This window comes from Parasteatoda tepidariorum, chromosome 11 (genome assembly GCF_982258835.1).
Source record: "Parasteatoda tepidariorum strain Cologne lab strain chromosome 11, Ptep-v5.0, whole genome shotgun sequence".
Taxonomy (NCBI): Eukaryota; Metazoa; Arthropoda; class Arachnida; order Araneae; family Theridiidae; genus Parasteatoda; species Parasteatoda tepidariorum.
In genome coordinates, this window is record NC_141765.1 from 91,404,482 (window position 1) to 91,548,660 (window position 144,179).

The 144,179-nt window shown below is 30.5% G+C and overlaps 4 protein-coding genes across 4 annotated transcripts; 1 reads left to right on the forward strand and 3 right to left on the reverse strand.

Annotated features, from left to right (window-relative positions):
* Nucleotides 1-314: 314 nt before the first annotated feature.
* Nucleotides 315-120,960, forward strand: LOC122268424 (disco-interacting protein 2 homolog C-like). Its single transcript, XM_087154802.1, has 19 exons — nucleotides 315-3,869; nucleotides 11,480-11,570; nucleotides 23,081-23,808; nucleotides 39,143-39,186; nucleotides 52,960-53,011; nucleotides 76,490-76,590; nucleotides 80,244-80,372; nucleotides 86,092-86,145; nucleotides 90,653-90,751; nucleotides 91,723-91,846; nucleotides 93,298-93,459; nucleotides 93,582-93,712; nucleotides 95,457-95,548; nucleotides 95,636-95,714; nucleotides 97,758-97,854; nucleotides 100,814-100,869; nucleotides 112,486-112,627; nucleotides 113,898-113,957; nucleotides 120,641-120,960. The coding sequence occupies exons 11-14, from the start codon at nucleotides 93,403-93,405 to the stop codon at nucleotides 95,710-95,712; spliced, it is 357 nt and encodes a 118-aa protein (XP_087010928.1). The 5' UTR covers nucleotides 315-3,869; nucleotides 11,480-11,570; nucleotides 23,081-23,808; nucleotides 39,143-39,186; nucleotides 52,960-53,011; nucleotides 76,490-76,590; nucleotides 80,244-80,372; nucleotides 86,092-86,145; nucleotides 90,653-90,751; nucleotides 91,723-91,846; nucleotides 93,298-93,402; the 3' UTR covers nucleotides 95,713-95,714; nucleotides 97,758-97,854; nucleotides 100,814-100,869; nucleotides 112,486-112,627; nucleotides 113,898-113,957; nucleotides 120,641-120,960.
* On the reverse strand, nucleotides 41,598-44,070 carry LOC147801885 (uncharacterized). Its single transcript, XM_087154528.1, has 3 exons — nucleotides 43,861-44,070; nucleotides 42,900-43,803; nucleotides 41,598-42,367 (listed from the first exon to the last, which is right to left on the reverse strand). The coding sequence occupies exons 1-3, from the start codon at nucleotides 44,068-44,070 to the stop codon at nucleotides 41,598-41,600; spliced, it is 1,884 nt and encodes a 627-aa protein (XP_087010654.1).
* LOC147801886 (uncharacterized) lies at nucleotides 60,245-63,048 on the reverse strand. Its single transcript, XM_087154529.1, has 3 exons — nucleotides 62,937-63,048; nucleotides 61,681-62,808; nucleotides 60,245-60,579 (listed from the first exon to the last, which is right to left on the reverse strand). Exons 1-3 carry the CDS (start codon nucleotides 63,046-63,048, stop codon nucleotides 60,245-60,247), a joined length of 1,575 nt encoding a protein of 524 aa, XP_087010655.1.
* Nucleotides 63,067-66,135, reverse strand: LOC147801887 (uncharacterized). The gene is made up of 3 exons (XM_087154530.1): nucleotides 65,860-66,135; nucleotides 64,431-65,043; nucleotides 63,067-64,328 (listed from the first exon to the last, which is right to left on the reverse strand). The coding sequence occupies exons 1-3, from the start codon at nucleotides 66,133-66,135 to the stop codon at nucleotides 63,067-63,069; spliced, it is 2,151 nt and encodes a 716-aa protein (XP_087010656.1).
* Nucleotides 120,961-144,179: the final 23,219 nt, after the last annotated feature.

Here is a 144,179-nt window from a genome sequence, read left to right on the forward strand (position 1 = left end):
CTTTCGATCGTTTCGTTTTACTATTGTTTCATCATAAAGCGTTTTCCGCTTCTTCCACATTATTCTAATTTTTTTTCAGGTTTTAATCAGGTTTTCGAGTTATTTAGTATTTTTTCTCTTAGTTTTTCTTTCCTATTTGTGTTCCAAACTTTCTCTTTCAATGCCTGTGTTCCAATTTTTTTCATCCAGTGTTTATATTTTTAAATTTGTCATTCTGTGTTTGTGTTCCAAATTTTTTCATCCTGTGTAAGTGTTAAAATTTTTTTTACCCTGTGTTAGTGTAGCTTTTTCATCCAGTGTTTGTTTTCGAAATTTTTTTTGTCCAGAGTTTGTGTTCCAAATTTTTAAATTAGTGTTTGTGGTCCAAATTATTTTCTTCCGTGTTTGTGGTCCAAATTTTTGTCTTCAGTGTTTGTGGTCCAAATTTTTGTCTTCAGTGTTTGTGGTCCAAACTTTTGTCTTCAGTGTTTGTGGTCCAAATTTTTGTCTTCAGTGTTTGTGGTCCAAATTTTTTCTTCCAGTGTTTGTGGTCCAAATTTTTTCTTCCAGTGTTTGTGGCTCAAATTTTTTCATCCAGTGTTTGTGGTCCAAGTTTTTTTTTCTGCTTTTAATGCTTTGTTCAATTTTTATGTTCAATGTGTGTTCAAACTTTTTCAGTGTTTTTGTAACAATTTTTTTCCCTTTGTGTTTTTCCAATTTTTTTTTACCAAATGTCTGTGTTAGTTTTTTCACCCCTTGCTTGCATTCCGATTTTTTTCACCCAGTGTTTCTGTTCCATATTTTTTCGTTCAGTGTTTGTTTTGCAATTAGTTTCTTTCAATATGTCTTTAAGTGTGTTTTGCATTTTTTCAATGTTTTCTGCAGCTTTTTCCAATTGGTTTTTCGAATTCGAACCTTTTGATCCAGTTCATTCAATCAAATTCCCCCTTTGTTTCGTCGCTTTGTTTTTTGAACGACTCCCTCTTTATGCATTTGTTACGTGTTCAGTTTTTCTCAATATTTTCAATTTTTTGCATCAAATTTTTTTCATTTTTCTTATTTAAGCTTTTGATCTTTCTAGTTTTTCATTTTTTTTTTAAATATTTTCTACCATTTACCGTTTATAATTGTTTTTCTGGTTTATTCATTTGCCTTTTCATAATAAAGATTGAATTTTTTTTATTTCTAAGATATAAGATTTTTATTTCCTGGGTAAGTTCTTTTTTTTCTACTTTCCGTCTGTGTTCTGTTTTTATTTTCAGTATATGTTACAAATTTTATTTTCCAACTTGTGTTTTTAATTTCTTTTTCGAAGTGCATTTCAATTTTTTTCTTACAATGTGTGTTTCATTTTTTTTCTTTCGATTAATGTTTCAATTTTTTTGATTTCAATGTTTGGTCCCTTTTTTATTTTCCATGCCATGGTTCAACTTTTCTCACTCAGTATTTGTGAAACAACTTCTTTATTTATCCAGTGTCAACTTTTCATCTAGTTCTCAACTTTTTCATCTAGAGTTTGTGTTCAAAATATTTTGATCCTGTGCTTGCGCTCCAAATTTTTCCATCCAGTTTTTGTGATCCAAATCTTCCAGAATTTGTGTTCCAAATTTTCCATACAATATCTCTGATCCAATTTTTTTTTACTTCCAGTGTTTGAGTTTTAAATGTTTCGATTTCTTTTTATCCAGTGTGGGGCTCCAATTAGTTGCTTCGAATTAATTAGTTCCAATTAGTTGTGTATGCATGTGTTTTTCCAAAGTGTGTGCCATATGTGTGTTTTGAATTTTTTTAATATTTTCCGATTGCTAAAATTTTTTTTCAAATGCATTCGATCCAATTTGCAATTTGTTTTATCGCCTTGTTTAAGCAGTTCTTTATGTACGGTTTTTACGTATTCCTTTTTTCCATATTTTAAATTTTTTGTATTTAATTTTTTCATTTTCTTCAATTTTGTTTTCGAATTGCCCAATTGTTTTTTTTAAATTTTTTCTAGGATTCCCTGTTTTTTAATTATTTTTCCTGTGTTATTCATTGAGTTCCAGCTTTTCATTCGATTTTTTTTAATATAGATTCTGTTATTTTTTTCAATATATCTGTTTGCATTCCTAGTTTGTGTTCTGATTTATTTCCGGTGTGTGTTCAAAATTTTATTTTCCAATATTTTTTTAAAACTTTTAATTTCTAATTTAGAATTGTAAGTTGCAATTTTATTTTCTTTCAATGTGTATTTCATTTTATTTTTCTTTCAATGTGTGTTTAAATTTTTTCTGCTTTCAATGTTTGGTTTAATTTTTAATTTCCAATTCATGTTTCAAACTTTTTACAATATTTTACGTAACATTTTTTTTTTCAATCCTGTGGTTGTGTTCCAAATTTTTTCACCTCTTGTATTCGTTTCAATTTTTTTCACCCAGTGTTTGAGTTTCAAACTTTTTATCCAGTGTTTGTGCTTGAAATATTTTCATCCAGTGTATGTTATCCAAATTTTTTCGTCCATTCGTGCTACTACTTTTTCTTCCCCTGTTTGTATTCCAATTGTTCCAATTTGTTTCTTCCAATGTGTGTGTGTGCTTTATTTTTTTCAGTGTGTGCTTAAAGTTTGTTTTGCATTTTTTTAAACTTTTTTCTGTAGCTTTTTCAGTGTGTTTTTCGATGGGTAATACTTTCATTGAAACAAAACTGCTTGAACTCACCGATGTTTTATCGCCATATTTGATTTTTCGTAGCTTCCATCTCTGTTTATATACGTGAATCACTTTGCTTTCGGTGTTCCATATTTTCCGCTTTTCAGTTTTTTTTTTAAGAAATTTATTTTAAAAATTTGTATTTAATTGTTTTCATGTTTCATATTTTCCTTTTTTGATTAGTCTAGTTTTCTTTTTTACTGGTTATTAATTTACTATTTACTATTACTTATTCAATTCCAATATGTATTCTCTTTTCATTTCAGATGAAAGTTTTTATTTTTTCAATGTGTATTTGATTTTTGCCCATGTTTTTTATTGTTTTTTTTCAATGTTTTTCTTCCTTCTAAGTTTTTTTAGCTTCTTGAATGAGTGTTTTGTTTTTCCAAATGGTGTATCACATTTTTTCCAATGTTTCTTAGATTTTTTCCATTGTGTACTCTAGTTGATTTTGATTGGTAAAATATTTGTGTGTGTGCATCTGATCAAATTCATATGTTTTTATAGACCCAACAACGTGTTTCGCATTACCCGTCCTTGCTTACGTGTGATTTTAAATTTTCACAGGTTTAACTTTTTTTTAAATCATTTTTTCAACCGTTTTATTTTTTTGTACATAATTTCTCGTTAATTCTTCCTCTTTTTCTGTTTTATTCCAATTTTTTATAGTTTCAAATTCTTTTTAGTTTTTTTTTTATGTTTGCAGATTTTTATATGTATTTAAATTTTTTATTTTCTCCCCAAAATTTTTATTTCTAATGTATCTGATAGATTTTTCTAGAATTTTTCTTTTAAAGTTCTGCTTTTTTCAGGTTCTTATCCGATGTAAAATAGTTTTTCACCCCATGTATGTTATAGTTTTTTTTCTCCACTCTGTGTAACTTAAGTGATTATTTTCAGTCGTTATTCTTGTACTGTGTTTCAATTGCTTTTAATGTCGTTAACGTTTACTTTTTCCAATTTTAATTTTTCTATGTTTTTTTTGGAACTTTAAATTGTTTGTTATTAATCCTGTCTCTAGTTTATACTAAGCTTTGTAGGACTAATTTCTGCTCAATAAACCGACAAATCGAGAACAACCTGACGAAGTGAGATGTTTGATGTTTGGAATCTGCCGGACTGAGATGAATCCATTTTCTTTTAAATTGCCTGCTATGAAATGATGAAGCTAAAAAAGATGATTTTTTGATAATTGAATCTTCAGCTGTAAGTACAGTTTAATTTTTAATCTATTATGTCAACGATTTCAAATCTTGCTTTTAATTTTAAATATGATCACAAATTTCACGCTACAGTTTTTTTTATGCAATTATATAGATTTTAAAGTTAAAATTTAATCCAAAAAAAAATGAATTATATATTTTGCAGTGCGAAAAAAAAAAGAAACTAGTCACCCCTAATGATCTAATCTTTACGTTCTGAGACTCAATCTTAATACGTACCATTAGGGAAACCATTGGGAAAACGTGGGGCAAATTAATTAGCGTAGACGATATTTTAAGTTACGAAATTAGACACAAAAACGTACGGTCTTTCTCGACGGATTCTGGCACCCAAGATATAGGAGGAAGGCGCAATCTGTGAAATTTGGTCCCCATACTTTGGTCAGGAAAACAGTTCAAAGTTTTGACCCCTTCATGCTAGTTTTGCTTTTTGCGTATTTCAACATATCGCCAGATTTTTTTAAAGTGAAATGAAACATTTTTGCCTGCAATTATAAATTTCGTTTATCCAAAGATAATTCTATGCAAAAATATTATTATTTGTTATTTTTTATTGTTTTATTTAAAAATAGTCTAAAATTTTTGAACTGTAGGATATACAATTTCGTATTTTAAAAAAAAATAATTTTACATTGCAAAATACAAAATTTGTGCGAAATTGGTCAAAAAGTTCCTGAGAAATCTTATTTAAAAAAAGTCGTACCGTAAACCGGGCGAGTCTACCCATTTTAGTTTTATTTAAATTTCACTATTTTAAATTGCAAATAAAAAATTTTTTACCGACGGAGGACTTAGTTCAGACTTTAAGGAAGATGGCGCTGTAGTAGTTTGATTCGTGTTTATTTATTTGGTGTCTTTTTAACCGACCTGTTCAAACGTCTATTGAGAGATTTGTATTGAAAATCTGCAAACTTTTAGTTGGTGCTCCGTAAGTATATTATTATTATTACTATTTTCACTTTGGTTAAGTGATAAGCTTATCTAAGACTAAGATTACATTACTTTTATTTGAAAAAAAACAAAAAGAATGTAATTTTGCTGTTGTAAACAAAAAGCCAGAATTCGCGGGGCGAGTCGACCCATTCGTATTTAGTTTTAATAAAGCATAATAATATAATTTAGAACTTTGTTTATATTAAAATTAAGTAATTTTAAATGAATTTGAGCATATTATTTTAATTCTGCATTGATGAATTTATCATTAATAAGAAAATTTATAGGTTAAATATAAATGTAAATATAAAATATGTTTATTTTACCTATTTTTTCAATTTTTATATTACAAAATTAACTTTTTTTATTTAATGCAAGTTAAATAAATTATTATTTATAAAATATTATTACCTCCCAAAAGAATGGGAAAAGGATTTTTCATGATTCCCAATGTTTGAATTTCGATTTTGTTAATAATCTTTAATTATTATTATTTATTAATTATTTAATTGTAAATTTATATTAATTTTAATTTATTTTTATCAACAATAATCAGAAAAAAATGTTATTTCATAATGTTAATGATTATAAAAACAAAACTGTGATCAAAATGTGATAATCGATCAAATACTCAATTTGTGTTATTTTATGAATAAAAAAATGGAATATATAATAAAGTTATGAATTTTACTTCATTAATATCCTATATAGTAACTAAAATAACAATTTAATAGTAAAATTTGATTATTTACAATTTTAACATTCATTTTAGTAGAATGGGTAGACTCGCCCCATACGAGAGATTTGTCAGCAGTTCTATAAAAATATACAGTAACAGCGTAACTGTTAATATTTGCTAAAATCGATTTCACAGCTTTAAAGAGGGATAAATAGCGATTCCGAAACACCTATTAAAAGCTTTTTTTCTTTAATATATACAAAAGTTTGACCACTTGAAAGTTGACAAACTGAAAAATTGGGTAGACTCGCCCCGGTTTACGGTATATAAAAATTCGATTTCTCAGGTACTATTCGACCGATTTTACTGTACTTTTGTATCGAATCACTGTAATTTGATTCGCTAATTTGATTTCGTAAATTGAAATCACTGCAATTTTGTAATTGACCGATTTCACTGTAACATGGAAAATTTGCCATGTAAAATCACATTACATGGTGTGAAAAATTGTATGCCTTATAATTCAAAATTCTTTCAACTAGGATAATAAAAAATAATAAATGTTTAATAAAAGTTAATTTTTTGCATGAAACTATCTTTATGTAACCGAATTTTATAATTTTGTGAAAAATTTTCTCATTTCGCTTAAAAAGTTCCCGAAATATGGGGAAATATGCTAAAATTAATATTTAGGAGTCCAAACTTCGGATTGCTGTCCTGATCAAACTATGAGGACCCTATTTCCCAGATTGCGACTACCCCCTGCTTCTTGAGTGTCATAAATCTAAATCCGTATTTTATTAAAAAGTTCGACTTTCATTGAAAAAAATTGTAAAATTAGCATTAAGAGGCTCATACCATCAACCGCTTTTCTGACCAAGCAATTGCGGCCATAATGCGGTTACTGTTTTTATTTTGAGGGTGAGGAATTTAAATCCGAAAAAAGGTATGATTATTAAGAGAAAGTACATTTTTGTTTCCGATTTCGAAGCTTAAAATATCGTCAGCATTAGTTAGCATATTTGATATCACTCCATCGAATTATTAAGATAATCCTAGAATGTGAAGATCCGATTCGTTGTTCGGGTGGATAGTTTATTTTTTGCCCTCTATACATACACTATTTTATGCAACTTTCTTAATAAAAAAATAAGCACTTTTATTATAGTTTCTTCAAAATTTTGAGGTCCCCTTATAGGGAGATTTCGCACTTTTAAGTTAGCTTTCGTTCGCTCCTGTAAATAAAATTGAAGCAACTGCGCATGCTCGTATTTATTTTATATGATACCTATCTTTAAGTTGGCAAGATTTAAGTTTTGTTGGCTTGACAAAGCTGCAAGCACGCTGTTTATAGCTGTTAAATGTTATCTGTTTAAGCCTGCCTTCGAACTGAAAGCGTGAACCTAGAATGCGTATGTTAAGAAATACATTGATGAAATTTAGAAATGAATCCTGTATCCTCGCAACCATTGGTTCATTCAATGAAAATATAATTTTATTGGTTTTTGTTTATGGCAAAAAATTATGGTTGTCTAATTTCATTAAGGCCACAAGAAACTAGGTATATTTTCGCTATTTCAAAATTATATTTATCTTAACTATGTAATTTGGTTTAAATAAGTTCAATAAGCAATAGAATTTTTATAATATTTTTTAAATATTAGTAATAAGCGTCATTATTCATCGCTGAATTCATCAAAATCTATAATCTACCAAATTTTTTTACTCAAAGATCGGACGTTTTACGTTGAGCAAAGCATCTTGAGTCGTATGCTGCAGCTTTCAAGAAATAGTCTATAGTTTGTCTAAAGTAAGAACTCCCCTAGCCATTCGTCTGGACTTGTGGCGGTGACTATGGTAACGAGGCATAACTATGTCAAGTAGGTGTGTGAGGTCATTGCTTAGGACAAGTTATGGCTCAAATCGGCGAGAGAAAGTGAATCTTTTTTTTTCTCGGTCTAATGTGTTATCTCTAAAGGGAAGAGAAGCTATCCTCCCTGAAATGAGCTATTCTTGTTTCCATTAGCAGCAGACAGCCTCATACATTACAGCGGGGGGAGTTCTTACCTTAGACAAACTATACATCCATTGTAAATATTTGTTTTGAATTTGTGGTCAAAGTTAAAATGATATTCCTCTACGTTAGTGTTTTTAACTAATGGATTTTTCCCTTACGTAAGTTTGATATTTTTCACGAGCGCATTTCAACAGAATTGACGCATGCGCACTGGAAAAGTGCAAAGCACAGAAGAGAGCGTTACATTCAAAACACGCGTTAGCTGAATTGTGACCTACAAAAATAGGCGAAATGTAGGAAATCTTTAGCTCACGTGACAAAAATTTCTGTCTAAAACAAGCTTTAAACGATTTTTGAGCTAGAAGGAATGAAGCTTAAATTCAACTTCCCTATAATTTTCCCCTTCGAAATAAAATTTTCTGCTGTAGCTCTTAACTGATAGAATCCGAAAGTATCAAGTACAGGGCTGCGTGCCGGTGTTATTATTTAACCTACTCATGTTAGGACAACAAAAATTTTCTTAAGATATGGTTCGAAAAAAAAACTAAAAAAACGCATTTTTTACCACACAACCACGTGTTTTAATTTTCTTCCAAACATTAACTGTTTGTAGGGAATCGTTAGCCACTCAAAATTTCTTACCTCACACGCCAAAAAAGTTACGGCCTAATTATCCTGTATCCAACTTCTGATAAATTAATTTTGATAAGAATTTTGATTTTAATAAGTATTTGAAATTATTCTACGATACGTTAGCTCATCGTTGAAAATCGTGATCCAGATAAACTTTTTTTCCCTGTCAACTTTTAGAAAAAAATATACATTTAAACTATTTAGCGCATAAAATATCAAGTTTTACCAAATTTTTAGTCTAAAAAACAAGAGAACATGTTACACATATCGACAACTGGAAATTTTATTAAAAAGGAAATTCCATACAAACCTATGCGTAAGCTTGCCTTTACATGCCTATATTGTTGTTGTTAATTTATTGTTGTTGTTAATTTATTGTTGTTAATTTACGTCGCCCTAGAGCCGCACAATGGGCTATTGGCGACGGTCTGGGAAATATCCCGGAGGATGATCCGAAGACATGCCATCACAATTTTGATCCTCTGCAGAGGGGATGGCACCCCCGCTTCGGTAGCTCGACGACCTGCACGCGAAGTCGAGCACTTTACGGTAGCACAGTTTAACGAGGACCAATACCGCACACCCTCGGTCCCTACGCAGACTGATCCAAGTGGTCACCCACCCTCAGACTGATCGCAGCCAGTGATGCTTGACTTCGGTGATCTGCTGGGAACCCATGCCTATATTGAATAAGAAATCGCTAGAGAAAGAAGAACCATTAAGCAATACTTATGTTTGATTATTTTTACTTCATTCAATTCCTACTAATAGTTCACATTCTCCCTATATATTGTTCAAATTTTCAATCGTTAATGAAATACTTTTTACTAGGAGGCTCCGCCCCCTGCTCGCTAACGCTCACCAACCCCCGAGAATTGCTACGCAATCCTATGTGGTTCACGCCGTGAACCATGGCTCGCTGCGCTCGCTCGCCAATGAACACAATGTTCTAGCACAAAGACATAATATATTATCATCAAAAACATAGTATTTTATCACCAAAGACATAGTATTGTACTTATGTAGAAGATTTCTACCAATGTCCTTATTTGCTTTTAAAAAAGTATATTAGCTATTTAGATTGTACATGGTGAAAAAATCAAAACATTAGCTAAATAAGAAACATATTAGCAAAATAAATTATCAAATATTGCTTCACTAATATTCTGCATTTTAAAGCGTGAAAATTCAATGCATAAATAAACGCGAAATATAAAAAAAATTCAATGCATTCAATACAAACACTTAAACGTTTTTTAGACGTTTAGGTAGCTCCCAGTAGAAAAATATCAATTCAACAGCGGTCTTTTAAAGCATTCTCACTTCAATTAATTAATTAATTCCTAATTGAGTTTAAATTAAATATTGTCATGTTTTTAGTGCATGAATCTGAATTGAACAACCTGATAATGCTCACTCTGGTTATTGTTATCTGGTTGCTCACTACGTGCTCTTGCGTGCCGAATCCAATCAATTAAAAATGAAAACTGTTGCCAGCGCGAGAAAAGAAATATCATCGGTTTTATTGATACATACGTACGTATTAGCGTTTTATATAATATAGATTCATCCACTTAAGTTCAAATACATTTTCTTTAAACTTGTAGTGGGTTAGAGTTTTTTCAAATATTAATTCATTCATTAAATAATCGAAATGGAATTTTCTGATGGATTAAGCATTAGTTATTGTTTTAAAGTTTGCTATAAGCAATTCAGTTTATTCACATATTTTAAAAATAACATCAGGGATAATTTCTAATTTATAGCTCTATTTGAACAGTTTATTGCGCACATTTAAATATTTAATTTATTTATATTCACTGTGTCAGATAAATTCAATAAAGAACATTACGTGGTCCTCGTCACCAAATTTATACTTTTATAGTTATCTGATACCAAGCGCTTTTTTTTCTCCAATTCCTACTATTAGTTGGGGAGAGTGGGGTCAATTGCAACATTTTTTACTTAACTATTTTTAACTAACAAAAAATCCAATATATTATTAGTATTAATTGACAGACGAGTAAAGTAGACTATCCTCTACTAGAAAAAAAAATACCCTATTTTAAATGTTATTATATTAGTTATTAACAATTATTCACAGTCGTGCACTTGTTACAATTGTCCCCACTTGCGGGGTCAATTGTAACAGTTCATAAATTCAACTGAAGCCTAGTTAATTATGCATATTATCATAGTTGTGATGTATTTTTTTATTGATCAAAATGGTAGTGATATTTCAGGAGTAAAAATAATAATGAGCAGAGACCAGAAGGGTTAAACTTTTAACTTTAAGGGGTTAAAAATTTTAACTTATGCTGTGAAAGGTGACAAATAAAATAATGCACATGCAACATAATATGAATGATATAGGAAACAATTGGTGGTTCTTAAAGAGTTAAGTAATGGTTTGTATAATCATATGATTATTTATTTTCAGCTGTTACAATCGTCCCTTTACTTATTGTTACAATCGTCCCCAAGACGCCATTTCAGCTTCATTTGTTAAAAACATTGCTAGTTAATTAACAAAACTAATTCTGTTTTATTGAAATGTTAATTAAGGTGTCCACTTACATATTTGGTTAATAATTTTTATTTGTTTAAGCAAAATTACTTTGTTACAATATAATAATCTAATACCAAAAAAAGTACTTACGTAGCTTGAAAATATCTTTTGTGATGTAACTCTTTCAAAAGTACATAAAAATGGTTGCCAGCAGGGATGTACATGTAGATTTATTAAATACACCTTGTGCGCCACCTAGGTACTAAATCTAGGACCCGACACTCGAAATTTTAGCTCTGTTACAATCGTACCCTGTTACAATTGACCCCACTCTCCCTATATATATATTTATATATCTTGTTCAAATTTCCAATCACTAGTAAAATACTTTTTAATCATCCATTCAAGTTCAAAGACATTTTTTGTAGTGGATGACACTTGATGTTAATTCAGTTTTTTCAAATATTAATTAATTAAATGTAATTAATAAATTTTAGTTTTATATGGGAGAAAAAAACTCTAATTATTTAATAAAAAAGTAACTAAAATAAAATTTATCTTTGTTGTATTGCACGATTAAACTTTTTTACATTACTTGTTTTTATGGGTCAGATCGTATTTTAAAAATCTTTGAAGTCTAATTAAAACATAATTAAAATCTTTAGTCATTTCTTTTACGTTACTCACTTTTTTGTCTGTTCCGATGATGTTCAGCACCATGCACACATCTATTTTGTAGAGAAAAAATTTTGTGAGTTGTGATAGTTTTGTGATTTAAAATGCTTATTAAAACATTGCTTATGCTTATTTTTTTCTTTGCAGTGTATGCAGGACAAGATGTGGCTTTCATTTGCAAGATAGGGCAGAGTTATGACGTTAATTAAGCAGCATAATGTGTTGCAACATGGTTCTGGTAAGAATTTTATTTTCTCGTTCTATAAATTAAGATTTCCACGCGTTATGACCCCAAAACAAAATATTTCAACTTTTACTTTTACCTTTTAGTATTTATTGTAATTGCAAAAGAGGTATTTTTTATGCAAGCTGTCAACATTTCTTCTAAAACATTTTCTTCTCGAAACTGCCAATTTCAACAGACAAACATTTTGCCTTTAACTTCTACTCCAATAAACTTAAATTTTAATAAACATAATCTTTTTTTTTATTTTTCATTAACTTAAAGAGAAATTAGCAGATATTAAAAAAAATACTGAGAAAACCGCGTTGATTTTATGACGCTTCTCGAGTGATTTAATAATAAATATTTGCTAAAAATATTCGAATCAATATTTCGAATACACCTCTCATTAAATTCATGAAAAGTGTCTACTGATTGCTAGGAAACATAACAATTTTCATAACAAACATAAACATTTTCTTGATAATTTATAAAATACGTTTTAATTTACAGCAAATGTTGTAAGAAATTGTTAGCCCCCAAGAAATTTTCATTTACCCTACTGCTAAAAAAATTTTCAAAACAAAATTTAGCTGATTTCTGGACAAATAACTGAAAATTTGAATTTAATATCTTTATGTTATCATTATTTAGAAAATCAGTACTTCAATAAATACTTTCGTTAATCTCACCACAAAAATAATGATAATAATACAATGCATATTATAAGTTATATTAATATACAAGTTTTAGAGCTTTCTTGACAAAAGTAACCACAATATGAGCCATCAAATATAAGTCCTTTATGGGACAAAATAATCCTTATAAACTATTTGTTTTACATTTGTCAAAAGAAAATGTTTCGGATTGATAAACTTTAAGTTTAATTTGACCTAGAAACAAGTTCATTTTTATCCCACTTAAGCTTTTCGTTTAACCGAGCCGTCAAAAAAATATTGCTCAGACAAGTTAATACGAATCTTTGTCTTGCAAACCGGAAGTTTGAAATTTTCTTATAAACAAGTTTTAGCATAATTCTGTTTTTTTAAAAAAAAAAAAAAAAAAAAAAAAAAAAAAAAAAAAAAAAACATCTGTTTGAACTTTACCTCCAAACGCAAGCATATTGTAGGGAATTATTAGTACATTCTAATGCAAATTAAAAAGATTGTTGAAGAGTATGGCATGGCAAAAACAAGCTATAAATAATTTTTGTTCTTGCAACCTTAAATTCGAATTTTGCCTTTAAACATTAGCCCTTTGTAGTAAGCAGCCAGAATCTTTCCTTAAATCAAAATGTTCGTTCTTATGCATTCGTTAGGATCACTTGATCAAGTGTGGTTGTTACTATGAATGACTGAAATTGGTTGTTGTTGACTTCCAACGGTGAATGTTGACATTCACAATGTCCAAAATGTATACTAGGTCTAGTTAAGTGCCAATGCTCGGTATGCATTTAACCGGTACTCCTAATACTGATGTTTCTCTCAATCTAACCTCAGCATATATTAAAACATCGAATAAATATAATAATATCAATGAATAAATTAATATCAAATCAGATATAACAAATATTTCGGACATTCACCAAAGCGACTATGTGATTGTTGACATTTACCGGTAAAATAGAAATTCTATTGATTTAAGTCATGCACGGTAACATAGCTAAGACGAAAATTGGTTTTGCTTATTTTATGATTTACAAAACATGCCTTTAAAAAATGGTCAAAATGTCAAAAATTTTCAAAACAAAATTTAGCTGATTTCTGGACAAATAACTGAAAATTTGAATTTAATATCTTTATGTTATCATTATTTAGAAAATCAGTACTTCAATAAATACTTTCGTTAATCTCACCACAAAAATAATGATAATAATACAATGCATATTATAAGTTATATTAATATACAAGTTTTAGAGCTTTCTTGACAAAAGTAACCACAATATGAGCCATCAAATATAAGTCCTTTATGGGACAAAATAATCCTTATAAACTATTTGTTTTACATTTGTCAAAAGAAAATGTTTCGGATTGATAAACTTTAAGTTTAATTTGACCTAGAAACAAGTTCATTTTTATCCCACTTAAGCTTTTCGTTTAACCGAGCCGTCAAAAAAATATTGCTCAGACAAGTTAATACGAATCTTTGTCTTGCAAACCGGAAGTTTGAAATTTTCTTATAAACAAGTTTTAGCATAATTCTGTTTTTTTAAAAAAAAAAAAAAAAAAAAAAAAAAAAAAAAAAAAAAAAAAAAAACATCTGTTTGAACTTTACCTCCAAACGCAAGCATATTGTAGGGAATTATTAGTACATTCTAATGCAAATTAAAAAGATTGTTGAAGAGTATGGCATGGCAAAAACAAGCTATAAATAATTTTTGTTCTTGCAACCTTAAATTCGAATTTTGCCTTTAAACATTAGCCCTTTGTAGTAAGCAGCCAGAATCTTTCCTTAAATCAAAATGTTCGTTCTTATGCATTCGTTAGGATCACTTGATCAAGTGTGGTTGTTACTATGAATGACTGAAATTGGTTGTTGTTGACTTCCAACGGTGAATGTTGACATTCACAATGTCCAAAATGTATACTAGGTCTAGTTAAGTGCCAATGCTCGGTATGCATTTAACCGGTACTCCTAATACTGATGTTTCTCTCAATCTAACCTCAGCATATATTAAAACATCGAATAAATATAATAATATCAATGAATAAATTAATATCAAATCAGATATAACAAATATTTCGGACATTCACCAAAGCGACTATGTGATTGTTGACATTTACCGGTAAAATAGAAATTCTATTGATTTAAGTCATGCACGGTAACATAGCTAAGACGAAAATTGGTTTTGCTTATTTTATGATTTACAAAACATGCCTTTAAAAAATGGTCAAAATGTCAAAAATTTTCAAAACAAAATTTAGCTGATTTCTGGACAAATAACTGAAAATTTGAATTTAATATCTTTATGTTATCATTATTTAGAAAATCAGTACTTCAATAAATACTTTCGTTAATCTCACCACAAAAATAATGATAATAATACAATGCATATTATAAGTTATATTAATATACAAGTTTTAGAGCTTTCTTGACAAAAGTAACCACAATATGAGCCATCAAATATAAGTCCTTTATGGGACAAAATAATCCTTATAAACTATTTGTTTTACATTTGTCAAAAGAAAATGTTTCGGATTGATAAACTTTAAGTTTAATTTGACCTAGAAACAAGTTCATTTTTATCCCACTTAAGCTTTTCGTTTAACCGAGCCGTCAAAAAAATATTGCTCAGACAAGTTAATACGAATCTTTGTCTTGCAAACCGGAAGTTTGAAATTTTCTTATAAACAAGTTTTAGCATAATTCTGTTTTTTAAAAAAAAAAAAAAAAAAAAAAAAAAAAAAAAAAAAAAAAAACATCTGTTTGAACTTTACCTCCAAACGCAAGCATATTGTAGGGAATTATTAGTACATTCTAATGCAAATTAAAAAGATTGTTGAAGAGTATGGCATGGCAAAAACAAGCTATAAATAATTTTTGTTCTTGCAACCTTAAATTCGAATTTTGCCTTTAAACATTAGCCCTTTGTAGTAAGCAGCCAGAATCTTTCCTTAAATCAAAATGTTCGTTCTTATGCATTCGTTAGGATCACTTGATCAAGTGTGGTTGTTACTATGAATGACTGAAATTGGTTGTTGTTGACTTCCAACGGTGAATGTTGACATTCACAATGTCCAAAATGTATACTAGGTCTAGTTAAGTGCCAATGCTCGGTATGCATTTAACCGGTACTCCTAATACTGATGTTTCTCTCAATCTAACCTCAGCATATATTAAAACATCGAATAAATATAATAATATCAATGAATAAATTAATATCAAATCAGATATAACAAATATTTCGGACATTCACCAAAGCGACTATGTGATTGTTGACATTTACCGGTAAAATAGAAATTCTATTGATTTAAGTCATGCACGGTAACATAGCTAAGACGAAAATTGGTTTTGCTTATTTTATGATTTACAAAACATGCCTTTAAAAAATGGTCAAAAACAAGTTTTAATTATTCTTTGACTTAAAAACCACAATATTGAATGTGACCACAAAATGTTACTTTCTTGCGGAAAGAAATTTTGATACTCCAGGCAACCCACCAAAAGAAGTATGTAACGACAGCTAATATTTGATAAAGAAATAAAATTTGAACGAACGTTATCGTACTCGAAACGTTAACATACTATAAGAAGTAACCTACCCTAATTTCTCGTCAACGAAAAAGAAAATTGTGGCTAACGCAGTTTTTTATTGACCTGGGAACCACAAGTTTTGATTTTTTTCCCAAGCTTCAGATATTTGTAAAAAATAGTTACAGTTCAAAAATAACAATTTTAAAAACTAAAACCAAAAACTAAACATTTGAATTCTGCCTCCAAACGTCCATTATAGATAGTTATTGTGATAGACACCCTACCGAAAAAAGTGTGGACCAAACTAACTTTTGCCTATTTTTTAATAAATCTAATCAATTTTTTAATCGGAATTTCGAATTTTACAATGAAATCTATATTTATAAAAGAAATGTTAGGCCCTAGTGTTTTCTGTAGCACTAGTGTTTTCTGTAGCACTTTTAATAAAGATTTTTCTGCAATAATTTAATATTTTAATTTAGTGAGATTCTTGCGCTTTCTGCTTGCTGCACAAAGATTTTATGTTAGGTTCCAATTTGGTTCCTTCAGTCTCAATTCTCCCAGTTGTATTACATCCAGACGATTTCTTTTTTTACCAGTAAATCATTTACAGCACAAAATCCACATTCAGCTAAATATGAAGATGGAAACTGTAACAATAGTTTTCTTGTACATTTGGTTGAATTTGGTTATATGATTTCTGTTTACTCACAAAGCCATGCCATCACTCCTTTTATATTAAATAAAGTTTTAACTGACTCATCATTTTGCATTTCTGCGAGTTCTTCTCAGAGCCTAACAAAGGCATGTGCATACTGGGCAGTTGCCCAGGGCCCCACATAAGAGGGAGCCCCAAATCGAATAGAAAGTTTATTTTAGGTTTCCTTCTTTAATGAACTTTTTTTAAACAAAATAACAGCACAGTGTAAATCCGTCAGTTTTATGTTAGCTTCTTCATTAATCTATCGTATGGTCACAAAAAATCTATTTTTCGTAAATCCATGGCTTTCTAGTGTGGATTTTGGGTAAATTTCGCAATTACGGTGGACAAATTTGGCCAATCAAAAGACTGTATTTTTACCTATCGCAAAATGGGATATGTTTACCAAAATACAGGATTCTGATTGGCTTAATTGAGCCATCGTAATTGCAAAAATTTTGTACAATTTCGCCCTAATGTCAGCAAAGATATGAATTTTTTGCAGCTAGATGACAAAGTTAACAATTAGAAAACTGCATTCGGCATGATGAACATAGAATTGTCAGAAAATCAATGAAATGGACAGAGCGATATTTCGTCTGGGGGGGGGGACTTAATAGCTTTTTTAAAATTTTAATTTTCTTGCTATATATCTGTATAATGAGGTGAAAATTTCAATACCTCCATATAGTTCGGTTCTTCACTACTGAAGGATGAAGCAGATGGGGGCCCCAAAGAAGTTTTTGCCCCTGCCCCAATTAGGCTAAGTCGGGTCCAGGTTCTTCTTGATACTGCATATTTGATATATCAGACAAATCCACTAACATTGACTGCATCATCCGCGTTGGAAAATCAATTTGTTTTAAATCAGAAAATCTTTCTTGTAAATCAGCCGATAGAATTTTCAGATTATCGACAATAACAAGTAAAGCGTTATCATTTACTTCACATTTTTGGAGAAATGAAACTGTTTAAAGTTTTTGTTGTTAATATATTTCTGGCACAACTCAATAAGGGTAATGAAACCAAATATCTTCACTTTTGCATCAACAAGAGCTTTATTTGTTCCTTAAATTTGCTTATTTAATATATTTAGTTTTTCAAATATATCGGCTAAATAACTTACAAATGCTTCACAATCGACTGTTAACAGATATTTCATTTCAAGTCACATAATATTTATTTGCGCAATTATTTAAAAATTTCCTTTTTTCTTTCAATTTTGGCACTGAAATCTAGCATTGCATTTAAATGGCCCGGAGCAAAAGGGTTAAACTTGTGTTGAGTTCATTTTCGAATTGCCCCCCTTAACAATCAAATTGCCCCCTAGTGGGGCGTGAGCCCCACGTTGGGAAACACTGCTTTAGATGGTTTTGATTTAATAATTTTAATTTAATTGTTTTTAAACATCCTTCAAAACAAATACAATTACATTTGCGGTATGGGTGTGGCACAGGTGACTGATCTGAGTTTTGAGTTTAATACAGATTAGTTTTATCTCACCACCCAGTCAACCTTACGTCCACAGAAAGTCGCACAAACCCGAGAGAAATACACAGTAAAAAAATGGAAGCAATTTAATGTTCCATATCGAGAGCTGTACTATTTGATCCATGGACAGGAGGTTGAGGACCAAAATCGAGCTTAAATTTGGAAGCAAAATTCAACTTTTTAATTATTTTTTTTTTGTCAAAAACTAACTAAAATTTGCCTCAGCTATACTTTTTTCGTGATTTAGCAAACTAAACTTTTTTCTAGCATAAAGTATTGCTACTATGGGCGAATGTTTGAATGCGAAATTAAAATTATTTGTTTTCAAGTTCAAAAGTCAGTTTAAGATTGTTTTTTCAAAATACCTTTTTATAGGTGGGATAGGAAGCAAAACATTTTGGTGGGAAAATATAGGCTAATTATCTAATGCAAGGGACTTATTTTTGAACGCAAAACTTAATTTCTGGGAATCCAGGTCAGAAATAAGCTGTACTTGTTTTTGCCAGAAAACTGTTTAGCGTTTAGAAGTGGGGAAATTTTTTAATGGGTCAACAAATGGGTAAAAAAATACTCGCCACAAACAGTACTCAGAAGTATTCTGAATGACGCACTAGACAACACTGAATAATATTAATAAATGAAAAGAAATTAACTTTTATTATACAATTTTTCTTCGTGATTCCTGTTTATGAATGCGTATTACTTACCCAGGGTGCGTAACGATTTTATAAGTCCTTACAGGTGCTTATTTTTGATTTAGGTCTTTTAAAAGCCCTTAAAAGTGCTAATTTTATTCGGTGTTTGTAAAAAGTGCTTAATTTTCTATCTGTTTAAAAGAGATTTTTTCTTTTCCGAGTCGTTTGTGGCTGTGGTGATAGGTTCGCCGCTCATCGTAAAATCAAGTTTATTTCATATTGTTATCTGTTTGTCTTTAATCAATTGTGTTTTTACTTATTTTTGAAGTGAACTGAAATAAGAGTTCTGACGTCATATTCTTAGAATTGTATAAATACCAGCACGCACATGACAGCCTGTCAGTATTTCTCTCATCACCTGCTGTGATGATGCTTCTTGTAAATCAAACCAACTTGTATATAAATTTAAATATGTTTAATAAAATATTAGTATCTCGAAGGAGCTATCTTCGCTTACTTCATGGCTCTAAATTACAAAAAATGCATGATTTTCGCAATTTTCTCCGCAATATTTATCAGAAACTAGTTATTTTATCACGATTATGTAAAGTTTTAGAAAATATTTTTAAATTTTATTGAATTTATGTTCATAGATTAAGAAATTTAAGCGATAGAAAAAATATATAATTTTTATTACTGCTCGGATCCTAATTATGATTTTTTTCCCCGAAAGTGATTAAAAATATTATTTGAGTGATAAGAAAGTAATTAAAAGGTGCCTATTTTTTGTTGAAAAATCTGGCTATGCACCCTGTTACCTATTGCTATAACGTGGTGATAATAGTTAAAAACTCACTTCATTCATCGCTGATTGGTGAATATTTCAAAATTTTTTATACGCTTTAAACCTTAGCTTCACGAACAACACGTCCACACACACAAGAAATGATGAAAACTAAAACGAAGAGTCATCAGTAATGAAGTTGTCAGGTTCGTCAACAACCGACAACGTCATCAAAAGTTAACTCCAGATAGAATCGAGTTAACACCCAACCAAAGAATTAAAAATTTAAGCAAGATGAAAAAAAAAGGCGAATTAAGAAAATATCATTTAAAATAATAATAATTCAAAATGGAAAAGCGCTAAAAGAAGCTAAAACCAAATTTGTCTTAATTCAACAATTTAGAAAGTTAGAAACAAATCTTTTCTAAAGATATGTATGTTGCAAAAAATTTTTCTAAAGATATGTATGTTGCAAAAACAGCACTTCATCGGGTGGTACACTGCCTGCTAACAAACTGGAGTCTTCTGCAGTCAGTAGTTAAACCTAAAACTGACTCAGCATCGAGGTACCATAATGGATAAACTAAGTAAGAAAAAAGCAATCAAAAATTGAAATGAAAAGGCACGGAAAATTTAATGATTTTGTTATTATATTTTTTAAATTTTCAAAGTGTTTGATATAACAAAACAATTGATCAGGTATAGCTTAGTAATCACAGTAGACCCTTGATTAAGTCTATCTGCAGGTCCCCCTGTTAACCCACGTGACGGATCATGTGATATAAAAAAATCCGTCATCTTACTATTCATATAAATAAAAATTAAGCGTAAAAAGAAAAGACTCATTAATGCATATTAAAATATAAAGAAATATAGAAAACTAACCATTACGGGAACAGCACCGAAATCCCCATTAAAATATCAATTAAATCCAGATAATGAATTAATTTATATATTAATTTCTAAACGAATTTGCGCAATTGCAGCTAATCCAAATATATATAATTAGAATGTCTAATTAGTTTTAGTTCATAAAACAGTTAGCTCCCAACATTACAATCTTAGGAAACTTTCTTTTTCCTCCCGAAACGATAAATGATAAAAAACACAATTGTTTCATTATCAGCATTTATTTAAAATAAATGAAACAGTCTTAAGCTCCGTAATTTATTAATTTATATAGATATTTATGATCAGAACTGTAACCTCTTAGTATTAAATTCAGAAAATAAATGTTTAAATTATTTTCATAAGATCAGTTAACAGAATCTCAACTTTTCATTTTAATCAATTTATCTCTAATTTTGTCGAACGTATTAACCCATTCCTTCCCCAGCGTCTTCTTAAAAGCCCGTATAAACCCATTCCTTTCCCAGTGTCTTCTTAAAAGGCTGTAAAAAAGTGAAAATTGTTTCATTATTCGGATTTATTTTGCACAAAGTAGTTCTACCAACGGCAATATATTACATGAGGGCCGGGATAGCCTGGTTGGAAAGGAATTGAGCCAATGTTTAAGAGGTCGTAGATTCGATTTCCGCCTGCTGATGACTTCCCATGTAGTAAATGGTGACTGATGCATCTGTAGATTCACAATATCCTTAATGTTCCCATAACAAATCAAACCTCTGGGGGTTACTGATCCAAGAGTTTCCTTGTCTTCTGGATTGGTTCAAAATTATAAGGGTTCGGAATTCAACATTAGTAGTCGTAGACCCGAAAATTGGGTCGGCTGTTCAACAACGGTTATCAAATATATTAACATGGTGCGTAGCGTTTTTAAAAAGTGCTTAAATGTGCTTTTTTTTACTGTAGTATTTTAAAATCCTTTATAGCTGCCTTTTTTATAGGGTGTTTTTAAAAAGTTCTTAATTTTCCCTTTTCGAAAATGCGATTTTTTCTTCTTTACCATGTCGATTTTCGCAACTTATGTAAAAGCATGTTTTTCAAATTCATTCAACCACAATCCATCTCGGCGTACTGTCTGTCCGTTGCGTATGAAAGCGGCAATCATTTTGCATGTTAGATGGTTAATTATGTAGGTTACCAAAAATTATAATGGTTCATGATGGACTTATTGATGGTTACCGTCAAGATTATGTGGGTGCATCAATGAAACGCCATCAAAAATTTTGACTTTTGTATTCTCCGATTAACAAACTGACCCCAAAAGTTGCTTATTTAAATTAAAGGATAAATTATTTATTTCATGCCTATTATAGAAGACCGAGAATTTTACAGTTCTTGGAAGAAATTCTAGAATATTAAAATAAAAAAATTAATAGAATACTAGTTTTAAACTGTTATTCTTTTTAGAGTTCTTACCGTGATTAGTTTATAGTAGCGGTTTGCGCGAAGGGTCCCTTGCACAGTAGATTGACCAATGAAAGGCAGATTGACCTTTGCCCAAGTATTTAGACAGGCATGCTGACATTAATCGTAGTAATTGTTATATAAAATTAATGCCAACAGCACTGAATTATTTTTAACAAATATCTTAGAATTATGTTTGCTCAAAATTAAATACTTTTAACTACTAGAATTCATTTAAAATTAAAGAATTAAAAACTAATTTTAAAAAATATTCCTTTATTAAAATAAAGTACAGATCAATCGAAATAACTAAAACCCATAGGATGTTTTACATTGCTTCACATAATAAAACTTTTCCATATAAATTTTAACAATGAAAATCTCTACTCTTTATAAAATTAAACTTAAAATGAATATGTTAGTAAGCAAAAGTAAATGCATGGTCTTCAATTTACTTGGGATAGTTTTTAGGGTTTAAAATTATTAATTTTGGAACCAAATCATTGTCGTGCAAAATAAGTCTCAACATTTAGTGAAAAATATACTTCAATTTTAAGATATTTTTATTAAGTAAATTATAAGAAGTTTTACATAGCTTAAATATTTTTAAAGAAATTTCTAAGCTACAACAAAAATGAAACGGAATCTATTTTTGTGAGTTGTAATAGTATTATGTTAAAATTTTAGGATTTTTGACACCACGTGGTCTCTTAAAATGAAAGGGTGATTTCCCCTACTCAAAAACCTTCTTTTACTTGAGTGAAACTTTTTTAACTCAACTTGAGTGAAATACACTTTTATTTGAGCGATATTCTTGCTTTGCGTTTTCTCACACTTGAATGCTTTCTTTTAATTACTTTTCACCCAGTTATTTAAGCATAAGCTAATGGTGTGAAAGAAAAAAATTTTTTTACAAGAAATAATTCTTACATTTTGTTTATATCACTGTGATTATTTGGGTAAAAGAAATGACTGAGATTTGTATTCAAAATTTAATTATCACAAAATCGTCGTGCTCCTCAATAAAAATTAGGGAGAATCTTCTGAAGTAAATCAGTAAAATGCTTCATTAAAGGGAATAAAGGAAATCATTGTAATTGGTCTAGGGAAATTTAGCTTTCTCACAAGTTAGCAAAGGGAAAAATGTCAAGGTTAATTAATGCATACTTGAACTAAAAATAGATTAAAAGACAGCATGTGAATTTTAAAGTCTGAGAAAGAGAGTTTTGTTTTCAATAGAAAAATAAGAAAGAGATTTACAGAAAAGGAAAACAAAAAAAGATTGGTTGAGGCTTTTTATGTTAAATATATACAGTAAATATCGTTGTTCTTTGTATTTAATAACTATTTTATTTAACTAGTTTTTGCAACGACTTTATTTTTCTTATAAAGCATTTTTTTTCGATTTTAGATATGATAGCCTAAGTGACAGACTTGCGCCACCTTTTAGATTATTCTAGACTTTCTTCTAAGCTTGTTTTAACGCCATAGGAAGCTGGCAGCTCTCCACTATCTCGATCAATAGCTCCAGAAAGGTCTACAGACACGAAAAGCGTGCATTTAAGAGGCCTAGTTTCGATATACCTTTCTCCAACTTATACCAACAAAAACGATGTTAAAGTTGATGCAAATCCTACCGAATGATGATGGGGAAATTCGTTTGTCGGTAGCTGAAATATCCATTATGAGAAAGATTCTAACGACCCATCTGTTAGTTTCATCTCAAGAAGTTAAAGTTTTGCGAAAGATCGTAATCAATGTTTGCGTAATCACCGCATGGTGTCTAAAAGTTGTCAAATGAAGCTGTTTTCCACCATTTACTCACCTGATGTGTTTTGCAAAAATGATTATAACTGAACTCACAATAATGCTGCTGAAGCCGGAACAATGGAGGCCAGAAAATGTCAAGCAGTTGTATGTCATGTGTCACACCTACGAAGGCAAATATTCAGAATTGTCCAATATCTGTGGTTCCATATCAATCGATCAGGCTATCATATTTTGCCGGAAAAGAAGACCTGCAGCTTGGTTGGGAGCCAACTGACTGCTGATAGACATTCCGCTGGTGATTTATCCGGAGAATTAGAGCTCAATCTATGACTGGATGACCTGACTCGCTTCAGAGATGGAAAAGAAAAGGTACATGACCTTTCTTTTTATCATTATTTCATTACTTATTTTTTCTCCTATTTGCTGGTAAAACAGTGAAATAACTTTTATTTAAATCTAAAAAAACACACTTGATAACCTTTTTAATAGCTAAATTAGTTCTAATTTTGAATAATTATTCTTTTTACATAATTGTGTAAAATAATTTAAAAAATAGAATGATCCTCTCAATATTGAATATATTTAAAATTGTGCATAAATTGTTTTTATGGTGGCCAATGTAACCAAGGAAAGAATTCCTTGTCAGAAACTAGTTATTTTATCATGATCATGCAACTTTCAAAATTTTTTTGCATTTTGTTAACATAAATATAAAAAACTTTCAACAATATGAAAGAAAAAAAATTGTTAGTGCACCTATCCTAATAATTATGATATTTTTAAAGGGCTTAAAAATATTTTTTGAGTGCTTTAAAAGTGCTTATTTTTTGTTGAAAAATTTGGTTTCGCACCCTGTATTAATAATGTAAATATTTATGTTTGGCTTTGTAATCATGAAAGTTGTAACATTTATTTTAACGTTAAAGTGAAGGGTGCAAATAAACTTACTATAACGTTTTTAAATTCTGTAGTTTTCTCGAGTTGATTTAACGTGCAGAATGCTGAAAATGAGGAACACAGTGTTCCAAAAGGTCGGTCAAAAATGAGTGTAGTAATTTGTTAATCAAAGTACGTGGAAGTGTTTCTAAATTTGTAACTACCTAAATTTACATAAATTTCTTGGCGTACTTATCAGATTTCTTTTTATATGTAAAGACTTCCTAAACTATTGTGGTGATCTAGAACATCTGATGATAAATTTCAAAAAGCAAGAAACATCTTTTATATTAAGTATTTTGCTACGACTGAACAATTTGGATAGCTTTTGGAAACTTTCGCAACAGCCAATTAATCTCTCAAAAACAGATAAAATTAAAAACATTTAGGCTTGCCTGGTTTGTATACAGCTTCAAAATTACATGAATTAAAAGATGGTAATTGCGATTTAAGAAGTAAAAATATTAAATTTAGAAGTAGAGACAATTTTATTTATTAGAATCTCTTCGTTTGAGAGCCTGCCCAACATAGACCCTTAACATCTTTCGCGTTTACGAACGCTTTATTTTTTTAGTGTGTTTTTCCGTATGTCAGCTAAACACTTTTAAGACTTAAGAAATAAGCCCAATGCTTTCAAAGACCAACCTGCTTTTAAAATAATCCATTTAATATATTTTACGAGCTTGAATAAGAGGCTTGGAAAGACGTTGAATTGATATCCGTTTAATTTTTTGCATTTTAAAAGTCTTCATTCAGCTGCAAATAAAAATTTTGAAAATTTCACTTCCACGTTAGTGGAAGCACCACAGTATGAAAAGAATTATGATTTCTAGCTCATAATATGGAATTGATATTAAGAATGTATTTCATGTTGCATTTCTGAAAGGCTAAGGTGATAAAAATAGGATAGACTTAAATATTATCTTGTATTTTAACGATTTTTTTTACATTGAACGAAGTGAGTAATATTATCGAAGTTATTTATGTTTTATGTATAAAAGTACAGTTTTTTATTTATACAGTAGAGAACCGATTATCCGGAACGATCGGGACAATCGCTATTCCGGATAACTGATTTTTCCGGTTTTCTGAATCCCTACAAAAAGCCGTTTTTTTTATTGTTAAACCCAACTAAAAAAAATAAAAATTTGGAAATAATCTTAAAAATAAGAAAAAACGATGAAGTAATACACTAATGAATATTTCCAAAATGATGGTAAGGTAAGCATCTTAAAAAAAAAAAAAAGAAAAATCGTAAAATCTTATGAGGAAAAAAAAATTTTTTTTTAAAAATGGCGAGAAAATTTATCGAATCTCGTTTCGGTTTTTTGGTTTTCCGGTTTTCTGATTTCCGGATAACGGGTTCTGTACTGTACCTATTTACGTATCTAACATAGCTAATTAGTCAAATAAGATATCGTTGCCTATGCATATCACTACGCTAACTCGAATAAGAATGAAACCAAGCTAATTGATTTAATAGTTTAAAAGTTCGAAAATTCATTAAGGTTTTATTTGTAGAAAGTACAATTTTTCTACATTGACTTACACCGCTTTATGCAACGAACACTGCTATCCAGACAATTGAGGTATTACTTCAAATTTAATTCTTTACTCTTAATCCAGCAAAATAGTCCTTTGATTTAATTTTCTAAAAAAAATGAGGGTTTAATGCGTGAAATATAAAATTTTTGAGTAACGTTTTACTCATGAAATATTTATAGTATTAAAACTATTAGATCCATCAAATAATTCTAATTTTGTTTTTTAATTTGCCTAAAAAATACATATATAATTCTGGACTTGACTATGCAAAAATGACTCAAATTTTCATTGTTACATAATTGTAATAAAATTCATTTACATTGCATTAACTTTATTATCAAGAATATCATATTTACAAAAGACCAATTTTTAAAAGAGAAATATTCTTTTAAACAAAAGAGGATTGGTTTTCATGAATTCAATGTCATACTTACAACTTATTATTGTAAAATTTAAGACTTTAATTATTGGTATAAGATGATTTAATAAAAAATTACGGGATATATTTTAGGACAAATTTATTGTAGCATATACTATATAAATTCAAATTTATTAAGGCGACTGCCCACGTTCGGTGAACTTTTTTTAAAAAAAATAAATTTTTCAAAAATTTTATGCTTAGTTATATAAAAGGGGATTAAAAATGACACAAATAAGAAAAATTATAACAATATATTTTGTAGTTTGTAAAATTTTGTTGAAATTAGGTAAAAAATTAGTGAATTTTAAGAGTTACGCTGGACACCCTCAACTAAGTTGTGTGTAATAAAATACAATTTCCTTTGAAGTATATATTATTTTAACCCTTTCCTGTGTTCTGAACTAAAAGTTAATCGAAATTTTAAAAATTTGGTGAAAAATGCCCAATTACGTAGAAAAACAGCAAAATAACGATATATTTTTTTGGATTTACATAGCTATAAAATACTTAAATATTGAAATAGAATTTCAGTTCTAGTTCAGAACACAGATAATATTATTTATAACAGTGTTACAAAATTACATCATAAAAGTCCTAATAGTTTTTGAGAAATAAGGTCCAGCGTGAATCGAAAAACAGAAAAATTCAGTTTTCCAGAAAACACATTTTAAGATTTATTTGTACAGTAAAAGTAAATTACATTTAATATACAAACATTAAACTATCTAAAAAGATATACCAAGCCTTCATATACTCTACACTTGTTTAAATTGGACTTTTCACTGAATATTCTTTTTTTCCTGATCCTTTTTTTAATAAGTTGAAAATCTCCGTACAAATGCTCGATTTACTATTAGTAAACATTTGTTTATTTTTTGTCATCTTAGATTTAATTACTTTAGAAATACAGGTGATAATAACACTATATAGCTTGAGTTAGATATAAAAAACAATAAAAGTGGAATTTCATTTCAATACATAATTAAATATTTTAAAAATTTAAGTATGAAATTAGTGCATTATATGTTTGTGTAATACACCATTAGACAAAATTATAACCAATAAAACATATTTCTTCTATACTACAAACTAATATTACTCTATTTTGTGCTTTGAACTAAAAGTATAAAATTTATATAAAAAATTTTAAAATATATGCAATATTATGCTTAAAAACACAATATTTAAAATAACATTTTACGAAGATTTTTGAAAAAAGAAAGAAAAAATTTTTGAAGAAAACTAAAAATAACTAAAAAAATATCAAATTATATCGAAAAAATTTCAAAATATAACTAGACAAACAAAATAAACTAACAAAATATAATCAATCAGAAAACAAAATATGTAAACATCATAGCAGTTGCCATTCAAATCATATTTCTTTAAGAAAAATCACTAATAAATAATTGCCAGATGCATTTCAATACATTTATAATTATTATTAATATTATTTTATGGCTTTTTACTGAAAGGAAAGCAAAAAATCAACGCAAAACAGCTTTGTTTGCATTAAATTCTGTCACTTTTTATTCACTTCCGGATTTTCAGAATATGACTTCCGGTTTTTAAATCTGCTATAACTTTACAAATAATTATCAGAAAATTAAAAGTAAAACATTTTTGGAATCTTGAAAGTTCATACTTTTTAAAAATGTATTAAACAGAAAATCGATTTTTTGGACGAAATCACTCATTTCAAGGTAGGCAGTCGCCTTAGAAAAAAATATGTTGTATTAAGAGAAAATTTTTTTATGTACCCTATTATTTTTCTTATAGGCTTTAAGCGTATTTAACATTTTAAATAACACAGGAATCAGTGTAAAAATAAAACATTTACTATCAAGTGTATTTATTTTCAATTTTGAATTATTGTTTTTTAATTTCAATCATAAAAACAATATTACATCTCTCTCCTTTTACGCCAGACAAACCTTACAGGGTTCCTCAAAATACCTGAAATAAAATAATTTACTATCGTGATAAAATTTTACCAACACATTATTAGAATAAGGGAGATTAAATAGCACTAATTTGAAATCAGTTAAGCCTTCCGGTATCCATCAGAAACTTATGTTAAGTTTGATCGATATTTTGATTATAGTTCTAAGATTATTCTATACACTAATGAAAGATGGGAGGTATAATTGGTTTTATAGTTTTTATGATAGGACAGAAATTTATTTTATTTTAAAAAATAAATGTTATTTATAAATGAAGACTATTGAAAATGAAACTATATTGAAAAATTAGTAATTTTAACTTACATACTTACTTATATTGTAGAAAAGAAAAGGATCAATAGATAAATGTTAAGTATAAATAAAAATTAAAGTATCATTGGCTAACTTTGAATAATAATGAACAAAATATTATGCAAATCATCATACTCAAATTAAAAGAGGAGATGAATGTAGAAATAGATAAGGGTATTGAGAATTTGTATTTTTAATAATTACTGAAAAATGGGGTAATTTTGTGAGAGATAAGGTAAATATTTGGCCACACATGTTTTCTGAGTTTTCTAACTTGTTTTAAAATAAGCTTTTCTAAAATTAAAGTAATTCGTAGAAAAAATAAAATAATTATTTCACAAATTGAAAAAAATTAAGCTTTTTCAAATAATCAAACACATGCTTTTACATTCAACAGATATAAAAATTAAAAATAAATTTTAAAATAAAGAAATACAATCTTTATTATATTTTATAAGTTATAATAATGAAGCAAAATTTTGTATTTATAAAACATTTTTCGTTCTATTGAAATTGAAACTTGAATATTGAAAAATTAGTAAGGTAAACTTATATACTTGCTACCATTGTAGAAAAGTAAAGTATCTATAGATAAATGTATGTTAACTTTTAACAATATTAAACAAAATATTATGATAATCAAAATACACCAAAATAGAGAGGGGATGAATGTAGAAACAGATAAGAAAATAAAAAGGAAAGGGATTGTGGAATATAGAGCAGTTTGAAAAGTTAAATTTTTTATTTTAAAAATTATTGTTATATAATATATTTCTACCTTTTTTAAATATTTTTTCAATAATTACCGTAAAATAGGGTAACTTTGTGGGGGACAAGGTAAATGTTTACTAAACATGTTTTCTGACTTGCTTTCTACTTCTAACTTAATTTTCTAACTTGCTTTTAAAAGAGCAATAGAAAAAGTAAGTAATTCTTAGGGAAAAATAAAATTAATACACAAATTAAATAAAAAATTTCAAACAATAGAACACATGTTTCTTTAATCAACAGAAATAAAGATTAAAATTTAATATTAAGAAATGCAATCTCTTATGCTTTATATGTTAAAATAATAATGCAACAAAGTTTGGCGAGTTGCTTGGCGAATATTTTAATGTGAAATGCCAGAAAAATTCATCTATATTAATTTAGGAATTACTTCTATCAAAAGTAATGAAAATTTTGATTGGAACAAATTATAATAATAAGTTTTAATATTATTAGTTTAAAGCGAATAAATAATTGTTACTTGATATTAATAAAACAAATTTGAATAATGTTTTTTTCTTATTATTCAAAGTTAACTATTGATACTTTACTTTTTATTTATACTTTACATTTATCTATTAATACTTTACTTTTCCACAATGGCAGTTAGTACGTTAGTTTACCTTACTAATTTTTAAATATACTTTCATTTTCAATAGTCTTCATTTACAAATACCATTTATTTTTTAAAAGAAATTTCAGTCCAGACATAAAAACTCCAAAACCAAATATACCTCCCTTCGTTCAAATCAAAATATCTATCTAAATAAATATCTATAATCAAAATATCTATCAAACTTAAAAAAAGTTTTTAACGGATACCTGAAGGCTTAACTGATTTCAAATTAATGGTATTTATAATCTCCCTCATTCTAATAATATGTGGGTAAAATTTTATCATGTAGTAATTTCTTTCTTTTATTTCAGATATTTTGTGGAACCATATAAGGTTCGTCTAGTGTAGAAGGAAAGAGGTGTGATATTGTTTTTATGATTGAAATTGAAAAAAAATATGAAAAATGCAAATAAAGTTCTAAGTATTGATATTTAATGCTTCATTTTTTAAATTGATTCTTGTATTATTTAAAATGCAAAACACGTTTAAAGAGCCTATAACAAAAATAACAAGTTACATAAAAAGTGTGCTATTAATTATTTTTTTTCTAGTTACTAATAAATTTAAATTTATTTAGTGTGTAAATTAACGTACAACAATTTGTCCCAAAATAAATCGTTTACATTTTAATTAAATTATCTTCTATAAATAATTAATATTTTAAATTTTGCGGTAATAAATTGTAAGCATGATATTGAAAATCCTCTTGTATTTTTAAAAAAACAATTTTAAAAAAATTGGTATTTCATGAAAGTGATATTCATGATAATATTTGCAGTTAATGACAATACAACTCTGAGACATTATTGTATAGACAAGTCAGACATTATTTATTATATATATTTTTAGGGTAAATTTAAGAAAAAATTAGAATTGATTTGATAGATCTAATGGTTCTGATGTTATAAACATTTTATGACTAAAAGGTGAGTCACAAATTGCGTATTTCATACAGTAAATCCTCATTTCTTCTAAACAATTATTTCAAAGGACTATTTTATTGGATTAAGCCTAAAAATTAAATTGGAAGAAAAGCCTCACTTGTCTAGATAACAATGTCAGTTGCATAAAGTGGTACAAGTCAAAGTACAAAAATTGTTCTTTCTACCCAGGAAACTTTTATACATTTTTGAATTGCTAAAGTATTAAATCAGACAGCTAGGTTTTATTCGATTTAACGTATGCGAGTATACGATACCTCACTTGTCTAGCTAGCAATAATAGATACGTAAATATGGATAAATAAACTTCACTTTTATACATAAAACATAAATAACTTCTATAATATTAATCACTCGATTCAAGGTAAAAAAAATACTAGATAGTATTTAATTCTATCCTCCTTTTACCCCCTTATCCCTTTAGAGATGCAACATGGAATTTATTTACATCTTAATGTCATTTTCATTTAATGAGCAAGAAATCATAATCCCTTTTTTACTATGCTGCTCCACTAACAGGGGTCTGTTTAGAAGAAATTTGGGTCCGTTAACGGACCCTTCACAAAATATCTTTTCATAAAAACGGACCCTTCACAAAATATTTTAACTTAAAAACGGACCCTTCACAAAATATTTTAACTTAAAAACGGACCCTTCACAAAGCGATTTTTCTTTTAATTGGACCCTTCACAAATTTGTTTATCTTCATTATTATTTTGTTAATCGAATAAACCCTTTCCAGGGCAGAAAACAAGAAAGATGGATGTAAACGAATCAAGTTTTGCCTTCCATTATTCGTCCGTAATTAATATTCTGCGTTCAGCAGTATAGGCTAAATACCAAATATTTGTATGTTGCATCTCTAATTTAGGAGCAGCTATTGTTTATTTTTTAAAATTTAATTTTTTTAATTATAATTTTACAGTGTTGAGCATAATCTTGTATGCCTTTACAATTTAAAAACTCCTTGAAAAAGTTTTTCTTTTGCAATAACGGACCCTATTTGCACAAATTCATAAAAACGGACCCTGGTTGAAAGAATGTGAGTAATTTTTTCACAATTTCACGAAAAACGAACCTTTCACAAAATGTCTGGACAGACCCCTGACTAATATGGGAGTGAAGTGTTCAGAATATTTATTTGTAACTGAATAAAAACTTTTAAAATGCACAAATTCAAACGAATATCAATCCATATTCTACAGCGTCTGTGATTTCATTTTCCTCCTTTAAAAAAAATTGAAAAAGAATAAGATAATAGGATCACATGAAAAAAGTAAAATGTTATTTAAAAGTTAAGATAAACAAAAAATGGCAACCCTTTACCAAAAACGTTTTGGCAATTCAGCAACCTTATCGACAACTCTGCGAAATTGCCTTTAGAGTTGAGGTTCCGCTTATGGTTACTCTTATTTTCCCCTTGTATGATTTCCGCTTAAGACACATTTAATTTATAATTATTTTGATAAAATAATATCCTTGTAAATACTACTTCAACTTTTTTTTTAACGAACTCAAAGTGATAAAAAAATCTCTCTTATTCTATCAGAAAATTATTCCTAATAATTAGTAAGAAACTCCTATTCCCTAGAATAAAACATATAGTTCTAATTAAATCGAAATTATGTCACTGCCTTTCTTTCTTTCTTTTTAAAAAAGCTAAATTTTATGCTTACTGAAGAAAACATCCTCTTAGTATAAGTACAATATTAATAGTATTTATTCATATATAAAGGTATATACCGTATAATAAAGGTATATTTACCAGATGATAAAGGTATGTACTTTTTTGTTTTACTATATACAAAGGTATATATACCGTCTCCTCGGCGAGAAACATGAAAGGTTTTACCTTCATTTTGACAAAGCAAACGAGACTCATATTTATTTATTTATAAATTTTTTCCAGCTTAGCGATAAAACATGAAGGGAAAAATAAAAATATGAAATAAAATTATTATTTAATTATAAATAAAAGCTTTGAAAACACACTCTTTTTCAAGCTCTTAAAATATATCAAATGGATTATTTCGAAAACAGGTTGGTCTTTAAAAGCATTCAGTTTATTTCTTAAATATTAAAAGTGCTTAACTGAGTTAAGAAAAGGCACACTAAAAAAAAAATTAAGCGTTCGTAAACGCGAAAAGGCTCTATGTTGGGCAGGCTCTCAAACGAAGAGATTCTAATAAATAACATTGTCACAACTTCTAAATTTATTATTTTTACTTCTGAAATCACAATTGCAATTTTTTTTTGTGCAATATAAAAGCTGTATAAAAACTAAGCATGGCTGAATGTTTTCCTTCAAACTTTACCCCATTTTCCTTTTAACTTTGCCTTTCCTTTTTTAAGTTTGCCCACAAAAAGAAACTAACGTAGGAAAAATACCGAATTTAAAGAAGTGGTAGTAAATTTATTTGTATCGTTCACATTAACGTTAAAACAAATGTTACAACTTTCATGATTAGAAAAATAAATTGGAATAATGAAATTTTTTCACTTTTTTACCGTCTTTTAAGAAGACGCTAGGCTAGGAATGAGTTAATACGTTTGACAAGATTAAAGATAAATGAATTAAAATAAAAAGTTAAGATTCTTTTAGCTGATCTTATGAAAATAACAAACTTTTATTTTCAGAATGTAATGCTACAGTTCTAATCATAAATACCTATATTCATTAATACATTACGGTGCGTAAGACTGCTTCATTTATTTTATATAAATACTGATAATGAAGCAATTATGTTTTTATCATTTATCTTTTTGGGAGGAAAAAGAAAGTTTCCGAAGATTGCAATGCTGAGAGCTAACTGTTTTATGAACTAAAACTAATTAAACATTCTAATTTGACATATCTGGACTAGCTGCCCCCTTCCTCCGTGGACCGTAGTAAAATTATCAAACGTTGACAGGACCGTGGTGATAAAAAGGTTGAGGAACACTGCTATATACTAGTGGATCAGTATTGAATAAATGTAGTGGTAGCAACGCTACATTACTCCCCCTCCAGAAGTTTATTTGGGATAGAATTCTATGAATAGATATCTGTGTAAGATTTATTGCTGTTTTTGCGAGAGGCCGGGAGTGCTGTATTAAGATCACCAGATTTTGAGCTGTGATTTAAAGAGCTGTGTTAAGATCACGGTTGTGTGCGTAATCACTCATCTGTTGCTATTAGCAGTGTTTACAGCTCCCCGTTGAGTGTAATCGACACCGAGCAGCAAAAGCGCGAGAAGGATAATGTTGCAATCACAAATAGAAAGTCAACTGTTCACTATGTTCCATCCATCAAACTAGACATGTTCAAATTGTGTGTTTCAGTTAGAGGTAGACGTGTTGTTCTAAGTGGGCGTGTTCAAATCAAAGTGAATGCGACTATCAAGATAGGCGTGTTCAGTTCATGTCCGAAGGCGTCTAATGCGAGGAGTATATTAACGGAAGTTTCAGTGTTACCTATCAAAACGAATAGATCAAGATAGAATCGAGTTAACATGTTTTGTATACTTGAGAATAGGAATTGAAAAATTGTTGTGGCAGTTAGTCTACAAAGTTTTTTAACGTTATTATTTGTATACGAAAAATTATTGGTACAATTTTTAAAAAAAATTTGTGTTGGAAAAAAAGCTTCTATGAAACGCATTTTTTTTTCGATGATTGTAAATGATTTAAATACTTAACTATATTTTAATTATCAGAGTTCAACTAAATTCAGTAACTAGAAGAAAAAAAAATTTCCTCATAAACTTCTTATTAAAAATTTTTTTTACTCATTAAAAATGGAAGATTTTTAGAGCAAAATATATTTCAAATTTTACAATTCCGAGTTAGCTTTATATGAGGATATAGGAAGCCTATGCTTGCGCACAAAAGCTTTTCATTACCCAACCCGCTAAAAAGTTTTTTTTTCTTTTTTTGAAAATAGAAAACATGCTATTTTTTTTTTTTTTTTTAAGCGACAACAGCTCTTTGCTAGGTAAACTAATTTGTTTACTTTTATTTTATAGCCGGTGTTGAACAGCCGACCCAATTTTTTGGGCTATCCATTACCACTACCAATGTTCAACTCCTTAGCCTTGTAATTTTGAACCCAATCCAGAAGACAAGAGAACTCCTGGGTCAAATATTGGGAGAAATTTTGCCTTCGTGGAGGGCTTTTAAATGGAACTAACCCGCATTTGTGTTACATAAAGAGGAAAACCACCACGGTTAGCCTGATGGCTAGGGGTACAAGAGGATTTTTCCTCCTAGTTTAAGCTCTCTATTGAAAATGGGTAATCCTCTAAAAGTTTCCGTTAGCCCATGATCCGAAACAAGATTCGTCTTAAAAAAATTAGGGCTTAGTTGTGCTACCGGAAAACTAAATCTTACCTCCTAGTGTTAGTTCACTACGAGAAAATATTAGCTTACTCCAGAGGTCGCCAAAGTGATCTATATAGACCCCCAGGGGTCTATGTAACAAAAGCGGGGATCGATCTAAGCCAGGGGGTCGTTGAGGAGTCGAAGAAAAAACAGTTCATAATATGTGAATCACACATACCTAATTGAGTATGTAAAATTTGTGAATATTTTATAATTGACTTAATATCAGTTTCTTTATAGACCATAAATTAATAAACGTATATTTATTCGGGTGAAACAAGTATTTACGTACCAGTGGCACGAACTCTGCGCTTCTGGTTTATAAGTCAATGTGCGCTTGTCCAAATGTCACGTGTGACGAGCATTGACGTTACAAACGCAAATATCATACGCAGTTTCTGTTATCTTTGCAAACTGTGTTGAATATTTGCAGTGTCATTATTAAAACTCTTATATATATATATACAGGTCATCTTCAAAAATTGAGTGACGATTTTAAACTGCGCTTTGTTGATTTGGAAAACATTGACATCCATGACTGGATTATTGTGCCATTTTCTGATCAAATTGAAAACGTGGATATCCACCTGCAAGATGAGCTTGCTGGATTATTATCGTATCTTAAAGCAAATACGCTTTTTAAAAATTTAATAATAAGCAAGCTTTGGACAAATATAAATATAATGCAAAAATATGTAAAATTTAACGACATAGCTCAAGCCACCATTTCCAAATTCCTATATGGTTGAATCCGGTTTCAGTCACGTAAATTTAATCTTAACTAAGTACGGAAATAAATTAAATGTGAAGTTTTGAGGGAATTTAAGATGAAAATTGACCAATTTTGAACCCAATATAGCGAACCTTGTAAAAAAGCACCAGGCACACCCATCTCATTGATTAAGAAGCAATAAATCTGTAGTTACTTTACCTATTTTTTCATAAAACTATTGTTACACAACATACTATTACTTTAATAGCTGTTTATAATCATAAAATAAATGTACAAACACAGTATCTAATAGAGTTTTATTGTCATTAACTGAAAATTAATTTTATGGGGGTCGATGGAGATTTCGAAAAATTATATAGGGGTCGATGATCGAAAAAGTTTGGTGACCCATGGCGTACTCTAACCAAACGAAACTTTTCAGCCAAAAAGATTACCCAAGTCAAAATTTTTGATGGTTTTCCCTTGATGGACCAACATAATCATGATGGTAACCATCAATAATTCCATCATCAATAACCATCCTATAACCATCAATAATTCCATTCTATTTTTTGTTGGTAACCAACATAAGTAAAAATCACCCCAATGTAGAAATTCTAATCGATTTATGATGGTCCAACGTAAGAATAGCAACTTGTTTTGATGGTTTGTTCATCATAGTTTCTATCATAGTTCCTAAGAAATCAAATGTTGGAACGATCATGAACAGCCATCATCCTAATGTAGGAATTCGGACTGATTTATTCGGGCCAGCAAGAAAAAACAAACAAATTGTTTTGATGGTATATTCCTGAAAACAGCAAGAATTCCCTTTAAATCATAATTGAAATGTATAGTTAGAACCATCATGAACCATCACGGATTATCATGGATGGCTGGTCCACGAGAATCATACTTCTCTTGACCATCATACCATCACAGTATTAAAGTACTCACCATAGTATTTAAGTTAACCATCATAGTATTAAAGTAGAACTTTCCATCATGGAATGATGGAAGTTTGTTGGCATATTAAAAACCATGGTGACCATCAAATGATGTTGGATCATCATGAATCGCACTGAAGCCAATATAAATCATCAAGATGTTGTGATGGGACCATCAAGAAGTTTGACTTGGGTATGGCCAAAAAAACTTATGGCTAAATTTAGAAAAAAAACGACAGTTTACGTTTTGCATCAATTTTTAAAACTGTTGTAGGGAAGTGGTGTTAATCCACACTCCTGTATATAAACATGTGTTAGTTATCATAGATCAGAAAACTAGAAAATTTAATTTTCCTTCAAATCTTTCGCTCAAATTAAAAAAACAAGATATGTTTATTGACTAAAATATCACAATTTAAGAATTTAACTTAAAAATATTAGTTCAAAGAAAGTTTTCTTCAGCCTATTAGCAAATTTATATTCTGAATCAAAATTTGGCTAATTTTGATTTAGGAACAACAAATTGAACTTCGTCTTCGAACTTTGCCCCAATGAAGGAAATTGTTAGCTTCTTCCACATAACGGAAATTCTTGTAGTCTCCTTATCCACCAAAATAAAGTATGGAAAAAACGAAATTAGCAAATATCTAACCAAAAAAACTTTTAAGTTTAAATTTCGCCTTTAAATTAGAGTGCATCATTGAATTAATTATCTTAATAAATTGGGGGGGGGACCTATTAGGCCTATAATTACTTTCCCTCGTAGGGTACACTAGTGTCTGGTAATATAGTACGTGATCCAATTTGAATATTATGGGCCAATATTAAGGTGACATATAGGGCCTTGTTGTTATACAGAAAGTTGTGTCAAAGGCAAATTATGGCTAATTGGTAAAAGTTAGTAACCCGAAAAGTTGATTTTTCTTACGAACCTGAGCCCAGTGAAGAAACTGTTAACCAACCCACAAAAATCGATAATTGCTGAAATCAAGTTAGCTAATTTTTGATCAAAAAATTCAAGTTTTGCTTACAAAGCTTGGCGAAACGAATAACTAGATTAAATTCAAGTACCAAAAGTTTTTGTTAACTCAGTCTTAAGCAGTTAGAGCTAAAAAATATTTGACTAGAATAAAAATAAATCTTATAATTTTTATAATTATATTTTTATTTAGTTATATTTCTATTATGTGTTATAATTTTTCACTCAAAATTCAATACTATTGTATAAAATGGTTTGGCCATCTAAAGTATTTGTTAATCAACTCTCGGTTACCTTAAGGCTGTGGTAATAAACCATTGATATCAAATCTCAATGATAATAAATGTTTCATTCATAGAGTTAAGGTTATGAGGATATAACAGGTTAAATTCTTTTCAAACCATTTATTCAAAATATTTGTATAACATAAACAAACGAATAAGCATTATTATCAAACTTAAACATTATGCTGTCGTTATGCGACCAAGCTAACTAGTAAAGAGTATAGTTTTTCTATGCAAAGAACTCCCCTAGCCATTCGTCTGAAGAGATGCACTTCGAGGTGCACTATTTCTTGTTTCCATTGTAGCAGACGGCCGTAGGCTTCGTGGCGAGGGGAGTTCTTTTTATAGTCAAACTATAAGTGCCAGTTCTTCACCTGACGAAGGATGTTTATCACAGGGTTGCCTTTTCCTCAAAACCTTTACTCGAGCCGTGATGGCTCTGGGGATAGAGCGTTCGCCTTCCAATGAGGTGAACCGGGGTTCGAAACGGCGATGACTGATAGATACGAATTCCGCATCCGGCTTGCACCGACCACAGTGCTGACGTGTCCTCAGGGGTAGATGGATCATGGGCTAGAGTCCCCTTGCAGTCATGCTAACCGTGGGAGGTTCTCGTGATCATCCTCTCCATGTAACACAAATGCGGGTTAGTTCTATTAAATAGTCCTCCACGAAGGCAAATTTCTCCCAATATTTGATCCAGGAGTTCCCTTGCCTTCTGGATTGGGTTCAGTGAAAATTACAGGTTAAAACTAGTGAGAGTGGCGATCACTACAAATGAATGAGTTAATAAATTAAGAAACATAATATTTTTTTGTTTAAGATCTTAAAAGCAGATAAAAATGCAACTTTTCAATTATAAATGCATTTTTTTATTGTACAGTTCAGACTGCTTTTTTGAGGTATTGTTGTTCTACTATAGCACCTATTTTTGTTATAGGAAAGAGTTAATCCAGCTGTATAACGCAGTGCAACAAAATATAGGTAAGAATATAATTCTCATTTTTTATTTATTTTGACACCTTTACTTGTTTTGACCAAAAATTTAAATTTTTCAATAACAGGCATTGAAAAACTTGGTCTCAATTTGAATGATTCGAGGGGGTAACTTCAAACATACTAATTAATTTGTTCAAACGATATTTTAAGTTACGAGATCAGACACAAAAACGCACTTTCTTTGAACAAACATATCGTCTGATTTGAATAGGAGGTAGCCGCAATCTGAGAAAGAAGGTCCTAGGGCTGAAGAGTGGTCCTGATTTTGTACCCCTCGATGTTAATTTTATTTTTTGCACATTTTATCATAACTTGAGAACGTTTTAAGCGAATTGAAAGATTTTTCAAGCAATTTTAAACTTCGTTTTTCAAGAAATAATTTCTACCGAAGTAAAACCTTTAGTAAATATTTGATATATATTTTTATTTTATTCAGTGATAGTAAAAAAAAATCAATTCTAAGGTACGCAATTTGAGCAACATTTCAACGAATGCAACTTGAAATGGAGAAGTATAAATTCTGAGCTAAATCGACTGAATAGTTCCTGAGAAATCAATTTTTAAATATAAGACTTTTTCGAACAATGCGACTTTTTCAAAATTCAATCGCTCAGGAACTATTCGACCGATTTTCTTTTTCACCATTCGAAATTGAATTATTTAAAATGATATAAAAAATGTATGTACCTTACTATTCGAAATTTTTTCATCATATCTATACTTTTCATAATTTAAAGTACTCATTGCAGTGTGAAAAATAATTTGCTGTTTCTTTAGCGATAAAAATATTTAATTTGTGTCCATTTTGGGAGTAAAAATACTGCTGAGAAACTGGTGAAAATTACTTGGTTAAAACTGGTGAAAAAGACTGGGGAACATTGCTGTTTAAAATGGGTGAGAGTATCGAGCACAGCACACTCCCCCCCACATGTTTCACTTGCTATACTTTTTTTGGAAAACGCACAGTTCTTCCAAATATTTTTTTGGCTTCCTAATTTACATGAGTACACCGTATTTCACACTATACAGTCTTAGATATTCCAGAAGGTTGTAGGAATTCACATTCAAGGAAGGCAGGTTTCACTCATCTATAGTTCTTTCCCCAGGAGTTGGCACTTCACTCCCCTTCATCACGTGGTATCCGACATAACTATTTCTCTATTTTTGGGAGAAGGGTGTGAACAATTCTCAACAAGGTTGCTATTTGGCGATCGTATGACTAAAATATTTATTTCGCAATCGTTAGGTGCATTTTTTTAACATTTAATATTTCATAAATTTTGATTTTGAGTGAATAGTTTGTCCATTTTGAGACAAATGTATTTAATTAGAGTAAGGAAAGGTATAATAGCAGATGATAAAGCGAAGTAAGTGACTGAAAAAGAATACGATGTTTGCGCATTAAGGGTTGTTTCAATATCAAGCGCGGAGATGTTTCTCCTCTTACTTCCCGCTCTGAAATCAACTCCGAGGAGATGGAGTCAAGTGTCAACTACTGGTGAAAGAAGTAGAGATTGTTGACCTCTAATAATCAACATCAAAAATTTTATCAGCTCGCTGAAGCACTAAAAAAGGTCCATCTAAAGGAGCCTGCAAAGGTTCATTCCTGATGAAGACGTGACTTTTAAGGCTGGACGCGCTCACTTTTTAAAATGGCAGGAAGCTGAAGAAGTTCTGATGGTAGAGAAATGTTTTTGTAAATAATAGACAAGTTGGATTTGGGGCGAGTTCATTGGAGTAGAATCGAAAAATTCAACTGGGATGCAAAGTGTTGTTCTGCAGACGAGCTCTGCAGATGGTGACTGTAGATCTTCCATATATACAGCTTAAGAGGATAGCCGGTAAGAAGGCTGACCAATTGTCTTGTTGCATAACTATAACTACGTTTATTAAGCATCAATTCACTGTAAGACATGTTAACTCGATTCAGTCTTGAGGTACTTTTGAGAGATGAAGGTTGATGTTAGGTCGTCGATAGCTTGGACTGTATGAAGGGGTTATAAGTAATTCTAGGTGACTGGTTACAAACAAAACAATTTTATTTCAGAGATGTGGCGATGGTTCATCGCTGCAGTTACATGCATCTACTACTACAATTTTCTCCCTGGCACATACGCCCTCTGGCGTCACTTAACATCCCCCCCCCCCGATTGAAATTCAATTACACAATTTCAATAAACAATATAACTAACAAATAGAATACATGGAACATATGAATACTATTAGAATCATAAAAAATAATGAACTACTAAATTTTGCTATGATTACATACAATTTGAGAACAAATACAGTAGGATAACATGGGCTGATTAATATACATATAATTATAAACAAAATTAATTCACTCAAATAGTTTCTTCTTAAAAACATATGCATAAGAAAAACAACTTTTTTTTTCATTCAAGAGGTAATATACAAATGTCTCTGGCATTTCTCTTGAAAATTTTACCATTAGGCATACGCACATTTACAATTCTTATTTTTCCATCCCTACTTTGAAATATTTCCACTATTCTTCCAACTGACCACTGTGTGGCAGGAAGTTGCTCATTTTTCATTAAAACAAGAGTACCCTGTTTTACATCGTCCTTACTAAATTTCCATTTGGTTCGACCCTGCAAATTGCTTAAGTAATCTTTCTTCCACAATTGCCAAATTTGTTGACTAAATTTAGTTACTCTTTGCCATTTGGACAAATGAGTTTCCTTGATATCATTAAGTAGAGGTTCTTGAAGGCCATTTATTGGTCTCCCAATTATGAAGTGACCTGGACTTAATGTTCGAAAATCATCAAAGTTTGCTGACAATGGAATGAGGGGCCGGGAGTTCAATACTTCTATTTCAGCTAGAATAGTTACAAATTCTTCAAGTGTCAATTTTTGGCTACCTATTATTCGTTTGAAATGAAATTTAAAAGCCTTCACCCCGGCTTCCCAAAGGCCCCCAAAATTAGGTGATTTTGGGGGTATAAATTCCCATACAATATTCTCGTTTGAGAGAAAGTTAGACAAGTTTTCATTGCGGGAAGTGACAAGTTTCAAAAGTTTTTTAATCTCAACATTTGCTCCAACAAATGTCTTTCCATTGTCAGACATGATTTTAGAACATTTGCCTCGTCTACCAAAGAAACGTTTCAAACAAGCTATAAATCCTTGAGTGGTTAAGTCTGAAACAAAATCAAGATGTATAGCCTTTGTGCATAAGCAAATAAAAACAGCTACGTAAATCTTAATTAACACTCCTTTACGCTGATTTTTAAATTTTACTAGAAAGGGGCCACAAAAGTCAACCCCTGTCACATTAAAGACAAAATTAGGAGTGACACGTTCCCTTGGTAGATCGGCCATTATTTGTTGAACATTTACAGGCTTATTTTTAAAGCAAATCACACAAGAATGTATAATTTTACGACAATTATTTCTGCCGTTAAGCGGCCAGAATTTCTGTCACACTTGAAACAAGAGTGCGTGCGCACCTAAATGAAAATACTTCAAATGATAATGATTCAAAATTACATCAGTTAATTTATGCTTGCTAGGCAGTACAATGGGAAATTTACTATTCGATAAATCAGAGTTTCTAAGTCTGCCACCAACACGAATTAGAGAATTTTCATCCAAGAATACATTTAAACAAGATAACTTACTCCGAAACTGGTTCACCTTGTTTGAGCCTTTTAAATTCCTCTTGGAACTTACCTGACTGCAATGAAAGCAGAAGCCAATTTTCTGCATGTTTGTTCTCTTCAATGGTTAAGAACCCCTTATTTCTAGATATTGGATTACGACAATTATGAATAAATCTAAAAATAAAGGATAAAATTCGAATTAGTTTAACAAAACTGTTAGAAAGGTTAAGAATTTGTTCAAGGAAGGATCTATCATTGGTGGTAATTAAAGAAACAGATTGAATGTCTTTAGGATCAGGAACAGAGCACTTTTTCAGTTCTTCACAAGGTAGGTCAGTTTCTGGAATGTTCAGAGTCTCATCACACTTAGGAATTACTAATTCCTTTAAGAAGTCTGGTCCGGTCCACCAGGTGACATTTTCGATGAGAGATTTGCAACTAATGCCTCTAGTTACTAAATCTGCTGGATTTTCGCATCCAGCAAAATGATTCCAAGATTCTCGATCAGTGAGAGATTGAATTTCTTTAACTCTGTTTGCTACAAAGGGTTTCCACTTATATATGGAACCTTTTATCCAATACAATGTAATCTGAGAGTCTGTCCAATAATAAATAGAAGATATTCCTTTCCGATCTAACACCTTCTTTACTTCACGTGCAAGTCGTGAAGCAAGCAATGCGGCTATCAATTCTAACCTAGGAAGAGAAATCCTCTTAAGGGGTGCAACGCGGCTCTTGGAAGCCACTAAGTTTACAGTTACTTGATTTGCTGTTTTAATTCTTAAGGATATGACAGCACCGTAAGCCTTTGGACTAGCGTCTGCAAATGCATGCAATTCTAACACAAAGTCTGAGTGATCAGAAATTTGAAATACATTTCTGGGTATTTGTAAGTTAGCCAATTCAGGAATTTCGATACTCCACTGCTTCCAAGTTTCTTGAATATCTGAAGGAAGCTCGTCGTCCCATGAGATCTTACGCAACCATTATTCTTGGAGAAGAATCTTTAATCTGATGGTGTAAGGTGTTACTAGTCCTACGGGATCGAATATTCTACCTGCTGCTTGCAACACAAATCGTTTTGTATTTTTTTCCAAGTCAAGAAATTCCAGTAGTCCCTTAACTTCCATAGTTAAAATGTCCAGTTTTGTGTCCCAAGACATCCCAAGAACTTTGTGCAACTCGTTTGGGCTTTCTGATGAGGATGAAGGAAGAGTACTGAATCCTTGTTCCTCCCACATTTGTTTTAGTGACTCGTCGTTTGAGACCCATTTACGAAGGTGCATCCTTCATGATAATGTCTGCTTTCCTAGAAATTTTGAAGGCTTCATACAAGTTATCTGCACCAGCTATAACGTCATCGACGTAAAAGCAAGTATCAAGAATATTTGAAGTTTTTGGATATATTTTCTTGAACTTATCATTATGGTGCTTGATAGTCGCTGAGAGCAAAAAAGGGCTTGCGTTGACTCCAAATGGAAGCCTGTTGAATCTGAATACTTGCAATTGAGTATGTTCAGACTTAGTGGGATCGTCTAGAGTGAAAAGAAACCTTAATGCGTCCTTATCATCTTCGTTCAATGCTATTTGCAAAAAAGCACGTTCAATGTCCGCTAAAATAGCAAATTTATTCATTCGGAAAAAGGTTAAAAGATGAAATACATTCGGATTAAGGTTCGTTCCCATCCAAAGACAATCATTAAGTGAAAGTTCACCAACATCACAAGAACTAGCATCAAAAACAATGCGACACTTGGTGTAAACACTGTCCTTCCGAAAAACTGGGGTAAATAAAACACAGGTTTATCAACTGTATCTGAAGCGGATGGAACCTTCTCAATAATTCCCTTTTCTAAGTAATCTTGCAATATTTCACTATATTGAATATACAATTTTTCATTTGAAGTCATACGATTTAAAAGACCTTTAAATCGCTTAGTTGCGACAGTAAGATTATCGTTCAATTCCCTCCAATCTCTTTTCCAAGGAAGAGTGATTTCATATCTTTTATTTTTATAACTAATTGTTTCATTAAATTTGGATAGTGCTTCATCCCCCTCTAAGCATCTGGGTTCATCCCTTATTCCTAGAGACTCAAGGTCCCAAATTTTTTGCAAATCAGTTAAAGTGTGATCTTGTGATAATAAGTGACATTTGTATTCCTTACAATTATCTTTAGTGCCCAATCTTCCCGTTACAATCCAGCCGAGTACAGAGTTCTGTAAAATGACTGAACTATTTTCCAGTTTTATTTGCTCGGTTCGTAACAGTTCGTAAAAAATATCTCCGCCAAGCAAGATTTGAGCACGTTGAGGCTTAAAAAAGTTAGGATTTGCATAAGTCAAATTTTGAGGAAAATTAATTTTAGAAACATCAAGCGGTTTAGCAGGGGTTAATTCTTTAATTTTAGGCACTATCAGCATTTTTATCTCCTTCTTATAGTCTCTATTTTTATTAGAAGAGCAGAGATCGATTTATTTACATTCAAAGTTGCACCATTAATTCCAGTTATTAATGAGTTTAATGTATTCTCCTTTAAACACAATAATTTAACTGCATCAGCAGTAATAGCGCTTATTTCAGAACCGCTATCGAGAATACATAAAAAGGGATAAAAACATTCATTTATTCCTCGCACATAAATTAAAGCAGTTGAAAGCAAAACATTTGAGTAAGTATCATAGACATTACAACTGCTTGGCGGCGCCTTCTGCCAGCTGTGAGAAAGGGCGAAGGAGGAAGTGACAGTTTTCGTTTCCTCTCCACTCATATTACTCATCTCAATATTTGCTTGATTTGAAATAATCTCAGTCAAATTAGAGCAATTGGATTCTAATACAGTCAAACCCCGCTATAGTGAACCTTCAAGGGACCGAAATTTTGGTTCACTATAACCGGGAGTTCACTATATCCGTTACGCAGGCAATTTAACGAATGGTTTCCAAGCTCCTCCCTTTTATTACACATTATTCAAATAAATGACTGAAAAATATTATGTAGTAACAAAAAATGTGTTATTTTTCATTACTCTTCGTCATGCGTACAAAAGAAAAATTTTAATCTTTAGCTGATGAGCAATCCTCAACATCAGATATGGAAACACTTCCCGACTCTCAGATAATTTTTCCCGAATTTCTGTTATTCCGCTTTTTAAACCTGTCTAACCTGCCATTCGAGCTCATAAAAGTAGTCTCATAAAATCGCTTAGCAAATTCATCAACATTTGTCCAGATACAGGAAGATTGCGCCTTTTTCGATTGGTGAACCTTCAATAATGCTTCTTCAACATCCTTGTGATCTGCTTTTCACAACTTTTTTCTGCCATCTAAATTTTCTTCGTGAGCAGAAATTATTAATTGCCTATTTTTCCATATGTTACAAACTGCAGATTTGGATAGTTTCCTGCAAATATCAGCTTGATTGCATCCATTTTCAATTTTTCTGATTATGCCCATTTTATCATCAATGGAGAACGTTTTACGCTTACTGCTCGCCATAGTTAAATTTTAAACACTTGTTTGCAGGATTTTTTTTAACTGAACTGAGAGCAAAAAGGAGTTGAAATGAGGTCCTTATCGACACATATTAGTGTCCAATAATGAATAATTACTCATTCCCTCTGACAGAAAATGCATATTTATCTCACTGACACCTTACAGGTGCATCATCTGCCTGGGTTGGAAATATCTGCTTGGTTTGTTTAGGTATGAGAAAGTGAGATAAAAGAAGCAAACAAGAAGAAATGCTTATCGCTACATTCCCCTCTACGGATGGTTTTGAAAATCGGTATATGTATTTATTTTGAAGTAGAATTTTCAAAATTATTACAAAAATTTTTTTTAAAAAATCAGTCGAAGACAGAAAAAAGTACATTATATCCAACTTCTTCACTTTTTTGGTTCGCTATATCCACAAAAAATAACATTATCCGTGTATGGCAAGGCACAGGACCGAACATTTCGTTCACTATACCCGGGAGTTCACTATAAACCGTGTTCACTATAGCGGGGTTTGACTGTATTTGATTATTTTTGTTTTCAACTTCGGGTTTTAAGAAATTAGCACCATGAAGTGTCGAATGATGATTTCTAGAGCAATGTTTACATTTAAACTCTAATTTTTTACATTGAGATAACATGAGTTTTCCCAAACAATTAAAACACAGATGCTCTTGAGCAGATAAGTCAATGAATTTTTTACATTTATATATTAAATGGTTTTGATGACACATAGAGCAAGAGAAATGTTTATCATTTTGCAAAACGAATATTTTATGTTTGGGGGTTACTTCTTGTTTCGGTTTTGAAACGGAAATACTTTTTTGAACATTTTCAAGAGCTTGAATACGTTTTAACACAAATTCAGTAAAAAATTCTCAGGTGGATAATTCGTTACAATTTAAAGACATTTCGAAAGCCTTTCTTGATTCATTGTCAAGGCGTTGCAAAACAATGTTCACTATTAGTGTCTCAGGGGCCGTTCAAAAAGTACGTACATCCCGAAGGGGGGGGGATTTGCTATTATGTACGGTTTTGTACGATGGGGAGGAGGGGAGGTATTATACAAAGTACGTACTTTATAAACATACACCAAATTTAAATTTGACTTTATCCTACACACTCCTTAAGTAAATATTTAATTTTATTTAAAACATAATTATTTTAATTTTTATGAAAAAGGGGGGTAGACTAATAAAATGTACGTACTCTAAGAGGGGGGGAGTAAGACCTTATGTACGGTAATGTACGAGGGGGAGGGGTTTGAAATTTCTCCATTTTTGTTTACGTACTTTTTGAACGGCCCCTCAGATAATTTATTTTGTTCTAATCCAAGTTGCTTTAATGCTCTTAATTGATTAAGTAAATTATCAATTAAGTTTCTTAAATCCTTACAAGATTCAAATTTAATTTTACTTAAATTTAATAACTCAGTTATATGACTGTTTACTATCAGTCGTTTGTTTTCATATCGATTTTTTAATGCGTTAAACAAGGAAGAATAAGAGTCATCTACATTCTGTAATTGTTTTGCAGTACCAGTTAATGATGATTGTAAATAATACAGTTTTTGAGAGTCACTTAATTGATTGTTTTCATCAATTAAGGTACTAAACTGAGCTTTGAAGGTAAGCCAGTCAGTGTATTTACCCGAAAATTGGGGTAAAGTAATTTGAGGTAGTTTAATGTTTGTATTAGTATTCGGTTCATTCAAAACAGATATTGAACTCAAATTTGAAGTTTGTGGAATAATTAAGTCTAAGAAGCTTACCTCAATTGCTTCTACGTTGTCCTCCATTTCCGTTAGGGAAATTTCAAAGTCTGCTAAATCTGTATCGGATAAGATACTGTAGCAATCGTTTCGAAGATCATCGAACTTCGTTTTTAGACCTCTCAATGAATTGAGTTTGATCTCAAGGGATTTTTGATTTGGGATTTCATCGGTAAGCACTTTCGAAAGCCTAGTTATTTGACCTTTGATGCTTGCTCGCTTCCTTGTTAGAACGACGCTAGACTCGAGCGACGTAGTAGCTTTTGTAGCAGTCGCCATGTTGATAGATTAAATTAATTCACGATTAATTCTGCTAGATTAGCACTCCGGCTGTTACGACCAAACTGTAAGGTCGTCGATAGCTTGGACTGTATGAAGGGGTTATAAGTAATTCTAGGCGACTGGTTACAAACAAAACAATTTTATTTCAGAGATGTGGCGATGGTTCATCGCTGAAGTTACATGCATCTACTACTACAATTTTCTCCCTGGCACATACGCCCTCTGGCGTCACTTAACAGTTGACATTGTCGATTTCTACTTTCCCTACATTTGTGACCTGCGGACGTGCTATGAAGAAGCTTGCTTTCATGTATGGTACACATTAAAAGTTGACTTTCTATATGTTACTGAGTCATCGTCCTCCTCACGCTGTTGCTTCTCCGTTTCATTTATGCGCAACGTGATGCTGCACACACTAGACTGTTAATAGCAGCACAGGAGAGACCACATACACTACTATGAACTTAAAACAACTCTCACCACAAATGCTCAAAATCCGGTAAACTTAACACAGCATTTCCGGTCTTTGGCAAATAAGGCAACTAGTAGTATCCATTCATCGAATTCTATCCCTGATAAAATTTTGGTGGTGGAGTAGGATGGCACTACGATTGTTATACATCAATTGAAGTGCAACAGGAACATATACATCAGTGCAGCTTTCAAGGATCGGTGCCATCGTTCTATCATTCCATTACTTTGAGGATGGTAAGGTGAGGATCAAACTCTTTTGATGCCCATGAGATGTGCTAGAGTTTTGAAGGATCTACTCTCGAACTGACGACCCTAGTCGGTCGTTATCACTGAAGGTGATCTTAAACGGGCAGTCCCGCAGAGGACTGATCGTAAAGACATGGTTCCCAGTAGAACACAGAAGTCAAGCATCACTGTCTGTGGTCAGAAAGCGGGTGGGTGATTACTTTGATCAGCATGCGTAGGGACTGAGGGTGCACGGTATCGGTCTCGTTATGTTTATAGGCATGTTTATAGGAACTATTTTTGATAACTCATATGCTGTTATATAATAAGAACCATTTGGGTATCCTATATCTGTTGTAAACTGAGGTAAAAAATCTAATTGAAATGAAAATTTATCTAACTTTTGCTTGAATGCATGGGTGAGTGGTTTGTGATCTGTGAACAAAACATAATTTCGAGAATTTTTTTATTATAACTCCCTACAGTTGAAGGGATTCGTTTTCGGTTTAAAATAAAGATTTTCCTGTTGCGAAATCCGAGGAAACCACGAGCAATTCTAAATTTGCATCGAGGTAAGGATGCGTAAGCAGCGTAGCGTTTGCTGAAAGGATTTTGCAATTTTGAAATTCGCTCATGGACTGTTCTGACCAGTTAATCATATGATTATCATTGCGCTCTTTGAGCTTTTCAAAAAATCGCTTAAATGAGTTTAGTTATAAGCTGCACGAGGTAGAAAACGAAAAAAAAGAGAAGAAATCTTCCCCATTCTTTTTGACTGCGGGTAACTTAAAATCGTGTCTACTTTATCAGGTAATGGTTTCTTGCCCTCCTTAGTTATTAAGTATCCAAAAATTGACATTTCTGTCACACCAAACAGACATTTTGATACCCTTACCGTTAAACCATATTCGGTTAATTTTTGAAATATGGCTCGAACATGAAATTCGTGCTGTAAAGGTGTGTAGCGTTTTTAAAAAGTGCTTAAAGGTGCTTATTTTCGATTTTCGTTTATGAAAAGCTCTTAAAGGTGCTTTTTTCATTGGGTGTTTTTAGAAAGTGCTTAATTTTTCCTTTTCGAATATGAGATTTTTTTTCTTAACCATGTAAATTTTCGCCACGTATTATACAAAACCGTATTTTTCACTTTGTTCTATTCAACATTTTAACAATTCATTCAACCACAAGCTATATCGGCTTACCGTCAGTCGTTATTATTGTTCATTTACGTCGCACTAGAGCTGCTCAATGAGCTATTGGCAACGATCTGTGGAAGGATCCCTGAGGATGATCCGAAGATAGGCCATCGCAATTTTGATCCTCTGCAGAGGGGATGGTTCCTCTGCTTTGGTAGCCCGGTGGCATGTAAACTCTCTTTACACACATAGTATCCCCAAGAGATTTTGAGCTCGCTGATTGGCTTTCTCGGCAACGCCATCTGTGACGTATGACTATTTCATTCTGCCATGATTGTTATTTTCAGCATAGAGTGATTTCTATACTCCAGCTTTTGTGTACAAACTTCAAATGTCAGTTTTTTCAACAGAGGAACTGACTTCTTCATTGAAAAATGAAGTAAAAAATAGTTCCTCAAATACCATTACCCTTAGAAGTAATGTTCTAAATTTAGACGATTGCAATAGGTGGGTAAGGGCATTTGGGGAACTTACCAATACGATACGAAATGGAATTCTCGAACATCCAAACCTCATGGAAAAAGGTTTGTTTGTAGATAAATAACTAGTTTAGTTATTTTTAAAAAAGCTAATATCCTTCTTAAGCTAATATCCTTCTAATCTATTGAATAACATTGAAATCGAATTTAATTGCCTTGCTTAATTCTTATACTCACTATAAAATGAGAATTGAATAGTTTTCACTTGATATTTATTTAATTAAATTAATGTTCATCAAATTAAATTAATATTTTATTTATTTTTTGTGGATTACTAAAATTATAAAAATTTTTAATTTAAGATTTTTTAGTGGCGCCATCTATTATTATAAATTAAAACTAAGAGATGTGCATTATGCCTACTTATTCATAACTTGATTTTAATGTTTTTTTTTTGTTGTTGAATGTTTTATAATACCGAAAAACTATTAATTGGCATCTAAGAAATCAAGCAGTTGTCTTTTAAGATGCCTTTTTTTATTATTTTTTGATTGCATAATTCCCATCAAAATAAAAGTCAATGATTATGAATTGTCCATTAAATTAATACCATAAGTAATTAGAGAATAAATTTACAATATATCTCTCTTTTAATTCTAGTACATTTCCATTGGATTGCAAATATTTTTTTATTTTTTAATTGCAGGAAATTATTTGTTTGTCACCACAGTGCGTTTATGAAAGTGCCACAGCAGAAATGTAAAAGAAGTTTTTCAAAAACTTTTTTGCTGAATTATAATTAAATTTTTTAAACATTTTAGAATATTTTCCTATAAGATATGATAAAATCTTTTTTAAGTAATCAAACATAATTTTAAAAGTTTTTATATACATTTTAAAATCTCATATAATAAATTCAAACTTAACTGAGTGGTTCTGCAATAATACTTAATAAATTTAAGTAAGAGTTTTTAATTTCTAAGTGCATAAGGATATTCACAATGCTATTCAATTTGAATATTAATCAATTATTATATATATATTACATAAAAGCTAGTTAATAAAACTATAATTTGTGATAATTATTATTATTATAATTATACTAGTATTATTATAAATTTTTATTATACTAATTTGATGTTTTACCAAAACTTGATTGTTTACCTTGCATTTAACTAAAATTCATAACATTAATGTTAAAAAATATTAGCATAAAATTTAAAGCAAATTAGATTTAAATAAATGTGTTATTATTAAAGTACAATTAATAACGCTGTTTAATTTTTTGAACAAAACTTTAACATTTGTCATAAAATTAGTATGAGAAATATACTGGAACTGATTTATGATTGATTTACATTTTGGGAACAAACTACGGAGAAATGTTATTGAGGAGGAGCTACAAAAAGACTTAACAGAAGGCAATGCCGAGAAAGCCAATCAGCGGTCTCAAAATCTCTTGGGGATACTATGTGTGTAAAGAGAGTTTACATGCGGCCGGCATAGCCTGGTCGGTAGGGCACAGGGCCCATGTCCCGAGAGTTCGTGGGTTCGAACCCCGCCGGCCAAAGTCTCCCCGTGTAGTAAAGTGACTGATGCACGTTAAATCTGTCGAGTCGCAAAAGTTCTCCATCTTCCCATAACAAATCAATACATACCTCTGTGGGTACTGGATTGGAGATCGATCATTCTCTGATTCAGGTCAAACGATCTGTGGATGAATGAATTGATGTATGAATGGGTTCACCCTATAAACGGGTGCGACGTATGGTGTGGCAGAAGTCGAATTCTTAGCCATAGATGGTGCCACTGAAAAACAAGAAACGCACACTCTGCCTTAAATTTTCTCGGTTTCACCAAGCAGGCTTGCCCGTGTGGAAAGTGGCATTAGAAACAACAACAACAACGATGAAGTTGGTATAATAAAAAAAAGCGGTTACTTAAATGCGATATTTTGAGTATGAAAAACCTAAGGAAAAAAACTGTCAATAAAAAGGTTATAAAAGTGAAAGAAAAACTATATGGTTTTTCGTTTAAATTGTCACGCATTGACCTCGTAAAGCGGTAAATTAAATTTAGAGTATGTGTATTGTAATATCTTAATCAAAATATCGGAATTTGAAAGACACATAAGTTACGTCTGGATATGGAACCAAATTTTTCCCAACCCCAGAGGGAGTAGTAAAATATCCTTCATTTTTGATTGCAATATTTACACAGCTGTCTTTTTTTAGCTATGGTTTTACTAAAGCAACTATTTTTCTTATAGGAAAGAGCTATGGTGTTAAATGATCTGCATAATGTAGTACATTAAAATACAGGTAAGATTATAATTCTTATATCTTATCAATTTGGAAATCTTCGCTAGTTTTGTCCAAAAATTTTAATTTTTTAATGCCTGTTATTCCCTGTCTCATTCTCTGGATTTTCTTTTTCAAAACTGCAGCACAAATTGAAACTACAGCTGCTATGAATTTTGCTTGACAGTGCATAAAGAAAAATAATAAATTTACCACCATAAGTAATTTTCGATCTAATGATTGGATCTTACGTTCTTTGTCTCAAGTTGAATGATTCGAGGAGGTTATGTACAACATGCTAATTAATTGTACGAACGATACTTTAAGTTACGAAATCAAGACACAAAAAAGTACTTTCTTTGAATAAACGTATTGTTTTCTCGACGAATTCGAATAGGGGGTAGCCGCAATCTGACAAATAAGGTTCGAGTAATTTGTACTCAAGAGTGGTCCAGAATTTGCACCCCTTTAAGTTAATTTTACTTTTTACGTATTTCATCATATCTTGAATTTTTTAAGCGAATTAAAAGATTTTTCACATAAAGCTTCACACGAGCTCCGTTTATCCAGAAAGAATTTCAAGCAAAATAAAACCTTTAGTAAATACTTTTTATCTTTTATTTTTTTGTTTAATAAGGGTAAAAAAATGAATTCTAAGGTAAACAATTTTTGCATAATTTTAAATGTTGCTAATACTTTAAATGGTCAAATACAGCATTTGAGCGATGTTGACCGAATAGCTCCTGAGAAATAAATTTTTAAATATAAGACTTTTTCAAACAATATGACTTACGTATTTTTAAAAATACCACTTTTTCAAAATTCAATTTCTTGGGAACTATTCTTCCGATTTCACTAAATTTTGTATAAAACTGCATTATTAAAATTTAAAACTGCATTATTTAAAATGATGCAAAAAATGTATACTTTGCAATTAAAAATTTCTTCGGTCATTTTTAAATAAAATAATAAATAAAAAAATTAAGCATTTTTGCATTGAATTATCTATGAATAAACAAATTTTATAATTTTGTACGGAATCTTTTTAATTTTCGTTCAAAGCTCTTGAGATATAGCGAAATGCGCAAAGAGGTAAAATTAATATTAAGAACGAGCAACCTGCATACATAGGGTAATCGAGTAATGTTGATTATTTTGACAAGTCTATAACTTAAAACTTTCAAAAATCAACTGAGCATGTTCAAAATTAAATTGAATTTATTAAAATCATAACTCAAATTTAGCTTTAAATCGAAAATAGCTTCACGTGACTCAAAATCAGGCGGGATTATGACGTCAGAATCCATTTCCTTGGCAAACGGGTTATGCCAAACCAAAACTTATCTTACAGTAAAGTAATGTTGCTTACAAGGCTGTTTTATTCTATTCTTATTTTTGAAAAAACTGATTTACATTTTTTAAATGTAATGCAAACTGAGAAGGATATTTGGTTTGAGAATTGATATTTTTTCATTCAAAAATTACAATTTTGTCACGTTATTTTGCATTATAAGTAAACTGTTTATACATAGAAAATATCTATATATACATAAGTTTTTCCACATAAAGGTTTGATTCCAAATAGGAAATGGAAATAATTAAGATTTAGAATTTTAAGTATTGTCAGGATAGCCTGCTTGTTAGGTTGTTGAGCCCAATTCCAAGTGATCGAGAGTTCGATCACCGCTGGCCGAAGACTCCGTGTAGTAAATGGTGACTGGTGCACGTTAAATATGTCTGGTCACAAAGTCTTCTATGTTCACGAAACAAATCATATTTCTGGGGTACTGAATTGGAGATTGATCGTTCTCGGGTTCAGGTGAAAATTACGATCCGTGGATGAATAAATGGATATGTGAATGGGTTCGCCCTGTAAATGGACTGTGACGTATGCGTGACTGAATAAGCATTTTTGGCCATAGATGGCTCCACTGAAGCACAAGAAACGCCTCCTACCTAAAATTCGCTTAGTTTCACCAAGCAGGTGGCATTAGAAACAACAACAGAATTTTAAGCAAATTAAAAAATTAATAAAGCAAACATAAATAAAGGCTTTTTTTTTAAACCTTTCTCCCTGAAAAACTGCAAAAAATAAGTACTTATTCATTTATAATAACTTTCCTTAAGTATAATATTGAATTAATTCAGGATAATAAACTGAACACGAAAGTTGTATTTTTAAATTTTATGCTATTATTAGCTGAAATATGTAAGCAAAATGCATTTTGAAAAATAAAAGTCATAAAAAATTTTTTAAAAATAAATATAAAATCACAATAGCATTTTTTTGTAAGTGTTTATATCATAGGTAGTTTAAAGAATTTGAAATGTGACGTAAAAAAAGTACTACTATATCTCGAAGAATTAAAGCGGATTGTGATTTTTAAATTTTCCTTTGTCAAAATTTGAACATTGTTAAAATTGCAAATTTTGTTGTGAAATTTGCTGGTTTATTGACAAGAAATACATTATTGAAATTTTTTTTCAAAATTTCAAAAATGAAGGAAACAAATTTGAAACATGATTTTTGAAATATTTTTTCCGGTTGAATTGTTTTTAATGCTTACATGATTGTTGCTAATATTGTTCGAACAGAATTTAAACCATACGTTTATTTTAAATCAATTCAAATAACTTAAAATGAAATTATGACTGAAGAATTGACATTTGATGGAAAATACTTCATTTACCAATCAATTTACGAAATGCAGCGTAAAATTGACTATTAGTACATTACACTCACTTCAAACATATTTCACTAACTTCGTTTAATACCGAAATAACTTAAATGAAGTAAAGGCATAAAAACAAATTATTTAATGGGTCATTCTCACTGAAAAGGTATAAATAGACTAAAAGATTTTCTTAAATTAAGGTAATTAAAAAAGTGATAAAAATTACATAAATGCCTTTATTTATTTTTGTTATATGTCCTTATAATAATGGTCAAGTTTTCTATTTTATTTTTTACAAGATTTAAAATATTTTAATTTCTGCCTTGTCCACGGAGGAGATGTAATAGTCAACGGAGGAGACATTTTATGTTATAAAATATAAAATGTCAATAAAGACTAATTCATTAATTATTGGATACAACTGATATGAGTTTAACATTAATAAGTAAATAATAAAATATTTCATTATTAGAGATAGAGCTACTTCCGATTAATCATGCTGCTATGAAAGGGAACATCCATTTTTAACCTCGGTGTACAATTTTTTAAGTAACTCTTACTGAGTATTAATAAATTAAATGTTAAGACTATTGAAATAAAAATTCAGACTCCACATGAAAGTTGAGTGTTGAGGGTACTCTTTTATGAACATTTTATTCAAGTTAAACATACTGTCATCCAAATAACGTTTTTGTTTTTTCTCTTTTCTTCTTGTTATTGTTTCTTTTTTTCCTGGTCGCAAACGGCTTGCTCTATCAATTTCTAAAAATTTAAGTACATTTAATCACGATTTTTCTGCTAAACCTTTTTCTGAAACCGATTTTAAAGTTTCTTGCTTTTTTTTTTTTTTTTCTTTTTTGTTTACTTTCTTCAAGCAATATAGGGTTTTCTTTTAATTTCCGTCTAGCTTGTCTCATACTAAGTTTTTTTTCTGTTCCCTTCTCTTTTGCATTTGAACATTTGATTGCTTTCTTTTTTTACATTTTGATTTTGCCATTTTTTTCCTAAAATTTGAAGAGAAAAAATTTTTTAAACATCACAGAAATTATTTAGAAAAATTTCCAATATTTACTTCTCCGATAAGAAAAAGTTAAACTTAATTGATTTTCTTTAAAAATACAAACAAATTAACACATTTGTTCCATTTTAAAAATATCAATTAAAAGAAAATAATTTTTTAATTATTAAAATTGTATTATGATTATCTAACACATTGTCTCTTCCATTTACTGTGTCTTCGCCTCCGTGGACTTGTTATGTCCACGGGGGAGACAAAAACTAGTTCTTGAATTTTACTGATTTTTGATTTTAAAGTTACAAAAATGCCGCAGTTCTTTTTATTAAATATACTATTTTTGCAATCTGAAATTCATCTATCAAAAATAAAATAATTTTCTCTTACCTTCTTTATGATGTCCACGGAGTATACGGACTTTGAGAACTTTGCCCAAACCCCAGTTGAACACACAATCCAAAACTGACACCAAAGAGAACAAAAACAACTGATAGTTAACATTAGAAAATAGAATGGTTACCTTTCCCAGCAGCTATCTTATAGGGATTTCGCATGTGTTGCCCTTTATTGCATATTTACCGAACTATATTAATCGTCCATGGAGGAAGATTTCATTTTTGAAGGACAAAGTTTACTAGTCAATTATTTTATAAAAATAAATTTCTTTTTTAAAAAAATATTAAATAAAAAGTTACTATAAACATTTAACTAGATAAAACTACAAAAATCATTAAAATAAGATTTAAATTGCATAACAGCCATTAAAAATTATTTTGTGTCACAAGCGTAGGGATATATATATATTTTATATATATATATATTTTATATATATATATATATATTTTATATATATATATTTTATATATATATATATATATTTTATATATATATATATATATATATATATATATATATATATATATATATATATATATATATATATATATATATATATATATATATATATATATATATATAAAAAGTTCAAAATGCAGAGAAAACATGGAAAAAATTACAGAATAATGAAAAAAGGAGGGAAAGAAAAGTAATATAATAAAAATAACAAAAAACTGAAAGGAGAAAAATCCGAAAAAAGGGGGGGGGAATTATAAGAATCTGGAAAATAAGATATAATCTTTTCATCAGCTCACACGATTATATCCGCAGAAAAGAGTGCTTTCTAATATTGTATCAATATAGCCGAAGCAAAATATACCAATACAATAGTGTGAGGAGTACTCAAAAACTTTTCTTTAAAAACTTACAACAAATAAAATAAAACACATTGAGTAAAAATATGACGTAAAAGCAGAAAATAAAATCTAAAGAAAAAAGAGAATAAAACGTGAAACGAAATCTATAAAGTGAGTAGCGAATTCAAATGAACTTGCATAAAAGGGGAATTTTTCAAAATTGAATCAAAATAGTTTCATAACAAGATTGCCAGATTGTAAAATATAAAACCAAAAGCGCAAACTGAGGTTAAAGCGTAAACAGAGGGGTTTTGTATTAAAGTGCGTTCTTACTGCAGTACTAAAGTGCGTTTGATTTGTTAGTTAAGAAAGATGGGCCCTAAAATGTATGTGCGCAAGGTAATATTATACTGGATAAAAAAGATATGGATATAGAATAAGAAGTTGACAATTAATAATTTTAGAAAATTAATATTTATTTAAGAAAAAAAAAGAAATAGAAAAGAGAAAGAAACATGAATTGCCTGTTTTGGACATAATTTTAGCCACGGATTCGCCCGAAATGAATTTGCAAATGGTAAAAATTATATAAATTAACAAAGAAATTTTTTAGTGAATTTATTTACAATAATGTACAATAAACTCAATGATTTTAAATAGAATTTAATTACTTTGGTTTGGTATCCATTGTTTTTTTATCAAATTTTGAGACTTTATCTATTTGTTCTTAGGATAAATAAATATTATTACATATTCTTTTAATTCTATTCATTTCATTAAAAATGTTATTTAAATAGATGTTCCTAGAAACATTAGAAATCCAAGTAATTAGTTTATTTATTTTAAAATTAAAATCCTTTCTTTTATCGTATAAATCAACAAACCAGATATTTTCTTCTCTTATAATACCCAAATACAAACAATTAAAATTAATATTATGATCATGATTACGAAGCAAGATTAATTCCTCGAGGTAAATATTACTTAATAAAATAGTATAATCTTGAAAATTAAAGATAATTAAATTATCAATAAACCTAAAAGCAAATTTAATTTTAAGAGTACAATTTTTTCCACAATAATGCAAAAATCATCCTTATAGGCATTCAAAAATTAAAATTTTGCTATTTCATTTTGCATTATAAGTAAATTGAGTAATACATAAGAATTATATATGCATACATAAGAACTTTTTTTAAAATTCCTTCCCCTAAAAGTTTGATCTCAAATAGGAAATGGAAATATTTCAGATTTAGAATTATAAGTACTGCCAGGATAGGCTGGTTAATAGAGCGTTCGGCCCATGTCCAAGTGATCGTAAGTTCGATCACAGCAGGCCAAAGACTCTCCGTGTAGTAAATGGTGACTGGTGCAAGTTAATTCTGACAGGTCACAAAGTCTTCTCAAAACATATAATTCCCAATCGTGTCTATGTTCCCAAAACATATCATAAATCTGGGGTTACTGAATAGGAGATTGATCGTTCTCTAGTTCAGGTCAAATTTACGATATGTGGATGGATAAATGGATATATGCCCTGTAAATGGGCTATGATGTGTGTGTGTGTGTGACAGAATTGGTATTTTTGGCCATAGATGGCGCCACGGAAGCACAAGAAACCCGTCTTTACCTTAAATTCGCTTAGTTCACCGAGCAAGCTTGCCACAACAACATTTTAGTTTTTACTGGAGATGCAAATAATTCTTAAGGGGCCGTTCAGAAAGTACGTACTTGAAAAAGGAGAAATTTGAACCCCCTCCCCCCTTCGTACATTGCTGTACATATGGTCTTACTCCCCCCCTCTTAGAGTACATACATTTTATTAGTCTATCCCCCTTTTTTATAAAAATTAAAATAATTATGTTTTAAATAAAATTAAATATTTATTTAAAATATTTGATTCATTTAAATGATTTAAACAATAACACCCAACTTTATCTTTGAATCAATAAATAAAGCAATTTTATCTTATCAACATAATAATTTCCTACAATCAATACAATTAATCTACAGTATTTTCCCAAGGATATTCCAAATGCTTCTCGAGAGACACCAATTCAGCGTTACTCTTGTCTGCGACTGATGAAAAATTTAGATTATCTTCATCAACGAGATCATTTTCGATCCACTCTCTGCATCATCTTCGTTTTCCTGGTTTCGGAGGATAACCAAAAATTCTTTTTGTCGACGAACTGGTCTTACTTTGTTGATTTGCAAAGAAGATTTGCATATTTTCTTGTGATCTTTCAAATAAGTTAAGAATGCAAAATATGTACCACAAGTAGGACAAATTTTGCTTTTAATATCACCCTCTACCGATGGGCATGCTGCATCGTATGGTATTTCTGTGATGGAGTTCAAACCTATTTTTTTAATTAACAGCAGCTTTTAAAATTGGCTCCAACGTTTGAGATAAAAATAATGATTTAAAAGTTCCTCGTGGTTGATTAATATAAAGTCCATCATCAATTTGTGCTATGGGCACAGGCACTGATAAAAGTCTGTTAGCAGGCACAAGCTTAATAATTGAATTCTGAAATTTAGAACAACAGGATTCATTGTTACACTTAACGATTTGCAGTAGATATTTGCTGTTTCTCACGTGCTTAGCTTGCCAAGTCAAATCTTTTTCTCGAATTTGTGAAGAACACAGTTCTGAGTTTTCCGGGTGAATGTATTCACTCATAACTGGAAACTTGTCAATTTCTACAATAATAATTTGCAATTTTTTATTTTGCGAGACAACTTTTTTTGAGAACTGTTTTACTCATTCTAACAAGTGGTCGCCGTGTGAAGAAAAATACAAGAACAAACATATGTATAATACATGTGTAGGAAAAAGTCAAATTTAAATTTGGTGTATGCTTATAATGTACGTACTTTGTATATTAACTCCCCCCCTCCCCATCGTACAGCACCGTACAAAATATCAAATCCCCTCCCCCCCCCCCCCTTCGGGATGTACGTACTTTCACAATTGCAATCATTTGCAATTTCATCGTACAGCACCGTACAAAATATCAAATCCCCCCCCTTCGGGATGTACGTACTTTTTGAGCGGCCCCTAACTCTTTATTTATTTATTTTTTCTTAGCTTTTCTTTTATTATTAAAACCTTTCTCCCTAAAAAACTGCAAAAAATAAATACTTATTCATTTATAATAACTTTTCTTGAGTATAATATTGAATTAATTCAGGATAATAAACTGAACACGAGAGTTGTATTTTTAAATTTTATGCTATTATTAGCTAAAATATGTAAGCAAAATGCTTTATGCCTTGAACCACCACGGTTCTCCGAGATTTTGCAATATTTCGCATTTATAAGAGTCATTTATGTATTTAAACAACATTAAACTTAAATCGATTCCTACCGCGTAAGTCTAATATTTTTTTTTTATTGATACCGACAATTTAATAAGGAATAACGCAATCTTAATTGTCGGAGCTAATAGAGTCAAGTGGACTGTAACGTTTGGTAATTTTTTTATTGAATGAGAAAAGAATGTTAGAAAGCTACGCTTGGCGCATTACAATCTCGCCAATGAGGGCGCGGACATACCGGCCCCCATTGAAATATTCTGACATTTGAATGTTTCAATAATCATAAAAATAACAATAATAATAGAAATAATAATAAAAATACAAATTTAAGCAATATTAATACAATTATTTTTTCACATTTTGAATTCAACATATAAATTTAAGTATTGTTAACAATTGGTAATACAGCAATATTTGAAATGCTTCTTTTGAAAATTCCATGAGGTGGGCGTACGAAAACCACACGGACATTATCATCCTTACCGGTGATAATTTCAGAAATTCGTCCTATAACCCATTTACATATAGGTAAATTGCTTTCTTTTACCAGAACCATCATACCTGGTTTTACATTTTGTTTTTGAAACAACCATTTTGATCTTTGTTGTAAATGACTGAGATAAGAGTTATACCAATTTTTCCAAATTGTTTGAACAATTTTTTGAGTTTTCTGCCATCGGTTAAGCAAATTTTCTTTAAAATCAATCAAATTTTGCTCAGGAAGTGCAATAATTGCTCTTCCAATTAAAAAATGTCCAGGAGTTAAAATTTCATAATTTTCTGGATCAGATGACATAGGAGAAAGAGGATGGGAATTAAGAATACCTTCTATTTGAATAGTTATAGTTAAAAATTCTTCAATTGTTAATTTCGTAGAACCAATGGTTCTTTTAAGGTGATATTTGAATTGTCCGACTCCTCTCTCCCATAATCCGCCAAAATTTGGTGAACGAGGGGGTAGAAATTTCCACAGTACTTGCTCCGATGAAAGGAAACCAGATAAATTATCTTTTTTAGCATTTAAAGACTTTAAGAATTTGCTTATCTCCGCCGAAGCGCCAACAAAATTGGACGCATTGTCACAAGATATAGTACAACTTTTACCTCTGCGGGCAAAAAACCGTTTAAGTGTAGCTATTAAAACACTAGCTGTTAAGTCAGACAATAATTCAAAATGTACAGCTTTAGTGACCATGCATATGAAAATAGCTACATATACTTTGTTATATAACCCCTTTCTCTGGTTACGATATTTAATCCAAAATGGACCACACAGGTCAAGTCCTGCGTTCGAGAAGGGTGGGCTAGGAATCACCCTCTCAGGAGGGAGATCACCCATTATTTGAGAAGAGACTGTTGGCCTTATTTTAAAACACTGCACACAATCGTGCACAACTTGACGAGCTAATTTTCTGCCACTGATTGGCCAAAAAATTTGTCGTACTGTATTTAATAGTCCTTGAGGACCAACATGCAAATCTCTAAAATGAAAATAAGAAAAAATAATCTTAGAAAGTTTATGACCAGGAGGTAATATTATTTGATGAACAGAATTATAATTCAAATTAGAATTGGTCAACCGACCACCAACTCTAAGCAAACCATCCTGATCTAAAAAGGGATTCAAAAATTTCAATTTACTATTTACAGGAACAGGCTTACCTTTTTTTAAGGCTGAGATATGGGGATACTTATGGTCTAAATAGGAGCCACTCTGCTTTTGCTGCAAATTAGCTGACTGGAAGGCACATTGGAATTGGAAACAGTTTGTATGTAGATGCAGGCGCCGTAGGCCTTTTCACTGGCGTCTGCAAAGCCGTGAAGTCGAATAATCGTTAGTTCCAGGATCATAATGCATCTTGGGATATGCTAAGTTTCTATGTAAGAAAGAGATCGTAAAAATTTGTCCCATTTTTGGTAGACGTGAGGTGGAATCATTTCGTTCCATTCACATTTTAAAAGCCACAATTGCTGCATGAATATTTTAGCACTGCAGATAACAGGACCAAGTAAGCCCAATGGGTCGAAGATTTTAGCAATTTGGCTTAGCACTTCACGCTTAGTGTAATTCGAGCTTAAAGCCGTTGTGACATTGAAGTGAAAAGTATCCTTTCTACTATTCCACAGTATTCCCAGAGTTTTTATGGTAGTATCTGCACAATCTTGTTTGAAGGGAAACGATTGAGATGATTCCGTTGAAGTATCAATGGCATTACAACGCCATTTATGTAATTTCATTTGTCCCTTTTGAAGGAGCTTAGTTAGTTGTTGTCTTAGTTCATTAAATTCCTCAATACTGCTTGACCCCGAAAGGCAGACATCCATATAGAAATCCTCCATTAGAACCTTAGAGACAATAGGAAAATCCTTTTCTTCATCGGTTGCAATTTGATGTAGAACTCTTGTAGCAAGATAGGGACTGGATGCACAACCATAGGTAACGGTTTTCAAATTGTACACCTTGAGAGGCTCCTCCCTCCCCTCTTTCCACAAAATTTTTTGATATTTAGTTTGCAACGAATTTATTTCGATTTGCCGAAACATTTTATTTATATCGGCCGTAAATGCGAAAATATGCTTTCGAAAACGAACCATAATTGTAAAAAGATCGTCCTGTAGGATTCCGCCTTTACATAAAAAATCATTTAAGGACATTCCATTCGTAGTTTTACAACTCCCATCAAAAACAACCCTTAATTTAGTTGAAGTGCTGGACGGTCGCAATACACCATGATGGGGTAAAAAATATCCTTCATCCGGAATTGAATCATCGCAAATTTCTTCCATGTGACCTAAAGATTCGTACTCGCGAATAAAACTAATGTACAATTCTTTTAATTTAGGATCACGATCTAAGCGATTCCGTAATTGTTTTAATCTCTTAGACGCAATTTGTTTTGAATCACCTAATGAAATATTAGCTGAATATTGTTGTTTAATCGGCAATTCAACCACGTATCTACCATCTGTTTTTCGGTAGTGAGTATTTAAAAAATGCTCATTACAATAGTTTAATTCGTCATCAACCATTGGTTTATTTTCGTTTACGTGTTCTATTTCCCAAAAGGAAGTTAACGCCTTATCAAGATTTTCGGTTTCAGCAAGTAAAAAACACGAATCGTTAATTTCTTCTAAATTAGAATTAAAGTTGTTCGCAACTCCCGATACAACATGACCAAAAAACGTTTCAATTAATATTAATTGGGAATCTTTAATTTTAATTTTATTCGTACCCAATAGTTCGAAGAATAATTCTGCTCCTAAAAGAGCATCAATTCGTTTTGGTTTATTCCAATTATTATCATCAAGTTTTATTCTTTCAGATAAACTTAAATTCGATATGTTTACAAATGTGGGTGGAAGAACCGCAATTTTTGGAACTATTAACAAGTCTAAATAATAAGATTTTTTATTTTCTTCATTTGTTAACTCGGTACGGACAAATGATTTAGCTGTAATGCACGAGTCATTAACACCAGAAATCGGAACATTTGTTTTTTGTTTCTTTAAACCCAATAAATTAGCAGCTCTACTGCTTATTAAATTCGAACTTGAACAGCTATCTAAAGTGGCTATTAATGGTCTAAATATGCCCTGCCCATCTTTAATATAAACAACCGCCGTATTTAAAATCACGCAATTAGCATTTTCGTTTTTATTCGTAAACAAAGTGTTCGAAGGAATGAAAGGAGGGGAGAGGGGTGACAAGAGGTCTGTCTCCCTTTTCTCTTCTACTGCTGTATCAAATGTAAATGACTCATTTCTCATATTTTCATGAAGTAAAGAATGATGATCTTTGCTTTTACAAAAGCAAGTGTATTTAGACATGCAAGGATTAGGAAAGTGCTTATTTAGACATGCAAAACACAAATTATGAGTTTTTACTATTTCAATTCGCTGTTTGACACTCATTCGTTTGAATTGATCGCATTTATAAAGTTTATGACTTTCCCTACAACCTAATAAACATGGGTTATTCACTTTCGATTTAATTAAATACATTTTCTCTGTATTTGGCCTTGAACTAAAATGGGGATTCTTTCTTTCCTCTTTAATATTAAGACCTTGCATAATTCTAGAACGTTCTTCCAAAAAACTTAGAAAATTGTCTAGTTTGGGTATTTCGTTTTTCGACAATTTCATTTCAAAACTTTTTCTAACTTCTGGATCGAGTTTTTGGAATAAAATGTGCATTATCAATGTATCTTATAGCTCATTTGATTTAAATTCAAGCAAGTTTAATGCTCGTAAATTACATTTAGTGTTATCGATTAATTGCATGAGCTGATTAGGAGCGTCAGGGACTCTTGAAAAATTTAATAATTTATTAACATGGCAATCGATAACTGCTAGTTTGTTCTCGTATCTATCTTCAAGGGAAGACCATAAAGATTCAAATGTATCTTGGGCTGACTCAAGGCGTTTTGCTTCGCCTTTGAGGCAGCTTTTAAGATAGCACAGTCGTTGTGTGTCGCTCAACTCTTTATTATTTCCAATAATAGAATTAAATTGAATTTTAAAATTTTGAAATTCGTCATATTTTCCGGAAAAGAAAGGTAGGGGTAAATCCGGAATTTTATATATATTGGTACATGAAGCATTTGATTCCGTTTCATTAGGTTTATTATTATCAATTTTAGAGAGTAAAATATTAATCTTTACCTCTATTTCTTCGATTTCATCTTCTATATCTTGAGCAACATCTAGATTATCTTTCAGATCAATTTCTTCCGGAAGTAGCGTATATCCTTTTATCAGTTCTGATATCGATGCTTGTAGTTCCATTGCTACTTTCAGCTTCTTTTTGAGAATGATGGCAGCGGCGCTTGCATCCTGCTGCGTTGAATGTTCTTCCAAAAATTTTTGGATTTTGTTTATTTTTGTTTTAATTGCCCCACGTTGGCGATTAAGATTTGTTATTGAGTTAATTGTGCTCATATTGAGGCTAGTTCTGCTCCAGGTCGCTAGGACCAAAGATGTCGGAGCTAATAGAGTCAAGTGGACTGTAACGTTTGGTAATTTTTTTATTGAATGAGAAAAGAATGTTAGAAAGCTACGCTTGGCGCATTACAATCTCGCCAATGAGGGCGCGGACATTAATTTCAGACTTATAGATAGATTTATAATTCTAAATGAAATTATAATTTAAGAAGAGAAATAGTTAACGGAAAATACTTTATTTACTAATCATTAAATAATATATAACGTGAATTAAATAACTGTATTTGCACCATAAATGGAAAGAAGAAAAAACAACTAAGCGCAAAAAACATGATTTATCCGAGTTACGCATAGGTTTACAGTTAGTTTCGAACTTCTAATACGATACAAATTTAACTGAATTTTTGGGACTTTAAAATCAACTATGAATTAATTACAAGTGGCACTAAAACTAATAATAAACTAACTTCAAAAGATCAAAATTCTTTAAACTAATAAAGGAAACCTGCTGCAACATAATTTGAAATATATTTATCATACGGATGGTATTTTCTACATTAGAGATTGCTGCAAGCTCTATACCGCCTATATTCCCGGGTTACTGTTTCCGGCGTATTTTAAAGCCATTTGACTCGCAACGTGATCAAGACTGTAAGCATGCGGTTTCGAATGTAATGAAAACGTGAAATCTATATCAGAAAAAGAATTATTGTGAAACAATTATTACCTTGTTATTTGTTACGGATATACAATCTTCAAAACTAATGTATGCCTAAACAGTGATTTACAATACCACATGCAATAATTAATAAAGGTGTCGCTGTATAATAAGAAAAAAAAAATGAAAAAACCATACGCTTATATCATTTTATTAACGTTAAAATTATAAAGGGAATATAATTTTAACATTAATTGTGAAATAGTAGTGTTAAGTAGTAGTAACATGTGGTTTATAATAAATATGTAAACCTAACATTTGAAAAAAGAATCGTTATAAAACACTTTTTACCTTGTCAATAATATATGCTGATTTTCAAATTTAAACCTGAATTATAATGTATGAACTTAACCTTGCTCCTGGAACAATATGCTAACACTAACGTAAGATGGGTCCCGCAGTGGACTGATCGATAAGACACGGCTCCCAGTAGATCACCGAAGTCAAGCATCACTGGCTGCGGTCAGTGTGCGGGTGGGTGACCACTTGGATCAGTCTGCGTAGGGACCGAGGGTGTGCGGTATTGGTCCTCGTTAAACTGTGCTACCGTAAAGTGCTCGACTTCGTGCGCAGGTCGACGGGCTACCGAAGCGGGGGTGCGAACCCCAAAATTGTGATGGCATGTCTTCGGATCATCCTCCGGGATGTTTCCCAGACCGTCGCCAATAGCCCATTGTGCAGCTCTAGTGCGACGTAAATTAATAACAACTAACGTAAGATGGTGCACATTTTGCAACAAGAACAAAAAGTAATAAACAAATGGAAAGAGGCCAAATCAGGACTACCAAAAAAGCGAGTTATTCAAAATCTAGCAACCATGTCTCCTTTTTTAACAATATATCTATAAATATCTAAAGCAAATTTTCACTTCAAACTCACCAGAATTACTTAATAACATTAATATCCTATGAAATACGGCAGATTCGAGCTCAGAAATTACCTAATTTATTTCTTTTATTGGAAACAAAATTATCCGTTTGAAAATATCGCCTCGCAGAATAAGCGGTAATAAGCAGTTGCAAGCTTTCTAACCAGAACTAGAGCAGGTATTGAGCTCTAGTAGAGCTAAAGCAGGTATTGAGCTCTAGATTCTTATTGTTTACATTTATGTAGAGAACACCATCCATAGCAGACATTTCACTTTCTTTTTTAATACATAACTGTTGCTGTTGTCGTATAAGTCATTAAGGCACTGGGAGTGCGATTAGTCTTGTTTACCAGTGGCGCCATCTATAGACATCACATTTAATATTCTGAAAAATAAAGATGATCCATGGAAGTTTTAAGCTTGCACACGAATTTTTTCATAGGGGAGGGAAGGCAACTTAACTAATTTTTCATACAAAAATACACGAAATTTAAAAATTTGGTGTATGCTTTGCATTAATAACTATTCGTGTATATATATATATATATCACTTTACATTATTTTAAATGACAAAAAAATTATTCTTTGAATGAAATGTGTGAAATGTTTAGTTGAATTTTATTCCTCGATAACTTTTCAAACGATTCCATTTAAATTTTGTATTTTGTCATTTAAAATTAATTACTTTAAAGTCATGTGTCAATCGGTATACCTTGCAAATCAAACATTTTTAAACCGCTATTAAATAATATAATAAAAGTATGATTATTCTTTATGTGTAATTATTTTCGGATAAAGGAGTTTTATATTTATGTGCAATATGCTTAAAATATTTTCGAGATTTAGCGAATTTTGCTAAGAAGTGAATTTATATTTATGAGTCTTTAATTTTGATTGTTCCCCTGCTCGAAATTATTAGGAGCAGAGTACGGCTACCCAGTTTTTTGGCTGTCAATTTGTTTTAAAAAATCCCTCTGCTCTACGTAAGAATACTACGTTAGGTAAGAAAGTATGTTTTCGCATCTAATTTTGTAACTTAAAATATCGAGTTCTCTGTTTAAACAATTTATAGTAGACTTTCGAAGCATTAAAATTGAGTCTTTGAAGGCAAAGAATCCATTCTTAAATCAAAAGTTATTCAGGGAGTTCATTTTTGATTTTGTGCACTGCGCTCACAATACAGGTGTCTGTGATAATGAGGTTATTTTAAATAACATAGTCAGAATTATGAATGCCTGTGTAGTACAAAAGAAAAAGGTTTTGGTTCATATTAAGTTTCTTGATTATTATGAATCTGATAATTAAACCTTTGATTAATATGAATCTAATTAATATGAATCCCTTGATTATTATGAATCTAATTTATATGAATCCTTTGATTAATATGAATCTGATTAACATGAATTCCGTGATTAATATGAATCTGATCAATATGGATCCCTTGATTAATATGAATCCCTTGATTAAAATAATAGCTAATCTGGATATTTTTGTTTTAATGGTTTATGAAATTATTACCGATTCAAAAACAATGGTATTTTAATTCTAATCATAAAGTATTTACTTTTCAGGTATATCTTAAAATAGAAATTTAATATTTTTCATAGGACCTATTTTTGGTAAAAAAGTTTTAAGTCCTAAGGACCAGTTAATTCCAAAGTCTAGCACAATCCTTCTTATTTGCCTTAATTCACTTTTAAACTTTTTTTATCACTTTTAAACGTTTTAATTTTGTTTTCACTTTTATCTAAAATTTCGTGTGATCTACATTTAGATTCAATTGATTTTAACCCATTTTTGGCCAAAATTGCGCAAACGCACCATTTCAATAAATATTTTTCTATTAACACTGTAATGTATATTTTTCACTAATTTTATTTTTCTGCTACTGTCAAGGGTTCTTAAGACACCCAAAAATTAATAGTAATTCAATTGGAGTACACATACCTTCTGTTGAGAAATTTTTAAACTATTTAAGTTTTTCAACTCAAAACGGTTATTTACAAATGAATTTTTTTGAGAAAGTATAATTAATCCTTTTGAGATTTATAAGTATGTTTTTATGATGGATTAAAGTTGTAAGTCAGTAAATAAAAAAAAATTCATAATGAACAAGCGTTCCACTAAATGGTTTGTTCATTTATTTGGTAAATGGTGCCTATACGCCCCATTATATATCTTGAATAAAATATAATTTTTTATGCACGAATTTTTTGTGTCTTAATGAATGTAATGTAAGCATATTTCAATGAAAATATCACATTTTCTAAAATTTATTTGCATGGCTTAAAATGAGTTAATTACATTGAATGTGGTGTTTGGTAGGATAAGCAAGATGCCCCATTCAATAACAAGAAAACAGTATTTGTTAAATAATCACACAAACTCTTAATGCATACTTTTCCATTTATTTCAAAAACAAATTGTCACAATTTGAGATACATATTTTTTTGTTAATGTATTTTTTATTGCTCCTTAAAAACTCTTCTTAAATTTATAATATTTAACGAACTTTTAAATTTTAAATATTTGTCTGTTATATAATTCTGAAAATATTGTCCAAATGTGGCTATGTAGTTATTTTATTTGCGTTGTAGGATATTCCGGGCAAATGTATGGCAGGCAATGGCACTTGATCTTTAAAAAACACATCATTGAAGGATATATTGAGCAAATGTATGTCAAACTCTTTTAAAGAAATTTATTTTTAATTGCAGGGGTGCTACGCTTGCGCCATTTGCGACAAACTGAGACAAAACGGCATAACTGCACCATTTTGCGACATTCAGCTCAGTTTCTGCCAAAGCTGCGCCCTTCTGAGACAAAACGTCCAAAATTTGACAAACCTGAATTCAGTTTCAAATATTAATCCGCATCGCCGTGAGTCACAGGAAAGCATTTTGCTGTTCACGCCTCCTAAATACGTCATTTAAATGTCAGAAATTCCGTTTGGCAAATCAGCTATTGGAATGCATATAGAATATGCGTTTCGTGCTTACAATTGGATTATGTACAGCAGTGAGTAGCAATCAGTATCGTATGCACGTGATCTTGTAAAAAAAGAGGGTATTCTTCCCTTATACTATTGGTTATTATCTTGCTTTTTTTTCTTAGGAAACTGTACAGTGCACATAATTATTCAGGGATGAAAGACTTCCGCGAAAAAGCGGAAATCCGCTTTTTTCTCCCAATTTTTAAAATTTCCGACCATGTTCCAAAAACTAAAATTTTTAGGGAGTCCAATTGGAGAAACCCAAGCCGCCGGAACGATAGTCGGACTACCGCGACTTCCGCTATAGAGTGGAAAGGAGTCTAAGCGTTTCGTTTCGACAGCCGAGATTTGATTTTTTTGTTTTTGTTTGGCTGATTTTCGGAATTAGGAGCTGGGCTGGAATATGCTAAAATCGCGATTTTTAATCTGACGATTTTAATATCAATCATCGATTTTCGTATTTAACTGATTTAAAACTTACGAGTTGCGATTTTTTTTACGCTATTTAAAAATCGTACTAGCAATTCCTATTCACTCAATTTAAAAATTCAATATCGCGATCTGTATTCTCGCGAGTTTAAAATCCAACGTCGCGATTCGTATTCACGCATTTTTAAATCCAATATTGCGATTCGTTATCACGCAGTTGTAATATCAGATCTCGTTTTTCGTATTTGTACGCTTTTAAAAAATTATTCATTGCGATTCGTATCCACGTGATTTAAAAATTATGCATCGTGATTCTTATCTACGCGATTTAAAAATTCAATATCGCTATTTGTATTTTCGCGTTTTTAAAATCCAACAGCGCAATTCTTATTCACGTAATTTTAAAATTCAAAATCGTGATTCATATTCACGCGATTTTAAAATCCAACATCGTGATTTGTGTTTTTAAAATCCAGCAGCGCGATTCATGTTTACATGATTTTATAATCCAAAATCTCGATTCAAATTCACGCAATTTTAAAATCTAACCACACGATTCATATTCACGCGATTTTGAAATCCAATATCGCGATTCATATTCACGCGATTTTTAAAACCCAATATCGCAATTCATATTCACGCGATTTTAAAATCCAGTATCACGATTCTAGAAAGAAGTAGAATTAAGTTTTTTCTTGAATTAGTTACTGTAAAGGTGTGATATATTTTTCTACAGTTGTTGCATTTAAACAATTACCAAGTGCACTCATAATTACATTTCATGATTGTGTATTTAGCTATATAAATTAAAAGAACTAACTGATCTTGTGAATGCAAGAAAGTACAATCTACTAGTCAATGCCAATTAACTAAAAAAGTTTACTTTTATACTTAATAAAGGATCCAAGTCATTTTAGAAAGAAAAGTATATTTATATGTGTCTTTTTAAATTGTTTATAATAGTTTTTATATATTTCTGTTTTGATATAAAAATTTATATATGCTAATTTTTGGCTATTAAGTGCTCCCTAAAATTTTCTTGAAAAATTCCTACCTAAAATATTTCAAAATTTCACTGCACCTCCTGAATTCTATCAAAGAGTGGTTTTTTTGTGTGTTATTTACATTTTCTTAAACTCTCATTATTTAATTACTGAATTTCTCTTTTAATTATTGAAATCTGTAGACCTTCCATTGTAACTGAATAGTTATATATTTTGAGATGAAATTTGAGCTCAAAATAAAATGGGCATTTTCCCTTTTGAATTACCAAAACTAAATAGATATTTCTTTTTAGAGAGGTTACACCATTATATTTTAAAAAATAAGAAAGTTAAAATTTACTTTGTAAAATTCTGTAACAGATACTATTCATTGGCATAAATGATAAATGCAATGTATATGAAAACAACAGAGTCCACCATATGCAGGTTTTTTAAAATCCTAGCAATAGTGAACGTATGTATAATTGTAGTACTCCTAGTATGCTATTAATGGTTTTATGGATCCTGAAAATTATCTTTATATTGTTATCAAACTGATTAATAGTCATTTTAGCTGAGATAAACTGAGTCAAGAAATAATTTTAGCTGAGACAAACTGAGCCAAAAAGAGATTTTAACTGAGACGAAATGCAATTTCTGGTGAGACAATTTGATATTTTGCGAGTAGCACCCCTGTAATTGTCTAAAGAAGGGGGGCACAGCATGCGGCCCGCCAATCCTCGATGTGTCCCCCGCGGCTGCAACCTGAACAAAATGAAAAAAGTAAATAATTCAATTTTAAAAAATAAATAAAAAAATTTCGGAAATTTTGAATTGTTAGTTAATTGGAAAGTTAGTTTTGAATTGTTAGAATAAAGTTTTTGATGTACCCTATCTCTACCAATTTAGTTTTTCGATCGCTTTTTTTCGATGTTTAATGCTGCGGATTTACTCATAGTTTTAAGACATAATATTTATAGTTATCCAAATATTTTTAATACGACATTATTATTGACACTTTTCGTGTGTCTTCGTCCTAAATCAATTGAATTTTCGGTAGTCATTGCCACTCGTTTTCACGTAGTTTCTGATATCGCGATTTTTTTATGAAATCGAAATATCTCTTAACGTTTCGAAAGTTATGAAACTCTTTATATGCAAAAACTTCATCGCAACTCTAAATGACTTTTGATACTTTTTTCGGAAGTTATTGCTTCGCATTTTTAAAATTTCGTTATTTTCAGCACGATATTATTATGAATCGCGAGTAAGGAATAGCTCATTTAGATAACCATTTTTTAACTCGCTTTATTTATGCCTATTGCATCGTAAATATGAAGGGATTTTAATAGTTTTTTTCGGTAGTTATTACTATGCTTTTCCCCACCGTTTAAAAAATCTTGATATTTTTATTACTATAGTTTCACGACACGCGAGTTTTGCATCGCGTATTAAAATTATCACTTACGTGCTCTGAGTCAATTTCAACACAAATATAAGTATTTTTTCAAACGCTTATTTTTATAGCAGTCGCAATTTAAAAGTCACTCATCATAATTCGTATTCACGATCTAAAAATCGCATTTCGTATAAACAAAACGTGATTTAAAAATCATCCATCACGATTCATATTCATGAGATATAAAAATCACAAATCGTGATTCGTATTTTGGCGTTTAAGAAATCATACGTTGCTATTTTTCTCGCTATTCAAAAATCCTACTTCGTGATCCATATTCACGTTCATTCAAAACACATATCGCGATTCATATTCATTCTTTTTAAAAATCATACGCTGTGAGTCGGCTGCTCAATGTCTATTCAGTCATCGAAAGAATTATACAGAATGTTTCTGAGCTGCATTTAAATATGTCTGCGAGACTGTATACCAAGCAGTTCAGGATTAACAGTTGAAGTTGTTATAAATTAAAACACAATAAAGTTTCTTTTCAAAAAAAAGAAAAAAAAAAACATTTTGCCAATGGGTAACCTGTGATTGCAGCAAGGGATCACAATTTTCTTCATTTTGCAGTGAATCGTAATATATTTTTCTCTATTATTATCTAACCTCCTCATGTTGGAACAACAAAACTTTTTGTTAAATATGGTCAAAAATATGTCTTATCCCATTAACCGACCAAACAACCACGTGTTTTAATTTCCTCAGAACATTAACTGCTAGTGTGAGGAATCGTCAGCCTGACAAAAATTTTTGTTATCGCAAATGCCAAAAATGTTACGACCAAAAACATCCTGTATCCAGCTTCTGATAAATTGATTAATTTGGTTAACTAGTAGTTTTTATTAGAAATTATGCGTTATCCTTGCCGTTCATTTAACATTTTAAATTATGCGTTATCCTTGCCGTTCACAATTTTTTTTTCGTTTCTGGAACCCTTAGTAATCAAACTTCCCTCTGTGGAACCCCGATTTCATAAATTAAGTTCATTAGGTGAATATACAAACAATTATTAAAAATCACTAATATGAAAGACTGCTAATTATCAAAAACTACTAAAAGACAATTATAAATTTATTAACCAATAAAGTGCTATTTTATTTTCAAAATATTTAATTGGAGTAATGACATTTTTTCGTATCTTAAATTAGGTTTGATATCCGACAGTTGAAATCGCAAGTAGAATCTAATCTAGATATGGATTTGTTTCATAAACTAAAAGTGATGAAATAAGCCGTTGAAATGAAAACTGAAAAGAACTTAAGTTTAAATTAGTTGTTCAGGAAGCACATTTCTTTACTAACGATTTTAGTTTTGATTTGAAGATCACAATGGGAAAGACTAATGCACATTTGTATAAATCCTATCACTAAGTTATTCGCATTTATTTTTTCAAAAGCAAGTGCCTTTTCTTTTGTCACTTTACTTTAAATAATATAGTAAAGACATCCGAAATATTAATTAAATAATGATTTAATCATTGCACCTAAATATATTTGTAGGTTTCAAAAATGTTATAAAGTTCTAAGTCTCGGTGCTCCTTTAAATCTTCCATGGAACCATAAGTTTCTGCGGAGAACCATTTCGGAAACCGCTACTTTAGCCATTAAAGAAAATAGTGATCATTCCAAAATTTTTCCTCGATCAGCATACAGACATAAGTTACAGCTTGGCCAAAGAATACCTAACAAAATAGAGCGAAATTTTAATCTACATAGTGCGTAGCGTTTTTAAAAAGTGCTTGATTTCGATTTTCGTTTTAAAAACCCTTAAAGGTGCTTCATTGAATGGGTGTTTTTAAAAAGTGCTTAATTTCCCCTCTTCGCAATGAATTTTTTTCTTTACCATGTCGATTTTCGCCACGTATTGTGCAAAAGCGTAGTTTTCACATTGTTCTATTCAACCTTATCGAAAGTCATTCTAACACAATGCATTTTGGCTTTCCGTCGGTCCGTAGCGTATGAAAGCGCCAATCCTTTTACATGTTTGATGAAATACTTGTGGGTCCTTATGTACTTCTACTGGGTTGGGTTCGGTGAGATTCTTGCACTCTCATGTGCGACTCTGCTGCAATTTGCAAGATATTCTCAATTTCAGGCTTCATTTTCCACTTCTGAAATCGAACCGAAAAATCTCTCGATCATTTTATGATGGCTAATGTAATCAAGAGAAAAGTTCTCTATCAGAAACAAGTTATTTTATCATGATTATGAAAAGTCTTTGGTAACTAGTTTGCATTTTGTTAATGTTTTTAGTGCTTAAAAAGTACTTAAAATGCGCTTATTTTTTGTTGAAATATTTGGCTGCGCACCCTGATCTAATGAACAAGAGAACAAATCACACAAACCATACAAACCTGTTGGTCAGCCTGTCTTTACCTGTTTAATAGTAAATCGCGTGCATGTATAGTGAGGGAAAGAAAAAGCAACACTTAAGTTTAATGATTTTTAATTCATTTTTATTGTTCAGTGTATATTTTAAAGAAATAATCAAGCAAGTCTTACAAAAACGCATTAAAAACTTATGCTCCCTCTTCTGTATTACTCACGTGTTTCTCTTTGTTCCAGTAGTCTTTTGCACCATGCACATAGTCGTTATTTTAATTAAAAGTTTTATGAACATGTTAATAAATTTTCATTTAAATTTGTCATTTGAAATGTGATCAATTAACCCTGCAATCAAGCATGCAGGTCACAAGAAATGAAGCAACATACCTAGGTAGAGGCTGAAACTAGACTTTTTGCTAATTAATTAAAATTTTTAACATCAGTGTCAGGTCACCTAAAGTATTGCACTAAGTATAGAAGTTTAGACATTAACGATTTACCTAAGTGTTTTTTAATTTTGTGTTAAAAAGCAAATTGTTTTGTGTACTTATACTGAAACTTATAATGTTTTTCAGTACTTGGAACCTTGAGTAACACATTAAAGTACTTAGTTAAAGATTGTGATCCAAACAGTGGGGAACCAGATGATGAAGAAGGCTATGAAGATGAATATGTAGTGAGTATTCTCACTTTTCTCAAAATGATGGCTCAAGGAATTCTATTACAATTGTGTATATTCCTTTTCATTGCAATGATTGTGTGTATAAGTGTTTCTATGTGAGTGTCTGAACTAACAATGTATATCTATGCACATAAGTTTAAAATGTAGAGAAAATATGGAAAATACTAAAGATTAATGAAAAGAGAAGAAAAAATATTAGAATAAATTTAAAAAATTTTTTTTAAAATCTAAATTCTAAAGGTATGAATTGGTTAAGAGTCTTTTTAATATTGGATAAGCATTTTGATTCTGAAATTCACCCCTGATTAATTCGAAGGATTATGAAACAATTATAGTAAAAAAGATGTGAGCAATAGCAAATATGAGAATTAATTTTCAAGCAATTAATAATTTTAACTTAAACAATTTAAATAATTAAAATAACAGCATACCGAAAACTGCTTTTGTAATATATTAAAATTTTGAATTAAATAATAGTATATTTAAATTTTGAAGTGTAATTAACTTTAAAAAATAAATTACATTGAATTGTGGGAACACTTTTACAATGAGTGTACTACAAAAAAATTTTTAAATCAAATAATCCCCCCCCCCCCAAAAAAAAAAAATTATAAAGATGCAGATGATTCAAGTGTAGAAAAAAAACTTCTTTCAAACTTTAGTATTTTTTGAAATCTAATAAATTAAAAATGCTTTTTCGTTTTGGCAGCACTTAAGAAGGCATCAGGCTTAAATTTGACACTAATCACTTAAATGGTAGTCATGTGTTTTTTTAAATTTGTTTCTCCTTTGCTGCTAGGACTGAATATAATTATAAATCTATTCTCCAGATTGTGATATTTTTAAAGATAGTTCTAAGTGTTAATGAAGTTTTTATTGTATATAGATTATTATATTTGAATTATAAATTTTCAAATTATAATTTTCCATTAACTGTACAAAAAATAATTTACTGGCAGTAAACATATTTCAATTTTACCCATTTACTTTTTGGTTCTTTAAATACAAGTGCTATTAAAACTCATTAAATATATATTTAGTGTATTATGATGAAGTGTTTGTTCTGCCCAGGGTAATTTTTTAAATTTTTTTTCATTAAAAAAATCTGATATAAACTACTTTACACTTCACCAGATATGTAATCGACAGTCTTTAAAATCCAGTAAAATGTTGAGCTATGATTGAATTACATGCCAAATGAAACCAGTAATGAATTTTTTAAGTTTAAGCAATGTCCTTGTATTTGGTATCATTTTAAAGAAAATTTGTTGTAATTTATGAATTCAGAAGTTATTTTTTGGATTTATACATGATAATAGTAAAATTTATCATAAATAGAGAGCATTCATAAGTTTGACTTATTCTATTAAAAAAACTGTCGATTTTAAAGAAGAATAAGTTATTAAAAATATTACGATTTTACAGATATAGTTTGATTTATATTGTAAAATAAATTGTTCCTGATACTAATTATGAAGTGATTTCTGTCAGCAAAAAAAATTCTTGTTTTTTAAGTCAAAAACTATCTCAAATATTTATTTGCCCCTTTGTTACAATTTTTTTTAAAGTTTATTTTATTCATTACCACCTTTACCTTTAACTTAGCCTTTTAACTTAATAACTGGTTTTTACAATAAAATCTATTTTAACACTGTCTGGTAAAGTAAAAAATTTCAAATATAACAACAAAGATGTAGCATAGGTTCACTTGTCAGATATTATTGCAGTGCTGCCAACTCCAACTTTAAATAACCGCAGAGTCACTTTTGATATTTCCCTTCAACTTTTTGCCAAATTTTGTACATTTACTGCACATGTACTCTGTTACATTTCACACCCTCTCTGTTACGATGCATGATTTGGATTCAAAAAGAAATGTGTTTGCAATTTTAAAAGTCTTATAATAATTTATTTTGCCTTGAAATGTGATAATTTTTTTAAAAAAAATTACAGATAATGTTTAGGATGGTACAAATCACAGAATTTAGCAGAAATAACAGTGCATGTCAAACATCGCATCCTAACGTAAGCATATCCTAGTCGAATTTTTTTTTCAAAAATATTGAATAATTTTTTTTAGAAAAAAATACTTTTGTGATTTCCCTTCTGTTGCGCTTGGAATTCAACTGTGACGAAATTCACTGATTTTAATTATTTAGTGATTTGTTTGTTATGATTATTACACCTGGCGCGTAGCGTTTTTAAAAAGGGATTAAAGGTACTTATTTTAGACTTCTTTTTTTTAAAAGCCCTTAAAGGTGCTTTTTTCATTGGATGTTTTTAAAAGGTGCTTAATTTTCCCTTTTCGAAAATGTGATTTTTTTTTTTTTTTTGCTGTGTCAATTGTCATACTAAATGATAAAAAAAAAGCATATTTTTTGCAATTTTCTCTGAAATATTTATCAGAAACTAGCTATTTTATTATGATTATATAAATTTTTAAAATGTTTTTGAATTTTGTTGCTTTTATGCTCATAAATTAAAAACTGTAAACGATAGAAAAAAATAATTTTTATTACTGCACAGATCTTAATTATGATATCTATATATATATTTTTTTTTGGAACGTGAGTAAAAATATTTTTAAGGGTATATTTCACATAGTTCTATTCAACGTTTTCACAATTTATACAACCACAATCTATTTCGGCATACCATCGGTCCATAGCGAATAAAAGCACCAATTATTTTACATGATAAATGAAATGCTGGGAGTCCGCATGTGCAACTCTGCTGCATTTTGCAAGATATTCTCAATTTCAGACCCTCCCCCTTCGATATCAAACCAAAAAATCTCTTGATCATTTTATAAAGGCTAATACAATCTAGAAAAGAGTTCTTTTTCGTAAACTAGTTACTTTAGCATGATCATGTAAAGTCTTTAAAAATTATTTTGCATTTTGTTAATGTACATAGATCTTAAAAATATTTTTTGCATGCTTAAAGTACTTAAAAGGTGCTTATTTTTTGTTGAAAGATTTGGCTACGCCTCCTGTTGTGCTTCGTTTAAAAATTTTCGTTTCAAATAATAACTATTTTAGCTATTTCATTGTTTTTGAATAATATTAAGAATTGTTAATCAGCGTTGCCACTCCACAGGAAAAATACAGGGGATTTAAAAAAGTCAGCTAAAATGACAGGGAAAATGCGGGAAAATTTGTATTTTTCCTTACAAACCGAGAATTTTATTTCCTTTTAAAAAATTCAGTCCTCTCAAACGCAATCTATGGGATATTTAAAGATGATAGTTCAGCTATATTATATTATTTCTTTTTCTATATCATTATCTGTTTTATGTTGAGCTTAATTCTCCCAAGTTTTTTTAGCAACTAAAACTATCATCTTCATCCTAATATAGTTCACAGTGAATGTGTGTATCCTCTTAATATAGTGTTCATAATATGAACAGGGAAAACATAGGGATTTTTTTACAGATATCAGTGGCAACCTTGTTAATACTTTTTATCAGATAATTTTGCTTGAAAATTAAAAAAAAGAAAGAAAAAAAGCTTATATAAATTGAACAAGAATCCAATAAAATCAAATAAATAAATAAAAAATTTGATTTTATTTTTAATTGCCAACCAATACTTAATGAACAATTTGACATAAATTTTGTGTATGAAAAAATATCTTTGTCTCTGCAGCTTGAGGAATAGTGTTGAGCGACCATATTCAAAAAGTATTAAAAACAAACTTTAGCGCTGCCTAGGAAGAGGTCACTGCTATGAACGAACTGGAAGACACTTATGACTTTAATCTCAAAAAACTGGAAGGTAAGCTTAAATATCTTCTCATAGGAAAATTTCCTGTCAATTCCTTACTAGTCATGGTGCTTAGGGCTTAAAGATGCTTAATTACGTTTTTAAAAGCCCTTAAAGGTTTTTTTTTTTTTTTTTTTTTTTTTTTTTTAGTTTTAAAAAGTGCTCAATTTTGACTTTCCAGAAATGAGATTTTCGCAATGTTTAATGCAAAAGCGTGGTTTTAACAATGTTCTATTCAACGTTTTACATTCATTCAAACACAGTGCATTTCAGCGTACCATCAGTAAGTAGCGTATGAATGCTCCAATCATTTTACCTGTTTGAAGCAATACTTGCGGGTTCACTTGTGCGTATATTGAGCTGAGTTCGTTGAGTTTCTTGCCCTCTCATGTGCAACTCCGCTGCATTTTGCAAAATATTTTCAATTTCAGGCTTCATTTTCCACCATCTGAAATCGATCCGAAAAATCTCTCGATCTTTTTATGGTGGCTAAAATAATTAAGAAAACAGTTCTTTGTCAGAAATTAGTTATTTTATCATGATCATATTAAGTCTTTGAAAAATTATTTTGCATTTTGTTAATGTAAATAGGGCTTAAAAATATTTTTTGAGTGTTTAAAAAGATGAGGACCTATAGCTGAAATTATAAAAGAAAATAAATTAAACCTTATTATAAAAAAAAGAAACAAATTTAAAACTATTAAACATTGGATATTGATATGAAAATAATATTTCATTTGAAAATGTTTTTTAAAAAATTTAATATTTTTTTCTATGAAATTCAGTGTTTAAATTCCGGTATCTATACCTGCGTCAAAAAAAAACCCTCAGTAGCGCCATACAAGAAGCAAAAAACAATACATTGGGAAGGAGATTAACTAACTAAAAGAGTTTAGTCCATAAACGCAACCATAAAAACTATCACATATTTTTTTCAAAAAAAATTTTCAAACATCAAAACCCTTTAACCCCTTTTATTAGACCTGAAAATAACTACTCGCTATGTGGCAAGTGAACAGAAAAAGTAGCAAAGTTGCGAAAAACATTAAATAAACAACTGCTTATTTTTTTTCATTGCTTATTTTAAAATTCGTTTACTGTAAAAGTACGTCAATGTAAAAAAATATACTTTGAGAATTTGGAATTCACCAATTCTTGGTTGAAAAAATCATGTAGAAGGAGAATTCTTTAACAATTCACATATTTCAAAGTTGTAATCTATACATTAAATATATTTTGCCCCCCCCCCCAAATATTTTTACATAACGTTCCTTAAAAGTCAGTATGCTTAACTGAGTTTTATCACATATTTATTACTTTTATTACTCAATTAAATTTTTATAGCCTCACATTATTTTTAAAAGGTTTTTTTTTAAAAAAAATATAATTTAATCGAAGTTTAAAAAAAAGTTTGCAACATGTGGCTTTTAAATGTCTTAAATAACATCGTTTATTGATATCGGTCACCAACTCACTTACTTGCAAACTTGATCAAGGTAGAAAGCTGAAAATTGAGGAAGGAAATTGAGGAATCGTAAAATGGCGTCTTAGAACGAAATACCAACATCTAAATGGTTACATTGGTGATGTTCAATTTCAAATAATCGTGTGTTGTCAACTAGTAATGATAAACGGAAAATTATATTACAATTTCAATTTCCAATGGGATATTTTGTTCCAATTCAATGCTTTAGGGAAATATTAGCTGAACTTAAAAGTCCCATAAAAGTACATAAAGTTTTATATAAATTAAAAGGTACATAAAGTTTTATACAATTTCGAAAATTTATAAATATTTTTTTAAATATTTTGATATGATATGAAAACTTTATTCAAATTAGGCATGATAGTCTTAATGATGAGGATGACATATAATTGACAGGTATTTTGCGATGCACCATAGTTCTGGTAATAATGTGATTTGCTAATTCTTTTCTGGGGGGGGGGAGATTATAAGCAATGCTAACGTACGACATTGTAATAGGCGTCGGCAGAAAAAATTCCTACTTGAAGTATCTGAGTCATAAATTGTATAATTTCTTAGTCGAAAGTTAAGTAAAACTAGTTTTGGTGGTATAGTTGACAAGTTTGCTAACGAAACAAAATTGTGGGCCTGACGATTTCTTATGGTGAGCTATCACTTGGAGGCAAAATTCAAACTTTCTAAACACAAAAAAACTAAAAATTGCTTTTCAAACAACTCTTTGGTAGGTAAAATCGCATACACTTGGGCTTACAATTTCCTACAAAGGGCAGACGTCCGCTCTTAAAATTCAAACTTGTTGTGTCAAATTATGACATGAGATATAACATGAGATATAACATGAGATATGTGCAGAGATAAAAATGTAAAAAAATATTTTGGTAGAAAAATGTTTTTTTTTTTATATTGTATAACTCAATGTTTAATTTTTATTTCTGTAACTTACAATTGATCCAGTAGAAGTCTTAAGCTTCTACGTTGAGAATCTTAATTGCTAAAGATTAGTTGCAAGGTTCAAACTTTTTCCTACGTCATCAAGTCAGAATTTATTTATTTTTTTTTTTTGTGGCTTCTCCTTCGAAAATTTTGGGCGAACTATTTTCAATAATTCGCTATCGTTTTGCATCTAAATTCAAATTTGGGATTTCGATGACAAATTTAACTAAAAGTAAATTTTGCTTAAATTTATCATGATTTTTTTCCTGAGCGAAATAAGACAAAATTAGTAAGAAATTGTTGCCAGCATTTTTTATAAGGGTCACTGTTTCTAAAATTGAAAATTTAAAACGATTAAAATAGCTATCCATATTATTTATGCAAAGCATTTCTCAAAATATAAATCTTTTGAACCAGTTATGCTAGATAAAATTTGTGTTAGTTTCGAATCGTAAAGTTTATTAGATACTAAACAAAGCTGATATTATTGGGATTAATATAGCGCAACATATTTTGTTAAATTATTTTTTTACCATCCATAAATTAAAATTTGATGTTAATTTAACTTGATTTCGAAGTGAATCTTGGATAACGAATTTCAGTGTGCCTGAAATACTGATCTAGTGTAAAATAAAACTGTTCAGAGTTTCATTATTCAACAGTGAGAAATGCGTGCAAACCTAACTGACATGAAGAGAAAAGAGAGAAATTATTAAGTAGAGGGGGAAAAGTAAGAGGAATATGCAAATATCTTACTTAATTTTCATCTATATTTATTAAAAGTTTTGAGCAAATTATCAGTCTTTCATGTTAGCTTACATAATATACTAAAAAACACTGCGATTAAAAAAGCACAAGATTACATTTCGAAAAAAAATGAAATGGCAGAATAAAAAAAAAATGCAAGAAATAGAAAAAAATATATATAACAGAATCACCACTTATAGCAAAATAATAAAGATAGCGAGGAATAAATCAAAAACAATTTAAAGCAGGCATGAAAACGATACTAACAGTGTTTCTGACAGTTATGAATGAAGCAAAAGAGGAAAATAGATGGTTTTGAATTCAAAAGCAAAATTTTATTTCTCCATATTATCTAGGAAAAAATGGACTTAAAAAATTATATCATCAGAAATGCTCTTGAAAAATAATGTGCTGTAATACAAGCGTCGATCGAAACAAAGAATTTCAAATAAAGAATAGCAAACAAAACAAAAAAACAGTTCTAAAATCTCAATTTTTCTTATTACCACAATTTCGGGAGAAACTAGCCATAAAAGCAAAATATTCTATTAGAAACAGTTGGAAAATATATGTAAACAAAGATAAAAAAAAATTATAGAAAAAGAAAAAAATGGACGAAAAAAAATCGTTAAAGCAGAACTTAGTAGCCGAAAATTTTAGAAAGAAACGACGATAGAAAAAATCCAAAACAACTCCTAAAAATGCACCTGAATAAAATCGCCGTTAAAAACAATAATTTAGAATTTAAATCTAAAAAAAAAAATATTTATTCTCAAAAGAAACCTTTATCACTGTAAATATCTTTTTTTCGTTTTGCCGCAAGTGAAGAAGATTAAAAAAAAGTTTTATTCGTCATTAAAATCCTATTTAGTTTATTTCTTCTGTCAATGAAAGAATGCGTGCCATGCCGGGATAGCCCGGTTGATAGAGTGTTGGGCCCATGTCCAAGTGGTCGTGAGTTCGATCCCCGAGCAGTAAATGGTGACTGGTGCATGTTAAATCTGACGGGTCGCAAAATCCTTCATATTTCCTTAACAAATCATACTTCTAGGGCAGTGGTCGGCAAAGTGCGGCTCCGGAGCCGCATGTGGCTCTTTGGGTTCTTAAGTGCGGCTCTGGCACAAATGTCCACGGAAGGCGCAATAATATTTTCATTTTAAAAAAAACTTGTTAAGAAAAAAATTACATCTTATTTTGATAAATTAAAATTCTTCTATAAATCGAGAACATGTATAATTTTTTGTTTAAATTAAAAGGTAATAAATAAGGTAGATAGGTAATTAAAATTTTATATTGTAGTAAAAATACGTAACGAACATCGAGTTAAAGTTTATTAGTTTTCGTAAACGTAAACACAAACCACGTACAAGCTACAGGCTGAAATTGTTCGTATGTTTTTGGGGTACTCCGGTGTGATACAAAGGTACCACAAGCATGCGCGCATACTTTTAAATTGGCATCACAACACAAGTGGTCTGCTTTGAATGACCTGGAGAAGGAAGACTTGATCATATTCAACGCTTGGAATAGTATTCCTGACTCTTACGATCAGCTGAAAAAGCTCGCGTTTGCTGTTCTTTACCTTTTCGGTTCTACATATATATGCGAACAATCTTTTTCAAGCATGAACATTATCAAGAGTAAACTGAGAAGTCCTCTTATTGATGAGAACTTGGAATCATGCCTAATATTAAAAACAACAGCATACAAACCTGACTTACGCAAACTTTCGAAGGAGATGCAAGCACATTGTTCGCATTAATAAATATTTATTAAGTATGAAATTTAGTTTTATTTAGTGTACTACTTATTTAGTGTAATAAAAGTTTACTAAACAAGCAGATTTGGCTCCCAATTTGTTTTAAAAATTATTGTAATGTTCATATTTGGCTCTTTGGCTAAAAAGTTTGCCGACCACTGTTCTAGGGGATCTGAATTGGAAATAGATCGTTCTCTGGTTCAGGTCAAAATTATGATCTGTGGATGCATGAATGGGCCCACCCTTCAAACGGGCTGCGGCGTGTGTGTCTGAAGTCACGCACGTCGTCTTGATCATAGATGGTAGATTATAGATGGAGCTACTGAAAAACAAGAAACGCACCCTCAGCTTTAAAATTCGCCTAGTTTCACCCAACAGGCTTGCTAGTATGGGTGAGTGACAACAACAACAAGAATGTGTGGAGTGAAAGTTTCGGTGAAAATCGCATATTTCTTGCGTAATACGAAATGTCGTAATCACTGATTTTGGAGCACATGGGGCAATTTTGGCGGAATAGAGCCACGTCAGGTTGCGAATGGCAGGCATTTGTTTAATCGCCATTTTTTATATATTATATTCTCCTTGTTGCCGGTGGCGACTGATAACTCATCCCTATGTTTAAAGGGCTAACTATGGTTGACGGAGGTATGGGGAAGAATTGGACGCATTGAACAGTATTGTAATAAAAGTTTTCTTCGAATAAATAAGTATATAGTGACCACATATTCATATGCGTGTTAAATTTATTATTATTTTAAAAGGCTGATGTTTTATTCCTATCTTATTGATTACTTTGTATTTTATAGGATAGGATATTGTCTTTGATGGAGAATTGTATTTTGTGATTCGTCATAGCTCTGGTAAGAATTAGACTCTGGTGCTTCAATACATTTTCAGACAGTTCAAATATAGTCGAACCTCATTAACTCGAACCTCGATTTCACGAATTTTTCGATATCTCGAAGAAAAAAAAATTCCCTTCAAATTTCCTATACAATCAATGTTAAAAAAAATTGATTTCACGAATTTTTTTTTCTAATCCCTCGATAGCTTGAATTTTTTTTTCCTCCATAAATAGTGTAGATTTTTCTTCTGAGAATAAAAAACTATTCCAAAAAAAATAATAAAAAAATTAAGAATAGAAAACCAATTCTCATTATGATAAACTCTTTTTTAAAAATGTATATAAAGACGTCATGGAATGATGTGTCTTTCTCTACGATGATGAATGGTTTCAAGAAGGCTGGATTCATTAAAGATCACGAAAGTAGTCAAACAATCAATATCGTTAATTCTGCTGAAAACTACACCGAAAATTATTGGGACAGATTGAACGGACTCATAAAACTTGATGACATGCAATTTCATGACTTTGTAAACGTAGATGATGCAGTAACAGTGTGTGGTCAGTGGGATGACAATGATATCATCGCTAAAACGAAAGCTTCTTGTGAACTATCAGAAGAAGAGGATGAGGAAATCGAAGATTTACCACCCAATGTTACTAACAAACAAGCACTTTCTGCAGTGGACACTGTAAGGAGATTTATTGAGAGGCAGCCAAATATGTCAGAGGAGACATTTAAAGCTATAGTCCACTAAGAAAGTGTTACAAACAAACTTCCTTACACATCTCTAAAGCAAACAACAATTGAATCTTTTTTTAAATCAAAGTGTAAAAAGTATTTTAAGAATAAATATGGAATAGTAAATAAGGTATTAAAGAGCATTTTTCTTTATTCTACCATCAAAAACATGCGATTTTCGATAATTCGGATTTTTGGTATCTCGAATTTTTTGTCCTCTCCCTTCAAGTTTGAGATATCAAGGTTTGACTGTATAACGAAAGCACCTAAAGTCGAAAAGAGAAATGGGATTTGCTTACTTTTTCGGGCAAAGTGAGAGAGAGGTTATGAGCGATGTCTGATAACAGAAATTGAAATAAATTCAAGCTCAAATTTACGGATATATCATAATTTAATTATATTATGAATATTTTAAGCTCATCTTTTACATAAGTAACGTTTGAATTTGGCTTAAAGTGAAGACAAGTAAGCCCTCCGATAAACTGGCTCCTACAATCTCCTAATTTCTAATGCAGTCCCTAGTTATGAATCCCTAGTTACGTCCTAGTTGACATGCGACACTGAATTCCCATTATTTTTAGTTATGGTTACGGGCTACTAAAATGGACTTAGGTTTAGAGGTCCATTTCTAATTTGTTGTTTCTAGGTCATAATTTAGGTAAAAAATTTTTGTCATAATTTTTTTGGTGGGAATATTAAGGAACCTTTTGTCGCGCTGATTACTAATACTAAATATTTCTTACAATTCGTGAATTCAAAATGCAACCTTATAGTTTCTAGGCCGAAAGTTACCTAAAACTTGTTTTGCAAAGTTTTTTTCATTTAGGACAGCCAACGATTTCCTTAATGATCTAAGCGTTTGGTCGCAAAATTCAAACCTGTAGTTTCGTACATATTAAGTCGTAAATTTTTGAGAAACTTGTTTTGGCCATAACTTTTCCCGGAGGAAGAGCTAACGATATGTTTTGTTAAAGCAGCATATGCTCTAACAATTTTGTGCGGTAAGCATTTGTTTTGAGGAAAAATTTCCTTCTAGATTAAAAGTTTGCAAAAGCTTGTTTTAGTCATATTTTTTAATAGGTATAGTAATGAAAACTTTGTTGCGCCAACAGTTATTTGCAATTTTTTCTCATAATACTACAGTTTCTATGTAATAAATGAGCTGAAACTTGTTTTGACCATACTTTTTTTATTAATGGGTGGTCTAACAAAACTTGTTAGGAAAACTATTTAATACAATTGATAAATATTTTTAAGCAGTATTCCAAACTTTTAAAGCAAAAGTTATCTTACGCTTATTTTTTCTGCAACCTAATTTTTGCTGATGACATAATGAAAGTTTTCGTTGGGATGACAATTTTGTTTAATGAGGTAACTTCTGGAGGTGAAATTGAAACTTACTGTTTCTAGGTAAAAATTAAGGTAAACTTTGCTTTGATTGTTCTTGGAGTCCCGCAGTGAACTGATCGTAAAGACACTGTTCCCAATAATACACCTAAGTCAAGCATCACTGGCTGCGGTCAGTAAGCGGGTAGGTGACCAGTTTAATCAGTCTTCGTAGGGACCGAAGGTGCACGATATCGGTCCTAGTTAAATTGTTCTACCGTAAAGTGCGCGACTTCAAGTGCAGGTCGTCGGGCGACCGAATCAGGGGAGCCATCCTCTCTGCAGAGGATCAAATTTGCGATGGCATGTCTTCAGATTATCCTCAGAGATGTTTCCCAGACCGTCGACAATAGCCCATTGTGCAGTTCTAGTGCGACGTAAATAAAATACCTACCTACCTACTTTGTTTTTGGATGACTCCTATAATTTGTTATAATGGGCAAAAATTTGAGAAGGAATTTCTTAATTAATAAGTTGGCTGAAATTTGCTCCGGTGGAAACTAATGTGGATGGGTTAAGAAAACTTCACGTTTGTCTTAAGATTTCCTTGAAATGTTTGGAATGAAATTAAATGTTTGGAATTGAAATTTAAACTTGCGATTTATCGATCAGGAATCAGCTAAAGCATGTATTGACCATACCTTTTTTTAATTTGATAATTTTGCAAAATTCAAACTTTACTTTCTGTGCTATAAAATAGCTAAAGTTTTGCATAATTTTGTTTAAATAAGCTCAGAAGCTTATAATGTAATAAAAGTAATGAGCAATGCGAAAGATACGAAATATCTTTTAATTTTTATAGACTAAGGACTTACTGCAATGAGCTAATGCTATACCCTTGCCGTCGGGATGACCGTTTGAGGTTTTCGGGGTTTTCTTCTTGTAACGCAAATGTGGGTTAGTTCTATCAAAAATTCCTTTACAAAGGCTAGTTTGCCCCAATGCTTGACTGTAAATTGGAGCTGACATGGGCTACTGATTCAATGTTCTACACCAGCTATAAAACAAAATGAGCTAATGTTTAAATGTGAACTATTAACATATGTTTTATTGGTCAAAAGTTATCTTAAACTTATTTTGACACGAACCATTTTGGCACTTATCGCGGTCTAACGTTTGACGATAAAATAAAATGTTGTTTTTGTGTTCGTCTTGAACATTTTTAATTTATAATGCAATAATTTATTAACAAATTTAAAATAAATTCATATTATTTAAAAAGTAAAAAAAATAGTTGAAGTACTGTTCCCTTTTATATATTATACGGCTTAACCGATTATTCGATTTGCACTTTGGATACCGAAAACTATCCTAACAATTTTTTTATCCCTCTTAGAAAAATATATATATATGATTCTTTATAATGCATGATTTCCATTATTTAAATTTTGAAATATGAAATGTAAGATTGAAATTGTCTGTAAAAAATGCAAAAAATTGAGAATTTTATCTAAAAGTAAAAATATGTTTAAACTCTATAATATTGGTATACATTACAAATGAGAAAAAAACACTTCTTATATTAAATATTTGTTTATTAAAAAAATAGATTTATTGACTTGTTAATAGAATGTCATTATATTTTCAACCACAAGGTTGATAAATCTATTAAGAGTTACCAGTATTTATATGTTCATCATTTTAGAATAAAAAGATTTGGGACGATATAGTAGTAATAAGTTTCACTTTATTTCCTCAAAATGTGATATTTTTACATCAAACTATTCCTGTTAATTGTTTCGAAAAATTCTTTCAGCATTTTACACGAAGTTTCATTAAATGACAACAAATGTCGAGTATATCTTTTCACATACACAAAAAAAAAAATGCAAGTGTTACATAGAGAGAAAAACCACGGAAACCTTACATGATTAGCCCAACCGGTAAAGGGATTTTAACCTATGACCCATTTACAGAGATGATTTTTTATTTCAACTTTTTGGTTGGCTCAAGCCGGGAGTCGAACCCATATAGACCAGTCATCGAACCCAGAAAACCTCATCGGGAAGGAAATTCTTTTTTTCAATTTTGCATTTACAACTACCAATTTTCAACTACGCAGCCTTGTAATTTTGTGTCCCAACCAGAAGACAAGTGATCAAGTATTGCGAGAAATTTGCCTTCATGGAAAGCTTTTTTTGATGGAACTAACCCTCTTTTGCGTTACATGAAGAGGAAAACCACGAAAGCATCCCACGGTTAACCTGATGGCAAGGGGACTCTAACCCATGATCCATCTGCCACTGAGGATATTTTACGCCAGCACTGTGGTCTATGCTACCTGTAACAGTATTGTTAATGTTTTTTTCACTCAATTGTTTTGTAAAAAAAATATAACTGTGTAATTTGCTTTGTGATGATAATTCTAATGAACTCTTTCTATTATATTTTTCAGAGTTTTCAATAGATGAGTAGAGTACTGCAAGCTGTTGATAGCATTCATCAAGTTGGAATTTACTGTATTGCTTTAGTTTTGTCCATTTGCTTGCCATAAGTAAGTAAAAATATCCTAGAAATATCAATGGAAAAATAGATTTTGCAACCCGTTTACTCTTGTAGCTTTTCAATTTCTAAATTACTTTTTACTTCTGATTTGCAACATTATTATGGGACTTGTCTAGATGACAATGGAAAACATCTAGAAATCTGAATAGAAATATTGTGTTAATATACAATGTGCTATGGGTTGAGCTTCTTAACTACATTTTCAAATTTATATATTTTCTCAATTTTTGTAACCAAGAAATGATATTTCATCATTATGTAATTAAGATTTGTTTTCTATGTGTGAGAAAGAAAATCTTCTCTATTCACAGGTTTGGAAATCCACATCTTTGATATTGAACGAGGCAGTGGCAAATATTCCTTTTTTGACTAAAATATTGGTTAATAGTTAACTTTGTTACATCACAAAATGAAAAAAAATCTTGCACTGTCTATCATAGTGCATAATATGTGTATTATTACATTTATGACAAGTTTAATAGCATTTCTTCTTCTTAAAAAATATTTTTTTATTCTATTATCTGCATATTTTGTTCTTTATTCTGTATTTTAACCTGCATGACAACTATGTATAACCTTAATGCCATTAGGAACAATTGAAATACCTATTTCATTAGAATTATTTGTATCTTTAAGAGAAATAAAATAATTCCAAAAAAATTGAGCAAAAATAATTTAAAATAATAGCTTTTTTCACTACATAATTTTTTTCTTCATTTTTATGAACTGAATAAAGTTATTATTTTTTATTTATCTTTATAGTTTCCTATTATATTGTCTTTCAAGCCTTAATGAAACTGTAAGGATTATTTTATTTGTGCTCGTCATTTTTTGTTTATCATATTTTTTTTATCAATTTAGTAAGATTTAACTTGTTACAAAGCCTTTTACTTTACAACAGACGTATAACAAATCTAAAAATATAACGTTTCTAATTTAAAATCGTTTTTACTCCTTTAGGTGGTATTCATTTATCTGAATAAAAAAAAACGATTTTAAGAGGGAAGTTTGCATCCAGCCAATGTTTTGATGTGCCCTCACACCTGTGTTACCAATCTTCCTAAACCTGGAGAAGCTCATCCTGGTAGGAAAATTTTCAAAATTAGAATTTAAAATTTTTTATATCAATTACTTTTTTTTCAGACTACAATGATTTCAGACTACAATTACTTCTGCAATGATGTTTTCTCTTTTGTCCCTAATGGTGTATTTGGTAAGCATTAGTGGTTAATTTTTTTACTTTTAAGGATTTTTTTAGTGTTTTTTAAAATGATTAAACTGAATTTCTTTTTGATAAATTTTTCGTGCATAAAATGCTGAATGTGAAAAGTCTACTGGATTCAGTCTAAATGCTTTATTTGTTTCTTCATTGTAAATTACAGGGTGCATAGAGTTTTTAAAAACTGCTTAAAGGTGCTTATTTTTGATTTACGTTTCTTAAAAGCCCTTAAAGGCGTTTTTTTTTATTCGGGGTTTGTAAAAAGTGCTTAGTTTTGAAAACAGATTTTTTTCCTTTGCCGTGTTGATTCTTGTTCTAAATTACAAAAGATGAAATATTTTCACTGCAATATTTATCAGAAACTAGAATTTATTGAATTTATGTTTATAAATTTTAACGATAGAAAAAAACAAATTTTTATTACTATACAGATCCTAATTATGATTTTTCTGAGAAAGTGCTTAAAAATATGTTTTGAGTGCTTAAAAAGTACTTAAAAGGTGCTTATTTTTTGTTGAAAAATCTGTCTTCGCACCCTGTATTAGTTTATAGTATGCATCTACTCTTGGTTTTTTAAGGTAAACACCAAGATCCTGCATGTGGGTAGCATATTTTTATGTTACCCTTACGCATTTTATGTTATAAAAACACAATTGAACTGAGGCTCAGTTTAATCTTTAGCCTTAAATATGAATTTGCTCATGGTGTGACCAAATCTATGTGCCTGAAATACCACTTTTTTACCACAAACAATCTTTGATGTGTCACCTGCCACTACCTATTGTTGTAGTACTTTAATTATTTTTCATTTACTACCAATTTCTGATTTTTAAAAATGAATAATAACTGATAGAGATAAGAATAAATTTGAAATGTTATATTTTTACAGTGAAAAAAAAACACTCGTTTAAGGACAAACAAACATTAAAAAAGCATCAAGCTGTTTTTACTTATGCTGCCGAAAAATACTTGATTTGTTTAAAATTCATCTCAAAAATAAACGTAGGGTTGAACTTGCAGGAATATCAGTAAGATGTATTGTGTTAAGTAGGATTATGGCTAAAAAACACTTTGTGAAAAATGTCTATTAAAAATCTTAGAAAATTAAAATATTTACCATAGATAAGGAGGAGTGTTTTTCAAGTTCTTTCTGTTTTTTTTTTCCTCCATTAATTGTGATTTATATGCTCTGTGTAATTAATATATTTAACATGGCTTATTGTACTTTTTTCAACTTTTTGGAAATTATTATTGTAAATTAATGAGAATTTTTCATTTTAAATTAATTGGATTTTTAATTTTTTTTTTGCCCATAGGAGGCTGGCAATGTTGTTGATATAAAGTCATGGCCTCTCATCTTAGATACTGATGACATTCCAAAAAAGAAATTAACTAGCATATATAGAGCCCCAACTCCTGAAATGATAACTTATTCGGATTTAAATGTTAGCACAACTGGAATGCTAGCTGGTATTAAGGTATAAAAATATTTTACTGTTTTATTTGTATTCTTAAAATATTGTTTTAAATTAATTGGAATTAAATATTTATAACTTTATTCAGTCTGTTTATTTTGACTTAAAAAAATAACATATTTCAGATTTCCCATGCAGTATCAACCTCTTTCTGTACAAGTATGAAACTTGCTTGTGAATTATATCCATCAAGATATATAGCTTTTGGCCTTGATCCTTACTGTTGTTTAGGTTTTGCCTTATGGTGTTTGAATAGGTAACTTGTTAACTTTACTCACATCAAATAAATTAGTGAAGTTATTTTTTCTCTTTAATAGTTTAAACCGTTTGTGATTTTCTTATATGTGCTATATCAGCAAAAGCAGGATTTATATTGAATTTTTTAAGTAGAGGCAATTAAAAAATTATATCTGACATCAGAATAGTGAATAAAATCTGTTCAATTAAGATAAGATTATAAAATAAAATTTTAAACTAATATTTTCAATGTAATGCTTTTGATTATCTTTTTTTGAGTTTTTTTACAAGTGTGCTTACTTAAAGCCTCTCCATAAGTTAAATAATTTTCTCTGGCTTTCACTCTAATAATGTTTTAGAAAGTCTATTTCTATCACTATAATACTACTGTTATATTTCGTGCTTTTTTTCTACTGTGTTATTATGCAAAGGATCAACATTTTGTTATTGTCATGCACTTCAATGTATTAAAGAAGGCAATGCATAACAAACATTTTAAAACTATCATCTATTTTTGTATTTTCTGCTAAAAAGTTATTGCAACTTTTTGCAATAAAAATTTCCATAATATGAAAATTGCATATAGTCACTATAGATGTGATCTTCATAATGATGGAAAATTCATTTAAAGGGAAAATGTTAACTATTTATTCTTGTGACACAAGCATTTTAGTAACTTTTCATCCTTAAGGCTTGATAAATACTAAAGAAATTCCTTTACTATCCTAGAGATGGTTGCATTCTTTTTTCTTCATATACACACACAAAAGTCTTTTGGTTTTAATATTTTTTTTAATCTCAAAAATTAAAAGATCAATAGTGATAGCAAAATAAATAAATAAATAAAATGTTCACACATGCATTGACATAAAGGAAATATTTTTTATAAAAACCAATACAACATTTCCTCCAAATTGACTAAAATTATTTTATCAAAATTATTATAATTTGTGACTAAGATTATTTTAAAAATTTTTTGCCTGAGGTACTTTTTAAATTAAATGTGTTTATAAGAAAAGAGTTTTAATTAATATCTTGAAGTTTTCAATACATTGTCATGAAGCTTTGTGCATAAGGTATCATCTTTATTTATTGCGGACTCAAAATAATTAGGTTTCGAATATCAAAACTAACGAGATTTCGTCTTTATTATTCAATTCTTGCTACAGTGGTGTAAAAACCTTTACATTCATAGTTGTCATGACCTTGCAAGATTTTCATTCGCTTATTTTTTTGTCGGCACTATAACAAAAATGGCACTTTTTGTTTTGATACTTGACTTTTGGTGTAGGAGCTTGTTTTCCCAACCAAAGTTTTTTTATGCTTAAAAGAAATGACAACAAATTTACTAATTGCAACTGGACTGTTTTGTGCTTCTACAGAAATTGTAAGTAAGCTGTTTATAAGCAAAATACTGATTATGTTTTTAATACAAATGGAATTGATGTGTATTTATTGATTGGACAGGACTCTAAGAAAAGTATGCTAAAATATTTTTGGTGTGTTATGAGAGAAAAAAAATTTCACTCATAAATTAAAAAAGAATCATTTAGTGATGAATTTAACTTTCTTTTATATTTCCTCTATATTTATATATGTAAATTTAAAAGTTGATTTTATTTTTAAATGCATTTTAGAAATTGTTGATATTTATATTTAAATGAAAATATTTAATGAAATTTTAAATATTTTCATTGTAAGAACCCATCACTGTATGTATTACTAATTTCTTTCGCATTAAGATATATATATTTTTATTTTAGTGTTTATTCAGATCACCATACCATTTTAATCCCACCATCGGAAGTTGAAATTAATCCCACTCTTTGGTTGTCAACAATTAGTCAATACAAAGGTTATAATTCATTCTAAATAATAGTAAAAATAAGTAAAAAAAATTTTTTTTTGATATTTTCTAATTTGTTTTTTTTTTGTTTTTTAGAGTTCCTAATACATTCTGTTCATATGGCATTATGGAACTTTGCACAAAAGGCTTTGGATCATCTATTAGCCAATTGAAGGTAATGTAATAGCCTATTTTCACTCACAAAATTTCTTGGCCATTTGTGTGTGTGTACACTTACCCATTTAGAGAGTTTTCAAACACATTCCGATCATAATGTATTCTTTATACTTTGATTCTATTTTTTAGGGAATTTTTTTGGCCATTAGGATAGAAATTAAACTTTTTTTTTAAAAATTCATTTTGCCTCGTACAAAATTTTAAATTTTCTTTATAGACAAATTTTTAACTCCATGCACTCTGCCTATACTCAGAAACATTGCCTTGTATCAAAGCATATTTCAAAACATTAATTGTTTTTTACAGGCTGGTATAGTTTATAATGCTTATATTTTAGATTTAAAATTTATATCATAGCAATGTTTGATCTGTTTCTGACGAAATTCTATACTAGAAACTTAATTACCTCCTTTCGGCAAACTGTACTTACAGGTTGATCCAGATAAAGATGAATTTAAAAATTCCACAGTTATTTGTTTTATTCTCGTTCTTTGAAAATACATGATTTTTTTTAAAACTATTTAAATACATTTTGCTCTGTTAAGCAACACTTTTTTTAGTATAATATGTTTCACAACTTACTAAGACCAAACAAAATTTGTTTCGGTGATAAAATGTTTAATTTTGTACTATATGTGTCCATATCGAAACAATGTGCTCTAAAGCACAAATAATGCTTTATAAAAAGACATACCATATTTCTCTTTTTATAATTATGAAACTTCCTTTGCTTGTGCACTCAAACTGAAAGAGAAACGCAGAGATGCAAGAGAAATTTATAAACAAGTTACAAAAAAGGAAAAAAAAAGGCAGTTGGGGTACAAGCTTGAACCGATTAATCAAATAAAGAAAATAATTAAAGTGTGCCATTGGTAGGGTGAAAGCTATCTGTGTTGCAAGATGTAGAAATTATTTTTAAAAAAAGTGCATTACGAAATATTTAGAAAGAATGGAATTCTTGAAAGAAAATTTTGATAAATTCTGATTTTTAATTTTATGACTTTCTTTATAATCTATTCTTTCCAAACATTTGAAAATCAATTTTCTTTTGATTTCTACATTCTGATATTTCAAGGGCTGTTCCACTACTACACCTGTTTCTTATGTCCTTTCTTTTGCTTGATTATACCCCCTTCAAATTTGAATATTTTTAGTTTATATGTTTTTACAATTCAAAAACATATTAGTCTATTAAGAAATAGAAACTAGTTCAAGACTTTTTAATCCTATAAATTATGCTATGATTTCTTATTCTTTTCAGACATTCTCATTCACTTTTAAATTCTTTTCATTTATTAAAACTTTTCCACTCATTTTTTTATCCTTTGATAATGTTTAATAATTTAAAAATATTTGTTTTCTAAACATTTAACAAATTTTATTATATGATAAAAAGTGATATAAATTTTTGTGCTTTTGTATGACTTTTTGTTGACTGTCTCATATTTGGGTTGACTTTTGAACTCTGCTCTCTATAAATTTTTCGATAACTTTAAAATGTTGAGCCTGTTTGTTTGTCAGTTTAATTACTTGCCAAAAGAGTTTTTTCTATTGCGTTTATTAATTTAATTGGTTTTGATTATATTTTAAAAATTATCTATTTGAGAAACTGTAAAAATCTTAATTGAATCCTTAATTTCATGTATTTATTATCCTGTAAAAAATTTTATGAAGACAGAACGCTATAGAGAAATGTCTCTACTGATTAGCATTCCTATTTTTTGTGTAGTAGTCTAGAAAGCTAAACTTAACTTATACAATTTAAGTAATTTTATTGTAAATATGTAATAAGTAACTATTTGTAAGTATGTGAGTCTATGACTATTTTTGGTAGGAGTAAAGAAACTTTTTTAACATAATTTAATTATTTTTCACAGAATGGGATAATATTATTATTTTTTGTGTTTGCAAATGAAACAGTGGAATTTAAATATTTATTTTAGTTCTAATATATTTTATACATTATAAGGCAAATAAAATTTGTATCATTTTGTATGCTACTCATTGTAATTATTATTACAGTTAGTCTTTTTCATTGCAGAGAGGGATAAACTTGAGCTGCGTTCAATCCTGTGTTGTTGTAGCTGAGAAGAGGCCTAGAGTTGGATTAACAACCTCATTCTCTAAATTATTTTCTGGTTGGTTTGAGTATTCATTATTAACATTATTTAATTATGAGAATAAGCTATTTGTAATTGAGAATTCAATATGGGCTTTTAATTTTATCTATGTTCAGTGTGTGATTTAGTAGTATTAATAAAATTCAATTATGCTATTTTGATAGTTCTTCAAATATAAAATTACAATTTAGTATATTCTTTAAAATAAAATAGTAATGATAAACTAGCTACCCTTAATTTCATTAGAAATTTATAAAAACTTTCTTTTTTACCTATGTATAAAATGTTAGATAATTAAAACCACAAAAATTGATATTATTATTTAAACTAGATTGCAGTTAGAAACTGTTTAGAAAAATAACTCTTTAAATACTCAATATTTCTGCTTGGAAAAGAGATTCTTCCACTTGGGATGGAAGAAATCTATTTCTTTGAGGGTGGTTTTTTTCATCACTGGGAGAAATTTGCCATACCTGATGTAAAATAAAGTGAACAAATTTAAGATTAAGTCAATGTCTCTAAAAAAATGTTTAAAATTAAAATGGACATTCCATGTTCTTGTAGTTTTTAAAATTAGTTGAATAATGTAATTATTGAAAGAATTTAAGCTTCCCAAATTTTATTTTTACTTACTTGTTAAGCACACTACTACAGTAGAAAGTATCAATGGGTTTAGGTGTTTTCCATCACCAGTGTAAATAAATCGGTATTTTACTTATCCAGTATACTTATATTCATTATTGTAATTTTCAAATTACAAATTACATTTTAATATTATTTGTTAATATAATCTAAAGTATATTTTTTTTCTTATTTATATTATGCTGCAATATGTCAATAAGAATATTGTTAAATTTAAAGCCCCATTATGTTAAATTAAGTAATAAAAAAGTTACTTTATTCCTTATTCTTCAAACTGTTTGTACTAAAACATACATTTAGTATTTTAGTTTATATTTATTCTGTTTTTCTTCTTTCGTCTTTATCATTCTGTGATGATTTAATATTAAATTTAAAAATATATTTTAATTATTTTAACAATTTCCATTTCAAATAAATTATTTCAAATTGAAAAAATATATTGCCTTGAATATCTCACACTTATTTATGTTAAAATTGTGTGGGCTGAATAAATAAAAAACTGTTTATTTTAGAACATAGTAATTGTATGTCCGGCTTTTTCTAGGGCGAAGTACTATCTACTTATGGCTTTTTCAAAATTAGTTTTTGAGAGAATTGCAATTCGAATAAATTATTATAAATAAGTGATTATATACTTTTCAATACGTTGTGTAACTGAAGCCAAAATCACAAGATTTTGTGGATGTTGTGGATGTGGATGCATAGTTTTTTTTAATGGTTTTTAATAATTTTTTCATATTTGAATAATGAAACTCTGAACAATTTTATTTTACACTAGATTAGTATTTCAGCGGAACTGAATTTCGTTGTCAAAGATTCGTTTCAAAATAAACGAAATTCAGTTCCCCTGTAATACTGATCTAGTGTAAAATAAAATCGTTCAGGGTTTCATTATTCAAAAATGAAAAAATTATTAGAAACGATTAAAAAAACTATGCAAAAAAAACGGAAAAAATAGTTCTTTATTCTTAAAAAAAAATTAAAAGCCTAAAATTTCAGAAAAAAGCGTCGATAGAAAAAGTCTATAAAAAAACTACACCCAAAAATGCGCCTGGATCAAATCGCCGTCAAGAACAATAATTTAGAATTTAATTCTGATTAAAAAAATCGTTTTTAATTCTCAAAAGAAACCTTATACACTGTAAATCTCGGTTTTTCGCATTGCCGCAAGTGGAGAAGATAAAAAAAAAAACAGTTTTGCTCGTCATTAAAATCTTATTTAGTAATCTTGTAATATCCAAGAATAAAAGAACTCTTCGGAGACCTGGATAGCCTGGTTGATGGAGCGTTGAAACCATGTTTAAGTGACCGTGAGTTTGATTCCCGCTGGCGAGGACTCCTCGTTTAGTAAATGTTGACTAGTGCACGTTAACACTGTTGTGTCACAAAATCCTCCATGTTTCCATAGCTAAGCAAACTTTTTAAGGAACTGAATTGGAGATAGATCATTCTCCGGTTCAGGTCAAAATTATGTCTGTGGATGGATGAATGAGTGGGTTTATTCCTTAAAAAGGCTGCGACGTATGTGAGTCTGAAGTCGCATTCTAGGCCATAGATAGCGCCACTGAACTGACGTCTGGGGGAACTGAATTGGAGATAGATCATTCTCCGGTTCAGGTCAAAATTATGTCTGTGGATGGATGAATGAGTGGGTTTATCCTTTAAAAAGGCTGCTACGGTGTGAGCCTGAAGTCGCATTCTATGCCATAGATAGCGCTACTGAGCCGGCGTCTGGGGGAACTGAATTGGAGATAGATCATTCTCGGGTTCAGGTCAAAATTATGATCTGTGGACGGATTTATGAGTGGTTTTATCCTTTAAAAAGGCTGCGACATGTGTGAGTCTGAAGTCGCCTTCTAGGCTATAGATGGCTCTACTGAAAAACAAGAAACGAACCTATCTGCTTTAAAATTCGCTTGGCTTCACAAAGCAGGCTTGCTGGTAGAGGCAAGTTTCATTATAAACAGCAGAGACACAAGAATGCGTGGAATGAAATTTTCGGTGAAAATAGCATCTTTCTTTCGTAATACAAGAAGTCGAAATCACTTATTTTGGAGCACATGGTGCAATTTTGGCGGGAAAAGTAGCGTCAGGTGACGAATGGTACACAATTGTTTGATATCTAAATATTTAGTCGCTCTGTTTTCCGGTCTCGACTGATAATTAATTCCTTTACTTAGAGGGCCATCTTTGGTTGACAGAGGTATGGGATATATAATAGTATTGTAATAAAATTTTTATTCGAACAAATAAATTACAGTAACCACATATTCAGTCGTAAATTTATTATTATTTTAAAAGGCTGATATTTTGTTCATATCTTATTGATTTATAGGACAGGATGTTGCCTTTATGATGGAGAGTAGTATTGTGTGATTCATGATAGCTCTGGTAAGAATTATACTTTAGTGCTTCAATAAATTTTCGTACCGTTCATATGAAACGAAAGATTCCGAGGAAAGTTATTCATATTATTTATGTAAAGAATTTCTCAAAACATCAATTACACTACACGATTCATTTCTAAAATTCTTTAAAAAATTTATGTACCTTTATTTAGTAATTTTATTTAAAATTTAAGCATAGTGTAAATAACGTTTTTATCCTATAAAATGTAGGGCTTAATCTTTTAAACAAGTAATGCTAGATAAATATTTGTGTTTAGAATCGTAAAGTTTATTAGATACTAGACAAAACTTATATTATTGGGATTAATATAGCGCGATATAATTTATTAAAAAAATTATTAATATCCATAAATTAAAATTTGATGTAAAGTTAACTTGATTTCGAAATGAATCTTTGATAACGAAATTCAGTTCCCCTGAAATACTGCTCTAGGGTAAAATAAAATTGTTCAGAGTTTCATTATTCAAATATGAAAAATACGTACAATCCTAACTGACATGAAACTTTTAAATGCATTATTGCAAATAAAACATGAAAGAGAAAGAAAAACTATCAGAAATCCCTATTACTGTACAAACTCTACAAATTCCAGATATGCAAAAGTTTCTTGTACTCGAAAACTGTAAAACATTACTCAATCTTTTGCAGAAAACAAAATGTCGCGTATTACAGAAAACAAATCAACGCTTCTATCAACGCTTATGAAAAATTGTTAAGATAAAGAGAGAAAAAACTATAATAGTTGTCCCCAAATATTAAGTGAATTAAAAGAATTGAAATTATTAAGTGGAGAGGAAAAAGTAAGAAGAATATATAAATACTTTACTTAATTTTCATTTACATCTATTAAGAGTTTTGAACAAATTATCAGCCTTTCATGTTAGCTTAAATAATATACTAAGAAACACTGAGATTAGAAAAAAACAAAAGACATTTCTAAAATAAATGAAATGGCAGAATGCAAAAAACGCAAGAAATAGAAAAAAATATACATCAGAATAGCAAAATAATAAAGATAGCGAGGAATAAAACAAAAACAATATAAAACAGGTATAAAAACGATACTAACAGTATTTTGACAGTTATGAATAAAGCAAAAGAGAAAGAGGAAAATAGATCGTTTTGAATTCAAAAGCAAAATTTTATTTCTCCATATTATCTAGGAAAAAATGGACTTAAAAAATTATATAATCAGAAATGCTCTTGAAAAATAATGTGCTGTAATACAAGCGTCGATCGAAACAAAGAATTTCAAATAAAGAATAGCAAACAAAACAAAAAAACAGTTTTAAAATCTCAATTTTTCATATTACCACAATTTCGGGGAAAACTAGCCATAAAAGAAATAATTATATTAGAAACAGTTGAAAATTACCACTCCCTTGTATAAACAAAGATAAAAAAATTTTAGAAAAAGAAAAAATTTAAGAAAAAATAATTCTTAAAATAATACTTAAAAGCCGAAAATTTTAGAAAGAAGCGACGATAGATAAAATCTATTAAAAAAACACCTAAAAATGCACCTGAATAAAATCGCCGTTAAAAACAATAATTTAGAATTTAATTCTAATAAAAAAAATTTAATTCGCAAAAGAATCCTTTATCACTATAAAGATCTTTTTTTCGCATTGCCGCAAGTGGAGAAGATAAAAAAAAGTTTTATTCGTCATTAAAATCTTATTTAGTAATCTTGTAACGTCTGCGAATAAAAGAATGCGTGCCATGCCGGGATGGCCTGGTTGATAGAGCGTTGGGCCCGTGTCCCAGTGGTCGTGAGTTCGATCCCCAACGGTCAAATGCTCCCCGTGCAGTAAATGGGGACTAGTGCACGTTAAATCTGACGGGTCACAAAATCCTCCATGTTTCCTTAACAAATCATACTTCTAGGGGAACTGAATTGGAAATAGATCTTTCTCTGGTTCAGGTCCACCCTTCATACGGGATGCGACGTGTGTGTGTCTGAAGTCGCATTCTTGGTCATAGGTGGATCCACTGGAAAACAAACGCACCCTCTGCTTTAAAATTCGCTTAGTTTCACTTAACGGGCTTTCTGGTATAGGCAAATGACATTAGAAGCAACAACAACAATAACAAGAATGCGTGGAATGAAACTTTCGGTGAAAATAGTATATTTCCTGCCTAATACGAGAAGTCGAAATCACTGATTTTAGAGCACATGGCGCAATTTTGGCAGAAAAAAGTAGCGTGGCGAATGGCAGGCATTTGTTTAACCGCCATTTTTTATATATATTTTATTCTTCTTGTTGCTGGTGGTGACTGATAACTCATAACTCAAGCGACTCTGAAATCCCGTTATTTTTAGTTATGGTCACTGGCTACTAAAATGGACTTAGGTTTAGAGGTCAATTTCTAATTTGTTGTTTCTAGGTCATAATTTAGGTAAAACTTTTTTGTCATAATTTTTTGGTGAGAATATTAAGGAACTTTTTGTCGCGCGGATTACTATCGCTAAATATTTCTTACACCTCTTTAATTCAAAATGCAACCTTATAGTTTCTAGAACGAAAGTTACCTAAAACTTGCTTTTTAAAGCTTTTTCCTTTTAGGACGGCCAACGATTTCCTTAAACGATCTAAGCGTTTGGTCGCAAAATTCAAACTTGTAGTTTCGTACATTTTAAGTCGTAAATTTTTGAGAAACTTGTATTGTCCATACCTTTTCTTGGAGGGAGAGCTAACGATAGGTTTTGTTAAAGCAGCATATGCTCTAACAATTTTTTTGTGCGGTAAGCATTTGTTTTGAGGAAAAATTTCTTACTAGATTAAAAGTTTACAAAAACTTGTTTTAGCCATATTTTTTAATGGGTATGATAATGAAAACATTGCTGCGCCAACAGTTATTTGCAATTTTTGTCAAAATATTACAGTTTTTATGTAATAAATGAATTGAAACTTGTTTTAGCCATACTTTTTTTTATTAATGGGAACCGCAGTTCCCATTAATAACGCAAACTCCTAATCTGCAAACTCCTTCGGTGGTAGGTCGGTTACTATTGATCTTATTAATGGGTGGTCTAACAAAACTTGCTAGGATAACGATTTAATACAATTGATAAATATTTTTAAGCAGTATTCCAAACCACGAAGAGAAAAACCACGAAAACCTTACATGATTAGCCCAACTGTAAAAGGATTTTAATCTATGATCCCTTTACAGAGATGATTTTTTATTTCAACTTTTTGGTTGGCTCAAGCCGGGAGTCGAACCCATATAGACCATCGAACCCAGAAAACCTCATAGGGAAAGAAATTCTTTTTCCAATTTTGGATTTACAACTACCAATGTTCAACTACGTAGCCTTGTAATTTTGTGTCCCAACCAGAAGACAAGGGATCAAGTGTTGCGAGAAATTTGCCTTCATTGAGGACTTTTTTTGATGGAACTAACCCTCTTTTGCGTTACATGAAGAGGAAAACTACGAAAGCTTCCCACGGTTAACCTGATGGCAAGGGGACTCTTACCCATGATCCGTCTGCCACTGAGGATATTTTACGCCAGCACTGTGGTCTATGCTAGTTGGTTGCGGAATTCGAATCGACTAGCCATCGCCGGGACTCGAATCCTGTTCACCTCATTGGATGGTGAGGGCTCTATCCTCTGAACTATCCCGTCATAAGAACTATGTCTTGCATATTTCCTGTAAATATACCAATTGTGCAATTTCATTTAAATTTTTTTACTAGTAAGTTATTTAAACACGCCAAAAAAAACTGGAACTGTGAGTGACAATTAAGTATCAAACTATACTTCGCAAAAGCTAAAAGTTGGTAATGTGGAAAAATCAACATGAGAGGAAAAAAAATATCAGATCTAAGAAATTCAGATCTCAGGTCACTTAGCGAATCAGCCACTTAGCAAAGCAAACATTTTCAATGCCCTTCAAAAAAAAAAGTTTTTAAATTCTTTTTTGTAAATTGTTTACTAGCTTTGATATGATAATATTTTTAAACTGTTAAGTGTTATTAACTAATTATCCCACTTCAACTTTGAGAATTAATTTTGTGGATGATTGTTCCTAACAATAGGGTTATAAATTTTTAACTAAAAAAAAGCGTTTGTTCTTCAAAAAAAGATAAAGGCGTTCACATTCAGAAATAGATCTGAATCATTTTCGAAAAGTAAAAAAAAAACCTTATTAGAACCGTTTTTCAAAAACTGAAGTATTTGGGACGTTCTCGTTTTGTATATTTTCTTTTTAGACCATATTGAGAAAATAAACAAATTTAAGTTTGAACTTTAAAGAATGTAAACAAAAATTAATTCTTTTCAAAATAATGTGGCTCAAGAAAATATTTAGCTATTTAAAATAATAATTAGGATGCCGCAATATAGTCTTTTCAATGATATGCCAAAGTCTTAAACTCAGCAAATAAGGTAAAATGCATTAGTTTTAAACTTTTCAATTTTTTAAAATAATTCCTTTCTTGAAATGTTTGACACCTTCGTTTATCAGATATAAGTAGTTAGGACAAAAATAGTACAGAAGCAACTAAATAATTATCAAGGGGAATAACATTTTATTTAAAAAAAAATAAATCTAATTTAAATCTTATTTTAAATCTATGGTTAAATCTAATGTTTAATGTTAGACAATTTTAATAGGTGTTTTGTATTGTTAGTGTCATCTATTCATTAAGATTCAACTCTTTTCATTCACGAATGAATTAAAATTAATTATAAATTTTTAATTTCGCTGGATTTAGAAAATTCTGAATAAAATGCGTGTCATCTACACAAATCTCTGTAATTAACAGTCATTAAAAAAGAAAATATTTCGATTTATATGGAGACGTACAAATAAAGTATGTTTTTTTCCTAACTTTGGATACCCCCTCTCCTTGTCATCAAAAACAAGATTAATTATGATTATTAATTATGATATGATTAGATTATTAATGATTTGATTTTTCCTGACTTAATCTAATTTTGGGTTTAAATAAACAATGTAACTCTGAAGGCCTTAAAATTCGCTTGGTTTCACCTATCAGGCCTGCTAATATAGGAAAGTCGCATTAGAAACAACAACAAGAATGCGGGGAATGAAAGTTTCGGTGAAAATAGCATCTTCCTTGCGTAATACAAGAAGTCGAAAAGACTCATTTTGGAGCATATGGTGCAATTTTGGAGGGAAAAAGTAGCATCCGGTAGCAAATGGCAGGCAATTGTTTGATATTTATATATTTAGTCTCCCTATTTTCACCTGTCGACTGATAATTAATCCCTACACTTAGAAGGCCTACTTTGGTTGCCAGAGGTATGAGAGGTAAAGTATAAAACCAAAAATATATATCTTACAATATTAAGTAGAAGGAAAAGTAAAACGTATTCAAATTAAAAGGTGAGTTAAATAAAAGATACAACGAAAAAGTAAATTAAAGCGTAAAATATAAATTAAAGCGTAAAATATAAATTAGAGAAAAAAATAAAACGTAGTAGAAAGTAAAGTGTAGTAGAAAATGAAGTAGGCCAAAAGATAAAATAAAGAGAAATATAAAGCGTTTAAAGCGAAATATGAAGTAAAGTAAAGCGTGAAGTTTAAAGGAAAGCGTAAAACGTTGCGCCTTAACTAAAGAATAAAAAAAAAAGTGAAATATAAACTTAAAAGTGTGTTAATTAAAGGGGAAAGAAAAGTAGTGCGCAAAATATAATTAATGCTTAAGAAAAGTAAACGTAGAGAAAAGAAAATTTAATGCATTAAAGCATAAAATATTCGAAAAAAAGTTTGGAAATTAAAGCATAAGGAAAAGCAAGTTCATAGAAAAGTAATGCTACGAATTATAGCATAGAACACTTGAATGAAACGCATAATGAAAGATTGTATACTTGTAAAATACAGTATGTATAACGCATACGGGCAAAAGTAATGCATAAAAAATAAACGCTAAAATAATAAAAATAAACGTAAAACGCTTAAAAGTAATAAAAAAAATAAAAACGTGTAAATTTAAACAAACGCTTGAAGCATAAAGAAAAGTAACACTCAAAAAATTATAAAGCTTAAATATGCAAAGGTGCAAAAAATTAATGAAAAAGGCGAGTAAATATAACAAATAAAAAAATATACAGTAAAAAGCGTGTAAAATAAAAAAAAGTAACGCATAAATTAACTAGATAATGCGAAGTATTCGGGTAATGGGAACGCGTTGAAGATTAGTGTAAAGTGAATGTGTAAAATGAATGCAGAAAAAGTAAACGAGCGCATAAACAAGTAAACTCTCAAAGGTAACATTAGAGCATTACGAAGAAAATAGCGAGAATTTATTAATCAAAAAATGCATAAAAGTAAAAAACACGTAATCAAAATTAGCGCGTAAAAGTTACGTTTAAAAAAGTAGCGCACAAATTTCCTAAGAGCAATGAAACAAAAGTAATGAATATGAAAGTAAACTTGTGAAAATAACGCATAAAAAGTAAATTTAACGCAGGAGTAAAGGAACAAATTAAAGTATAGAAAGCGTAAGCGCAACATCTAAAAAATTCACACGTAATATTAAATAGCACATAAAAGTAACACCTCAAGACGTAACTTGCAAAATTTAAGAACGTGTAAAAGAAAGGTTATGCATAACTATTTTATACGCTTAAGAGAGTAATGCGTAAAATTAACAATCGAATGTAACACGTAAAGAAAAGTAAAATTATAATGTCGGGTTGTTCGGAAAGTAATTTCGTTTTCCGAACCAAGGATTTAATTGTATTTTTTCGAACCCAACTTCACACTTAAGAAGCATTATCATTATATGTTTTGAGAGCTGACATAGGCTTGTGTGTGCAAAAGTTCAATTAATTCTACGCAGTAGTTTTTGGTTGGTGCCCTTCTAAATATGAAGAGTAATAAGCAGCCGTCATATTTTACTTTTGTACTATAGAAAAGGTAAAAATGCTGTTCATGCCCGAAAGAAATTAACCGATGTGTATGGAGAAGATGCGTTGACAGTACGCCAGTGCCAGAACTGGTTTGCAAAATTTCGATCTGACAATTTTGATGTCGAAGATGCACCACGTTCTGGAAGGCACGTGAGATTGGTGAGAGGTTAAATTTATCGAATTCAACTGTTTAAAATCTCTTGGAAGGCCTGGGTTTAACCTCGAAGGTCGATATAAGGCTTCCCCATGTTCTCACGGAGAGAAATTAGTGTCGTCGCGTTGACGTCAGTGATTCGCTTCTCAAACGTCACGAAAATTATCATTTTTGAAGTGCATCATTACTGGGAACGAAAAATGGGTTGTTTATAACAATGTCAAACGCAAGAGATCATTGAGCAAAGAAGATGAACCGGCTTAAAGCATTTCGAAAGCCAATATCCATAAAAAAAAGTGATGCTGTCTGTTTGGTGGGACTTTAAAGGATTTTTTATTTGAGCTTTTAGCGGATAACACAACAATTAATTCGGAAGTCTACTGTCGCAAGCTGGACAAACTGAATGATGCACTTCAACAGAAAAGGCCAGAATTAATCAATAGAAAAGGTGTATGATGTCTCGCATTATCTTGGTGGAACACTACAAGTTTGGTCACTCGCCAAAAGCTTCTACATCTTGAGTGGGATACGCCGCCCCACCCACCATTTTCTCCAGATATGGCGCCTTCGGATTATAATTTGTTCCGGTCACTTCAAAAGTTTTTGGACTGTGAAACCTTTACTTCTAATGAAGAGGTCGAAAATCACCTGGATAAGATTTTTGCCAGCAAAGACCAAAAATTTTATGAGCGTGGAATCATGCTACTACCAGAAAGATGGCTAAAGGTGTTGAACCAGAATAGCCAATATATAATTTAATAATATATTTATTCATTATACGAAAATTGTCTTTCATTTTCCCAAAGAAAAACGAAATTGCTTTCCGAACAACCCAATATAATAACGTGTTGAATTAAGAATAATCCTCAAGAAAACTAGACGTCTAAATGTAATGTTTCAAGAAAGTAGCGGGAAAAGAAGAGTAAGGGTGAAAAATTTTATAACGCATAACATGAAAAGCATCGTTCAAGATAAGAAGACGCGTTAAAATTGTGTATAATAAAATTAAATGCTTAAAAATAACGTATGAAAAAGTAAACCTGTATAAGTAACGAATAGGAAAAGTAAGATTAACGAGCAAAAGTAATACATGCAGTACGTAATCTAGTAAAAGAGAAGTAAGGAGTTGCAATAAAGTGTTTAAGTAACGAATTAAAAAAAAACTAGCAGGAGTAACGTATAAAAAAAAATATAAAATAATGCATGTGAATAGTAAACTCTTAAAAGCAACGCTTAAAGAAACGTAACAAGTAAAAGTATGCGTTAGAAAAATAAACACTCAAAAAGTAACGCTGAAAAGAGTAAACGCGAAAAAGTGACGTACAAAGAAAAGTAAATCTTAAAATATAAAATAAAATGTGTATAAGTCGATGCATAAAGAGAGGTAAAGCGCATAAGTAACGCATAAAGAAAAACAAAATATAACGCATAAATTAACAAGTGTAGCTCGTAAAAATAGTGCCTACAAAATGTAACAGTATAGCTTAAAAAATACCGCTTAAGAAAAATTAACGCATAAAATATAATAACACGGAAAAGTAAAGCATAAGAAAATAAGAAGGCGTTAAAGTAACTGTTAAGGAAAAGCAAGGCTTAAAAACATCACAAGGAAATGCATAAAATATAAAAACGTAAAATGTTATAACACAAAAATTCGCGTATAATAAATGCAAAAGTATCGCATAAGAAAAGTACCGCAAAGAAAATACTAACGCGCAAAACATAACGCATATAACTAGGAAATAACGCATGCGAAATGTAAAAGTAAACGACTAAAGTAACGAGAAACATGCACTATGTATTAGTTATGCATAACGAAAGGTAAAAGTAACTCATTAAAAAAAGGAAAATTTAAATTACGTAAAAAATGTTGAATTAAATAATAGCAAATAAAAAAAGAAGCGTGTAAAATTATAAGAAATGTATACGCGTGAAAGCAACGCTTAAAAAGAGTGATTACGTAAAAGCAAATCATAAAATAACGTTTAAAATATAATGCATATAACAAGTGAAAAACATATAAAAAAGTAACGCATCAGAAAATTAAACGCTTTTAAGCATCCCGTATCACACGGTAATATGACTTAAATGTTTTAATTTCTCATAAAAATCAACAACCGCAGCTTTGGTATAGTTTGTCTAAAGTTAAAACTCCCCTAGTCATTCGTCTGGACTCGTGGCGGTGACTATGGCAAAGAGCTGTAAATTTCGTGTAGGGTCATTGTTTAGAACAGATTTTGGCTCGGTCTTTTAGGTGAGAGAATGAGAATCTTTTTCTTCGATCTATTGTGTTAGCCCCAGAATTAACGCTCCCTGAGATGCGCTATCCTTATTTCCATAGCAGCAGCCGGCCTTAAACTTTGTGGCGGGGGGAGTTCTTACCGCAGACAAGCTATAATATTCTCACATAGCCACAAACTTAACTTAGTACAAGTTTGAAACTGATTTTCATTTTAGACGGCTGCCAGGTATTGCTGCGAATGACTCGATTCTGCTGCTTTCTGTCGAATCTGCAGAAGAAAATTATTTATACTGAGTTACTATCAAAACATTTGCTTTTAAATAGCATTGGTATTAATTCATCGACCTCCTACATCGTATGGACCACTTGGCCGACCCGTGTTCTGATACATTGCTTTAGTTACTTCAGGGGTTGCCAAACTTTTTTGATCATCGACCCCTGTATAATTTTTCGAAATCTCCATCGACCCCCACAAACGTAATTTTCTGTTAATTAAAATAAAACTCTATTAGATACTGTGTTTGTACATTTATTTTATGATTTTAAACATTTATTAAAGTAATAATACATTGTGTAACAATAGTTTTATGAAAATATATTAATATTGAAATTTACAAAAATTGGTCAATTTTATAATTTTCGTAAAAAAATACAAAGTGTGCTATAGTTTTGTCGCGGGTTGTACTAATCCATATTATTAAAGCTTACCTTCTTTTTTGTGCATTGATAATTAAAATTGATATCTAAACCAAACGAATGGTTTTATCGAAACAATAACTAATTATCCAAAACTATAAAAGTTTTAATAATGACACTGCAAATATTCAACACAGTTTGCAAAGTATTTGCATTTGTAACGTCAATGCTCGTCACACGTGACATATGGACAAGCGCACATATGCAGATGACTTATAAACTGCGCTGAGTTCGTGTCACTGCGCGGTGGAACGTAAATACTTGTTTCACCCCAATAAATATACGTTAATTAATTTATGTTTTAAAAAGAAACTGATATTGAGTCAATTATAAAAAAAATTCACAAATTTTACGTACTTAATTAGGTATGTGTGATTTGCGTATTGAGAACTGTTTTGTTTTTTCGACCCCCAGTCTCAGATCGGCCCCCGCTTTTGTTAAATAGACCCCTGGGGGTCTATATAGACCACTTTGGCGACCTCTGAGTTACTTCATTGATTAGAATAAAAAATAAAAAGAAACTTTTTTCTTATTGAAATATTTATTTATAGCAACAAATTAGTACTATAACAATCTTGCACTGAGAAACATAAATATGTTTAAAAATCAAGTAACATGAGAAACATGTTTGGAATTTATCGTAAATTAAGTTAGTTTATTAGAAGAACAGAAATCAGGAATAAAACTTTTCTTTGGTTTACCTGCATTGATTATTTTATGTGACCATCACGTGCAGTGAAGATATTACATTCAACCTTCAAGTAATTTTGGCTAGAATTATTGTAGAATTTGGCTTCATTCTCGACAGAGCCATTTAACAGAATTATTAGGCTTCACATATTTTAAGTATGATGGAAAAAAAAAATTAGCAATAGAAAAAATGTTTTTTTCAAACTACTTTATATATATATATATATATATATATATATATATATATATATATATATATATATATATATATATATATATATATAGCAACGCGTGCAATGACGACGCATGCGCACTGTTTACTACTATTCTTGAACGCAGTTGAAAACCGTGATGACGTCCAAATAAAGTGTGCACGCTATGAAACCCAAAACAAGACCCATTTTGCCAATAGGTAAAAAGCAACTTTCTACGAATGTAATAATTATAAATATTTATCTATATTTGACAATAATTTGGTTCAAGTGTTATGCTCTAATTAAGTATTCTTTAAATTATTTGTGATTTCAAAAAGATATCAAATTCAGCAATGCAATGCATTATTTGGCAAACTTTGAAGGAATGGTGTAAACAAGCCTCGGTAAATCTTAACGATATGCTTTACCACAAGAATAGTTAAATTATATTCTTTTATTCAGGTTAAACTTTTATTGATCTATTGTGTAATGAGTTTTATTATTACACTTAAGTTTTAATGAGTTATACTGATTTTATTTGAAAGTTTTCAATTATTATTAAAGTGGTTGTTTTTCAGGATCTTAAGAAAAAAGTGTATCTTTTTGCATGTTTCTCACACTTAATTTTTAAATCATGTAATTTTTCCAAGTTTGCTTTCGATCTCCGGAGAAATGAATAATTTTTTACACATTATGGCATGCTATTTTAATGCAACATATTTTTGTTTTTATAGGATTATTTTGCTCAGTTGTCCGAGAGATTAGGGCCCGTTTGGATGTTTTTAACATGGTTAATCGAGTGTGAGAACTGCTGGACATATTTAGATGCTGACATATCAAATTGGAACAATTTTGACGACTCTTAAAACTTTTGTTGTAAGTATAGCATTTTTGTTCCTTCTTATTTTTTTTAACTGCTTTAGAAAACTGCAGACTATTAATTAAACTATATTTATATGCGGTTGAAGCCAATTTTTGCAGCCTTAGGCTGCACGGCAGTGGAATAGTTTACTTCTGACCCTTCTTGTATAGGTCAAAATCCGATATAATTGTCTGCATTATTCTGTTCTGATAAAATCCTCTCTAATTCAAAAATAAATCTTTCTCTGTTCCGAATAAAAAGCCATATTCCAAAGAATTTATAAAGGTTGGAAGTGCCAGCAGCATTCTCATTTTTTATATTTTCATACAGGTCAAATTGAGAAAACAAACAATAAAGAATAATTTAGTTTATTAGTAACAGAGTAGATTAAAATTAGAATTCCCTATTCTTTATAAGATAACGTGGTCCCAGAAAATATTAGGCTAAAATGTTCCATCCTTAACATGTTTGACACCTTTTTCAGATGTTCAGGTAAAGAAATAGTGCAGAAACCACTTAAAAATTACCAAGGAGAATAACATTGGAAAAAAAAGTTAGCGCAATATAAACTTGTTAACTTATATATTATTAACAATTTTGAGTCTGTATTTTTCATTGTTTGTGTCTTTCATCCCTTAAGATTAAACTCTCCTCGTTAAGAATGAACTGAAATTAGTTATGAATTTCCAATTTTGTAGTATTTTGTAATTTATGAATAAAATGTGCGTTATCTTTAACATCAAAAAGAGGATATATTTCTAACTATATGGGGCCGTTCATTTAAAGTGTTTTTTTTTCTTCAATTTTGGACACTTAGTCACCGAAAATAAGCAAATCACATCCTATGCTTAAGTAAGAAAGTAATAACGCACCATCTTGCTCTAATTGTAGCTCTTCTTGAAGTAATCTAAGTTTAGAATTCAAATAAATAAGGTAATTTTTCAAAAAATAAAATCAGTGAATTCATTTTATGAAATTTTGAGAAGAATGTTCATTATTTCTGTTAAAACTCTTGAACTATTAAACACATAACAGCAATTGTTGTCGAACTTTTATTTTAAATTTGAAGTTATTTTAATTGCTATTTTTTTAAGAAAATTTTTTAAATTTTTTTATTTAAGTGTCTTACGCAAGCATGGCTCATACCCCATCTGCTATTTTTCAGAAAAAATAAGTAAATCACAAGCCCCAATCCCTTTTATGTCCTTGCATAATGCTTGAAAGATCCCTATAATGTTGCATAAGTATTAATATAATAATAATCAATATATGATATATTTTCAGCTTTCGAAAACTTCCTGAAATACGATTTCAACCATGATTCGACATCCTAGCTTTTTAAAGGTAAGTAATATAAACGAAGAGTTTAACAATTTTCGAGACCATATCAACCGCCATTTATATAAATTTTTAAGAAATGAAAAAGAATACGCTATATAAAGGCATACACTAATAACAAACATCATTTCATATACTAAAAAGAAATGGCATTCAAAACTTAACCTGGACACCATATATGTCAATAATAAAGCAGCAGTTTTCATTCAGAATAATTTTTAGACCTTCCAATTATGTTAAAGCCAATTAAAAAAAAAGAAAAGACTTTTATTACATAAATGAAAATCAGCAATGCGTGCAAATGACAGGGTGGCTGCGAAATAGTGTTACAAATATCAAAGCATTTTGCTGCATAGATATTAAATAGAAAATGATAAATACACAAATATGAAGAACACTATAAATGTAAGTTTACCTTACAAAAATTTATTTCAATCGACCACCATCTTTATCGATTACAAAAGATAATCTCTTACGCCATTGTCAGTTGGCCGCCAGAATCATTTTAAGAGGTAATTGGTCCCCTTTACGCAATAAAGAAGCTTTGAGGGAGTCTGTGCTGCTCAAAATTTTTAGACTATAGAATCCCCCAAACGCAATACTCTAGAGGATTTAGATCTGATGAAAGGGACCAATCTTCTTGCTTAATTAATTTCAGACAATTGATATGGAGCCGAGGTTATGTTGGTTTGGCTCCGTGTGATGATGCAGAATCTTGCTTAAATATCCCTTTTTTTGGTATACAATCTGTCAGCATGTAGTAATAAGTATTTGTAATATTCAACATTGTTTTTTACCTTTTTATCGATGAATTCCAGAGGAAATTTTCCGTTATTTGACATTGCAGCCCAAACCATTACAGAATTCTTGTACTGAAAGCGTTGAACAGTTCTTACACTTTCAAGTATAGCGTCGAAGGTTGCTGAATATACAACATTATTTTTAGTATTATAACTTAGTTGTGTGCAAAATATTTACTTATCAGAAACTAATCACCAGTTTGTTGCTGTTAGATCAGCGATTTCTTGCTTTTTGCAACCTTCTTAATTTTTGATCAGTTGTCAAACCATGAACATTTCTTTTGAGATGAGGACGGAAACTCAGGTCTCTATTTGATATAACTTGCATAGTTCTTTGACTCACCTTCTCTTCTGCAGCCATTTTATTAGTAGAGAGCTGTGAATTTCTTTGTATCTTTTCATGAATGCTTTAAGTGTTCATTTTTGTAAGAAATGAGAGTGAACTACCAGATCTAGATCGAACTTTCCAACTATTAGAATCCAAAAACGATTTATAGTTCTATATAATATAAATGTTCTATTTAACCCAAGAGATTTTAAGCGCTTGAAGATTTCTACCTGCAGAAAATCCGTGATCGAGAAGCTGTTTAACCATCAATCCTTTCTATTCCATCCTTTAAAGTTATTCTAAATGTTTTGCTTTAATCAAGAATCGTCTGCACTTGCAGAAAGCGCCAATCGCAGGTATAGTGAGAGAAAAACTGTTTTACCAAACGATTAAAATTAATTCTAATTTTTTTCAGTCTAACAGTATTTTGTAGCCACCCTGTAAAATTATTAATTTTCCTGCTGAAAGTGTTCAAGATCTTGCGAAAAATTGATTAAAATGTTTTGTGTGTTAACTGTAGCAGAAGCTGATAGGGAACTGTGTTTTCTAATAATGATAATAAAACCATCTCCAGATTAATATCCGGTGGAAATAAAAGAATAAACGTTTAATTGAAATGTCTCGTTAAAGAATGGTACATTATCCAAGTAAAATAAAATTTTTAAAATAAATCTCAATGAAGCAAATCATTAAATTTATGAAACTGTGATTAAAAATTGTTTATTTCGGCATAGTCCTAAAATGAGGTGAAAAAAAACTATAAAGCGTAAAATAGATATGATTTAATCATGAGCAACTAAGTAGAATTTTCTTTGTCGTATCTTCGATTAAGATCTAATTTTCATTAAAAAAAATAATAGTAAATTAGTGAATTTAAGGCATAAATGTTTTACTGAATCATCCCGATATTAATCATGCGTAAATCAAATTTAAGTAAAGTAAAGTGTAAAATTTAATATAAAGAGTAAAATAAGAATTGCATATATTAGTAATGCTTAAAATATAAAGTATGGACACTTTTTCTTTAATAAACATTTTACTCTTTTCTTTCTAAGCATTTTAAGTAAAAATAAACGAGTAAATTAAAAAGTAGAAATTATAATGAAAAGAGTAGTAAAGAGTAATGTACCGGGTAAAGTAAAAGAGCAAAATATGAAGTATAAAGTAAAACATGAGTAAAGTAAAGCGAAAAGTATGAAATGCAAAGTATATAAAAAAGTTAAACGTAATATAAAGTAACGTAATGAATAAAATATAGCGAAAAATGTAAAGCATGCTTAAAAGCGCGAAGCAAATAAAGGGTAAAATAGCGTGAAGTATATAGGATAGGAAAGTGTAAAGCAAAGCTATAAATAAAGTAAAATATGCAATAAACGTTAATAAAGTAAATTATAGAATAACGTAAAGCAGTATAAAATAATGTAATCATACTGTAAATATTATAAAACGTGTAAAGAGACATAAAATAATAATGTTAATAATAGCATAATATAAAATAATGTAAGGCTTAAAATGTAAACGTAACCTACAAAATATAGTAAAAAGATTGAGTGAAGTATAAAAAGTTAATAGAATACAATATCGTATAAAGTAAAGCGTATAGTTTGAGGTAAATTTTAAAAAAGAAGCGTTTTGCAAACGAAGCGCAAAGTGTGATGTTAAACATAATATAAAGTTAAAATTAGATCTTCATTTAATCTAAATTTATTCTGGTCTAGGAAAAAAGCGTAATGAATTGTAAAATGCGTGTAAAGTGGATATTAATAGTAGTGTAAATTAAAGTACAAAGTAAATATGTTAAGTAAACTAAGTTTGAAGCGTATAAGAATTAAAAGTTGAGTCTAATGATAAAGATTAAAAAAAATAATAAGTGTAAAAAATAAAGTTTATGCATGCATAAGAAGAGTACCACCTAAAAAAAAACACGTAAAATATAAAGTAAATGTAATTTCGCAAAATGAACTCAAAGAGAAAAATGACGCGTAAAATATATTGTAAAGAACAGCATGAAGTTTAGGGTAAATAATAGTGTAAAGTAGGGCATAAAAGAAAAACTAACACATAAAAAAAAGCAAACAAGTGAAACCAACTAAAATATAATAACGCTTAAATTTAAAAGTAACGTAAAAGATAAGTAGTCGCGTAAAAGCAATGCATAAATAAAAATAACGCTAAAACTATAATGCTTATAACGAGTAAACTCGTTAAAGGAATGAAAATAGAAATGAACTCGTAAATTTAACGCTTCAGAAAAGTGAAAATATCGCATTAAAAAAATTCCGCTTAAGGAAAAGTAGTACATAAACAATATTGTTGATGTTGTAGTTAATTTACGTCGCACTAGAGCTGCATGACGGGCTATTGGCGACGGTCTGGGAAACACTCCTGAGGATGATTCGAAGACATGCCATCACAATTTTGATCCTCTGCAGAGGGGATGGCACCCCCGCTTCGGTAGTCCGACAACCTGCACGCGAAGTCGAGCACTTTACGGTAGAACAGTTTAACGAGGACCAATACCGCACACCCACGGTCTCGACGCAGACTGATCCAAGTGGTCACCGACCCGCACACTGACCGTAGCCAGTGATGCTTGACTTCGGTAATCTGCTGGGAACCGTGTCTTAACGATCAGTCCACTGTGGGATACATAAACAATAACACAGAAAAATAAAGCCTAAATAAAGTAATCAAGTAAAAGCAACGCATAATACAGTTACGTGTAAAATATATGCGTATGATAAGAAAAGGTAAAGGATAAGAAATGCATAAAACATAGAGTAGAGGAAAGCGTAAAATCTGGAGTAAAGAATAGAGCAACGCATGTAAGTAAAAGTAACACATAAGAGAAAATAACGCGTGAAAGAATTGCCTTACAAAATGAAACGCGTAAATATGATGCATAGGATAAGTAAAAGTAACGCATTAGGAGAATAAACTCTTTAAGGATACTAAAACTAAAAATAAGGCGTAAGAAATATAATCGAGTAAATTAGATTGCATTTAATGAGAAAAAGACATTAGAAAAGTAAAAATAACGCATAAAGGAAGTAAACGCATAAAAAGAACTTAAAAAGCATAAATGTAAAGCAAGAAAAATAGGACATAAATATATATATCTACGCGTAAAAGTAATGCGTAAAAATTAATGTGCCACACGAGACAAGTAGAAGCGTAAATATAACATATAATGAAAAGTAAACAATACTAAAGTAAACAGCGCATAATATGATATAACGCTTAAAATATGATATAAGCGTTGAGATAAAAGTAATGCATAGTAAAATGAACGCGTTAATTTAACATTGAGTATAGATAAAAGCAGTAAACGCGGAAAGTAACGTGTAAAAGTTAACATGAGAAGTTTGCAAATAAAAGCATAAAAAAGTTACACTGAAGTAATGCAATCAGAAAAGTAATGCGTTATTTAGAAAGAATTTATAAGCAATGAGAAACGCATTCGAGTAAAAATTACGTATAATTAAAATAAACGCGTTAAAGTCATGCGTAAGGAAATCAATGCTTAGCTCACAAAAGGTTAAGAAAAGTGAGATGAAATATAGAGTAAAGAAAGTAATAGAGAAACGTGGAAAAAACGCATGAGGAAAATAAATGCGCAAAAACACCGTCTAAGGCATGCAAATTTAACGGTTATTAAAAGGAACACTTAAATATGTAATATGAAGCTAAAAAGTAATGCATAGGAAGATTAAACGAATAGCAAACGCATAAAGAAAACGAAGGCATAAAAAATACAAGAAATTAAAAATAACGTGCAATTGAAAACGCGGTCAATTTAGTAACGCATGAAAGCAACTATATAATATAAAATAAACGCTTAAGAAAAGCATACACTAGAAGTAAAGCAAAGAAATATATATAAATATTTTGTAAAGTAAACGCGGGAATCATGGGTAAAATTATAACGCATTAAGAAAAGTAACTGGAAATATGCAGAGTAATGGAAAGCGTAAACTATTTATTAAAGAATAGAGTGGAAAAACGGAAAAAAGTAAAAGCAACACATAAGAGAAATAAACAAGTAAAAGTAACCTACAGAGAAATAAAAAAGTTAAGTTAAAAGCGTATAATAAGTAAAAAATAATATATAACGCGTAAAAAAGTAAAGTTTAAATTGTCGTCTGTAACTAAAACACTGTCGTCTAACGCTGAAAGAAAAGTAAAGCGTAATACATATTTACGCTTAAAATAAAAAGGAAGTAAAAGTGGAAAAGTAAGGCATAAGAAAAGTAAAAATTAATTTATAAGAAAAAAATCAACAACAAAAAAGTAGAATGTAAAATGTAATGCGTGTAACAAGTTTGTAAAAGTAACACATAAAAAATTAAACGCGTAGAAGTCTCACCACAAATAAAAGTAAACATAATAACTCGCAAAATTAAGTTTAATGTGCAATATAAGAAAACTAACTAAATTGACGCATAAGAAAATTATAAATAACGCATAGTATTAAGCACTTAAAAGTAACGCATAAGAAAAGCAAACATGTAAAAATAACGCATATGAAACAGAAGAAAAACTATATCGTTACTCGTTCATATGTTAAAGTAAATAAGGATTGATAAGAAAAATCGTGTATAAAGATTTCTTTGTTTCAAATGTTGATATCTATTGATATAAATAAAAAGAGAAGCAGTATTGACATTTAAACTGAATAATTAAACAATAAATTAAATGTACAATGTTAGACTTAAACTTGTGATGTTTGGTTATATAGAATCTTTTTTCACGCCCTTTTATATGCCTGTGAAGGAATCAGTCATTTTTTTTCTTATCGTAGAGAGTCGATGTCATTGAAATAATAAAGAATTTAATTAATGAACACAAACATCAAAGTATGAGAGAATAATCTATATTGCATCCGCCAAGTTTTAGAAAAAATTGTGGATACCTGAGATTAGAGTTTAGTTAGGGGAATCATTTTTAGATTTCACAAATTACGTCACTTTAAGGTATTATGAAAGAATATATTGAATTAAATTTAGTGAATAATTAGTTAAACATACAAAAATTGTTAGTCTTTTGAACAAGCGTAATAATGCTCATAGCAACAATCACTACATTTAACCAGACAAAAATAAATTGCAAATTTACATCTTTTTAAAAAGAATTGTTTTAGTTCTTTTAAAAAAAAGTATTTCAAACTGATGGTTTAACAGTAAAAGTTTTTCGATAATGATTTGTTATACATTTCATATTCATGTTTAATTGTTTTTATATAATTTAGTAAATGATTTTCAAACAGATCATTATTATACTAATGTTGCAGTTAAGAATAAAAAAAAAACATTTCGAGTACACTTGTTAATAAAATTTTGAAATGCTTAATGGTACAATTACGATTAAAAGTACCTTTATTCAGTTACGGTAGAAGGAAAGCATTTGACCATGGCCTTGCACCACACAGTATGGTGGTCTCAAGTATGGCTTCACTTTTCTGAAGTTCTCTTTTCCTCTCTCTACTCTATAAATAAGAAACAATGGTTTTTGCAAACATTATGAATTGTAAGAAGAGGTAATCTAGTGTATTTTCATTACAGGATCTTAAACGGAATAAACTTGTAACAGTGATTGCTGAAATCGAAAAAGTATTCAGAAGATTATGGTTTGCTATAATTCTACGTATGCCACCTTTGTCGTTGCGTTATTTCTATTTATCTAAGAACAATTCAATTTAAAATGTTGATGAAACTGAAAGTGTGAACATACAATTCACTTCACCGGAGAGATTTGATTGTGAAACTTTCATTGAAAGAGGATCATTAACTATGAGGTTAAACGTGAACAACTTTCGTGCATATAAAGACCGAAGTCTGTAAAGGCAGCCAAGATAACTTATTAAAATTTTTGTTTATATTTTGTTTATACTTATATTTTTATTATTATTATTTATACTATATATTTGATCTTCTGATTCTTGTGAATTCAATTAAAATGTATTGCGTGTGTGTTTCTTCCTTTACCCCTAAAACATGAAATAAGGTATTGAAAACAAGAATATTTTTACTCTTTAATATATTCTTGAAATAACATATCCTAAAATCAGCATCTTAATTTTATCGAAGTAAGAGTTCAATTACTGATGGCGTGATAAAAGTCGTTTTTTTAACTTGCATGAACATAATAGGCAATGATTATTTGGCAATCACTTTCTTATTTTGTAGCTTTATTACAAGTAATCAAGCTTAGTTAGACAAGGGATGTATTATATCAGACATTAATTACAACTGAACATAAATTATAAATTGACTTATTGCAGTTAAAAAAGGGTCCCTATAAAATACTAAATCCAGCAATTACTTATATAAACAATATATTAAATATTGGGAAATTATCGTTTCTGTAAACAAAAAGAAAATTGTAGTAGTAAACGCGAATCTTAACTTAACCTGCCTAAAAAATTGTAAGTAAAACAACGTACAAATCTAATTCATAGTACAAGAAGTTGAAACATATTATTAAGCACTAAAATTACAATATTTATGTTTAAAAAAAAATTTTTTTTGAAGGCCTACATAATGTTTTCAAAGAACTAAGACAGCTGTTCCTAACATGTTAAAAAAAAAGTCGACTTTTTAAAGGAAATTCATTCTTTAGTCATCACGGCAGCCATCGAAATAAACTGATACATGTTAAACGTCAAGAAAATTGTACAATTAAAAGTTTGTTGAACTCATATTTTACTCCAGTTAGAGGAATTGCTGAAGTATTAATACACTCGATTCAATTCAGTATTCTATAAGGTTTTGGAATTCATTCGAAAAAATCGTTATTTTGACTTATTTTTTCATTTAATTATTCTTGGTTTGAATTATTAAATGCAACATATAGAAATGATATTAAAAACTATTCAAATTAAAAACAAAATAGGAACTCAATTGGAAAAATTTTAATGGTTGTTAATTGACTTTTTTTTAATTTTTACCTGTTAGGCAATACTCTTGAAAAATAAAATTCAACCTGAAGGAAAATTTGAAATTCCACATATACCTAAATATGTTTAAAAATTAAAATAACTAAACTTTTAAATTTAAAAATAATTCCTTGCCAATGAAGGAGCAGGGAAATATACTCCTAATTACGTAATCACACACACGCGACGCCACGTACCATGCGGCAGAAGCAGAAAAATTGCCAATATTAGTTTCCTAATTAAAATAACTCAAATAACATACTTGGTCAAGGTTCGCTAAATAAAGAAATACGCATTATTTCTTAACCTTTTGGTATTGAATAAAAAATATACCAAACTTTTTGAAAAAGTAGGATTCTTTTTTAATAACTCTTTTTTCATTTTCAGTCAAAAATAGCTGCAAAAAATTATAATTTCCTTTGCACTGAATAATCCATAATACCGTCAATATAATCTATTTAATAACCCCAATACTCGAAATTTAAACAAACTGAGACTAATTATTCATTTTCTCAAACTATCATAGTGTTAAACTTCAAAACAAACACAATTCTTCAGCTAAGAGTTTTCATTAAACTACGCAAAACAGCAATTTTCATCTTAGACATAAAACAACTCGATAACTACATCAACATCTTGTTAAAAAATTCTGTTAATAATGCAAAATTACATTTAATAGTTTTTGAGTTATGGCAGAGTAAAACTCGCTCTGTAAAAATTGTTTAAGACGATTGTGACGGTGGCAATAGTTTTATTTAATATAAACTAATCAAAACTTTTGAACATAAGCTTGTCTTTTACGCCGCATAAAGTTTGCAGATATAACGGTAAAAGTATACTAAGTTAGAAAATGAAATCCATTTTAGTTCTAGAAGCTATCTGCACTCTGTAAGCCATGGCGTTCTAATATTAGTCTAATCTAAGAGCACTTGGGTGTAAGAGGATCATTTTAGACGAATTACCTTTGCGAACATAAGCAGGAGCTCTCATCAACTGTTATTAAAATATAGTATTAAAACTGATGTATTAAACCAGGGATGGGGAAACTACGGCCCGCGGGCCAACTGTGGCCCGCCGGAAGATTTTATCCGGCCCGCGGACAGAATTTTAACTAGCCGATCAGTGGCGAATATATCTACTTTGTTTAAAACTATTTTTGTTGATTTCTTTTTTAACAAAGTACTGATGACCTTTTCACTTTCTCTATTTTTGTTCTACAAAACATAAATTAATTAAAATAGTTAGCACAAACAGCTTTAACTGGTAAAATGTTGACAGCAAAAGTTCTTTATAGAATAGCTGTAGATTAGCTACAACTAGGATTTGTCTTTCTCGAAGAGCAGACATATGGAATCTAATATAGGTGAATTGTACAGTCAGCAAAAAAAAAAAGATATCACCCTGAATAACTTTCGTTCTAATGATCGGATTTTCACGAACTAAGTGTTAATCTTAATGGTTCCTGGGGGTGACCTCAAATATACTAATTAATTAGTGCTAACTATTAATTAAGTTACGAAATCAGACACAAAAACGTACTTTCTCTGAATAAACATATATTTTTTCTTACATATTTGGATTCTTAACCTTCAAAATATAGGGGGTAGCCGCAATCTGGGAAATATGGTCCCCATAGTTTGGTCAGGAGAGCGATCCAAAGTTCGTACCTCTTAATGTTAATTTCACTTTTTACGTTTTTAGTCATATTTTAAAAACTAATAAAGCAATTCGAAGAAAATTTCACCCAGTCATAAAACTCATTTACCCAAAGATAATTTCACGAAAAAAATAATTTTTAATAATTGTTAATTATTTTTCATTATTTAATTAAATTAAGGATGAAAAATTTTTGAATTATAAGGTATGAATTTTTTTATACCATATTAATCTACATATTTTTCAATTGAAAAATCTAAAGTTTCAACTGTTTTTATTTATTAGAAGCTGAGAAAAATTAAAATTAATTATTTTTAAAAAAATAATTTGGCGACAATGAAGAAATGATTAAATGGGGCGATTAATATTAAAATGTGTTAAACTTGCGAGGAACTTGACTTCGCGCGCTTAGCATAAAATTTCATTCATATTTTTTTCGCTAATAATCGTTTGCTTATCTTTTCATTTTTATTTTTTTAAGCTATAAAATACGATGTTTCTTTTTTAGTCGTCTAAAATTCTATTTGCAATTTAGTAAAGAAATTTGAATAAAACATTTTATTGAATAAAATACATTTTATTCAGTGAATGTGGAGTTTTATAAAAGCATGCTTCTGATAGAATATGATTATACAACAGATTGTGCTTCTTTAATGTGATTATTTTTTAGTTTTTTTTTCTCAATAACTGATAAAATTTCAATAATATACATACGAATGAATCAATTTGGAATAAAATATTCATCAATTTCTTGAATATATATTTTATGAATATTAATAAAAATACGTAGTCAACATTTTTAAGCATCTCTCACAACATCGCAAATTTCTCAAAATCTTATAGGGTAAACTAACCAGTGAAGGAATACTTAAGCTTAGCTTGTCTTTAAAAAAAAATTTCAAAATTTGTAATTTTAGCTAAATGACGTATTTGTTATTAAATGCATGTCGACATATTCGTTATTAAATGCAAATTATGTAAAAAAAAATTAGATAACTTACATAATATTGTTTTAAGCTTTTGGTGGTTTAAATAATAACTGGTAAGATAACCAAGTGAAGGAACAGTTCTTAAATTGAATAAACACTAAATTTTCCAGTGAATGAACACTTAATTTTGAGAATGTTTGATGCTCGTTAGGAATCCTTAGGCCACACAGATATCTGTCGCCCTGTAGATGCCTGAATTGACGGCTGTTAACACAGGCGGGTATTAGGAAAAAAAAAATCTTTTAAGTTTTCGAGCCCCCATTTCAGTATCTTAAGGGCCTTACGAGCTCTGTTTAAAAAGAGAGTATCATATCATATATATATAAACTGCTGTTTGTAGAAAATGCAACACCATGAAGGAATCATCAGAATCAAATGAAATTCGCAGCAAATGTCAATTATAGGATATTATGCAAATTAATAAAGTTTCAGAGCCATCTCGCGTGCGTGGCGCGCGCAGCGCCCTCTGAATTGATGCTGAAAGCGTATAAATAAAGTGCTGTAGCGGGACGTTGAAAATAGTCTATGATTATTTGTTAGTGGCAAACGTTTAGTGAGACCTGAGTATGCCTCCACGACGGAAGAATAAGAAATTCAAGCAACTTACGGAGTTTGAACGAGGGAGGATAATCGGCCTTCGAGAAGGAGGATTTTCCTATCGCGCAATAGCAGCTCGTATGCAGCGGAACAGTTCCACAGTGATGCGAGTTTGGAAGCAGTGGACCGACGAGCACCGAACAACTCGAAAAACAGGCACTGGACGACAGAAGGTGACGTCAGAGCGCGATGATCGACACCTGCTCCGCATGGCGGTGAATGATCGCACAGCTTCCTCCAGGCAGTTGGCAGCACATTGGTCTACTGCTACAGGTGTACAATTGTCGGCTTCGTCAATTCGTCGTCGTCTGCTGCGCCGTGGATTGCGTGCAAGGGTGCCATTATACAGGATTCCCCTCACGGCGGATCATCGACGGCTGCGTCGGCAGTGGGCTCTTGAGCACAGAGACTGGCGAGCTGATTGGCACCAAGTTGTCTTTTCAGATGAATCACGCTTCAATTTGTGGACCCATGATGGCCGTGTTCGTGTTAGACGTTATGCCGGTCAACGCTGCCTTCCTGAGTGTATTATTGAACGACATAGTGGTCGAACACCCGGAGTTATGGTCTGGGGTGCGATTTCGTATCATGGACGATCCAATTTGATACGAATTGAGGGTAATCTCAATAGCAACAGATACGTCCGTGAAGTGCTACAGCCCGAAGTCGTTCCTTTCCTTCAAGGCATCCCTGGAGCTATCTTTCAGCAGGATAATGCACGCCCACATGTTGCGCGGACTGTTAGAGACTTCTGTTCAGCACAACGCATGCAACTTCTTCCTTGGCCAGCTTATTCGCCGGATATGTCGCCTATTGAGCACGTGTGGGATATGGTTGGTCGGCGTCTCACTCGTGATCCGCGTCCTGCAGTTTCCAAAGACGAACTTTGGTTGCGCATACAAGCGATATGGAATTCTCTTCCTCAAGCAGATATTCAACATCTGTTTGACTCCATGCCACGTCGTATAGCAGCACTTATTGCAGCGCGTGGTGGCTGCACCAAATACTGATTTCGGACGCTTAATTTGTTTCTTTTGTTTTGAAAATTTCATCATTTATTTGTATCAGTACAAGTCGTTTCTGCATTAAATTTCATTTGATTCTGATGATTCTTTCATGGTGTTGCATTTTCTACAAACAGCAGTTTATATATATATATATAAGAAAACAAAAATAATCATAGTAGCAGTATTTGGTGGTAAATGTAGCTTATCGTAATTGAAGAATATGCTGTGCGACATTTCATGGCTATGTATATAGCTATTATAAGTTACGTTAATTTGATTTTAGTATGAAATCCTCGAATAAACATAGCAAAAATAGCATAGTCTAAATAATATCAGATAAAAAGTTCATGTATTTAAATTCTAAAAACTTATAAATCGATTCAAATTTTCTTTTCAAAGGAGATTAAAATAATTTTTTTTTCTTGCTTTTTGGACATAAATAAACTTAAAAATTGTCTATTGCCTGGAAACTTCGAGATGTCTTCTATTAACTATTAATTAAACCTCTCAGAGCAATCACAAAACATTATTTCAATTTTTTTACAGTCAGAAATTGGTTGCCTAGCAACCTAGTAAAATTAAGCGTTTCTCTTTTGAATCAGTCAATGGGTTATCTTAAAATATTTATTTGCGCAGGCGACTTTTTTTGGCGGTTTTCTGGACTATCGCCAAATATATAAACCTTTATTGCAACCCAATTTACGACCCAATTGTTTTAAAATTTTGTCTACCCCCCCTAATTCAAGTGTCTAGATTCCAAATATGTAAAAAAAAATATATATTTATTCAGAGAAAGTACGTTTTTGTGTCTGATTTCGTAACTTAATTAATAGTTAGCACTAATTAATTAGCATATTTGAGGTCACCCCCAGGAACCATTAAGATTGACACTTAGTTCGTGAAAACCGGATCATTAGAACGAAAGTTACTCAGGGTGATATCTTTTTTTTTTTTGCGGACTGTACTTCACATGAGGCTGACTACGCGTTTTAAGTTCCGACGAACGGATTTTTCTGCCGGCTCGAGTTCTAACATAATTTACTGCGTATGGAAAAGTTGCACACATACAATGTCATTGTAAATAATGGTAAAATTATTAAATGGCTACTGCCTTTTTAAGTTACTTGTAAACATTTTTTGTCCCAAAATGGCAACTAAAAAACGCAAAGTTGATGCAGAGTGACGTGCACTCAATGATGAATTGACTTTATTTTATTTCAGAAGTTTTTACTCGGCCCACCAAACTTTTTTTTCTAGATTTTTGGCCCACGACCCAAAAAGTTTGCCCATCCCTGTATTAAACAATCAACGAAAGCAATAGAAAATTACTGCAAAAGCATTAGTTTCGGGGTTTGGCGAGTGATAGCGAAGCAGGGATCTGGTAAACAGAAAATAAAAAATACGCCTTACTTTGCTAATAATTTTTTGAACAATTATTTTATAGATGCTGTATCTCCAGATTTTAGAGGAAAATTTTTTTTAGAGTATTAACAAAATATTATTTTTCTTAATTTAACAAAGTTCAATTATAAGGATTTTGTCCACCGTTACATACAAGTAATCGAAATAAATGTTTCGAACTTAAAAAGTTTAGTGTTTGCACAGATAATGTTCACAGTCGCATAATTCTTGCTTTTCTTTCGCTATCACTACAAAGAATTTTAATCAGAAGTGATATGATATTGTTGAGTTTCTTGCTTGTACGAACAAATATCTTGATTTTTTAATTTTGCTGTTTCGTCGTGCAATTTGCCCGAAGCAATCTGCAACCAATTTCGTGAGCGATTCAGGGGGTATGCTTGGAACACTAGATCGATCAGGGCTAGAGCTTAACTACAATTCATAATATATTAGAGAGTAAAACCTGAAACATTCGTACTAAGCAATATCAAGGTAAAGGCATGGAGAGCGATCAGGGGTCCTCCCGATTTAGTTTAGCGAAAACTATTCGCAATAGAATTGTGCGTCTTTTGCCGATAAATTGACAATGAACAATTCGTATTACATTAAAATTCTAAATATTTTTGGAACAATTCAATTGTGAAACTGCGTTGCTTTACGAACAAATATTAATTTACATTAATGTCTAGATTTTTTGCTATAAAATAGGCAATCCATCTCAGATCGTAATCTGAAATCAATTTCTTAAGAAGTTTCAGAGGTTGGCGAATGATAGTAACTAATGTAATTAATGGTTGGATGTGGAATTTGTATTGACTAGCCGGGTCCAATCCCAGCCGATACTGGGATTGGAACCCGGATCACCTCAACGAAAGGTGACCAATTAATTTTTAAAAATTAATCAAAGAAAAACTTTTTTCCATCTTTTATATAAAATATAATATTTTCCATATGTTATTAACTTACTCGTAAAGGGCCCAGTGCTCCTGAAAACATAAAAACTGCTCTGATTCTATACAGAAGAATTGTCAACCTAGGGCTATTAGTAGTACTTGCGTTGTGCACATGTCTACTTTAGTTCATGTAATTTTTCAGTATAACTAATTGTCTTTTAATTTAAAAGTATTAAAATTAACCACAGTTCATGTCTTTTTTTTTCCAGCTGCTACCTTCAGACTGTTCAAAAAAACTAGCTGACTAGAAAAAGCTGAAAAATTTGGTGAAGTTCTTGCCACCGCCAACGACCGGGAAGGCAGGAAGACTAAGTTTGCCTCAATTGACGCAGTTTTGTTTTAGAAACAATTGATTGTATTAAAGAATACAATAAATTATAGAAATTAGTATATTATTCTTGACTGTTTAATAAAAATTATATTTCATTTACACATTTGACAACCGTTCAAGCCCTAATCGATATTTTGGCAACACTTTAATGGACAAAGGCCATAAATAAATTAAATCGCAGCTTATTCTACCATGTTTACCCTATTTTAAGTCAGAAATCTGAGAAAGTGACTGCAGTTATTTTATTATGACAATATCAGTGTAAATATTGCTTCCCCCCCCCTTCTTTTTAATCAGTTATCTTAAAATCGAACCTGATGCTGTGAAGACAAGGAATTTTGTTTTCCATACATACTATTTTAGTAAAATACAGATTATATAATACTAAAACGTCATAGCAGAAAAGTTTATCGATTTAAATTAAACGTATTGTAATTTTAATCTACATAGTAAAATATAGATGCTGTAAAAATTATTGCACAAATCACTTAAAATTATTTCACAGTTTAAATGGCTCCTTGTACCCTGAAAAAGAGAAGAAATATCTTAACAAAACTATTTACTTTCTAGCTTATTTTCTAGAATAATAGTAAAATATACTTGCCTACCCAAACTTATTAAATATTAATAAGTAAGCTGCAGACTTTAAAATTCTATAAGTTTTGGTAATAACAAATAATTTAATTTTAAACAAGCTAGAACGGTTTTGTTATCAGTTTTTTCCAGGTTACAAACAGGTATGAATATTTTCAAAAACTAATTTTTATTTCTCAAATAACGTAATTTTGGCGATTGTCGGCATTCCACAGCATTCGTTTCTTGAATATCGAGTTGACGATGTCGGTCGACATTGTACAGTGTTTGTAAATGTTGAGAGATATCGATCGACGTTCCCCCAACGTTTTTACAATATCGAACGATATTGTTTCGCGATATTGAATATACGTTATAAAAGGGGTCCATTTTTATATAGTACAATGTTTCGCTACTATATTGTACAGTGTTCAAAGCTAAGTTTTTACGATATCGTTTTTGTGAATTGTGCTACTTGGGTAAAACATTGATTCGTCGATATCGAGCAGAACTGAAAAAAGGCAAATCAGCAGCAGTTGACGTAAAGATTTCAATTCTCGATTATATGAATATGGTATGCGATGCATGGAGAAGCATTAGACAATAAAGCATAAAGAATTGCTTCAAAAAACCTGGATTTCTATTTTCAGATAAAAATCAAATTAACGAAATAGAAGAAGATTGGTATATCGATCTTAGTGTTAACGAATGGAAAGTTGTATCTAATGGACATGTTTCTCTTAATGAATTTATTGTCTCTGGAGATAATCTATTAACAACGGAAGTAAAAGACATTAATGACATCGCTAATGAAATGGATGATGAAAACGTGATGGATGATACTATTTACAATTTAATTCTGCTCCCGAAACTCCCTTATCCCATTCATATGGACTGGAAAAACTTTTTTTTTAAATACGTGGGCAAAAACAAATACAAACATGTGATTATTTTGTAAGAAAATAAATTGTCCTTAGGTATGTTAAATTTTTTCTTTGCATAATTATAGTAAATACCAAAACAGTATAAATATTAACATTTAATCTTTAGAAACATATTTATTGATGTTGTCACTTCAATTCGCGTTGCGTCTCTTTTACTTATGCGCTTTTTTCTGTTGGCCCCTTACACCGGTGCATAATTGACAGTTCACTGTATTTCGCTTTTGACAATACAACTGAAATAAGTCAATTGGTACAAAAAAATTTGGTATTAAATTCAAATAGTGTTGAGAAGAGTGTAAAATTTGCTCTTTTATCCAGGGAGGAAAGGCAGAGGATGAAAAAAATCATCATTTTAAGAAACCAGTTGATATTCCAAGCACTGTGCTAATTGCAGAATCAAATTTTGTCACAATCCAAGAAAATTCAACCTCTTAAAAAAATGAAGAAACTGTAAAGTCATAATTCAACTGATAAAATTATTACTGGTACTAATGATATTTTAACTGCTGAGAGTGATGAAGAATGTGAGGATCCTCCCGTAACCTAGACTTTTACAAAATAGTTAACAACTATATTTAATCTTATATTGGAAATAATAATTTATTACAGAATTTTTTTTGTCAAATTAAAGCAAAAAAAGACATAAAATTCAAGGTCGATGTAATAAACAAATACAACAAACTTATTATTTATATCAACTTCCATATTCCTAGAGATCTCTTTGACTTCTTGACAAATAACTACGATATCACCCAACTTTTTGCGGGAAAGGTAAGTATTACCATCTTTTAGGGCAGTGTTTCTCAAATTTATGACTTTTGTGTACCCTTTCTAAATTTTTCGCATTTTTTATTTCGTAAATTTTTCTAAAATTATACTTTATAAAAATAAGTGGAATTTATTACACTATAAAAAAATTGCACAAAAGTTAAAAATCACAACCAGATGTGGACACCTATAATTATTAACTGTTAACTCAGCAAAAAATAGCCAATCGTAAATTTAAATTCTTGAAACAGTGATGCTACCTTGCTCCGGACAGCGAATGAATATTGTCTAGTGGTAGTTTATTAATTGTGATTCTTTGTTTAATAAATTCAATTTAGTAGATGCCAACGGTTTGGACTATTAGCATTTTGTGCCCAATTCACAAGAAAGGAGATCCTATGACCTGTGCCAACTATCGTGGCATTAGTCTTCATACAAAATACTATTTAGAATTTTATATCTCAGGCTGTTACCATTCATTGACTCAAAAGTAGGAAAATATCAATGTGGATTCCGTGCTGGAAAATCAACTAAGGATCAGATATTTTGTCTCCGTCAGATTTCAGAGAAACCAATGGAATTTAACATTGAAACACATCATCTTTTTATTGATTTCAAGGATGTTTTTGATAGTATCTATAGAAATTATCTTTTTGAAACAATGAATACTTTTAAAATACCTTCAAAACTCATTAAGTTGACAAGACTTACATTGAAAGATACAAAGTGTAAGATTAAGTTTCTGAGGTCTCTGTCTGAAAATCTTGACACATTCACAGGTGTTCGACAAGGAGATTCTCTCTCCTGTCTACTTTTTAATATTGCACTTGAGAGAGTTATTCGTGATTCAGGCATCAATACCAGTGGTCACATTTTTACTAGATCTACTTGCATATGCTGATGATATTGATATAATTGTTCGTCCCCTTCCTGCTCTGAAAGAGGCATTTCTTTCCCTTGAATTGGCTGCAAGGCAAATAGGCTTGGTCATAAATGTAGATAAAACAAAATATATGCTATTCTCAAGAAACAGAGTCCCAGACCTTTGTCTTGAAATAAATTCTTATAGATTTGAAACAGAGAGGAGTTTTACTTACTTAGGATCAATTATTACCATTGACAACAGAATTACTCCAGAAATAAAAAACCGACTCTATTTGGCGAATAGGACTGTCTATGGGCTGAGTAGATTTATTAAATCTAGGTTGTTTGTTTTTTTCTAGGAAAACAAAGTTCTTAATCTACAAAACTCTTGTCCGGCCTGTTTTGACATACGCCTCAGAAGCTTGGACGATGACAAAACTGGAGGAAAATTGTATCGCAATATTTGAGAGAAAGATTTTGCGGAGTATACTTGGTGGTGTAAATGAAAACAATAACTGGAGAAGGAGATTTAACTTTGAACTGTACAAGATTTATAAACAAGCTGATATAATTAAATACATTAAAATAAATAGAATGAATTGGATCGCCCACGTGATTCGAATGAGTGATCACAACACAATTAAAAAGATACTGCTTTTTAAACTCACTGGTACAAGAAAGTGGGGAAGGCCGCGATTGATATGGGCTGACTCAGTGGAGTCTGATTTTCTCGCAATTAATGAAACGAATTGGAGATCAAAGATAAATCAAAGTCGTCATGGAGAAATCATCAGAGGAAGGCATTGGCTCACATTGCGCTGTCTGGCCAACTATGATGATGATGAGATTGCTATCTACCACTGCTTCTAAGTAATTCGTAGGCTTATATATTCACCACTATATATTATAATACATATGTCATGCTATACCTTTTAAAAAAGCAAACAAAATTGGTCAAATATTTACAGATTTAAATTTGTGGCTATTTACCATCTATATATATATTTCTCTTACACGGCGACAAAAAAAAGCCTCATTACAACTCCCCGAATGGCAACACTAGAAAATCGACCAATGATTGCCGCTAAAAATGTCACATGCCAAATCTAGTTAAGGTGGCTCAACATATAGCGCTTTTAAAAACGGAAATAATCAGAGAGCATTCTTACCAAATGTGATCTTTTCCAAAATTCCCCCTATCAGCTGCGGCAATCTTACACTATTAAGCTAGGCAGAAGTGAGTAGTCTTTGACGATAGATCTCTATTTTAGTATTTTGTTGAAAGCGCTTTTTTCACGAATTTATTTGACAATTTTTGATTTATATCGCGAATTTATTTGTTTTATTATTGTTATTAGTTATTCACTGAAAAATGAGTCTCAGTCGTGCTGTTACGCTTTAAGATTTTATACTATAGCACATTTCTAATTGGTTTAACGAATTACATGTCATTTATCTGAATTCAAATTTATTTTAATGACTTAGTATTTATTAAAAAGATGTAATTTTTTAAAAAAAAAGTTGTTATATGGATTTGAATGATTATTTTGAATTCTTAGAATTGTGTGCATTTGCAATGTACGTAAGTTAGCGAAGCAAACCATATAAGATTGAGGAGCAATTTTCGGGGGTTAGCGAGCAGGGGGTGCAGCTCACTAGTTTTAAAAATAATTTTGGCGAGTCCGGAGCGCATGTAAACTCTCTTTACACACATAGTATCCCCAAGAGATTTTGAGACCGCTGATTGGCTTTCTCGGCATTGCCTTCTGTTAAGTCTTTTTATAGCTCCTCCTCAATAACATTTCTCCGTAGTTTGTTCCCAAAATGTAAATCAGTTCCAGTATATTTGTCATACTAATTTTATGACAAATGTTAAAGTTTTGTTCAAAAAATTAAACAGCGTTATTAATTGTATTTTAATAATAACACATTTATTTAAATCTAATTTGCTTTAAATTTTATGCTAATATTTTTTAACATTAATGTTATGAATTTTAGTTAAATGCAAGGTAAACAATCATGTTTTGGTAAAACATCAAATTAGTATAATAAAAATTAATAATAATACTAGTATAATTATAATAATAATAATTATCATAAATTAAAGTTTTATTAACTAGCTTTTATGTAATATGTATATAATAATTGATTAATATTCAAATTGAATAACATTGTGAATATCCTTATGCACTTAGAAATTAAAAACTCTTACTTAAATTTATTAAGTATGATTGCAGAACCACTCAGTCAAGTCTGAATTTATTATATGAGATTTTAAAATGTATATAAAAACTTTTAAAATTATGTTTGATTACTTAAAAAATATTTTATCATATCTTAGAGGAAAATATTCTAAAATGTTTAAAAAATTTAATTATAATTCAGCAAAAAAATTTTGAAAGTTTTTGAAAAACTTCTTTTACATTTCTGCTGTGGCACTTTCATAAACGCACTGTGGTGACAAACAAATAATTTCCTGCAATTAAAAAATAAAAAAATATTTGCAATCCAATGGAAATGTACTAGAATTAAAAGAGAGATATATTGTAAATTTATTCTCTAATTACTTATGGTATTAATTTAATGGACAATTCATAATCATTGACTTTTATTTTGATGGGAATTATGCAATCAAAAAATAATAAAAAAAGGCATCTTAAAAGACAACTGCTTGATTTCTTAGATGCCAATTAATAGTTTTTCGGTATTATAAAACATTCAACAACAAAAAAAAACATTAAAAATAAGTTATAAATAAGTAGGCATAATGCACATCTCTTAGTTTTAATTTATAATAATAGATGGCGCCACTAAAAAAATCTTAAATTAAAAATTTTATAATTTAATTTTAGTAATCCACAAAAAATAAATAAAATATTAATTTAATTCGATGAACATTAATTTAATTAAATAAATATCAAGTGAAAACTATTCAATTCTCATTTTATAGTGAGTATAAGAATTAAGCAAGGCAATTAAATTCGATTTCAATGTTATTCAATAAATTAGAAGGATATTAGCTTCATAAGAATTCAGCATGTAATAATCATAAATTTAACGAAAAAAGCATTTCCCATAAAAATTAATTACAAATTTTTTTTAAAAATAACTAAACTAGTTATTTATCTACAAACAAACCTTTTTCCATGAGGTTTGGATGTTCTAGAATTCCATTTCGTATCGTATTGGTAAGTTCCCCAAATGCCCTTACCCATCTATTGCAATCGTCTAAATTTAGAACATTACTTCTAAGGGTAATGGTATTTGAGGAACTATTTTTTACTTCATTTTTCAATGAAGAAGTCAGTTTCTCTGTTGAAAAAACTGACATTTGAAGTTTGTACACAAAAGCTGGAGTATAGAAATCACTCTATGCTGAAAATAACAAGCATGACAGAATGAAATAGTCATACGTCACAGATGGCGTTACCGAGAAAGCCAATCAGCGAGCTCAAAATCTCTTGGGGATACTATGTGTGTAAAGAGAGTTTACATGCGACCTGGACCGAACCCCTGACCAACGCGTCTACAAACTTCTTTACCCATAGCGGTAACAACCACACCATGACTCACACGATTCTTCCACGAATATATAGCTTAAAAAAACTTCCATCCGGTTAATTGACAAACTCTATTTTGGCCCTTTATGTGCCCCCTAATTAGTGTATAAAAATCCCCTTCGGTACGATTGTCTGGTACATAATAATTTATTTTCTGGCTGAGTTTGAAAATTATAAGTTAATTTTAAAGGGAGTTACGGAGTGAGTGGTGTGCATAGCTCCGGAGACGAAATTTATCCCTTTTTCAGCTATTAATCCCACTTTCCCTAAGAAAAATAATTATTTTTATCTATATAACACTTTATTCACGTTGAAATATCGAAAAATAAATTTCAAAAAATAAAATAAGGTAAATAGAAAAAAAAATTAAAAATTAATCCGTGACCTGGACCGCACCCCTGACCACCGCGTCTACAAACTTCTTTACCCATAGCGGTAACAACCACACCACGACTCACACGATGCTTCCACGAATATATAGCTTAAAAAAACTTCCTTCCGGTTAATTGACAGACTCTATTTTTGACCCTTTATGTGCCCCCTAATTAGTGTATAAAAATCCCCTTCGGTACGATTGTTTGGTTCATAAAACTCTATTTTTTGGCCGAGTTTGAAAATTATAAGTTAATATTAAAGGGAGTTACGGAGTGAGTGGTGAGCGTAGCTCCGGAGACGAAATTTATTCCTTTTTCAGCTATTAATCCCACTTTCCCTCAGAAAAATAATTTTTTTTATCTATATAACATTTTATTCACGTTGAAATATCGAAAAATAAATTTCAAAAAATAAAGTAAGTTAAATAGAAAAAAAAATTACAAATTAATCCGTGACCTGGACCGAACCCCTGACCACCGCGTCTACAAACTTCTTTACCCATAGCGGTAACAACCACACCACGACTCCACGATGCTTCCACGAATATATAGCTTAAAAAAACTTTCTTCCGGTTAATTGACAAACTCTATTTTGGCCCTTTATGTGCCCCCTAATTAGTGCATAAAAATCCCCTTTGGTATGATTGTTTGGTATATAAAACTCTATTTTCTGGCAGAGTTTGAAAATTATAGGTTAATATTAAAGGGAGTTACGGAGTGAGTGGTGTGCGTAGCTCCGAAGACGAATTTTATCCCTTTTTCAGCTATTAATCTCACTTTACCAAAGAAAAATAATTATTCTTATCTATATAACACTTTATTCACGTTGAAATTTTGCAAAAATAATATTCAAAAAATAAAATAAGGTAAATAGAAAAAAAAAAATTAAAAATTAATCCGTGACCTGGACCGAACCCCTGACCAACGCTTATACAAACTTCTTTACCCATAGCGGTAACAACCACACCACGACTCACACGATGCTTCCACGAATATATAGCTTAAAAAAACTTCCTTCCGGTTAATTGACAAACTCTATTTTGGCCCTTTATGTGCCCCCTAATTAGTGTATAAAAATCCCCTTTGGTACGATTGTTTTGTATATAAAACTCTATTTTCTGGCAGAGTTTGAAAATTATAGGTTAATATTAAAGGGAGTTACGGAGTGAGTGGTGTGCGTAGCTCCGAAGACGAAATTTATCCCTTTTTCAGCTATTAATCTCACTTTCCCGGAGAAAAATAATTATTCTTATCTATATAACACTTTATTCACGTTGAAATATCGAAAAATAAATTTCAAAAAATAAAATAAGGTAAATAGAAAAAAAAATTTAAAATTAATCCGTGACCTGGACCGAACCCCCGACCACCGCGTCTACAAACTTCTTTACCCATAGCGGTAACAACCACACCACGACTCACAAGATACTTCCACGAATATATAGCTTAAAAAAACTTCCTTCCGGTTAATTGACAAACTCTATTTTGGCCCTTTATGTGCCCCCTAATTAGTGTATAAAAATCCCCTTTGGTACGATTGTTTGGTACATAAAACTCTATTTTCGGGCAGAGTTTGAAAATTATAGGTTAATATTAATGGGAGTTACGGAGTGAGTGGTGTGCGTAGCTTCGAAGACGAAATTTATCCCTTTTTCAGCTAGTAATCTCACTTTCCCAAAGAAAAATAATTATTCTTATCTATATAACATTTTATTCACGTTGAAATATCGAAAAATAAATTTCAAAAAATAAAATAAGGTAAATAGAAAAAAAAATTAAAAATTAATCCGTGACCTGGACCGAACCCCTGACCAACGCGTCTACAAACTTCTTTACCCATAGAGGTAACAACCACACCACGACTCACACGATGCTTTCACGAATATATAGCTTAAAAAAACTTCCTTCCGGTTAATTGACAAACTCTATTTAGGCTCTTTATGTGGCCCCTAATTAGTGTATAAAAAACCCCTTTGGTACGATTGTTTGGTATATAAAACTCTAATTTCAGGCAGAGTTTGAAAATTATAAGTTAATATTAAAGGGAGTTACGGAGTGAGTGGTGTGCGTAGTTCCGGAGACGAAATTTATCCCTTTTTCAGCTATTAATCCCACTTTCGCAAAGAAAAATAATTATTTTTATCTATATAACACTTTATTCACGTTGAAATATCGCAAAAATAAATTTCAAAAAATAAAATAAGGTAAATAGAAAAAAAAATTAAAAATTAATCCATGACCTGGACCGAACCCCTGACCACCGCGTCTACAAACTTCTTTACCCATAGCGGTAACAACCACACCACGACTCGCACGATGCTTTCGCGAATATTCTTAAAAGAACTTCCTTCCGGTTAATTGACAAACTCTATTTTGGCACTTTATGTGCCCCCTAATTAGTGTATAAAAATCCCCTTCGGTACGATTGTCTGGTACATAAAACTCTATTTTCTGGCAGAGTTTGAAAATTAGAAGTTAATATTAAAGGGAGTTACGGAGTGAGTGGTGTGCGTAGTTCCGGAGACGAAATTTATCCCTTTTTCAGCTATTAATCCCACTTTCGCAAAGAAAAATAATTATTTTTATCTATATAACACTTTATTCACGTTGAAATATCGCAAAAATAAATTTCAAAAAATAAAATAAAGGTAAATAGAAAAAAAAAATATTAAAAATTAATCCGTGACCTGGACCGAACCCCTGACCACCGCGTCTACAAACTGCTTTACCCATAGCGGTAACAACCACACCACAACTCACACGATGCTTCCACGAATATATAGCTTAAAAAAACTTCCTTCCGGTTAATTGACAAACTCTATTTAGGCTCTTTATGTGGCCCCTAATTAGTGTATAAAAATCCCCTTTGGTACGATTGGTTGGTATATAAAACTCTATTTTCAGGCAGAGTTTGAAAATTATAAGTTAATATTAAAGGGAGTTACGGAGTGAGTGTTTGCGTAGCTCCGGAGACGAAATTTATCCCTTTTTCAGCTATTAATCCCACTTTCCTAAAGAAAAATAATTATTTTTATCTATATAACACTTTATTCACGTTGAAATATCGAAAAATAAATTTCAAAAAATAAAATAAGTTAAATAGAAAAAAAAATTAAAAATTAACCCGTGCCCTGGACCAAACCCCTGACCACCGCGTCTACAAACTTCTTTACCCATAGCTGTAACAACCACACCACGACTCACACGATGCTTCCCCGAATATATAGCTTAAAAAAACTTCCTTCCGGTTAATTGACAAACTCTATTTTGGCCCCTTATGTGCCTCCTAATTAGTGTATAAAAATCACCTTTGGTACGATTGTTTGGTATATGAAACTCTATTTTCGGGCAGAGTTTGAAAATTATAGGTTAATATTAAAGGGAGTTACGGAGTGAGTGTGTGCGTAGCTCCGGAGACAAAATTTATCCCTTTTTCAGCTATTAATCCCACTTTCCCTCTGAAAAATAATTATTTTTATCTATATAACACTTTATTCACGTTGAAATATCGCAAAAATAAATTTCAAAAAATAAAATAAGGTAAATAGAAAAAAAAATTAAAAATTAATTCGTGACCTGGACCGAACCCCTGACCACCGCGTCTACAAACTGCTTTACCCATAACGGTAACAACCGCACCACAACTCACACGATGCTTCCACGAATATATAGCTTCAAAAAACTTCCTTCCGGTAAATTGACAAACTCTATTTAGGCTCTTTATGTGGCCCCTAATTAGTGTATAAAAATCCCCTTTGGTACGATTGTTTGGTAAATAAAACTCTATTTTCAGGCAGAGTTTGAAAATGATAAGTTAATATTAAAGGGAGTTACGGAGTGAGTGTGTGCGTAGCTCCGGAGACGAAATTTATCCCTTTTTCAGCTATTAATCCCACTTTCCAAATGAAAAATAATTATTTTTATCTATATAACACTTTATTCACGTTAAAATATCGAAAAATAAATTTCAAAAAATAAAATGAGGTAAATAAAAAAAAAATTAAAAATTAACCCGTGCCCTGGACCGAACCCCTGACCACCGCGTCTACAAACTTCTTTACCCATAGCTGTAACAACCACACCACGACTCACACGATGCTTCCCCGAATATATAGCTTAAAAAAACTTCCTTCCGGTCAATTGACAAACTCTATTTTGGCCTCTTATGTGCCTCGTAATTAGTGTATAAAAATCCCCTTTGGTACGATTGTTTGGTATATAAAACTCTATTTTCGGGCAGAGTTTGAAAATTATAGGTTAATATTAAAGGGAGTTACGGAGTGAGTGAGTGCGTAGCTCCGGAGACGAAATTTATCCCTTTTTCAGCTATTAATCCCACTTTCCCAAAGAAAAAAAAATATTTTTATCTATATAACACTTTTTTCACGTTGGAATATCGCAAAAATAAATTTCAAAAAATAAAATAAGGTAAATAGAAAAAAAAAATTAAAAATTAATCCGTGACCTGGACCGAACCCCTGACTAACGCGTCTACAAACTTCTTTACCCATAACGGTAACAACCACACCACGACTCACTCGATGCTTCCACGAATATATAGCTTAAAAAAACTTCCTTCCGGTTAATTGACAAACTCTATTTTGGCCCTTTATGTGCCCCCTAATTAGTGTATAAAAATTCCCTTTGGTACGATTGTCTGGTATATAAAACTCTATTTTTTGGCAGAGTTTGAAAATTATAGGTTAATATTAAAGGGAGTTACGGAGTGAGTGGTGTGCGTAGCTCCGAAGGCGAAATTTATCCCTTTTTCAGCTATTAATCTCACTTTCCCAAAGAAAAATAATTATTCTTATCTATATAACACTTTATTCACGTTGAAATATCGAAAAATAAATTTCAAAAAATAAAATAAGGTAAATAGAAAAAAAAATTAAAAATTAATCCGTGACCTGGACCGAACTCCTGACCACCGCGTCTACAAACTTCTTTACCCATAGCGGTAACAACCACACCACGACTCACACGATGCTTCCACGAATATATAGCTTAAAAAAACTTCCTTCCGGTTAATTGACAAAATCTATTTTGGCCCTTTATGTGCCCCCTAATTAGTGTATAAAAATCACCTTCGGTACGATTGTTTGGTATATAAAACTCTATTTTCAGGCAGAGTTTGAAAATTATAGGTTAATATTAAAGGGAGTTACGGAGTGAGTGGGTGCGTAGCTCCGGAGTCGAAATTTATCCCTTTTTCAGCTATTAATCCCACTTTCCCAAAGAAAAATAATTATTTTTATCTATATAACACTTTATTCACGTTGAAATATCGCAAAAAAAATTTCAAAAAATAAAATAAGGTAAATAGAAAAAAAAAATTAAAAATTAATCCGTGACCTGGACCGAACCCCTGACCAACGCGTCTACAAACTTCTTTACCCATAGCGGTAACAACCACACCACGACTCACACGATGCTTCCACGAATATATAGCTTAAAAAAACTTCCTTCCGGTTAATTGACAAACTCTATTTTGACCCTTTATGTGCCCCCTAATTAGTGTATAAAAATCCCCTTAGGTATGATTGTTTGGTATATAAAACTCTATTTTCTGGCAGAGGTTGAAAATTATAAGTTAATATTAAAGGGAGTAACGGAGTGAGTGGTGTGCGTAGCTCCGGAGACGAAATTTATCCCTTTTTCAGCTATTAATCCCACTTTCCCTAAGAAAAATAATTATTTTTATCTATATAACACTTTATTCACGTTGACATATCGCAAAAATAAATTTCAAAAAATAAAATAAGGTAAATAGAAAAAAAAAATTAAAAATTAATCCGTGATCTGGACCGAACCCCTGACCACCGCGTCTACAAACTGCTTTACCCATAGCCGTAACAACCACACCACAACTCACACGATGCTTCCACGAATATATAGCTTAAAAAAACTTCCTTCCGGTTAATTGACAAACTCTATTTAGGCTCTTTATGTGGCCCCTAATTAGTGTATAAAAATCCCCTTTGGTACGATTGTTTGGTATATAAAACTCTATTTTCAGGCAGAGTTTGAAAATTATAAGTTAATATTAAAGGAAGTTACGGAGTGAGTGTGTGCGTAGCTCCGGAGACGAAATTTATCCTTTTTCAGCTATTAATCCCACTTTCCCAAAGAAAAATAATTATTTTTATCTATATAACACTTTATTCACGTTGAAATATCGCAAAAAAAATTTCAAAAAATAAAATAAGGTAAATAGAAAAAAAAAATTAAAAATTAATCCGTGACCTGGACCGAACCCCTGACCAACGCGTCTACAAACTTCTTTACCCATAGCTGTAACAACCACACCACGACTCACACGATGCTTCCCCGAATATATAGCTTAAAAAAACTTCCTTCCGGTTAATTGACAAACTCTATTTTGGCCCCTCATGTGCCTCCTAATTAGTGTATAAAAATCCCCTTTTTTACGATTGTTTGGTATATAAAACTCTATTTTCAGGCAGAGTTTGAAAATTATAGGTTAATATTAAAGGGAGTTACGGAGTGAGTGTGTGCGTAGCTCCGGAGACGAAATTTATCCCTTTTTCAGCTATTAATCCCACTTTCCCAAAGAAAAATAATTATTTTTATCTATATAACACTTTATTCACGTTGAAATATCGCAAAAAAAATTTCAAAAAATAAAATAAGGTAAATAGAAAAAAAAATTAAAAATTAATCCGTGACCTGGACCGAACCCCTGACCAACGCGTCTACAAACTTCTTTACCCATAGCAGTAACAACCACACCACGACTCACACGATGCTTCCACGAATATGAAGCTTAAAAAAACTTCCTTCCGGTTAATTGACAAACTCTATTTTGACCCTTTATGTGCCCCCTAATTAGTGTATAAAAATCCCCTTTGGTACGATTGTTTGGTATATAAAACTCTATTTTCTGGCAGAGGTTGAAAATTATAAGTTAATATTAAAGGGAGTTAGGGAGTGAGTGGTGTGCGTTGCTCCGGAGACGAAATTTATCCCTTTTTCAGCTATTAATCCCTCTTTCGCATAGAAAAATAATTATTTTTATCCGTATAACACTTCATTCACGTTGAAATATCGAAAAGTAAATTTCAAGCAATAAAATAAGGTAAATAGAAGAAAAAAATTAAAAATTAATCCGTGACCAGGACCGAACCCCTGACCACCGCGTCTACAAACTTCTTCACCCATGGCGGTAACAACCACACCAGGACTCACACGAAGCTTCCACGAATATATAGCTTAAAAAAACTTCCTTCCGGTTAATTGACAAACTCTATTTTGGCCCTTTATGTGCCCCCTAATTAGTGTATAAAAATCCCCTTTGGTACGATTGTTTGGTATATAAAACTCTATTTTCTGGCAGAGTTTGAAAATTATAGGTCAATATTAAAGGGAGTTACGGAGTGAGTGGTGTGCGTAGCTCCGGAGACGAAATTTATCCCTTTTTCAGCTATTAATCTCACTTTCCCAAAGAAAAATAATTATTCTTATCTATATTACACTTTATTCACGTTGAAATATCGAAAAATAAATTTCAAAAAATAAAATAAGGTAAATAGAAAAAAAAATTAAAAATTAATCCGTGACCTGGACCGAACCCCTGACCACCGCGTCTACAAACTTCTTTACCCGTAGCGGTAACAACCACACCACGACTCACACGATGCTTCCACGAATATATAGCTTAAAAAAACTTCCTTCCGTTTAATTGACAAACTCTATTTTGGCCACTTATGTGCCCCCTAATTAGTGTATAAAAATCCCCTTTGGTACGATTGTTTGGTATATAAAACTCTATTTTCTGGCAGAGGTTGAAAATTATAAGTTAATATTAAAGGGAGTTAGGGAGTGAGTGGTGTGCGTTGCTCCGGAGACGAAATTTATCCCTTTTTCAGCTATTAATCCCTCTTTCGCATAGAAAAATAATTATTTTTATCCGTATAACACTTCATTCACGTTGAAATATCGAAAAATAAATTTCAAGCAATAAAATAAGGTAAATAGAAGAAAAAAATTAAAAATTAATCCGTGACCAGGACCGAACCCCTGACCACCGCGTCTACAAACTTCTTCACCCATGGCGGTAACAACCACACCAGGACTCACACGAAGCTTCCACGAATATATAGCTTAAAAAAACTTCCTTCCGGTTAAT

What these genes read in the sequence shown, in the direction of transcription:
- LOC147801885 (XM_087154528.1), bottom strand. Translation starts at nt 44,070, where the DNA reads ATGTGGGAGGAACAAGGATTCAGTACTCTTCCTTCATCCTCATCAGAA. An exon ending in TATTCGATCCCGTAGGACTA is followed by an intron (nt 43,804 to 43,860) that starts GTAACACCTTAC and finishes TGGTTGCGTAAG; the next exon opens with ATCTCATGGGACGACGAGCT. An exon ending in TCTGCTTTCATTGCAGTCAG is followed by an intron (nt 42,368 to 42,899) that starts GTAAGTTCCAAG and finishes ATTTTGTTTCAG; the next exon opens with ACTTAACCACTCAAGGATTT.
- LOC147801886 (XM_087154529.1), bottom strand. Translation starts at nt 63,048, where the DNA reads ATGATCCTGGAACTAACGATTATTCGACTTCACGGCTTTGCAGACGCC. An exon ending in CAATTCCAATGTGCCTTCCA is followed by an intron (nt 62,809 to 62,936) that starts GTCAGCTAATTT and finishes ATCCCTTTTTAG; the next exon opens with ATCAGGATGGTTTGCTTAGA. An exon ending in AATTTCTGAAATTATCACCG is followed by an intron (nt 60,580 to 61,680) that starts GTAAGGATGATA and finishes TTATTATTGTAG; the next exon opens with AAATTGACAAGTTTCCAGTT.
- LOC147801887 (XM_087154530.1), bottom strand. Translation starts at nt 66,135, where the DNA reads ATGAGCACAATTAACTCAATAACAAATCTTAATCGCCAACGTGGGGCA. An exon ending in ATGAAATCGAAGAAATAGAG is followed by an intron (nt 65,044 to 65,859) that starts GTAAAGATTAAT and finishes TGTCTAAATAAG; the next exon opens with CACTTTCCTAATCCTTGCAT. An exon ending in ATTATTCTTCGAACTATTGG is followed by an intron (nt 64,329 to 64,430) that starts GTACGAATAAAA and finishes ATTCTAATTTAG; the next exon opens with AAGAAATTAACGATTCGTGT.
- LOC122268424 (XM_087154802.1), top strand. Translation starts at nt 93,403, where the DNA reads ATGATAACTTATTCGGATTTAAATGTTAGCACAACTGGAATGCTAGCT. An exon ending in GCCTTATGGTGTTTGAATAG is followed by an intron (nt 93,713 to 95,456) that starts GTAACTTGTTAA and finishes TTTTTATTTTAG; the next exon opens with TGTTTATTCAGATCACCATA. An exon ending in AACAATTAGTCAATACAAAG is followed by an intron (nt 95,549 to 95,635) that starts GTTATAATTCAT and finishes TTTGTTTTTTAG; the next exon opens with AGTTCCTAATACATTCTGTT.